Below are 144179 nucleotides of genomic sequence, written 5' to 3'. Positions count from 1 at the left end.
AGTAACATCTTTTATATGTTTTTCCAATGTCCCCTGGTTATTTCCCTATAGGAAAACATATGGTGCAAGCTGAACGAAATTTTGGGTTTCAATAACACTTTTGATATTGTTCATATCTTTTTGGGTGGTTCTTCCCCTATATAGAATGTTTCTAAAATGTATAGACTTGTTTATAGCTATTTCTTTGCAGAATATTACTACAAATTCGAAAGACACTTCAAAAAATCTCCTATACTGCATGGTGGAACCTGTTATGCCATCACCATAGACTTGATCGTGCCCATGCAACGACTTCCTCTCTTTTGATAAAAAGAGATTTGTTATGGTTACCTTTAACTGATTTTCTTTCCAGACGTGTAACATAATATGCCTTGTTGTTATTAATATGTTATTTTCTTTCTTCTTCTGTTCTCTATGCTTACTCCCTTTTTCTCTCTCTCTCTCCCTTCCTTTCTCTTTCTTTCTTTCCTTCTCTCTTTTCTTTCTTACTCATAAAACTTTAAAAAACGCACATTCTCTTAGTATATACATTATGTTTTCCCTTTTTCTTGGGGATTACTTGTATTTTGCAATTCAGACTTATATTGTACTTATCAGGTTTCTTCATCCTTTTATACCTTTTTGTTTCCCTTTTCTCATTGAATTGTGAATTGTACTTGGTACTGATGTTTTACTTGGTATATTTGATCTAATAAAGATTTTAAACTTTAAAAAAATATATATACCATAGGTGCAAGTGCACACACACAGGCCTGCAATGGCAGTCCTGACCTATGTTTAGAAACATCATTGGTACAAGTGTGGAGACAAGCCTGCAATGGCAGGCTGGACTCGTTCAAGAACATCATTGATGCAAGTGTTCAGACCTGCAATGGCAGGTGGGACACATGTTTTAAACCTCATTGGTGCAAATGGGCTCACAGGCCTGCAATGGCAGACCTGAACTATTTTTAGAACCCACAGGTAAGCACCGCTTCCTAATGCATGTAGGGAGGGCACGCGCATGCTCACACTGCATTTACAGGGGGAAAGGGCCCAGGCTCTAAGGCCACAACAAGAGAATCAGCCACACTCGTGAGGGGTCCCATGAGGGGAGCCAACCCACTAGGTAGGGAAATCCCATATGGGGGTTTGCCCCTACCGGGCAGTAAATACACGGGAAAACCAACCCAGCCATTCACCTACCTTTAGCTTCAACCCTCAGGATTTACCCTAGGGCTGCTCCGGTGGTAGTGAAGGTCTCTCTGAGGGTTGGCTATTGAGTAAGAAAGGCCAACCTGAGCATGAGACATGTTTAACAGGCTATTCCAGTGGGTGGCACAATAATAGCTGCACCCCACTACAAGCCATTGCAGTACCCTTCCTGAGCATTTGGCTTACCTTTTTACTGGGCACTCACAGGTACGACACCTAAATCGATCAAGTATGCACCCTATCCTGGCATGTGTAGGAAGGGCACATGCACTTTCCCACTGCATTACAGAGTCCTAAGTTCACGATAAGAGAGTCGGCAAAAACCAAGACGACAAAAAGCAAAAAGTTTTAGGGAAATCCCCCTAAGAAGGGCCATGTCCAACACAGGGGAGTAGGTGTTGTGCTTTTTTCTTTCACAAAACCTATAGCTCTTGGAATTTTTCAACTATGTGGCAAAGCCAGTGCAAAGTTCATCAGTGTCCTATGCTATAGGTCCTTTTGGTACTTCATTCACCTCACACTAAGGTATTGAAAAGGCTGTCAGGGCAGCCTTGAATGCAGGAACAGGGGTAGGCAGAAACACTTCCAAATAGAAAAGGCAATAAAGCTCTTGCACGTTGCACTAGGTGGCATGGATGGCAGTGGATAGGGACTGTGTGTGTGTGTGTGTGTGTGTGTGTGTGTGCGTGTGTGTGTGCGTGCGTGTGTGAATGTGTGTGTGTGTGTGTGTGTGTGTGTGTGTGTGCGTGTGTGTGTGTGTGTGTGTGTGTGTGTGTGTGTATGTGGCAATAAAGGAGTCAAAGGGTTCACAGTGATGTGAGATTTTAATTGTCAGGCCTGTGGATACAGTACGCATTCAACATAACTGTGCTGCCTACCCTGAATCATGGCAATTGTCTCAGGTAAAGAGCATTCTGTGCTGCATAACACCAACATTTCTGCTAGGTGGACAGCAAAACAAGCTGCGCAGGAACCTCAGACATGCAACAAATAACCTATTATTAATTTCATTTCTACCAATCCATGCTACCAGTAAAGCTCCCTCGATCCATCTCTCACTTTTTTAATAGCTCCATAAGGAACTTTTAATGGAAAAACAAGAGAGATTGCGTTTCTTTACTTAAACTCCAACAACCCACAGCCCTGGGTTGGGTGAATTGTCCAAATTAAAAAAAATATCAGCAACGTTTTACTCTCAAACAAATGCGGACCTCTAAATGAGAATTCTAACTTTCCTCCTCACAATAAGGCAACGATTGGAAAGTTCCATTTCCAATCCATTTCCCTTCCATTATTTGGTTCATTTTTCACAACCCCCTTAATCTTTTTTCTCACCTCTTATTGCCTTCTCTGTCTCAGTAAAACCCCATTCCACACATTTCCAATATGATGGAGCCCCAACTGTTGTCCTCTATTTAGTATAATAAACAGATTAAAATTAATACCAACATTATGTTCTAGAAGGATTGGTATCAGAATGGTATTGTTGCAGTGAATGAACTCTTCTCTGATGCCAGTCTTATTCTTTTCTCCACTCTCCAATCTAAATTTGGGCTACACACTTTTTCACTCCCCAGAATTAAGGCCTTCCTATATAACTACCCCCATTCACGACGGCCTTATCACTGGCTCCAAACTGTAGTGCCCCTACATTCAACTTCACAGTTTGCACAAAGGCCTACTTCATCTATAAAAACATTGACAATCACTTCCACACTTCCTTAGACACACCAAAAATTAATCTTGAAACTAAGTGGGAAGATAATCTACAACAAGCCATTCCTGCTCAGTCATGACAAAAAATGTGGTCTAAAATCAACATTTCTTTTTCACTCTGCCATCACTACACATAAACTATGTTACCTTTTCAACAGGTTATACCTTACCCCTTTGTCGTCAAATAAATACAAATTATCCACAGACAATAAATGTTTGGCTTTCCAGAAAGAGGGGAGTGATTTTGTTCATTTGTTTTTTCCTTGTCTCCCAATCAGTCGATTCTGGTCACAAATTTGCGTTACCATTACTGATATGTGCAGGATTTTTTCCTCATTTGATAAAATGTATATTTTTTGGCGATACTGCTTCTCCACTATCGAATAACTTTGTTATGATGGGGAACCTTGTACATTTGCCAATTGCAGTTGCTTTTCAGGTTTTAATGTCAGGCTGGACGAACGCCCAGGAGGTTATGGGCCATATGTATCATCAAACCAATTTGCATTTCCAAAATAGCGAATTTTAAGGAATCGCTATTTTGGAAATGCAAAATGGTATGTATGAACAAAATCGCTTTTATATAGCGATTCCTTACCATTCCTAATTTGCGATTAGCAAATTGCTAATCGCAAATTACCCATTCATTTCTATGGGCCAGGAGGCCCATAGGAATGAAGGGGCAATTTGCGATTAGCAATTAGCTAATCGCATATTAGGAATTTTTTCAAGGGTGCAGGGGTGTCTCAAGAACACCCTGCTGCACCCCTGAAAAAGACATTTGGGGGCATATGGCGCACATACATGCCCTAAGGGCATGTATGGGCGTCATATGGCACCTTTGGTTTGTTTGAAAAAAGCATTATTAAAAGAATTTGCAACTTACCACCAACTAGAAGTTGGTGGTAATTTGCGATTCCTTAATAGCATTTTTTTTCTTTGATACATTGCATTTAAGGAATCGCAAAATGTGCGATTCCTTAATTGCAATCGCAAAATAAGGAATAGCAAATTTTGCGATTCCTTATTTTGATGCAAAAATGTTTGATACATACCATTTAGGTATTTAGCATTCGCAAAGGCCGAAATTCGCAGAATTTCGGCCTTTGCGAATGCTAAATAGCTTGATACATATGGCCCTATGTTTCTTAAATGGTGGAATATGCGCTGCAACCATCATAGATTATGTCTCTTTCCTCCTTTCTTTCTTGAAAACTGTCTACCTCCTAGGGGCTTATTTATGAGCACTTGCATCACTTTTGCGCCACGTACAAAATGCTCCTCGTTGCGCCATATATACAAAGTTTCGCATCTAGGTAGATGCGTCATTTTGTAAACCCCTGCGCCACATTATAACTGCATCAGGTATAATGTTTGCAGGGTGGGCGTTCTGACGCAACTAAGCCTTGTAGAAGTGACGCAGTGAACGTCACTTCTAGGACCCAAATGCGTCAGTATCTTACGCCTGCCTCACAGCAGGCGTAAGACTAACGCAGGCAAATTTGAAGTAGGACTTGCCCATGTGAAATGACCCATTGAGGGAGTAGCGTCACTTTTGTGATGCTCTCCAGCAATGCATCATACAGATAGGTCAGAAATACTGACGTTATCTGTAACTCCTTGCAATATGATGCGCCATACTGTAAATATGACGAATCCAGCATGTCGAAAGGACGGCGCAATGAAAAGTGACGCATGGCTGTTTACACGCAGTGATGCATCACTTTTCTTAAATAAGGCCCCCAGTTTATAGCTGTTAATAACCATTGATTACGGTTGTGTTATACTGACAGTTTTATTTACTGTATTCAAGTACATATCATTATAGCTATGTTGCACTCCTTCTTACTAAAGTAAGTTTGGTACTTCTTTAATAAAGCATTTCAAACTTTTGAAAAAAGAAATGCAAGAAATAGGCAGGCCTCTGGCTGGCAGATTAACAATGATCTTTTTATTCCTCATTCCCTGGCGGCTGACCTCCTGAACCAGTATTGACTTGCGCTTACACTGCAGAGTGGTGACAGCAGGCACTCACCATACTTTCATAACGCGCAGCAATCGAATACATTCTCAATTTCAGAACATTATATGCCAGTTGAAGTGCTTTGTTGTGTTGCTGATTTTTTTGTGATTTTACGTGTTTTCTTTCATCTATTTTAAGATAAACGTATTAAATAAAAGAAAATGCAAGCAGCTACTTGATAAAAAATATACATAAAACAAAATGTTTTAAATTTGAGGTAATGGTTGTTGATTTACTAAGAAAAGCAGCATGCCCAGGTTGTCTTTGACTTGAAATAAGTGTTTTTTTCTTTGGTGGTCTCCAAAAAAAAGAAAAAAACACTTTCTCTGGAGTCATATTGGAAGCCTAGCAGTTGTTTGAATAAATTAGAAGACCAACATTGACATCTAGTGGACAGTTGAAAACACTTTCTTAACGAAAATAGTCCTTATTCATTTGGAGATCGGTTAGATGAGCTAGAGAAACACAAGTAACACTAAGATTTTTTTTAAAGAATATTTTTCATGAAAGTTTAAAGGAAACAGCACAAGCGGTTTTGCCTTTTGTATGAGACTTATTATTTTACATGCCTTCCAGACAGAAGCAATCTATAACAGTGTGATTATATGACGCATGCTTTCGTACGAAGCAGTTTTCAATAGTGGCCAATGATGCTAAACTTGCATTCGAAATATGACCCTTAATCGATAACTGCTGCAGCAGTGTAGTAGAACACCTGAAGAGGATGCAGGAGGGGTTCGCACTAATTCAGCTACTTTTTCGTTCTATTTTTTTGTTGTGGTTATTTATGTTAAACTAAATTCTGGCCATTCCTGCCCGACTAGTTATTTATCACTCTCCTCAGAAAATTGTATGAATGGAATGGAACAAATGTTACACTATTCCGATGAAGCGATTAATACAATGCGACGTTTGTAAAATATTAACTTAAGGCCTAGGCTGAATGGAAGAATGCAGAATAGAATAGACTAATTGGTACAATAGACACATCAAGCATTCTGTACCTCTTAGAAGCTGATGCACCTACCTAGCTGTTTGCTCTCATAGCTAGGACATTTCAAGAGCCTGAATCACTCGCTTTCTACATAGCATGTTCAGTCCTAGTGAGTGCTCTGCTACACATGCGCAGAAGTGAATGACTCACAAATACATTACGTGTTCCATGTTCTTGTTCTGCTTCGTGTCGAAAGAGAAATCCTTGTAAATATGATTTTGTGGTGCTTATTTGGACACAATGGCCCTGATTGTAACTGATGAGCTTAATTCCGATCTCTGTGAAAACATGGGACCCGAATTACGAGTTAAAATACTTATAGCTCCCTAAGCGATTTCAACTGATAAATTGTGTGTTAGATACCGATTCTGTATGTTATTCTTCATTTTATAGGGCACCATACCTGCCAACTCACAAGGTGCCACCGTTTGACACACAATATCGGCTCCAATCAGATGCTCACCCGGTGAGGAGCTGATCTCACAGGGTGGTAGGGAAAACACGCTGAAAACCACTTTAAATAGTGTTTTTCCAGCTCGTTTTCCAAGGCCTGAACTTCTGATGTCCATTAAGTTGTGTGAACACACCCCAGGACACCGGCACAAGCATCAGCAAGCTTTTTTGGGGGGTGGGGGGGTAATGAGGGGGTGTGGGGGCATTGCCCCACTGCTCAAGGGGCAGTGTAAAAGAAAAAATACAAAGATAACTGAAGTTTTTATTATTTAATTTTTAATATCATCAGGGGGGGCAAGGCTTGGATCCCCTGATGTCGGGGAGAAGGAGGGGTTGCTGCGTTCTAAAATGCTCATGATGTTTTGGCCGGCCAAAGCATCATGCGCACTTTGCATGTTCCCCTCCCAGGCTGCACTACAGCCTGGGTGAAGAACATCCCCAGGCCCCCAGCCTCTTTCTGAGCGCCGAAACTTGGCGCTCAGACCAATCACAATGCTGCATTGCAGCATCGTGATTGGCTGTGGGGAGCCTGGGTGCTTCCTGGAGAGATGCAGAGATGAGGTAAGTGAATGTGTTTTCCTACTCTCCCCTTCAAAACTGCCTCTTAGGTACTTTATTTTATTTATTTTATTTATTTTAAGAGTTTTATATAGCGCTGGCTAGACCTGGAGGTATCAGAGCGCTTTACATGAGGTTCCACAAAATTACAAGATCACATCAGTTTCAATTTACATCAGTTGCTAGACAAACAATTACAAGAGCATAGAGAATGAGATAAGTGAGGTGTAGAGCGGAAGGGGGGAAGGGTAAAGGGGTGGGAGGGAGATACGGCAGAAAGACGAAGGAAAGTCTGCCCAAAGTCCGGCTGGGTAGGTGACGGTCGAGGGCTAAGTCCCAAAACCCATCTCTTCTATAGCGATCAGGTAGCTCCACCAGGATTTGGCCAAATAGCTAGGTCTCAATGGGAAACATTTAAAAAACATTGAGGGCAAAATAATGGAGCGTAGAGGGAGGGGACAGGGAAGGTGAGAAAGGGACGATAGGGGAAGAGGCAACAAGGAGAGACAAAATGAAGTCTGTCTAAAGGCCGACTGGGTAGGTGACGACCAAGGAGGGGGTCCACGGCACATCTCCCCTATAGCTAAACCAGGTAGCTCCATCGGGCATCAGACAAAATAGTTCAGTCTCAATACATTGAGAGAGGAGAGAAGGAGAGACATAAATAGAGGGAGGATGCAGGAAGATATGACAGGAGAGACGGAAGGAAGTCTGGCTAAAGAACGACTGGGTAGGTGATGTCCAGGGAGGGAATCCCCAACCTGTCTCCCCAATAGCTAAACCAGGTAGCTCCATCGGGTGTCAGACAAAATAGCTAGATCTCAAATAACGAGGAGAAATTCACAGGTAAACAGGGTGGGGACTAGGGCCAGGACAGGTGAGGGCAGAGGTCAGTAGCAGGAAAGTGGAGAGGAGTAGAGGGGGCAGGGGTAGGGGGTAGGTAGTTCGGTAAAAGTTCCCATGGATCTGCTTCGAGTCATTCAAAAAGCAGGTCTGTTTCTTCTCAGGTGCCATCTTGATGTTAAAACGCTAAGTGAGATTTTTGCCAGTAGAGGGGGGGGGGATGGGCGAGACAGGGAGAAGGGGAGAAACTGTGCCCAAAGTCTGGCTGGGCAGGTGATGGTCAGGGGTTGAGCCAAGGCCGATCTCATTAGCTGAGCAGAGCAGCTCCACTGGCGTTGGACATTATGTTCGGACTCCGCTGTCAGGATAGAGGTCATGTGTGCTCAGGGATAGTCAGAAGAGTGGGGGGAGCTCTGGGAACCATGGTCCAAAGTAATTGCAGATGTTCTCATACTGGTAGGCGCAGTCCTTAACAACTTTGTTCATTATAGTGAAACTCATTCAAAATAGCTTCTTTTCAGCATGGCTGGAGTGCTGTCCGCATGCACCTCTTCACTGGAGTTTGCTTGAAGTTCTTCGGGGCAAGTTGGGACCACCAGCAACCCCCAAAGCACGCTGCTACTGTACACTGACGAAATAATGCACAGCCTCTGCTAATGCAGAGGGAAAGCTTCAAAAACACTATTTGTGCCCAATGATTAAAGTCATCTTGTGTGGAGAGGATCCCGTGACTGTTTTGATATTGCGTGCTACTCCTCTGCTCTCTATAGCACCAGGATGGGTGATACTTCCAGATGTAGCCCACCCCTCACTTGTTGCCATGTGTGCTTTGATCATGTGTGCCTTTATCAAAATAAAGCCCTGTCCCCTTCCAAGTCCCGCGCCCTTCTCAAACTGTGTGATTTCTGTTCAAGTTGTCAGGTATGGGGCACGCTTTGTGATAAGCGATAATTATTGCATCTTTTAAGTTAAGATCCTCGTGGTATCTGATTTTAAATGTTGCCATAATAATCAGCTTCACAGCCAAGATCTAATATTTAGTCAATATGGTAACATACACAAATATGTACTCAGAGTGAGCATATTACAGTGCTTAATTTGAGCCGGTGGCTTCTGTTGGGGCCACCGGCACCCATTTTTGGGGACTGGCACTTATTTTTCCTCTTCAGGCATTTCCTGAGAGCAAAAGTGGGAAGGAGGAAAAGAAAAACATAAAAACCATCACAAAGTGAGGAAGCAGGAATCCACAAGAGTGTGATAAATGGACAGGAAAAGCCTGCAAATGGATTGCAGAAGTCTGCAGTGCATTAAAGACTACACGGTCTTGGTATTCAGTGTGCTTACATTTAATTACACCGGCCACAGACTTCTGAGCAGAGGTTTGGGCACCGGCTCTCATTCACTTATAACTAAAGTACTGCATATATAATCCTGGAAAATATACATTGTTGATTTTGACGAGAATACATAAATCTCCATCTGAATGTAGGAGTAACCGCACAGGAGTAGATCTTCATAAGCCTTTGAGAATACACCACCAGAATGTAAACTTTAATGTGCTGTTTAAAAAAAATTCAAAAGTCTGAAAGGGAAGAGACCATTCTTTTCATAAGCCCAGTAAAACATTTTCAGAAAGTGATCTCAGAATAACTTGGACAAGAGTAACTTACCGATCACAATAGTAAATATACCTGTTCTTTATATCAGGTAACTGCATTGGCTCACTGGCTTAAAATGAAGTATGGATTTAGTGTTATATTTTACAAGAACATTGACAGAGTGGCAATTTTTTAAACACGGTTATAAACTATCTTTTTGAGTCATGGTCTAGTGAGTCAGTGTGCAGTTTGTAAAGCCACCTTCGATAACACAAACGAAATTCAAGAACTATAGAAACTGAGGGGGGCATATTTATTAAAGGGGTTGCGTCGTGCTTGAACCACGCAACATGGTGCAAGGCCAATGCAAGCCCAAAATGTGATTTATTAAGCCACTGAGGCCAACCTTTCGTAACCCTGAGTGGCTTTATAAATATGTGTTTAAAATATTTTATTGATTTTTATAATAAAACAAAGACAATGCAAACATAGAAATGTAACAGAAAAATTCAATAAAACCGGATGGAAAAAGATATCCTTGCCCACTATGTATGAGGTGATAATAAAGAAGCATATTTCCATCTTGCAGTAAAAGATTATGGCTGCCAAAAATAAAAAAAATCTGAGTTTATAATTTAAATCCAACATATTTGTAGAAAGAGAAACGGATTTACAAGTCAACACTGAGGGGAGTATGTAGCCTAACGGCTAGGGCAGTTGATCTCTAATCTGGGGAACCTGGGGCCATATTATCAAGAAAGGGAGATACATTATCGCCACTTTTATCGGCAGGAAACTACCGCTAAAGCAGCGATAATGGGCTTGATAATATGCCCTTGTGAATAACCATAGAAGCCCAGGTTCTGGTGTTAACCTGGGTTTCTATGGGAATTCACAAGGGCATATTACCAAGCCCATTATCGCTGCTTTAGCGGCAGTTTTCTGCCGATAAAAGTGGTGGCAATGTATCGCCCTTTCTTGATAATATGGCCCTGGGTTCGAGTCTCTGCAATGATGCTCAACATCCTGTGATTCTGGTCAAATTAGTTAATCTCTCTGTGCCTACAAAAAGTGAATGTGTCCTTGAGTAACGCAACTGGTGCTCATGTAAAGAGCTCTGATACCCAATACCTTTGAGTCAAATTCATGCTATATAAAACAATGAAAATAAAATTGGTAAATGAAAGAGTAGTGGAGAAATTGTATATTTTTTAATGACATCCTACCTCCATCCAAAATTTAGATACAAAATTACAATCATAAAGCATATGCTTTAACAAACCTGGATTTATATTACAATGTCAACAATTGTAAGAAGAGAAAAGTTTAGCTTGAAAACATTAAATAGAATGAACACCTTTGTTTGATGCAAAGACACCAGAATCCATCTTGAAATCTTGTTAAGATATATTTTCTTCCAAATATCATGAGATAACTATAGGTATAATTCATTATTACAACATGTGCATATCATATTAATCTTGCAATCTTGACATTTTATTTTGTTGATAAATGAATACTATAACATGAGATGAACTAGCTACCATTGGGATATAGATTTCTAAGTCAGGAGTAACAATTGAAGGAAAATTATAAGGAAGAGAATCCAGGATATAATTGAATAAAAGTTCTTATTTTGAAAAATCAGAAGGGGATAAACAAAATCTTTATTGTAGATCATCAAAAGATTAAAAAAGTGTTATTATGGTATATATCTTTAAAATAAAAAATATCAGCTTTAATCCATGATTGCTAAAATTTAGCATTTCTAGTAACTTTTAACACAGAAGTATGCCATAGTGATATATTTAAGGAATGTAATTTAGCATAACAAAAAAACTAATCTCAATTATGTAATATTAACTTTGTAGATTTCAAAATAATATATTTCTTATCTAACAATGACATATTAGACATAGTTAATGAAGCAGGCAGAGGATATGATGATATCAACCCTTTTTCTACAAGAAGTCACATAGGAAGATTATTAAGGTGAGTATGATTAAATCAAAGTGAATTTTGCTTTAATATAAATGCCTTATGATCATCAGAAAAACCTGGTAAATCAAATCCTCCTTACATTTAGCAATTTTTTATTCTTTATAACTTATATGAGACGTTTTATTATTCTAGATAAACATAGAAAATATTTTGTGCTAATACCATTTGTATTGAATCCTTTTCCCGCCACCATGAGAGATGCAGTGCAAATCATTTGCAAAATGTGTAATTAAAATAATGTATAATACTATCACAATTTAATGTGATCGCTTTTATATGGTAGGGGAAATTTTATAACAAGATACTTAAGTGTTTCCTTTTGCCAAATGATTTCATTCATCGGTAACATATCAGTGGTGCAATGAACATTTAGAGGAAACATTTAAGTTTTGTTAGTATTTAATGTATAACCTGTAATCTGTGAATATGAGGAAATTAGATCAAATAAAGGAGGAAAGGAAGATTCAAGATTACTTATAAACTAAAGCGCATCTTCAGCATAGGTGAACGTTTTTATAATACATCATTAATACTAACACCCTTAATTTCAATCGAGTTTCTGCTAGCAGTTGGGAGAGATTTGAGAATGGCACATATGGAAATGGACCGCTAGTTGGTAAGTACAAACGGAACACACCACACACCTCAAATCCCAGTCCTGTAGCTCAAAGATGGAACAATGCACATGCAGCAAATGCAATACGACATACCTTGTAACAGGTCCACCTACCAGACACAAACACCCAAAGCTAAATAATCAAGACATATGTAAGTAGGTCCAACAAGAGAGTAGCCCTCAAAATCTTCCACGAACCCCCATGTCACACTCGGAAGATAGATTTTGCAGAACTCCCCAGTCAAACATTCAAAATAATCAATGCAGCGTGTGCCAATAGACATTTTCTTCTGAAGGGCTACATCCATCCTGAAACAAACACATGTGCATTACCTAAAACAAGATGGCAGATCACCCTGCTCTCACCTGTGATGGTGCACAATTAGCTCACATTCAAAAACACAGTCAGCCATGCATTATGCTGCAAGGGTGTCTCCCTCAAGGGGAAGCATTTATTGCTGCATGAAGGGAGCCATAAATGCATACAAACTATCACCAAAGTTGACTATACATCAGTCTGCATTATGTCAGATTGGAGCATGCATATAAAGAACGTAACAAATGTAGAAATATAAATCTCAGAACATGTTGTGCATCCATATGACTTGCCTGGTAAAGTGTAGCAACCAGATGCTGCTTAATACATGTGTGTCGATTGTGAACACACACACATACCAATGTTTATGGCTATTACCAAGAAGAAAAAGTATAGGGACATGAGAACCTTTTGTACTGCCCCTAAAAAGTAAAAATTGATTAGAGATATGACCATTCATGAATATCCAAGTAGATTGGCTCGAATAAAGTGCTGAAATCATGCATATAAATGAACCCCCCCCCCCCAAAGTTAAATGCAACTAAGATATGAAATAAATATTGCCAATGAACTTTGTCAAAATCTTTTTCAGCATCTAATGCCAATAATCCAGAAGGTGAGGATAAGGAAAACCCTTTTTCAATAGCCTGTTATAACACTCTAGTATTCTCTACAGAGTATCTATGTTTCATGAAACCAGATTGATCAGTATGTACAAGGAAATCCAACACAGAAGTCAACCTGGTTGCAAGAATTTCAGCATAGACTTTATAATCTTGGTGATAATAGGGTGATAATTTGAAATAATAACAGGATCTTTATTAGGTTTTGGAAGGACTGTTATAAATTTTTTCTTTAAAAGACCCAGAAGTTGTTCCTGAGGAACAAATAATAGGAAAAAAGCTTCAACAAATGAAGTATGAAGACAATTCCTTATAAAATTCAGCTGGAATGCTATCTGGGCCAGGAGATTTATGCAAATTAAGGAACTTGATAGTCATTTCAATCTCATCCACTGTAATCAGCGAATCAAAAACAACTCTAGCTGTTTGTGATATTTTAGTAAACCATAACTGTGGAAGAAACAATCAATAAGTGACAACCCCCCAGGAGGAGGATTATTGTATAAGGTTGACTAGTAATTTAAAAATCATTAACTGTATCTTTTTGGGGCTAATGCAATCTTTCCATTTAAACCAATAATAGCACTAACTTGAGTGTTATAGTTTTAAATACGCAGAAATTTGTCAATATCTTCACTATCTATTAGCGTTGAAACATAATTTGGTTTTATTATTAGAAAGTTGTATACCAGCCTTTCTGCTTAGTATTGTATTTTCTATTTGAGGTCATTGGATGTTATCAAGAATCTCTCAATTCAGTATTCAGTATAAACTGTATTCAGTCTTTGAAATAGAAACCCTAAAAGTAAAACAATCCATGACATACATTTCACTGTCATCCTTGATATCAACTGTTTAAAAATTATACTCAATATCAACAGTTTAAAAAGACATAGAATAAATATGCAGTTAAAAACGTCCTACAAAGATATAAAAGATAAGATAACAAATGTCCTACTCTCCGAGGGGCTTAATTGCAGCATTTTTTCAACCTACCAGCGACATTTGAAATACTAAATATGTTAAGAATAATGTCACCTGAAGGCATTTGCCAGTATATGAGAGCAGGGTAAACCTGAGTAAGGTTAACCTTTTTCTGTACAGGGTGAATTTAATGTTTCCTGGGTATTTTATAGAAGCTACAAAACATCATGAAATGTTGAGTGTCCTAAATGTTGCAATTTGTTTGTCAAAATTTTTACATTGATAGTTAAAAGATTTGTTTTCATATGCCATAGAGAAATGTTACCCCTTTGCCTTAAAAGTATCCCATCGAGGTGCGATAGATGTAGAACCCTCTGGATTATTAGGTCAAACAAGAAAATAGCTCAGAAAATCTTCCACAAACCCCTATGTCACACTCGGAAGATAGATTTTTGGAACTCCCCGACAAAAATTCCATATAATCAATGCAGCATGTGCCACAAGACATATGCTTCTGCTGGGCTACATCCATCCTGAAATAAACACATGTGCAGTATCTACAAAAAGATGACAAATCACCATGCTCTCACCTGTGATGGTGCACAACTAGCTCACATGAAAAAACAGTCAGCCATGCACCGTGCAGCAAGGGTGCCTCCCTCATGGGGATGCAAGTATTGCTGCATGAAGGGAGCCACAACTGCATACACACAATCACCAAAGTTGACTAAACATCAGTCTCCGTTTTGTCAGATTGGAGCATGCTTATAAATAACATAACAACTGTAGATATATAAATCTCAGAACATTTTCTGCATCCATATGACTTCCCTGGTAAAGTGTAGCTACCAGATTCTAAAATACTGCTAAATAAATGTGTGTCGATTGTGAACACACACATGCCAATGTCTATGGATATTAGGCCAACGTGCCTACAAGCAGAACCAAAGTTAGCTCATGCCCAAGGACATCAATACACATGTCTGTTCTCTTCACATGTCCCAGTAAGTCAGGTGCACCAAGTAGGAGTGCCACTGTCACTCAAACACGGACCCCCTTGGGGGCAAGGTGGATGTAAATAACCCACAATTACTAAAACGTCTAGTATATTTGCTCTCAGTTACCCTCAGCATAATAACTCACAATGATGTATCTTGATGACGTTTAAACATTGTAATCTGCCCAAATTCAAAGTGGCTGCTTAACCAGGCTCATGTGCCAACGGTGCACCCTTAAAAAACTGTGCATAAGTGATGAACTGTTGGTGTTACATCCCTGTAAATCACCTCTAATCTTTTTTGGGGGATCCTGACAGTCACAAAATGGAGGTGATACATAGGACCTGGCCAGTGGCATCATGGTGATGTGTAGGCTGTTAAGTATAGGCAGGTCAATTTCAGTGATGCTGGGCAATTGTCTGAAACACCACATGACAAAGCAGAAAGTACAAAGTTGCACAACGTGCACACACACCAAAAAAGCCATTCTGCAAATACAGCGATTTGAAAGGGGATGACGGACGGAGCATTTGAGCAAATCAAACACTCACCCTCAGTCAACTGATCTGGGTTAAATCCATCATCATTCTTTAGCTCACTCCACCACCCCAGTTCAGACATGGCCAAATCAGTCCTACCCTGTGCCTCATGGGAATAGTCCAGCCCGAATTGCCAAGCCATGTCTTCCCTGGACAGGAAACAAGCATCATGGGACCGGTTTCAGGTTCATAACCCTCATCAGCCAGGCTATCTTGAGCCCGAAACCGGTCCTAGGATGCTTGTTTCCAGTCCAGGGAGGACCTGGCTTGGCAGTTCTGGCTGGACTGTTCCCATGTGGCACAGGGTCAAGACTGATTTGCACATGGCTGGGTTCAAACTGGAATGGCATGGTGAGCAAAAGAACGATGGATTTAGGCTCAGATCTCTGTACTGGGGTGAATGTATGGCATTGTTCTGCATTCTGTCCATCAACTATTGTTTTTGCTGAAAGCCCGAAACCGGTCCTAGAATGCTTGTTTCCAGTCCAGGGAGGACCTGGCTTTGCAGTTCGGGCTGGACTGTTCCCATGGGGCACAGGGTCAAGACTGATTTGCATATGGCTGGGTTCAAACTGGAATGGCATGGTGAGCAAAAAAACTATGGATTTAGGCCCAGATCTCTGTACTAGGGTGAATGTATGACATTGTTGTGCATTCTGTCCATCAACTGTTGTTTTTGCATTTGTCACCCCGAGTGGAACGGGTATGCTCAGATGTGAGTCCCGTGCTCTCCATGCCACTGGAATCAAGCTATCCTGGCTGATGAGGGCTGAAAGCACGAAACCTATCCTAGGATGCTTGTTTCTAGTCCAGGGAGGACCTGGCTAGGCAGTTCGGTTGGACTGTTCCCATGGGGCACAGGGTCAAGACTGATTTGCATATGGATGGGTTCAAACTGGAATGGCATGGTGAGCAAAAAAAACGATAGATTTAGGCCCAGATCTCTGTACTGGGGTGAATGTATGACATTGTTCTGCATTCTGTCCATCAACTGTTGTTTTTGCATTTATCACTACGAGTGGGACTGGTATGCTCAGATTTGAGTCCTGTGCACTCCATGCCACAGGAATCAAGCTATCCTGGCTGATGAGGGATGAAAGCCCAAAACTGGTCCTAGGATGCTTGTTTCCAGTCCAGGGACGACCTGGCTTTGCAGTTTGGGCTGGACTGTTCCCATGGTGCACAGGGTCAATACTGATTTGCATATGGCTGGGTTCAAACTGGAATGACATGCCCACACCACATCTTCAACAAAGCCAGCACATCCATCGCACCCCATCTCCGGAAAGTCATCAACACCTCCTTCGAGACAGCAACCTTCCCGGAGAACTGAAAGCACGCCGAAATCAACGGCTTACTCAAGAAACCTAAGGCGGACCCCAAGGACCTCAAGAACTTCCAGACCATCTCCCTGCTCCCGTTCCTGGCAAAGGTCATCGAGAAGACCGTCAACGAACAACTCGAGGAGAACAACATCCTGGACCCTTTCCAGTCTGGGTTCCGCAGCAACCACAGCACCGAGACTGCCCTCATCGCCGCCACCGATGACATCAAGTCCCTGCTGGACAACAGAGAAACGGCAGCTCCTCCTGGACCTGTCAGCCACCTTCAACACGGTCTGTCACCACACACTAAGAACACGCCTCCACAATGCTGGAATCTAAGAGAAGGCCCTGGACTGGACCACCTCCTTCCTCTCCGGCAGAACACAGAGCGTCAGCCTTCTCCCCTTCCACTCGGAAGCCACCAAGATCATCTGCGGCGTTCCCCCGGCCCAACTCTGTTTAACATCTACATGGCACCGCTCACCCGCGTCGCCCATCGGCATGACCTCAACATCCTTTCCTACGTCGATGACACCCAGCTGATACTCTCCCTCACCAAGGGCCCGCACACCGCCAAAACCAACCTTCACGAAGGAATGAAGGCCGTTGCTGAATGGATCAGGAACAGCTGACTGAAGCTGTACTCGGACAAGACGGAGGTCCTCATCCTCGGATCCAACCCTTTGGCCTGGGACGACTCCTGGTGGCCGACTGCATTGGGAACCGCTCCAACACCCACCGACCGCACGCAACCTAGGGTTCATCCTCGACTCCACTCTCTCCATGACTAACCAGGTCAACGCCGTCTCCTCCTCCTGCTTCAACACCCTCCGCATGCTCCGTAGGATCTACAAGTGGATTCCCACTGAAACGAGAAGAACAGTCACCCAGGCCCTTGTCAGCAGTAGTTTGGACTATGGAAACGCCCTCTATGCAGGAGCCTCGGCCAAACTCATGAGTCAGCTCCAACGCATCCTGATCCTCGACATCCCTCACCACAGCCATAGCACATCCCACCTGAGAGACCTGCACTGGCTCCCGGTCAACAAGAGGATAACCTTCAAGCTCCTCACTCACGCACACAAGGCACTCCAATGTACCTCAACAGAGGACTCAGCTTCTACACCCCAACCTGCCAGCTCCGCTCCGCAGACCTCGCCCTCGCTACAGTCCCCCGCTTCCGAAGAGCAACCTCAGGTGGCAGATCATTCTCCCACCTCGCCGCAAAGACCTGGAACACCCTCCCCATTCACCTACGGCAGACCCAAGACCTGCTGACCTTCAGAAAACTCCTCAAGACCTGGCTTTTCGACCAGTAGCAACATTCCCCACCCCAGCGCCTTGAGACCCTCACGGGTGAGTAGTGCGCTTTACAAATGATATGATTTATTGATTGATTGATTGATTGATTGATTGATTGAGTGTGTCATGGCAATGAAGTGATACAATGGGCTACATCATCATCCAATTACTCTTGTTCTAAGTCCACACCCACAAGACAAGGATCAGAAATACACATGAGTGATGTGCCACAGGGAGTACAATAAATACAGCCCAAACATGCTAACAACATGCAACATATGACATCTGTAATAGACATTGGTTTGGGTCATAGAGTCAAAAAATATGTTTTCCAGCACCCAGAAGGTGCACCACATTCATCTTTATCAGCACTACAAGTTTAGTCATGTCAATTTCAAAATGTGTTTAATTTTGCTCTTCATCACAAATACAAGAATCAAAATAGCTGCACATCCACTGGCACTGACTCAGCCAGCCTAATCCTCAGTCAGTCCTTATCGTACAAGCCTGGGTACAATAAGTATGGAATTGAGGCTACAGGTACAGGAGATGCAAGTTGACCCTCTTACTTGCCTACTCACAGGTACCCTGCATCACAAGTCTTGTAGAGTAGAGGGGCCTAAGCCTTGACATTGACGGACTGCACAACTTATTCAGGCATAATGATGTAGAGAGGCACTGCAAAGATAAAGTATGTCTCCACTGTCATCCCAGTGTCCTCTTGGTGCGTGTTATGTAATGCACACCACCTTTTGTACATGATGAAAAGCACCTTGAATGACCAACACACCAAGCTGCACCATGCATACTTCTTATGTCAGCAATGTGTAAACATTTTACATGCCAGGCTTTGTAACCAGGTAATAGTCATTGCTGATGCACCGATAGCAAGAGACAGGACCCAACATCTCACGCACAATGCAGGCATTGACGTCAAGCATATACAATACTCTCTTATATAAATGGAACATTTCAAATACACAACATATACCCTGTGCATACATTTAAAGCCACAAACAAAACAGCTATCAAGTTATAACAGATGTATCTGTGTCTAGCCACCTGGGTCTCATACAAAAGCACAGCATGGTCGCCTTGGAAAGTAACAATGTCATATGTTCAATTGTGATTCTGGATCTATAATATATTTGTACATGTCTCTGTGGGGCATGTTGACACGTGCATTATTTGGTTTCGGCTCACACATTTAAGTAAGCATTATTTGAGGTATCCCTGTAAGCTCTTGTAGCCCTTAGGGGTTAAAAAATATGGAATGGCACACTAACATCAATACATTTTACATGTATCTGTCCACCTGTAACATCATTGGCTTATACCAACTACTATTTGCTCATTGCTGTCATGCTAGACTGACACAGGAAGATCCTTCTACCATGTAACACCTGGTTTAGCATATTTTGCAATGGTGACAATTGATCTGGTCATTAGATACCAGTCATAGACCATGTCATGCATAGCACAGCATGAAATGAATAGACCTATTGCTTGAAAATCTGGCCATGAGTGCATTTGCGCAAACCGTCATCACTATGCCCCTCTGCGCTTCCAGCTAATCAAATACTTGAATGTGAAAGTACAGTCATAGCTGGGGAATTGTATGCTGCATCAAAAATCTCATATACAACTAGTGACTGCCTGTTTGTCAAGTGCATGTGTGTAGCAAGCCCATCTAACTGGCACAGACATCACAGCAATGTGTGATGTAAGAGTCTCAGATGTAGTGACACATACCACCAATGCTAACCCTAATGAGTGAACCAAAGCCATGCTTTTACTTACACACATGACCGGTCATCTACAGACATCAATGTGAGTAACTAGTGCCTCCTGACATCTCAGGATCAGTCATATCAGGACAGTTCAGATAGACTACACTCCAATACATCACACAGGTCACATCAAATATCCATATTGTGTTGTTAGGGCTGCCAAATCTGGTAAAATGGTACATATACTGATCAAGTAGCAATTTGCGGATAACGTTTTAACACAAATCCATGTTAGCAGTAATATGTTTCATATCCGCCATGGAAAATATTTGCAAAATACATGTTTACAGATAAAATATTATTTGTACCCGATAGCGGGTAAAATGTTATCACAAACTTGGAAAACATCTTCAATTGTCATGTTGGAGTGCAGGGGGTTTGTGCTTTCTATTGTTTTCAAGTCATGCTAACACCTCTGAATGTGTTTCAACACTGCTTTATACATTGTGGACAACACTGGTTTTTTTTTTAGCATACAAGTGTAGGGCAAAGGGTGTTCTGATGTGCGTTACAGCACATCAGCCCTAGGATTATGATCCAGAAACACACATTGATATAAGTTATCCTACACCTTCTTATAGCTAGATTGCTTTTTCATCATATGTGACAAATTGAGGGCACTGTCTTTACATGTGTCATGGCATGACACCCATCTACTCATCCATTGTCCACCACATTGACAATGAGTACACGTTCTAAGTATTCCTTATTTGCACAGAAAGTTGAGTCTCTTCATGTGGCTTGACATTGACTTTATTATTGTTCCAAGTCATGATCAACATCCTGAGCATAGAGTATTTTTATGTTGCTGAACCAGTGTTGTCTTATATATGTGAGCATTGGTAGAGTCACGCCTGTCCAGGCTTTTCAATGCCCATCAGGGACACAGAGTCCGCAGATTCCCTTTTCCAAATGTCCCTTGATTTGTAGTGGTGGCTAAACTGACCATGCATTTTTGGCACATTTAAACCTAAATGTTCCCAGACAACACATATTTTAGTGGCATACGTTATTTTATGTACATGTGCATTAACTGAGGTAGGAAACTGGCCCAGTTATTTGTACAACAACCCCCTATTGTGTAAATGCCCAGTTGAAGACCATACAGAGTCCTTGTGGGGAAGCATTTCCAGAGACATGTTGAGTAAGAGGCAGAGTTCAGTAAGCGGGCTGATTGCAGTGTCATTGGGAACAATGCCAAAATTGGCAGACCGTATTAAAGTCCAAGGTGAGTGTAGCAGAGTCATTCAGAGGACAGTGGAAACTGATGTTCCAAGGCATGATGATAAGCACAGGTCCAGGCAGAAACTGTCCATTTGACACAGATAAATGCTACAGCTTACATTTTTGCCTGAATGTTGATTCTTCCACATCTTCCTCCTCAGATATGTCATGTGCCTCCCTTGTGCCTGATGGTGGATTGGATTGAGCACTGTGAGGCTGTGACACAAAAAGGGGTAAGAGGTGGCTGTTGAAGGTACAGCAGCAATTATCTGGGCCAAGTAAGGAAGCATCACTGCAGTGGTGATAAGCTGTATGGCTTGCAAGACTCCAGCAACGTCTCTGTGGTAGGCAGCCATGGCAGCCAAATGTGAAGCCTGCATCCACTCCATGCTGTCCATGATCTTCTGCATTTCACCCAACTCCTTGTTGACATCGCTGGAGCCACTTTGACTTGTCAGTTGTTCTTGTCTGCGAGTAAATACTCCAGCAATGTCAGCCATTGAATGTTGGAGAGCATGGAGCTGACTGTGGGTGCCTCTGATGAACTCTAGGTGGTCATTAACGGGACTGAGACACTCACGGATCCCATCAATTTTGGCCACCAGCCTGTCAAACTCCACCCGCACCTGACCAGTTATTCAATTCTCATTTAAATGTACTAAGTCCCATGTTGTCAATGGGCTAATAATCTATAGACCCCCAAGGCCTAGACACTGTTTTACCGAATATATTTCTACCATAATGGAGTCTTTTATGGAACATGCCAACTTTTCCATAATGGGGGATCTCAACTTTCCTTTAGAGTCCACTGAAATTTGCAACACAAACAATTTAGTTGACTTGCTAAAAAGTTTAGACTTGAAACAAATTATTACTTAATCCACCAACAAAGGGAATTACACACTAGACGGGATCTTCACAAACCATCCACAATTGAAATTTGGAACACCCTGCCTCTGATCTGGACTGATCACAAGGCTATATTCTTCAATTTACTACTGTCAGAATCAGTTGTTAGGGAACAGAAGAAAAACAAGGCTGGGTTAGTGCGACCCTGGAGTCAAATAAATAACCCTAACTTAGAAATTGCCAAACAATTCAAAGGTCTGCAATTAGGCAGAGGCGTAGCTAGAGCTTGTGGCACCCGGGGCTATCCCTCAGATTGCCGCCCCTGGGAAGGGTGGGAGAGGGCTGGAGAAAAAGGACTGAGAGACAAGTAGTATGGCAGCTGATAGTTACCTTGATCATGCAAGTTACATGCAAATACATGACACGGTCCAAGGCTACACAGTTAAATACACCGGTGACCGGCAGTACAAAGGAGAACACACAGACTGCCACCACACTAACACTTACGTTTGAGACATTTAATTGCAGCTCTCTTCAGCACCAGCACCGCCACATATGCAGTTCAATTCTTAAATCAAATATTGCAGCGTGAAGAACAAATTGACGACTTAACGTTCACTATAAGACAACACATCTTTGTTAACATGGATTATATGACTTGGAGGCATTTCTCATAATATGTATCTACAAATTGCAAAATGCTCTGACGTCATCCTGAACATTTCTTTGTAAATATATATGTTAATTATTTGGAATCATTTCTCACATTTTTTTGTAAAAAAATAAATTTAGAGTACTTTAATGTTGTCTGCGTGTGGTATCAAATTTCAAATAAAGAAATAAAAACGTAGAAATTTCGAGCATTCGCAGGGTTCTATACTGTATGGAATGTTGTCCGACAGCCCACAGTACAACTGGCAGCCATGTCTACGTTTCTGCAGTTGCAGGGCAATGCCTGCAATGTTCAGCTCATGGTTTGTGCACGTGGAGGGGCGCAGCTGGCACCGGAAGTACAGGTAACAACAGCAGGCCGGACATAACATAGCTGCCAAGATTTCAGATTGCTAAGTGTGACATTTTTATAATGTCAGCGTAATTATGAGTGACATTTCTACAACTATGAGTGACACTTTTTTTGCAAGGAAAATCAAGCAATAAAACCAACGGAAACATAAATATCAGAAAATTGCACCCATTTGAGCAAAGAGAACTGTAAGAAGGCACACCTACTTCAGTTCACACATCATGCAAACATTGTACATCAGGCCCAACCTCTTTCCTGCAATGCATTCTTTGACAGATCAATTTGCTAATGGTAAATGAGTAAATGTGCAGTTTAATTTGTAGTAAAAGTCATAACTTTCTAACAGAAATAAGAAAGTAGAAATATTTGTAGTTCTTGCCAAGATGTGAGGTTTTTAGCAAACCTACACAAAGGATCTGAAAAATGTCTTTACATCTTTACGCATGGCTGCATGGATCAGTATCACACATCACTGCCTGGCACATTCCTGCTTGAAACACGACAGCAGGCCACTGAAGACGATCATAATGACCACGCTATTAATTTAAAATAGAATGTTATTGAGCAGAGAGATATCATTAGGAACTCACTCTTCAGTAACGGGCCGCCTCAAGGTCGCAATGACTCCCACGGAAAACACAGCAGCCAGGCATGCTTCTGGGGCTCAGCGCAGCTCTGCGCAGAAGTGAAGTGCAATCATAGTGGTGGTGTGTTGTCTGGGCTGCTGAGAAACCACTCCAGCATCGACCAGCAGGGTCAGTGTGGTTCACTCAGCAGCCTGTGGATCGTCGGGTCTGCTCGCTGGATCGGCATTTACTTTTCCGTGCCACACGCAGGAGCAGCACACACTGCCATTGCCAATGCAGCCTGAAACTTTGTTTCATTAACTGAAGCGTGCAACAGCCAGCCGCAGCAGTAGGAAGTCTGCAATCTTGGCATAATGATCTGGGACACCAGGAGGGGGTTAAAACGCTGTAGTGAGTTCCGCTGCCATGTGGGGCGTTCAGAGTTTGCCATGAGCCCCGGAGGGAGGATGGTCTTAGTGGGAGCACTGTCCAAAGCATTGCAGCGTTGTCGCTATTTCCTGGTTAGGTAATGCATCGGAGGGTTTATTTATATTTGAATGTTATTTTGCAAGGGCCAGCCCTACATGCTGTAGAGAGACTGCCTGACTTCGGAGTGACCTGGTCGCGACCACACCCCCATGCGTGCAACGTGCGGTCCTGTACTTATACCCCAATGCTCTCCACACCACTGGAGTCAAGTTATCCTGGCTGAAGACGGCTGACAGCCAGAAACCGGTCCTAGGATGCTTGATTCCTGTCCAGGAAAGACATGGCTTGGCAGTTCGGGCTGGACTGTTCCCATGAGGCACAGGTTCAAGGCTGATTTGCATATGCCCATGTCTGAACTGGGGTGGTGTGAAGTGCAAAAAAACAATGGATTTAGGCCCAGATCTCTGTACTGGGGTGAATGTATGACATTGTTCTGCATTCTGTCCATCAATTGTTGTTTTCCCGCAGGCCCACTTGTAGCATTTGAATCACCAGCCCTGGCACACTCAGTGCACTTTACTAGGGAGTTCCTGGTAAAACAAATATGCCACTCATGGATAACCAATCTCAATAACAATTTACACAGAGAGCATATGCTCCTTAGCACTGATCAGCAGTGGTAAAGTGCCCCAGTCATAATGCCAACAACCACAGGCCAGGAAAAACAAGGGAGAAAGAAGGGAAAAGTTTGGGATAACCCTGCAAGAAGGGTCATCTCCAACAATGACAATGTACTGTTTCTATGTGTGCTGCACAATGCAACATAGAACAGCATAAACAAATACAAATGAATTATGTCTTTTTTTTCATGTTTGAGATCAGGTTTTTTCTGGCCTTCATTTTTTAATAGCCTCCTATTGACATCACTGTTGTGGGTATAGGGCAGCGTGTTTTTAAATGGGTGTTGTGTTGAGGACCCAACACAAGAACCATTACCCTTCCCTTTCACGCAAAGTGAAGTGTGTAAGTGGCCCTTGATTACATAGCAGCACTTTACACTGGCTTGTAAGTGGGGGGAAGCCCATTTCACCATCCCAACATCACTGCAAGTGACAGAGGCATGGTGTTGGGTCTTGCAAATATGCCCCTCTGATGGACACATTGATGATACACGCGGTTCTGATCAGGGTATTTGGATGCCTTTGTTTGTGTAAGGATCTTTACCGACAGCACTGCCTATGCATTTGTTCACTGCCACTGTTGATTTTACTTAAGGACCGGTTCCATGCATGTCAATGTGTCTTGGACATCCAACACCAGGACCGTGATCACTATACAACACTGGTAACTGTACGACACATGTAGATACTTTGATGTGGATGACTGCATTTTGATGTATCCGGTGAAGGTGACCTGTAGTAATATGTCATGCATTGGTGCAACATTGTAAATCTTACTCACTGTCATACTTCACTTGCAATGCATGTGACAAGGAATGTGTGGTCCTATGAGCATGACGAACCAACATGTTGTTGTTTTAGGGGACATATTTCTGATATGCAGAGTCCTGACACTGTATTTTTGGATGCATATCCCTTCTGCTCATAGATGTACATCACATTTGCCATCCAGTATGTTCTTGTTCCACAATATGGAATGTGACTATTTTAGACACATGGGTTGCATCTCATTGACAACCAGCGATGCAGGCACACTTGCATCACTGTGCAAAGGTGTCTGAGTTGAGTTGAAGATTGTACATGAGGTCAACGTAGAACTGGAGGCAGTGACAACATATTTATCCATTTAGCAGTCTTTTTTTTCCTTGAGAGTAATTTATCTCACCTTAGTTTTGGCAGTAGGTGCAATTACTGTGTATTTTGTTTTGCAGACTTTGGAAAGAGGTAGCTAAAGGTTTTAGCTTCACATTGTATCTTCCCGTAAATGAATGCTTTATTTTTCCTTAAAAAGTGCTTCTACATTATAAACATTCTAAGTTAAACAGGATTAACTTAGAATATGTTCATAAGATTCTTCAAATGACAGAGAAATGGTCTTCATTATATTTGGCATGGTGGGGAAGCTTGGCCATTATTAAGATGATGTTTCTACCTGTCTTAAATGTTTACCTGTCCATGTTGCCTATTAAGTTATCTGTAGCATTTTTCAAGTTGTTGAATAAATCAATTGCTGTGTTTTCAGGAATGGCAAAAAAAGTGTTCATCTCTTTAATATCTGTTTGTAAATCCTAAGGAGTTGAGAGGTGTACATTTTCAAAATGTTCAGCAATATCATAATGCCTTTGTTTTAAAACAGGTCCTAGCTTAAGTGGAGGGCACCCAATCTTTAACTAATAGTATTTGGTGCAGATTGGAGGATTCAATTGTGTCAAGATTTCCTTTTCATTCGTTACCATTTTTTTTAAAAACCTCCTCGAACCTTTTCCGCTCCATCGATTAAGTATTCTAGTCAGGTGTCTTTCCTTATCCTCACAAGACCCTTATCCCTGATACAACAATTTATAGAATCCTCTGTATGGCAAAACCAAGTTATTAAAATCTGGAATCAAATTATATTTTGGAAAAGTTGGGTTCTAAAAGGTGACAGCACCTAAAGCCTAACAGGGCACCCCACGAGCAGCGGAGCTAGCGCTGCATCGCGGGATAGACAGTTAAAGGGCCGCTTCGCGAGGCCACGCCCATCTCTCTGGCCTCGCCCACTCCCCCGCCTATAACTAAGCGCTGACTGAAAGCGCTGGTGACTACTTCCTACACCTCTGAGGCGGAAGCCGGAGGCTAGAGTCACTCGTGATTTTAAAAATTGTATTTTGTGTTTTTACCTGATTTAAAACTAACTTAACTCCTCTCCTGAGGTTGACAGCACCTAAAGCCTAACAGGGTACCCCACGAGCAGCGGAGCTTTCGCTGCATCGCGGGATAGACAGTTAAAGGGCCGCCATCGCTGCTTCGCGAGGCCACGCCCATCTCTCTGGCCACACCCACTCCCCCGCCTATAACTAAGTGCTGACTGAAAGCGCTGGTGACTACTTCCTACACCTCTGAGGCGGAAGCCGGAGGCTAGAGTCACTCATGATTTTAAAAATTGTATTTTGTGTTTTTACCTGATTTAAAACTTACTTAACTCCTCTCCTGAGGTTGACAGCACCTAAAGCCTAACAGGGCACCCCACGAGCAGCGGAGCTAGCGCTGCATCGCGGGATAGACAGTTAAAGGGCCGCCATCGCTGCTTCGCGAGGCCACGCCCATCTCTCTGGCCACGCCCACTCCCCCGCCTATAACTAAGCGCTGACTGAAAGCGCTGGTGACTACTTCCTACACCTCTGAGGCGGAAGCCGGAGGCTAGAGTCACTCGTGATTTTAAAAATTGTATTTTGTGTTTTTACCTGATTTAAAACTTACTTAACTCCTCTCCTGAGGTTGACAGCACCTAAAGCCTAACAGGGCACCCCACGAGCAGCGGAGCTAGCGCTGCATCGCGGGATAGACAGTTAAAGGGCCGCCATCGCTGCTTCGCGAGGCCATGCCCATCTATCTGGCCACGCCCACTCCCCCGCCTATAACTAAGCGCTGACTGAAAGCGCTGGTAACTACTTCCTACACCTCTGAGGCGGAAGCCGGAGGCTAGAGTCACTCGTGATTTTAAAAATTGTATTTTGTGTTTTTACCTGATTTAAAACTTACTTAACTCCTCTCCTGAGGTTGACAGCACCTAAAGCCTAACAGGGCACCCCACGAGCAGCGGAGCTAGCGCTGCATCGCGGGATAGACAGTTAAAGGGCCGCCATCGCTGCTTCGCGAGGCCACGCCCATCTCTCTGGCCACACCCACCCTCTCCCCAAATGTGCCATCCACGCAAGCGCAGCGGGAGCGCCGTTTGCGCGCCGAAGGCGCGCCTAAGGCAAGCCCGTCTGTGCCCGTCCGCGCCCATCCGCGGCCCAGGCCCCGTCCCCCTGTCCAAACCATCTCAGACCAACATGGGATTATAACATATACGAGGCAGGCATTACTTCAGCTGCGCAGGAGGCTGCCGCCGGAATGCTATCACAAGCTGCAGGTGGAACAATGGCACCTGAAATGTGTGGGTTGCGGCTATACTATCCGCAGAGACCAAGAGACGAGTAAGGAGGGTAAGGAACTATCTGCCTTATTACTGAACTGCCGATCAATGAAACGACATAGCCTGAATATCTATGACCTACTGATTGACGACAAACCCGACTTAGTCTTCTTGACCGAGACATGGCTGGATGAACAATCCATCCCTGATATCGTAGAGGCCCTCCCTCCCGGCTTCGACATTCTTCACATCAATAGAGGGGACCAAAGAGGGGGCGGGATAGCTATTATTCACAAAAGCGACCTACCAGTCTCTCTTGAACCAACTTCCATTAATAAATGTGAAGCAGGACTCTTTTCTATCACGGTCAACCCCAATTGTATCATTAAAGGCTACCTTATATATCGTCCTCCGGGTGTGGCAACTGCGTTCATTGAAATCCTCCTGGATGTTCTAACGCAATCTGCTTTACGCCATAATAAGTTCATGATTGTAGGAGACCTCAACGTGCATTTAGAGGATGTCTACTGCAGAGAGGCCGTTTCCTTAATCAATGAACTCAGAGCTCTTATGTTTGATTTAGCTGACAATAGAGCCACCCATCAAGCAGGACATCTATTAGACCCAATTTTTACTAACTGGGACGATATAAGTGTCTCTGCTCCGATTAAGATCCTATGGTCAGATCATTATCTGATACCATTTCAACTCAGAAAACTGCCCAACGGGGGGCCCTTACAGAAACCTCCCGCTATTAGACGCAGGGACTGGAGGAAATTCAGTCACGATGCCTTCAGTCAAGCCCTAGAACAGGACCCCCCAAAGCTTAGCGACAATTTGGTGGAGGCGCACAAGATGTATGAAGAATGGGTTCAAGATGCGCTGGACAATGTAGCCCCGTGGACTCTCAAACCCATGGCAAGGAGCACGAAATCCGCTCCGTGGTTCACCGCTGAGCTACGCGCCGCAAAAACCAAGTGTAAAACCTTGGAGCGTAGATGGAGAGTGGATTACGCCCCCTCACTCCGCGAAGTCTATAAGAGCGAACTTAGAGTCTACCACAGCCAGATCAGGAAATCTAAAAGAGAGTACTATAACAACAGGATAGGCTGTGCAGAGAATACATCGAAAGAGCTCTTTATGATCCTGAAGGAACTCTCCACCCCTCCCACGAGTTCAGGGGAAGTCCCACCCACGACCGAGTCATGTAACGAGATCGCAGACTTCTTTATAGGGAAGGTAGAAAAGATCTATGCTTCATTTCAGACTAATCCAGATGCTACTAATCTGCCCGACCCTAACTATGGTAATAAGGTCAGAAAAGAACTTAGGAAATTTGTGGTTCCCCAAACCGAGGAGTTTATCAACATCCTATCGGACATTCACTCGGGCTCTCCCCTAGATGCGGTACCAGCGAGAATTCTTCGAAGTCATCTTCCCCAGGTGGCGAAGCATATAGGCAATATTGCCTCGCTTTCCTTCGATGAATGTCTAGTTCCGGAGAGCTGGAAACTGGCCCAAGTCGTCCCAATAAAAAAGAAAGCCCACATAAGCATAGCACAATTAGACAACCTAAGACCAATCTCCCTTCTCCCCTACTGTGCGAAGGTAGTAGAAAAACTGGCTAACCGACAGCTGGTAAGCTTTATGGAGGAAAACTTGCTCCTGCACACGTCTCAATCGGGTTTCAGAGCTAAACACTCGACTGAGACCGCCCTCCTCCTATCAACAGAATTGTTGCGGAGCAAGGCGGATGAAGGTCATACGGCCGCACTAGTCCTATTGGACTTAAGTGCGGCGTTTGATACCGTATCACATCCTGTACTACTGGACCGACTGAGTGAAAAGGGAATAACCGGACCTGCTCATGAGTGGCTGGTATCCTTTCTTAAAAACAGGAGATTCCAAGTGCATTGCCCACCATGCAAATCCAGTATAAGGTGTCTCAGGCAAGGGGTTCCACAGGGCTCTATTCTGAGCCCTACATTATTCAATCTGTACATGGAACCCCTTGCCAAACTGGTGGAGTCATATGGTGTGGCAATAGTCTCCTATGCAGATGATACACAACTGGTGATCAATGTGTCCCGTGATCCAGTTGTGGATGCTGAGAATTTCTCGGCTTGCCTTGTGGCACTTGACGGCTGGATGAAACAGAACTGTCTCCGCCTTAATGGTAACAAGACAGAAGTTCTTATTGTAGGTCCATGTCCTTCCATCTGGACCTCTGCCTGGTGGCCCACTGAACTGGGCTCTGTCCCAGTCCCAGTGGACACAGTTAAGAACCTTGGCTTTCTTCTGGACTCTAATCTAGCCTACACCAATCATGTGGATAAAGTCGCGGGAAAATGCTATGGACTTCTGAAGGTCCTAAGAAAAATCTTGGACCTATTGCCCCCCAGCTCCAGAAAAACCATGGTACACGCCTTGGTCACCTCCCAGTTAGATTATGGGAACTCCCTCCTATGTGGACTTAGTAATAAGGGCCTAACACAGCTTCAACGCGTCCAGAACGCAGCTGCGAGGCTGGTCCTTAACCTCCCTAGGAGAGCCTCTGGGAAACATGCATTACGCTCCCTTCATTGGCTCCCAATAAAGGAAAGAATCAAATTTAAAACTATGTGCATCACCCACCGCATAGCTCACAAAAAAGCACCTCCTTATCTTCAGGACTTGCTTCCAGTCTATCGCCCTTCACGTCCGTTGAAGTCGATGGGTAGCATGCTATTAGTGGTGCCTCGGATACATAGAGCAAGGATGGGAGGACGTTCATTCAGACACCATGCCAGCAACGACTGGAACAACCTACCCATCGAACTGAGGATGGAGCCGTCTGAAACCAGGTTCAGACAGAGGCTGAAAACCCATCTCTTTCCCATTATAAACTCAGCATAGTTCACCCATGCCCCTGTGCCCTCCCTCTGGGAGCTAAGCTGAAGAGATGTAGGTAGGGTTGTCAGCGTGGGGACGCACTGTTCTCTGTGCAACCAAGCGCTTAACAAATGTCATAAACTAAACTAAACTAAACATAATTCAAACTAAACAGCTGATGTGTGACAGGATCCCTCTTACTTTTTCTGAAATCCAAAAAAGATTTGATATCCTTTCTTCCTATGCTGGTAAATATGAGTCTCTTAGAGATGCCCTTAGGCAAGCCATCTCCACTCTTACTCAGTCTCAATCTCCCATGGGCTCCTCGTCTCCTGCTCGACTTGTACTATTATCATATCTCAAAGCTTCCCATATATAAATATCTGCATTATATTATTCCTTCCCGTCTTAATTTCAAAATCGAGACAATGTGGAATCCGACCTTCAACACTCTATAGCTGTAAAAGACTGGGGTTTGATTTGAAATAAAATGCATCAAACATCCCTGAATGCTAGCACTACACAAACTCTTTATTATTTTTATTGCAGGTTATATATTACTCCACTCTCTTTACAAGAATACAATTTAACAATCTCAAATATGTGCTAGTCTTGTAGGAATTTTCCTGGTACATATTTTCATATGTTTTTCATTGTCCTCCAACGACTGTTTTCTGGATACAGGTCTGCAAGACTATATCTATTTGTTCTATTGATTTTCCTTTTAATGTTAAATGTATTTTTCTAGGAAGTGCTTCACACTTTTGGCCTACACGTTCCAAATTGGGCACATTGTTAGATCTGTCACTTGCTAATGCCTTCCAAGTCATCACATCCAATTGGAAAAATACCAAGGATATTATTATTTCCAGATGGTGGAATATTCTTTGTTCCACTTCATAGACACAGCAGCAGCTACATCTACATTACAAATGATGAATAAGGACCTCTTTTGGTCACCGTTTACTGTTAACTGAAATAAAAAGTGTAAAACCCCTAGTAATTCTATTAGCTTTTTTCCCTAATATTTAAAGTAATGTATCTAATTATTTATAATTGTTATTATGAGAAATAAGTTGTTAATAACATGTTTTTATTATATGAACTAATTATCACAGGATATAGGATTTGATATGTGATACATGTGCTGATATGCAATATGCAAATATTCTTTCTCTTTTCCTTTCTTTTTCTCGTCCTTCTGTTCTCTTCCTTACTTCTTTTCTTTCCTTTTAATTACACAAAAATACCAAAACATTTGATGTTCTAAATACAGAATTATTTCATTTATTCACTTTATGATGTATTCCTTCCTTGTATTAAGTCTTAGTAATAATTTGCCTTTATGGTTAAAATTATAATTTATAGTTTGAGTTCTCATTATTTGTTATATAAAATTATGTACATTCATATTTTATTCAATAAACTTTATCAACTTACATTTTGCACCTTTACTCATATTTTGTTTTTGATTAAGAACTCCCTATTAAATTGCACACTGCAAATAGTGTACCAAGAGCTAGATACTTCAAAAAATTATATTTAGTTAGTTGCTCACATTAAAGGCATGAACAACAATTATGATTCTTTTAACATGTCAAATTGTAAACAGTGATTTTTAAAGTCTTATATTATGTTCATACCTTCAAGTATACCTGTGTTTAATATTCAATGTGTCTTGAATTGTTGAATATTCTATGCAATCTGTCTACCAAAATAAATCTGTGCTCTGGATATACTTCTGAATCAAGATATTCAAGCTAGTTGCTGCTTGACTCCGCCTCCAGTCAGCAGTCAGTCAACCAGACGGTTGGGGAGGAAGGAAGATGCTGCATCGCGGCCCCCAGTTCTCGTCTGAATTGCGGCTTGCGTCATTGCGGCATTGCAGCCCCTGGTTATCGCCGAACACAGCTCCTGGCTGTGAGGAGGAAGATGCCGAACGCAGCTGCGTCACGGCCTCCGGCTAATGGCTCAACTGCGGCTCCCGGTTTTCCGGCTGATCTGTGGTGTCCTCTGCCCTCCAATCAGTGAGGGTCTCTGAACAACTTTTGAAGCAGCGCACAGCCTGGTGCCAATCGTGAGTGTGGCTGCTGCTGCCGGTGGCGTATTGAACCTACTGTTGCCCTTAACCGCCGATCCAACAACAGCATTGATGGGGGGAGCACAGGATCACAGGTGAACCTTGAAAACGCAGATGGCACGTGGCATACCGCAAGCAGTAAAAGTAGTGATTGTGGCAGTGGTGACTCTGCATATCCTGTGTGCCCCATGAGCTCTGCTCACCTTCTTTTCATCTGCTCCCTGCTTCCACGTTATTTGGCTGTAAACTACCCTATTATTGGTGCACATGGTCAATTAACTAAACTCACATAGCGAGTAAAGCTTGGAGCAAAGTATGGTGAATCTGGCTTGAACTCAGGCCCAGGTTTTTACGGTGACACAGCACAGCAGCAGCTGAGGAGCGGGAGCACTGCAGGAGTCCGGCAGCTGCACGGTGGGGGCCCCCGTGATACAGAAGACAGAGGCATTTTGGGAAGGCCCCATTCGTATAATAGTCCATGAGATCCCCGTGAACCTCCCTCCGTGCACAAAGGACCGCAGGGAAAGGTGTGCACGGCTGCGTGCCCAGTGGGCCTGTGAAAGCGGCCAAACTAGGTTGGGTGCGGCCAACGGGTCACCAATGTGCCCAGATCACAGTTTAAATACGTCCATCTACTCTTACCCAGTAATTATTTGATCTCCCTAGCTCACTATCCTATTCCTTCCGAGGATCAACCAACATATCACGCTGCACATTTATATTGCCCTATGATGTCAAACAAGATTCTAGTCACCAGGTCAAAGTCAGCAGTTGATGGCAATGGAGGCGCAGCCCTAGCAGGGCCATTGACTAATGATTCCAGCATAATATGCATACATTCTCAGAATCCAGGCCAACTTTCTGGGGCCCCTAAGACAGAATAACCAAATAAACGCTAACATTAGCTTGATAACTAAATATTTGTTTCCAAAGCCTTCAAATGGAGTTTCAGCTAATGGCAGGATAGATCACCTAGGAAACAACTCAAGTTTTAAGGAAGACTTCTTTCACTCTGCTACAAATTCCCAGGGCCCCTACCCTACGAAGGCAAAAACACAGCTCTCTTTTTTGCCCAAACACGAACATTGTCATTAGTCCTACCCAATTGTCCTTGGGACCAGACTCTGTCCCTAATGCTAACACAAGCTCTGCTTCAATGGACCTTCAATCAACATCTCCATTGACAGTTCTAAATCAGCATCACATGTGCCAAGAAGATCTATACCAATTGAGGGCCTAATACATCAATCTCCCTCTTTGATTGCTGCCTCAGGCTCTCCCGTCGCTTTAAAAAAACAAGATTTGGGAGAACTTTCAGCAATATTTTTACAGCAGCTTGAAACTAAAATTGAGAAAACCCTGGAATCCACTCTACAGCTGTATGGGCTATCTAGTGGAACAAATCATCATTATTGTACCTCTCACAACCTAGAAAACCCAAGTTTCCTGGCTGCCTCTGAATTGCCAAAACTCACTAACCCAAACACATAACGGCCTAAGCTTTACTTTGGCAATCCTTCATGATGGATTTGCAAAGGGATCTTTTGCAGACAATAGCTATGTGTTTGGCAGATTTGAAAGGAAATATGGACCATATCACAAACTTGATTCCTACTTCACAAACAACCTGCTCATGTTCATATGCGGCCATTGTGGACCAGTGGGCAAATCTTCCTGCAGTTTTGACCACCTTAGCAGACTCAGTCCGGGTCTCAAGAGCCCCTTTCGGTCCATCCTTACAACTGACTCCAACTAATTTAAATACAGAACCTATTAACAATCCAGCCAACTTACTTGAGGACCCGTTTGCAAGCCTTTTAAAACATCACATTTGCCATCATCCACTGTCACAAGTTTAACTTCCTCAATGAGGCCCATAACTGTTGCGCCCTGTCTTTCAACAAGCTGTCAAATAATAGAAGAACTAGACGGCGCCCCAGAGATTAAACAGAAGGAAGGTTAGCTTTCTAGGAAAGCAAAGAAAAAGCTGAGGAAATCCTAAAAAAGGGAAAAAACTAAAAATCGAGCAACGTCCCATGGTACTCGTACATATACAACTAAGTCAGATATTGGCCCTGTTAAGCTCTATCCAATTTCTTCAGTAAAGTCATCAGGAAAGAAAGACAAAGAAGTGTTACAAAATCACCTACAACTCATCAAACACCAATCAACGAAGAGTTTAGTTGATGGCTCTGCCCGAGGGGCAATTTCCTTTAATGTCCCCTCTACTTCCTTTCTTGATAATAAGAAAGGGGAGGCTCATACAACACCAACTCAGCCTAAGTCCATGGAAAGCCCAAATGTGAGGATTAGCCTCGTCCCCGGACCGACATTCCTACCCACAACTTCAGGACCAGAGGCAGAGGCTTACACGTAACCACTGTCCAGTGCTGCATACAGCACTAACATGCAGCATCAACAGGTGGTAAATTCTCCTTCAGGACCAATGGTATCTAGCACCCCCCAATATATCAACCAATAATTGCACTTTACAATCAAGTCCTACCGGGAACCTCAATGAGCAGTAGCCTTTTAAAACCAGGAGTGGTGGAGGTCGTACTTACACCAAGATACCATGCCAAAGACAATTCTGATGTTTTGAACAGAGGCAACATCCTGCGCTTATTTACTCACGTATCATCGTTGGAGCACATAGGCTCGGCAGAGGTTGCCTGAGTTAAATTCCAAAGCCTGTCAGGTGACTCCCACAATGAATCCACAGTGGTCGGGCTATACCAACAGTCACAGCAGACAGGAATGCTGTGTGAAGCCAATCAATTGTCAGACTGGGGTGTTGAGATTAGGCACTTACCTCAAGACAGATATCCTCACACATTAGTCAATACATTTTTAAAAACGTACTCCATCTTAAAATGTGCTGTTGATATCCGTCTCAGTAACAATCTTACCAGCACTCTCTCCCAACATGAACCTCTGAGGATTACCGGCTCTACTAACCAGAGAAGAGTCTTTACTAGCAAACAGTACACTAACAACCAATTTGGACATCATTCGGCCCAACTACATCTTTAAGTCCCTTTTAAGGCAACACAGATCATACATTGAACGAGCAAAATACCTAGATTACCTTCAAAGCAGTGATATAGTCTGTCTCCAGGAGACATGGGCAACATCTAGTACAGCTCTTTCCGGGTACTTTGACATCCATGTCCTGGCTTCAAGATGCAATATTTTTGGGCGGCCTTTCTGTTTACATCAAGCATTCCCGAAGGTTGGAAGTAATCACACTTGCAGCTCCCTCACCTGGAATCCAAGTATAAATCATTATAATCCGCTTAGATTGCTACTGTTCAACTGCTATGTCAATCCAGTTTTGCACCAGAGAAACCAAGCACTCGATGATCAGGCAGCCATCATTGAAGATTTTCTCATGAAATATCCTTATCATAATCCACTTATAGTTGGGGATTGTTATAACAGATCTCTCGACAAAACAGGAAATGAAAATAAACACCCTAAAGAGGTCGCTGTACTACAAGCCATATTTGAAGCATGTTCTATATAATCCACTCATAACCTCAAGAAAGCGAAGGATCAACCTAGGGCCCGCTTCCAACATACAGGAATATCTCTACAATTGATTATCTATTCATTGGTAGCACACTAGCTTTGCATCTGAATGACTTTGACATCGACAATTCAATAGAGAGTTACCATGGGCCCTTCAGAGCATCTTTCAGTCTTTCCACTGTTGCATCTTGTAAATTTACATCTGTAGGTGAATCTACTGCTCAGAAAGTGATAAAGTCCAGCGCAGGATAACATTGCCCACCAATCTTGGTACAAAACTGTCTACATGGACAAATAAAAATGAACAATTAAAAACTGGTTTTGGTTTTCAAGCCCTCTTAGACTACTGGCCCATTCTCCTGACAGATCTGCAACGGGCGCTGGGGGGAACATTGGACGCTCAACAAAAACAGGTGCCAAATAATCTAAACCAGCACCCAAATAAGGAAATGCCAGAAAGCAAATGGAAGCGCCAAAATCCCCCAAATGCAAGGCAAAAAGGGGAAAAAGCATTGCAGGGTGCAATAAATGGATCACTTCGAACTGCCAGTAGGAAACGCGCATGGGAACAATAGACTAAACATATAAAAGAATCCTGGCTTACAATGTTCTCTCTTCTTAAGGAAAAAAATCCAGCTCCATTTTGGAGATATAACAGTCAAGACAGTAATAGTGGCCAGTCTAAGGAGAACGGGGTACCCGAGAATGTTTGGGTGAATCACATCAATCAGCTCTACAGCAGTGGGACAGGGGAGCTGTCAGCCCTCTCCTCGCCTCAAGCACCAAATTATGAAAAGACCCAGGGTCTAGGCATCTCTGAAGCAGAAGTAATTAGGATCATTAGTTGCATGAGGAATGATGGCGCGCCAGGGCCAAATGGAATAACTGCTACAGTTTTTAAATCAAATCGATCGTTCTGGGAAGAGCTCCTTACACCTCACTTCAAACAAGCATTTCTTAAAAACACAATTCCATCCACCTGGCAGGGCTCAATTTTACATCCACTTCATAAAAAGTGTAACCGCTCAAGTTTGGCCAATTATAGGCTAATAGCTTTATTGGATATCAAAGCTAAGGCCAATGCGCATGTCCCGCTGGTAGAACTCTAAAACGGGGTTACCGAAAACAGCATCCTTCCCCACACTCAGTCAGGCTTTAGATCAGGCTGCGCCATGATGGATAACATAATAGCGCTGTCCTACCTGTAGTGGAGAGCCACTTTGGCCAATCATCTACCTTTAATCTGCTGTTTTGTGGACTTCGGTGCAGTGTTCGATAGAGTCAACCGAGGTACGCTACGGAAAAAACTGAAACTCCTGGGGGATACCATCTGCACTTCTCTCTGGACTGACATCTCTGTGTCAACAAAACCTGGGTGTGAATTAAAACAAGTGCCACAACAGTATTTGCAAAAATCACAACAAAAAATGGTCTAAAGCAAGGCTGCGTATTTGCCCTACTAATATTTAATCTTTATACAGCCGATTTGCCTAAAGAATTGGCAGGTGCATCTGTGGTCGCCCCAAATTTGGGTGGAATACAACTACAATACGCTGACAAGATTATTATCATGGACCATATAAAAATAGGTCTACAAAGAGCGCTCACTGCCCTTAACACATATAATATAAAAAACAATCTTCTGATGAATGAATCAAAAACCAAAGTCATGATTTTTGGGAATAATAAAAAAAAGAAACATCTGTCTTGGCAAGCAGGTGGTCTACATACAGTGACCTGTACTAGCTATAATTATCTCGGAGTTTGGTTTATCGAAAAGGTAAATCAAGTATCCCATCTCAAACATCTTCGGCCCAAGGGAGCAGGGGTTATACATAGTCTGAGGCGCTTGAATCAGCATTTGCACAGCCCCACAGCAGAGTCAATCTTAAGGGTCCTACGCGCCAAACTGCTCCCGGTAGTATCTTATGGACACCGGGCTGTCCCTGGCAAAATGGATTCATTTTTAGTGAATTATCAAATATTGGCCTATATGAAAATATTTTCGGGTCCTCAGTATGCAAGTAGGGCGAGGCTGAGACTTGAGCTGGGCCTCGCAAGTGCAGATCTTCATTGTCTGGGATACCTAATTAAATTCTACATCTACACTCTACGTGCACCAGTTCAATCCATGAAAAATAATTGCAATCAGTGTTCACGGACAAACTCTCTCTTTGGTACAGACAGCTGCATTTGGCCATTTCCACATTGAGATTGAAATCATTAACTTTTCTAATCCAATCATTTCCCTGTCAATGTGGAAAAAAACGATAAAAAGCCAAATCACTCTAGTGTCATTCGAGAGAGATGTTGCTTGGCTTCCCAAAAAACCACTCCTTTCAGCTTTGAATGACTCATATATTAAGGGAAAATCTCAACCATATTTTAACTATTCTCTTCAATCACAGACTCACAATAAAATCATTTATATGAGGCTGTTAGCCCTTACAATTCATGATGTTAACCCGCTGTGGGCTCGGAGGACTAGTCAGCTAACATGTAGGCACTGTAATTATGCATATGAGTGCTGGTTACATCTGTTATGCTGTTGCCCTCATCTTGCCAATGATCACCGATGCCTACTGGTCCCAATTTATCGGGAAAAGTTACTGAGACATTGCAGGGAAGCATCTGATTTGTGCTTCAGTAATAACTCAGCCCAAGTTCTAGCAAGAACTGGGAAGTTTGTTAACATTATTTTAACTGCACTGCATAATGCCCAGCATTAAGGAACGGACTGGCTCTATTCATATTGCATAAATGAAAGTCGATGGAAGTTAAACCTTCAGTAATAAGCATTAGGAAACTTTTGCTTGTGTATTTTATACTATACACTTCTCTTTTGGACCAAAGGGCCAATTGTGATAAATTACCATGAACTTGAAATGCTGCTCTTTTGGATTTGATATTTGTTTTGTATTGCCAGATTTACAAATGTGTATATAATCTTTTATTAATCCTTATATTTTAATCCCACCATTTTATCAAGTATTAATATGATGTTTGTATGTTACGGTTTTAATTAACTGTATAATAAAGTAAGAATCAAGATATGATTTATAATTGTAAACAGGATGCATTAATGACTGTCAAGCATAAGGCAATAGGGCCTCCCCACTTCATGGAGGTATGATTTACTTAAGCAAACCTTTGGACAATTGCCACAAAAACATGGTGCTTTACGAGACAGCTCCTCGTAATGGTAGAGGAGCATCACACCACAGTCTGTGCCAGCAGACAACAAAAAAAATGATAATAACACAATGTTATTATCATTTTATTTATGCTGTTGAACTTTGACTGCACGTCACATTTGATCATACACAATGAGTGTAGGGCGGGGCATGTCAGGGAGGAGTAGAGTGCACTTATAGGTGCACATGTGTGTTTTTCTTTTTTTTTTATTTTTTTTATTTTATTTTTGGTCACAGAATGTAAAACATTCAGAGCTGACCGCCTACAACCCATCCCGGGCCGGCATCGCTGTGATCTGAACAATCCTACACCTAATAATATTAGTATAAATGCATACAAGGTATATAGTCTACAGGTTCCTCTTCTGGCAGACGTAGCTCCGCTCTGTGTATAGTCGTATAAAAACAATACATTTTTAACATTTTCTCCCCCCCGCCCTCCCCCGAACACCCACTCCACCCCCCCAACTCCCCCGTAAGTACTCCTTGTGTATAACGACATGTGCTAGTGTGTGTATTGCGCCTTCCGCGTCTCCCGCCCGAAGCCTCGGGATGGGTGGGCGCATCCTTACTGCCGCCATCCGAGTTCGAGTTCATGGAATGACGTGTCCTCGCCGCAGCAATACTATTCTAGTTGTGGGTCCCCTTCGAGTGGCTCCGGTTGTCCCTCCCCCTCACATGCTGTGGATTCCTCATCAGTGTCTTGGGCATTTAAGTAGGTTTGATACAGGGCCCAGAAGTTCTTGGGCCTGCTCCTAGGAGGGAGTAGTTCGCCATATAGTTCTGATTGTGTGTTGCAATACATCATGTCGTTGGACCATCTTTTCAGCGTAGGCAGTGGGCCCCTCATCCAACACATTGCTACCACTCTCTTTGCTAGGAGCATGCCCATGCCCAACAGTTTCCTTACTGCCACAGGAACTGCCTTCATGTATCCCAGAAGGGCAAGGGTGGGTTCCATGGTCAGCTCTAGCTCCACTATTGTACTCATTTCGGCGAACACCCTATGCCAGAAGCGATGCACTCCCGGGCACGCCCAGGCCACATGTAGAAAGTCCGCCACGGGAGCGTGGCATCTCTCACATTCTGGGGTGTCGCGAAGCCCATATCTATGTAGCCTCTCCGGTGTGTAGTACACCCGTTGCAGATATTTGAAGTGGACCAGGCGATGTCGTCCGTTTAGAGAAATTTTTCTGGTGGCCGCACAGCAGTGAGCCCACATGCGGTCACCGAACTGCGTGTTGAGGTCGACCTGCCAGGCCAAGCGCGCTTTGGTGTAGTGTGCCGCTGTATGGTCATGTCCTATTTTGTAGAGTTTTGTTATAAGCTTTTGGGGTGCCTCCGCAGCAATAACATATGTCAGCTCCGGGACTTCCGGTGGCTCCTCCAAGTCAGGCCCCAGCAGTTCCAGGAATGCACTCCTCACTCTATGGTATTGGAAGCGCTGAAGCAGCGAAGGTTCCGCTCCTCCCCTAGTTAGCTGCTCCCATGTCTTGACCGTCCCATGTTCAAATAAGTCTCCCATTTTGTGGGCGCCAAGGTCACGAAGAGCCTTGCAGACTCCCGCTTCCGTCAAAGTAGGAAGCCATAGCGCCCAGTGGATAGGCATGTTCGGCGCATACAACAGCACTTTGTCTTGTCTCTGCAGTAGGGAGTGCCATGCGTGATTGGTAGTAAGCAGAGAGTCTAACGTCCCCACTCGGCGATCCATTGGGCCACAGACGGTCGCGGGAAGGGGGACCGGGTCTACGAACAGCCTTTCCAAGATCATGTGTGGAATGTCCGGACTACCGTGGATCCACGTGTGGAGATGGGCTGCCTGCGCGACTCTATAATATCGTTCCATGTCTGGCGCTGCTAGCCCCCCCTTTTCATACGGTAGCTTAAGAGTCTCCCATTTCACTCTGGGTTGCTTGCCTCCCCAGGCTAGGCGAATGAGGAGTTTGGTTAACGTGGCAAAGAAGGCCTTAGATAACATGACTGGGATGTTATTGAAGAGGAACAGGAACCGCGGGAGGACCACCATTTTCATTATGGCGATTCGACCCATAAGGGATAATGGTAGCTTGCACCAAACCTCAACATCATCGGACAGCTTACTATAAGCTACGCCATAATTCTCTCTGATCATGACATCAGGGTCAGTATGAAGCATGATTCCTAAGTAGCGAATCGGGTCGGTCGACCATTGGAGCAGGTAGTCCATTTCAAAGGGGGCGGTTACAGGAGTGAGAGGGAACGCCACTGATTTGGACCAGTTCACTCGCAGCCCGGATAAGGCTCCGAAGCGCACCACTTCCCTCAGGACTGAGGAGAGGTTGTTAGCCGGATCCCTTACATAAAGTAAGGTGTCGTCGGCGTAAGTAGATATCCCTATCTTGTAGGTGGGGTAATTAATAGCCTCATAGGAGTGGTACTCTCTGATTGCACAGGCCAAGGGTTCAGCCACCAGTGCGTGGAGTAGTGGGGAGAGTGGACACCCCTGCCTCGTGCCCCTGCTGATCTCAAACGTTTCCGAGACAGTGTCGCCCAAGCGGACCCGTGCCGTGGGCTTGTAATAGAGCGCCCCCAGAAGTTGTAGAAAGAGGTCGCCCAGGCCCAGTTTCTTAAGGACCCTGCTCAGAAACGGCCACTCTACAGAATCAAACGCTTTCTCCATATCGAGAAATACCGCGATGGCCTTGGAGTCCTGCCGAGTATGCTGGATGGCCCCCATCACCGTTCGTATGTTGTATGTGAGGTTACGTGACGGAATAAAGCCCACTTGTTCTGGGGCTACCAGTTCAGAGGCGACCATCGCCAGTCGGGCTGCCAACACCTTTGCGTACAGCTTGGCATCCACATTCAGTAGGGACAGCGGGCGGTAAGAGCTTGCTTGAGTGTGTGGCTTACCCGGTTTTAGTATTGTTACGATGATGGCCTCTCTCATGGAGGGCGGCATGGTGCCTTCCTCGCAGATATCATCAAATAGTGATGAGAGGTGTGGTATGAGCTTATCTTAAAACGCTTTGTAAAAACTGACCGTCAATCCGTCTGCCCCTGGGGCACTGTCAGACCTCATGCCTTCCAGTGCGTTCCGAGATCTCCTCCTGTTGTATAGGGGATCTAAGGAAATCCCTCTGCCAGTCCTCGAGGAACAGCATTTTGATGTAGCTTAAGTAGTGATCGATTTGGTCTTCTACCCCTGATATTTTGGTGGTATAAAAGTTCCTGAATTCAGAGAGAATCTCCCCCTCCTCCGTGAGCATATCACCCGCATCCGATTGTAACTCTGTGACCACTTGTCGTCTCCTGGCTCCTTTCATAAGCTTGGCCAGAAGTGAGCCAGGTCGCTCCCCCTCCCCATATACACGTGCTGTTGCATACTTGCCCAGGTGACGAACCTCTCTGTCTGCCTCCTCATGAAATTCCTTCAGAAGCTCCTGCAGGTTCCCGGCTCCCTCAGTTATTATGCCCGCCACTTGTTTCCTCTCTATTTCAGCGATTTTTCCCTCTAAGTGTGTCAGTCGCTGTCTAATGGTTTTCAAAACGCCGGAGTGTTTAGTCATGGCCACCCCCCGAATGAAGACTTTGAACGCCTCCCACACCGTTCGAAAACTGTCTACCGATCCTATATTCGTTTCAAAGTAATTGTCTATTTCCTCACCTAGATCACCCCTGAATGCCTCGTCCAGCAAGGAGTACGGGGGGAAACGCCACGTGAATGGTGGGATCCTTAGTTTGGGGGAACTAAGTGTCAACAGTAGCGGGGAGTGGTCGGACAGCGTGCGGGGCAATACCTTACAGCCTCGCACCATCTCTAGAAGGACGTGTGTGGCCATCCAGTAATCTATCCTGGTGTGGATATCGTGGTAAGCAGAGTAGTGAGTGTAACCCCCCCTGTCTCTGTGTCTCTCCCTCCATACGTCCACCAGCCCCAGGGGAATCATCTCTGCCTGCATTTGCAATGCCGCTGCAGCCGGACGTCTAGGCGGACCCGCAGATCTGTCCAAATCAGTATCAAAAATCAAGTTAAAATCTCCCCCCCCCCATAGCATCCTGGTGGAATTCAACTCCGCACAACGTCCGGCCACCGCAGCATAAAAGTCAGGAGAGTCATAGTTGGGCACATATACATTCATGACCACGAAATCGTGCCCCTTACCCACACATCTGCTCAACACGAACCTTCCCTCCGGGTCAGCACATATTAATGTGAGGTACAATCTGGCTCTTGGGTTAACCCATGTGAGGACACCCCGTGCATGTGTGGTGAAGCCCGCGTGTGTAGTGTTTCCCTGGAGCCCCTTGTGGGAGAGCATTCTACTAGTGTTAGGGAGATGTGTCTCCTGCAGTAAGGCCAAGTCTATTTGGTGTCTTTGTAGGTAGTGCAGGACCCTGCGCAGTTTACGGTAATCGTTAAGCCCCCTAACGTTCCAAGTCAGTACTTTGAGGGACTCCGTATCTTCAGTCGAGTTCCTCGATCGTGTATTAGCCATAATCAGAGCATTGATTACCATCGCGTGCCCCAAGTGTCGCCCACGGAGCCTCCAGAGTGGGTAGTTCGTCGTCAGCGCAGGTAACGACACATCCCAACCCCTGTACATCGTGGAGAAGTGTGTATCCCACCGCCATTCGAGTCTCCCTGGACCCAAGTGACCCATCAAGGCAGCACCTCTGCAGCACAGTAGCACCCCAGTTACCCAGAACATGTAGCAACAGCAAAGCACCCACCAGCAAAGTACTTGTTCGGAGCACATCTGAGGCCCCCCTACCCAAACCCCCCGTTTTTAAACTCTCATGCCCCCCCTCCCACAGCCAACCAACCCCAACCTGGTCTGACCGAGTCCCCTGTTCCCACCCCCTCCCCCCCCGCCTTAAGGAATCCCGATGAAATCCCCAACCTAGGCCCACTGTGGGTCATATCTGCTGACAGCGCTAGGGCAGAGGTAGCCTAAGAAGTCTCGCTGCTGGCCTCCTCCTGTAGGCCCCAATTGGCAGTGTCATTGATTTGCCCCGTCGCCATCACCCTCCGTATATGTGTGGACAGTGTCCATTAAGCACTGAATCAGCAAAGTGTCAGGGGTGTCCCCCACCCCCCACCCCGTAAGAGTGTCCCCCAGCTGTATTCCCTCAGCTTGAAGGCGTCTCCCTCCTGGTTGTCGCCTGCAGCGCAAATGTCAAACTAGGGCACCCTCCCAATTGTTCAGCCCATCATGTAAAAATCTCACCCCAGTATATCGTACCGGGTCCATCCAACTGAGTCCTATGAAGCGCCAGGAGCGTCTCCCGCTCCTCCGAGGGTCCGCCATGTGGATAGGCTCACTGGTGCACCTTCTCAGCCTGCGGGCTCCCTCTCCAGGTCAATCCTGCTCCTCCAGGTCGTTGTTGCCTCTTGTCTCCGCCGACTGGGATCCCGGGCTCCCACGCCGCTCTCTAGCCCACACCTTCAGGGACTTTTGTAGCTCCTTGGGGTCAGTGAAAAAATGAGAGTGTCCTTGCCTGTTGATGCGGAGCTTCGCTGGGTACAGCATGGCGTAGTCCAAGCCAAGTTCACGTAGCTGCTGTTTGTGTGGGGCAAAGCGCCGTCTTTCCTCCTGAACTTTGGCCGTGAAATCTGGGTACAGCGATATGTCCATTCCCTCATACTGTAGTTTCCCTTTCTCCCGGGCCGTTTTCAGGGCTGCATCTCTGTCCCTGTAATTAAGTAATTTAGTGATGATCGGCCTGGGGTTGGCGCCCAGGGGGGGACGCGGACCAAGAGTGCGGTGGGCGCGTTCAACGATGAACATTGGCGAGAAGGTGCTCTCTCCTAGTAGCGTCACCAGGAGTTTTTTGACAAACAGCTCCATTTTACCCGTTTGGGTTGTTTCCGCCACCCCTGTAATGCGGATGTTGGAGCGCCGAGAGCGCGCCTCCAAGTCCTCGGACTTGTCCAGGATGACCTGCAGTAATCTACTGAATTGCTTTCGGTCACCATCCCACTCCGTTTGCGCCTCCTCGGCCTCAGTCAGGCGGCGCTCCGCCATGTCTAGCCTCTCCGCATGCTTGTCCATCCTCTCGGTCATGCGGTCCATCCGATAGGACAGCGCGTCGATTTTAGTACCAATGGCCGACATACCCTCTTGGAGACCCTTTTCCATTGTGGTGAGCATCTCCTTAATCTCTGCACAGAGAGAAGTTCCCGGCTCTCCACTGGTAGGCGTCGAAAGTGTTGCTCTCGGTTCCGGCTCTTTCTGCCGCCGCTGATCGATGGACAGCTTCGTCTGTGTTCTGTCCCCCTTTCCCATGACTGTTGATGTGGAGGCCGTAGTTGCACAGGAGGAGTTTGCCCCAGTTGTCTTGGTCACGTAGTCCGCCGATCTACCAGATAGGGCCACGAGTGGTCAGCAGAGTGGGGCGGCTCTCCCCAAGTGCCCGAGCCGCCAATGGTGCAGGCCTTGCGTGTCCCCAAGCTGAGTAGGCCAAGATGTCGTCCGCGCCTCGTGGCGTTAAAGCGTTGTTCTGGGGATATACTGCGCCCCGGAGCTGGGAGGGATTCCCCGCAGCCAGTCTCTCGTTTCTGTCACAGCTTTCGGTCTGGGAGTCACCCGGGGAGGCTTCCGGCGCCAAAGCGTGACTGATGCGGAATGGCCGCTCCGCCACGTGTCCTTCCCGGCGCTCCGGAGAGGCTGCCGCTACCACGCGGGGTCTTCCCCGCAGTCTGTTCCTGCGCCGACCCGCCGTTGGCTCTCCTGTGTCCGGGGGCGAGAGCGGGGTGTTCGAGTCCTGGGTTCCGGCGGGCTCCCAGTGCCGGGTACCTCCCCAGCCGCACGTCGGGTAACGCAGGGCAGATCACCAAGTAGGAAAGACCGATGCTTTCGGGCCCATTCACGCGCTCGCGGCAGGAGTCCGCCTAACTCGGATATCAGGTGCGTTCCTCGCTGAAAGTCTCACCAGGGCGTTGTCGAGGTGTGGGGAGGAGATCCCCGCAGTTTCTCTCGAAGGCCACGTCCTAATTAGGATTAATTAAGGATTTTGTTGGGTGATTACGAGGAGCTTCGCTCTTACGCGTCCGCCATCGACGCTGGCTAGCTCCGCCCCCCTGCACATGTGTGTTTTATCGGTCACCCTAAGCCACACTTATGTTTCTCCAACCCGGTTGTATTACACAGCAGTGTTGGAGAAAAGGTACAAGCTCCAATGCACCATCTGAGTGGCAAACGAACGCGGCCAATCAGACCAATCTTGGTGTTGCTCTCATATGAGAGCAACATCTGGATTGGGTATGGAGCATGTGCCCTGAGGGTCTATCCCCTTCTGTCCAACTAGAGAAGCAGCAAGGCAGAAAGGAGCGGAGACGAGTGAGGCAGCAGGTAAACCTTTTTATATTTTTGAATTTATATGCTATTTCTCGACCCTCTCCCCAAACCGCTGCCTTACCACTTTATGTAGGGGGTGACCACCACTGGTACTTTATAGGGAAAATCTTGAGCTCAAGCACACAATGGCCACTGGTATGTAATATTCATAGCTATCCACCCAAAAGGCTGAAGAGGTCTTGCAGGTCCTGAAAATCTCAGGATATTTACAAAACAAAACGTTTTCACCTTTAGCTGGTGGGTCATAGTGGAAAATGTTTTCAATATTATACAATGCTATTTGAGTATCTTAAGGCATAAAAAATATTACTAGAAAGACAATTATTTAAATAAAAGTGTTACATACCCATAAAACATATTTACATAAATGCAACACCAGAGTTATTCTAAAATATTTTTAATTTCCATTCTAGGAATTAAATGACACATGAGCCTGTATGTGGTATATGGCAAACCCAAAACAAAAGTTGAGGTCCATGGAGGGAAATAAAAATTCACTTCATCCTTGCCCTACCTATTTTTGAAAGAGCTTGTTGCATCTGACCTCCTTTGCTGGTATGCCCCTAAATGTTTTGCCTTCACTCCCACAATTTTGCTGCAATCCTTTTTGTGCATGTTATCTCTGCTAATAAGTGCAAAGTGTTTGTCCTCTCTCCTTCAAAAACTGTAAAATTGGACTATACACAAATGGCATATTTAATGTTCTTGTAAGTCGCTAGTACCCAGGTCCTGTAAATGCTACCAGGGGGTTGCAGCACTAATTTCCCCAACCAGACTTTGTTACAAGATTCAGGTCTGGCACTGCAGACATTTCTAAACTGCCATAGCAAACTGGCCAAAATAAACCTTTCATTAGCCGTAGACCTTTCTTTTTAATACGTATAAGTCACCAATAAGGTAGGCCCAAAAGACTCATAGTGTAGGGGTCAGTGTATCTAAAATTCTTTTCAGTGGTAAACTTAGATATCAAGTTACAATGATGAAAAAACAACTTTTAGACAGATGGCATTTTCTTGTCCAACTGTGCCTTTCTGCATGAGTACTTTGTCACTGGAAAGTGGATGGCTCTGCTGTTGTCGTTTGCGTATCGCTTCCAGACAATGAGACGAAAGGGGCTTAGGTGTGGATGGGATGGCCCATCCTGGCACAATGGCTCTGGAGAGACGGTACCTAGTATCAGTTACATTTCAGAGGGGCTTTGCCTACAGCCCACACCAAGGAACCAGACAGCAAGCCTGCCATGCCTTTTTTCAATCTAGACAGTTTGGAAAGAGGAAGATATGACCAGTACCAGTTATGAAGGTAGATCAGGGAATCCCCCCACACAAATGCTGGAACACGGCATAAAAAGAGGAACTGCAGACCCACTGATCAAATCCCTCCTGGACCTGTGGAAGATTCAGAAGAAGGACTGTCCTATAGCCCTGCTGTTATAAGGACTGTTTTGCTGCCGTACTGTCTGAGGAAGGAAGTCTGGACCTGTTACTTAGAACCCTGGAAATGCACCAGAGTGACTTCAAGGGCTATCTGTGGGCTTCCGTGTGAGCTACAGGGACACATAGCTTCCAGAGGCCTACCTGCAACTGCAGTGACAGATCTAGAAATTTGCCCTATTTGGAACGTGTAGGCCAAAAGCATGAAATACATTTAACATCAAAAGGAAAATTCAATAGAACAAATAGTAGATATAGACTTGTAGACCTGTATCCAGAAAACAGTGGTTGGAGGACAATGAAAAAATGTACCAGGACAATTCTTACAAGACTAGCACAGGAGTGAGTCCTGATCCCCAAGAGGTGCCCCTAGGTCCTTGGCCCTTGATTAGAATCATTAGGCACTCGTCCTAAATGGAAGAAGAAAATCCTGACGTTTGAGCTCTTTGTGACTGGGAACGGCCTCTTTGCAAAGAATCTCTGCTACCCATGGTGAGACTTGCTCTTTTGCACAAATAGCTATTTTCTGCAACAATTGACAATGCAAGACTGCACTTCATGCCACATCGACCACCTGTTATGCTACAGCAGCAACTGGATCTTTGTGCTACAGCTACAAGTGTCCACTACGCTTGACCTGCTCTTTGCACAAGGAGTTTCCTTGCTGTTTCCTCCTCTGACGCAAACTGAACTCTCTCTGCTGGTCTTGAGAAGGTACCACTATAGTGGGACTAACCTGGTACCTGTATCTTACCAGCGCTCCATCCCAGGCAGCCTGAACTTGTGTCTTTCTTCCAGTCCAGCACGACCAGATAACTGCAAGTGGCACTTTCTGCTTTTTGGTACTATTTTCACAAACAATATACAAATGTAACATCTCTGGTTATACTGATTGGATTTTTGTTATTTTGGTATAATTGAATTAAACAAACTTTGCTCTATTTTTCTAACATTTACTCTAATTTAGGCCTGACTACTTTGTGCTAAGCTACCAGGGGGTTAAGCGCAAGATAATTTAATGACTTTTTCTGCTTCACCCTAATAAGGATTTTGGTTGTTGCTTGAGTGGGGCTTCCGTCCCTCTCAACCAATAATCCAATTTCTACTGAGCTTCTACTAACATCACTGTCAATATGAGTTAAATAGTTAAGACATGCATGTTGAAGTACAGCAGCAGCCCTAACCTAAACAAGGCCTCAATTGTGCTACTAGTGTTACTGCAATAAGTTGAATAGGTTGCTGATTTCCCCAGAAGTGTATATTGGCTAAGTGAAAATTACAGACCTTATTACTTGATAAAGTTTAAAATCAAGGAAACACAACAACAAAAGGCCAGGGAGATTGCATGGCAGATTAACTCCTTACACTTATGAAAAGGAGGCTCCATCGGCGACTGATCTTGACTATCCATTGCAGAATTTGTTTATCAGCATGTAACTCAAATTATCTTTATATCTGACATGGAAAACAGGCATTTTTAAAACAGAAGTTACATCAGAGATGAACCTTGTTGAACCAGTATAGATTGGTTGCACAGTATCTGCTGGTTGGTTCAATTTAGAGGTTGCTCAAGTGAAGACTGAGGCTACTTCAGGACCTCAAAAAGACATATATACGGCTGACGGTTGTTTGCAATCGTCTTGTAAATATGGCACAGTTTTAGATCCCCTATGGCCAAGTGGAAGCTTAGTTACAACTTACCCACTGGAAATATGAAACCTAGTGAACTGTAAGCGATGAACCACCTGCTCATTACATAAGGATAGAGCATTCTGAACAATGATCAATCCTGTGGTGCCGGATTATTTATTAATTAGTGAGCTCCAAATTCCTTTTAAAATGGATGGACCTACACAAAAAACAACACTATAGGGCCGATTTTCTAAGTGCATTTTGTAATACGATTAAAAGAACTAGAATAGATTTACAAAAGGCTATTCACAGACCTAAGAGTGCAAATTTCCACCTTCACCTCTCCTATCTTTTCTATGGGCTGAGACTCACAAGTAGGCTTACAATTTAGTGGATGCTATAAAAAAAACCTTTTAAAGGCCTATGGGGCATGCACGGGTACTGGGCTCAACTGTGGGCATTGAGGCTGTTTATTCCTGATGTCCCAGGGCCCGGCCTACTATGGCTTCTGAGCAACTGGGTCAAGTACCCCTTCTGTACTTGGCACTCAGTGGAAACGTGGTCGAGCAGTCCTAGGCTCCCTAGTGGGATGTGCGAATACCGATTAATGAATACAGGCTCACAACCCAAAATCCACACAACAGTAGCAATGAATCTATGTCTTGCCAAATACTTACTTTTATTTTAAAAAAGAGAACTTTGCAGGTATGGGCTCTCTCTCCCTTGTGGTCATGCTCTTGGCTGCAATCAGAGGTTTCCTGCTCTCCTCCTTCAGGTGTCTCCGGTGAGGGGGAAGTTCTTGATTCCGACACTCCAGTCCTCTATCAAGAACATAAGGTAAAATGCTCTCTCAGCACCTTCACATGCTCAACAGGGTCAGACCAGTCGCAGTCCTCTCTGCTCCTGGTGACCTACCTGCTACTACCACTTGCAGTCTATAGGCTCTGACTTGATCAACACGGCACAAGAATTCCAAGCAGCTCCTCCTGGCATATTAGGATGCCACACAGCCACCACACAAGGCTGCAGACTTTATAGCACAGCTGTCTTCACCACAGTGACCTCTCCTAACAGTAGTCCTTTCAATGGCTTAAAGTGATATTATAGGTCAGTATGATAATAAGAGCTACCTCACGATAAAAGAAACCTAAAAAAAATTACTGACAAAAACGTTTTTTTTTTCTTCCTAGATTTTTGATTGCACTTGTATTTACTAGTGATTTCCAATAGCTATGAATAGTAGGACATTTATAAAAGTTGTAGTATGGGTACCTTACTATAAACCAGCCTTGGCATATTTCTTTAAGCTATGGTAATCTATCATAAATCATTAGAGTAGCAAAAAAGTGTATATGCAAATGTGTATGCTGAATCAACACCAAGACAACTTTGTGAAGGAATTTAAACAGTTGGCTCTGAGTCAAGAAGGTCACCTAGCAACATTTTTCAGTACTGCAGCATTGTTAAAAAAAATGCAACTGTTGTTTTTGACTCAAAATGGGCGTCAGTATGGACTTGAAGTACTGCAGGTTTGTGAAAAACTGTTGATTCTGACTCAAGAGATTTATCTAGTAGGGACAGCTATGTAAAACACCAGACCAATTGGCTTTGGCAATGCTTGTTTTCAAGCTTGAACATTTTTTTGGGAAGTTTATTTATACTTTGAAAAAGACATACAGATCAAGAAGAAAACACCCAACTAGGTCTTACTTACTAGCGGCACAGTGGCTCAATACCTAGTTGACAAAAACAAAGGTTAAAGTGACTTTATAGGTATGTATGGGAATACGATCTTAGTTTGCATTTAATGCACCTTAGGAATTTCCTGAGAAAACGAACCTTGAAGTGACCCAAAGTTAAGTTCTGAAATAACACAAAAACTAGTTTTAAATAAAAAACACTGAAATTCACTAGTTATAGTGTACTGAGCTAACTATAATTTTTGCCCATCGCAATTACCGGATGCAAAACTATGTGGGTTTCTAATTTTTGTTCTCCATTTTACAGGTGACCTCCAAAAAACATTTGGTTGTTCTGATCAAGAGGTTAGGAACTCAATAGGAAAACCATCTTTGTATCATGCACATTTGGCTCTATTGAACAGTTTAAGTTATTTGATTTTAAAAAGAAAGCAAAGAAGACAGACTAACATGCTCTATGTAGAATATGCAATTTTACATCGCATGCGATTCCAACGCAAGTTGTTACAATGTCTTGTTGTAGGGGGAGCTGGATGTTGGAACAGTATAATTCTGCGACCTACAGCAAGCCGTTGCAACCAACATTTTGGCTACGGTCAGTCTTTTGATGCAATACTCCATTTTATTGATGATTATCCTTTTTTAGTGTGCTTGCAGGTTGGAAGTCGAGACAGTTTTTAAAATAAAGAGAGAAATTGACATCAGAACCAGAACAATCAACAGCATTACTTGAAGATGAGGATGCAACAATATTGAAGACCATATTAACGTTCAGAAAATCTAAATTTTCATTCTATTATTGATTACCTTTGATTCCCACTGTCTTAGCATCTTATGAAAGAGTCATCCTTTGTGACTTCCCTAGGGGGTCAATCGATGTGAACTCTGTTGAAACATGTAGGCTTTCCTTTATAGGGTCACATTTACACCCACCCTTGAAACAGACACTCCAGAGGGTGACTATATTTGAAAAGACCAAAGTTTTCTTTTTTTTTTTTAAGTTTGAAGTTTATTGAAATACAAACAGACAAAGGCAGAAAATGAAGAAACAATCATAAGTTAAAGGAGCTAAAAAATCTCTCTTACAAATAATGGCAACTTATTAAAACTATGTCATACAGAGAAAATAAAAAATCGCAATAGATATCAGTCATGGCTGAAACTACTAAAAGACCAAAGTTTTGAAGGCATGACAAAGTTCATTTGAGGAAAACCACTAATGTAACGAAAAATGACATTAGATTCCTTAAGAAACTTCAAAAAGAAGAGATGATCACTATCAAACCATGTGTCAAGGAAAGTGGCATCATCAACAAGGACACCAAGAAATATCAAGAAGTAATGTAAATGTGCTAGCGATTCATAACTATTATTGAAAAAATTCCACTTGAATTTGATGGATTAGCTCAAATAAAATATCAGACAACTTATTCCAGAAGCCTGACTGAAAGGAGTTATGTGTGAGCAAAGATTTGTGTGTCTAAACAAAAAAGATCTACAAACTCCAGTTGTTTATAGGGTACAAAAAACGCAAACATAAAAAGGATTCCCCTTTGAGGGACATTGTAATATTGTGTGAAATAACTAAATAACTGAGAAGATGTCCAAATATGTTGACTCATGTCTTCGGACTATTATGACGATCTTGCTTCATATCTCAGGGATTGAATAAATGTGACCCAGAAACTTGAAAACCTGTTGTTTTTAGCATAGCCTAGTCTAGCTTAACGTAGGAAGCCTTATATAACTATTCCTCAGAATGACGCCATGGATATTATTCAAGAAATTATGCTCGAGGATGCCCAAAATTGAGCCACTGAGTTGTTTAATGTGTAGTAATTGTTCCACGCAGCAGCTTAAGTTTCTTTATACAGATGTGTACAAACAACTTACAGGGACAATTATAGGAGCCACATGTTCCCGAAGTGGAGTGTGTATCTTTATGGGGTTCTTCAAAAAAAGATGCATTTAAATTAGATAGCTCTTTTTTTCGAAAATGTCTCGTATTGGTCTTGCTATATAAACAATATCTTCTTTATGGGAAAGATGATATTGAATAATTGGAAGGATTTGTTTTCTCTGGCTAGAGCTATGTGTCACTGTTCTGAAGTTCGCACCAAATAAAGAGTAAGGAAAAAGCTGAGTTCCTTGATATCTTGATTCAGAATTCCAGGAGTTTTCTGATAATGGAACGCTATACAAAGCCAAAAGCCAGAAATACTCTTCTTGACATTTGAATTTTCCATCCACAAGTCAAATGGGGATATTCTCAAGAACGTGTGATAACTATTGCAAAATTAGCTTAATGCAACTTTCAACATCACAGTCTATCGCGGGAAAATAATTCTGTGCTAACTAAGTATTTACAACACGGAGGCACCATGCAATAGACCCACGACAATGCATCAAATGTCCCCGTTAAAACCAACGTGATGCAGAAAAAATGCGAAATAACAACGCGAAAATAGTAGCGATGAGGACAATCGCGATACAAACAGCAGCGATAACTAGCGACAGGCCTGCGATTCCCATGCGGGAAAATGCTCCACAAAAGCAGAGTAAAAAAACTGTGAGATGACAACGTACGAGCGCAACCCTACAGCTGTGACATAGAATAAATGACCATTGACCTGCATCAGATAGGCAACACCTCACAAACAGCCACAATGTACATTGACATGCATACTGTATGTAAACTGCGACAACGAGGAAACATACATGGAAGACACGGTGAAATTGCATCTCCTCAACACATTGCAGAGGGACAATCAACACCCCCGTGCACAGACGTGCCATGTCCATGACAAAACAACAATGAAAGCATGGACTAATGTAGGGGCAGTGACTCCCCCTTACGTACACGTTGCCAATGTCATGGGACTTGAGTCACAGGGTGTATCCCTGCATCATGGCGGCACATATCAGAGCCCAAAAGAAGCCCTGTTGTCACTTGTAGGCCACAGATGGCAGCCAAAATGGAATGAATTGCGACACATGTGAAACGCGGAAGAGTGGGATACCGTATCAACTGTGACACACAGAACTGGCAGTCAGAATACGTAACACCCTTATCAGCCTCACTGCACAGAGGTGACACACCCACCATCCATTAACAAATTCCAAAATTGCTTCCACTACATCGCACCCACACTTGTCTCAGGGAAGTGCCTGTACAGATGATTGACATGCACGCAAGAAATGTATCTTAGAATGCATTTACTTGCATGTGTTGTGCCTGTGGTCATCCATCGTACTGTCCCATGACAGTACGATGGATGACCACAGTGCTAAGGACCGTCACAATGTGACGTCAACAAGAGAAGAAATTCCCACCTGTGATGTCCAGGCACCTGAAACGTGACTTCAAAATGCCAAATGTACATTCCACGATTCCCCTGGTGTGTTTCTGGGTCAAATTGTACTGCCTCCGGGCCTGTGTGTTCAGGGCTCCGAGGGGTGTCATCATCCAACCGCAGAGTGCATATCCTTGGTCACCTGTGACAGTACAGAGAGACATGAGTCAAGACTACGTACTGCATGATGTGTTACTAGGCTTACTGGATCATTGTTGTGTGATATGTGTGACTTATTGATTCCTGTATGACATGAATGGCTTGTTGCAAATGTGCGGCATCAATGTGTATTACGCATCCTCACTGCTGCTCCTTCCTCCCACAAGCATAGTCACTAGTATGCGGAGCACGGTTGCATCACTTGCGCCCCTACAGCACACGATCGTCATGCCTTTCCACAAGCCTGACTACAAAACTGTGATAATGCGCGCGGAAGGTGGCTGACTACGTGTGTGTAGGCCCATTGTAAGGACAGGGCTGACATAGATGTAGAGCACCTGCCTCGCTGAACTCGCCATGCAGTTGAGAGTAGACATTTGGTGCATGCGGCGCTAATAGCGATAGACACAACAGTTGACATTTGTGAACCCTGACCCCGAGCGGGCATGTCCTCCCTCATGTACCCCTTTGGCCGAGTCTGCACTGAGAAGGCATGCCACATAGTAACATTGTCCATTGCGGGACGGGTGGCGCAGACACCACAACAAAGACACATGCATTACTCACTTCCTTGGTAAGGCCTATACTTAATCACAACCAGATCCACTTGTTGAAGACCCACACCCCTACGCTTGACTGTCGTATACCTGTCCACTCTGCTGACGCTCACAGGGAGGTACGACACGGCTACATATCCCAGGTCTACACTACTGCCTGCGGTGACATGGTTGTGCATGCTGTACACAGCACAATGTAATGTGGTATGGCCTGGCGCCCTTATGCATACATAATGACCACACTGACACACTGAGTGAGTTTGTGGAACTGGCTACGGACACGTGCGCCCGGCACCTTTTATTTCCAGGGTCACATGTCCAGTTATGCCTGTGGTGGATGGGTGTTGGGTAGTGTACGCCACCCCCTAGGTGGCAACAACCACAACAGTGATCAGACAATCAGCAGTACAAGATTAAAACAGCAAGGGTGCATGATTTGAGCTGGACAGAGTTAGTGGCCTCGGGTGCCCTGCGGCTGGCACAGGCACACCGCCACGGGACGGTGACTTGCACTGCACTGAGGTCATGCGAACTGAGCAGGTCTTCATCGTTGTCCAAGGTGAATATTGCGGAGGGTTGCGGGGGACAATGGAAGTTGTCCTTCCAGGGCATGATGCAGAGGGCACAAGCAAGCAGAAACAGGCAAATGGTGGAGTTGAATGCTACAGACTCATCTTTACCACCATGTCAATATCAGCTACATGATGTTCTAGACAACCACCAGGCCATGGACACAGACGCCACCAAAGTTCAACCAGAGTGCCCATGATTTGCGGGGCACATACTTACTGACACCAGAGCGGAAAGGGCATGCACTATGCGATGAGGTTTGCACAATGTCAGTAACTCTGCCATCAAGATGGCATGACTCAGTTCCAATTGTGTGACCTACTCCACCACAGTGTGGGCCGGAGGCAGCAGCCAGCTGGGCCCACAGCCATGTGTTGTAGGCTTGTGATGCACAGAGTAAGTGGCACCAGTGCAATTGTTGGTACTGCCCCATCACCTTCGTAATAGAGTGCCTTCTCTCCTCCTGACTGAAGCACGTCTTCCTCTTACCCCTCTCCTTGAGTACTGTGACATGAACACTGCCATGAAGAAATCAAGACTCAGTTCCAAATGTATGACCTAGTTTTCTGCAGTGTAGGCCAAAGGCAGCTGCCAGCGTGGGTCTACCGCTGTCCAGCCACCTCCTCCTGGATCTCTAACACGCGACGTTGGAAAGGCTTGTGGAGAAGATTTGTGGCTGACGGAGGTAGTGGCACTAGAGCAGAGCAGTTGTGCAGCCCGGGGCGATGCCGTGTTCTGCCTGGTACGGACTACATTCGATTGGTGTGAGGCCCACAGGACCGCAGTGTAGGCCGAAGGCGGAAGTCAGCAAGGGCCCACAGACACGCGTGGTTGGAATGCTATATGCAGAGTTGGTGGCACCTGATCCAAAGGAGTATAGTGATATAAACTCTGCCATGAATATTGTTCTCGGCCATAGTGCAATCAAGACTCAGTTCCAAATGTGAGACCTACTAGTCCGCAGTGTCAGCCAGTGGAGAACATCAACGAGAGAGGGGTACTGCGGTCCTGTGTCCTGGAGGCCGTGATGGTCTGAGGGTGCTACCAAGGTTGCGGGCCTCGGGCTTGGAGCTTGCAGCGGCATGTGGTGGGCCCTCCGGGACACACACCGGTGTTGGCAGGTGAGCAGTGAGGCCTGGGTGTGCAGGGGCAGCCAAGATGGGTCCGGGGACCTGCAGCCTGGGGTGCAGCACGTTCACAGGATCACAGGCACCACTGCTCACGGTGTTGTCCTCGTGGTAGGGTGAGAGGCACTGCCCTGGCAGAGATGTTGGCCATTCCGGAAGAGAACAACGCCCGGGGCTATGTGCTCTTTATTCACACCCCTATGCTGCCTGGCGTACACCGGGCCAGCCCACTCTGCACACACTTACAGGGGGACGTAACATGCTACATTTCCTTGATCTCCCCCACTGGCTTGGGTGACATGGTTGCGTACACTGTCCACTACACTCCATGAACACACCACACGCCTCAACTCAATAATCATGCAACTCACAACTCTGGTAATGCACATGTTACAAACACATACAACATGCCAAACGTGTATTTTGACATGGATATATGTGTGGTTTGCATACTGCAGTCTGTCCAGCACATCCCCGCCACACTTGGAATTGTGTACATTCTCAGTCATCGGTCACTTGCCTCCTTCACACATGCCTGGCTTCCACCTCTCCCTAAGTTCTGCTATTGTGTGGCTGAGTTGCCATGCCATTGATGGCTTGTGTACATGGCTAGCCTGGGTTCCCACTGTAAGTTGTGCTGTTGTGTCTGGTGTGTGGGCATGTTGTTTGGCATGTTGTATGTGAGTTTGTAAAATGTGAATTACCAGAGTTGTGAGTTGCATGATTGCTGAGTTGAGGTATGTGATGTGTTTATTTGGTACTTACCAACGAGCAGTGCATTTCTGTAGGTGGCAGCCTGGAAGCGCTGGTTGATGATGGACTGTCGGAAGATGTAGGAATCATGCACACTGCCTGGGTAGTTGGCGACAACGTTGGTGAAGAGTCCCTGGTGGTCCACTATTGCCTGCACATTGATAAAATGCGTGTGCTTTCTGTTGCGGTAATTGTGTGCAGTGTCGGCAGAGGGCACAAGTAGAACATTTGTGCAGTCGATTGCCCCCAACACGTGTGGGAAACCAGCTATGGCATACAAGCCTTGCTTGGTCTCCAGCTGTTCCTCCGCAGTGTGGGGGAAGTATAGGTACTGGGGTACCTGGCTTATGATGGCATCCAGGATAGGTTTGATAAACTTTGATGGGGCTGGCTATGAGACTGCTCCGACTCTGGCGGTTGTTGATGGGAAGGTACCAGAGGTCAACAGGTGCAGCACAGCCATCAGCTTTGTCTGTGGTGGGATGCTGGTTGTCAACTGTGTTGGTACTGTCAGCCTGTGGGCAATGATTTTCAGGATGCAGAGTATGGTTGTCCTTTTGAGCCTGTAGTGGGCAATGACATACTCTGGTGTTAAGTCTGTGAGGCTGGTGCTTTTTCTGAAGGTCCACTGTCTGTGTCTACGCTGCCTCTGTGGTGGTCCGAGGGGGACAGGTGGAGGGTCCGGGGGTGGTGGCGGACAAGGGTGTTATGGTGATGGGTGTTGTGGCCCTGTTGGGGCTCCAAGCTGCATGATCAGTAGCTCCATGGCTTCTGTTTGTCTTCAGGTGTGGCTCTGGGCTGGGCTCCCTTTTGTGGTGCAGGCTGTCGTCCGACTTTACACCAGGTCAGAGCAGGTGTTGATTTCCTACTGCTAACACACCTTATTGAGTGTTTTGTGATCTTCTCGCCGATCTGGCTGGTCCTTAAAAATGTTGCAAAGTGGTGTTGCTGCTTCTTTTTACACGGGAACGCCTGCTCTGCATCTCATTAGCGATAGTTGCTGGGGTCACCTGTAGCAATGTTTTTTGCAGCTGTATTGCAGGTAAACTGGTGATATCGGCTGTTCGCACCAGCTTGTAAATGGGGTGATATTTATATTGCGACTTTGGCTGCGGTTAAGTGGCGATAGTCCCTTGAGAATAAGCCCCAAAGTCTTTCACCCAATTTTTACAATGAAAGTAAAATTGCTTTGCAGTAGATAATGTTATCAAATGAGCAGACATTCTCTCAGCAATACTTATAATGCATGGGCACTCTGAATGTTTGGTATTCTCTACAAAGAGCTACATTTTACAATAGGGAAGACATGCTATCTGGAAAGAAATAAAAAAGTAAGGATGCATGTATAGTATGTGGTAGTTGTTACTCCTTTTTACACAATGAGATTCAAAATGAATACGAGTTGTCATATTCTCAATACTCAAGAAGACAATATTCTTCTTAGACTCTTATTTACATTTAGAAGGAATAGCAATCTGAGGGACAAATTAGTAAATGTAGCACCTCCTATTACTAATTTGAGGAACCATAATTTAGTTACCACTTATAAAAGGCAACCATCATTGTGGCACATGACATACATGTGAAATGGAGACTGCCATGAATTGGTTATAATTCGAAGAGTTAGTCAAATTTCTATATAAAATCACCAACGGTAGGAACATTTTTTTTATTTGACCTCATCATTTGTCCCTAGCAAATAGGGTATGTTGTGGTAACAGTGGGTGAATTCATAAAATTAGCATAAATATTCAATCAGTTTAGGAAAGCGAAATGCTCCCATGATTCAACATTGTTTGGAAACGAATCATAATAAGAATGAGCTCAAATGGATCAATATAGTAAATACTACACCAAATAGGAGAAGTGCAAATTGTAACTGTGAAACAAAACTTTAGGAAAACACAATTGGGTCCTAGCAGCAATCATTTTAACACCTTGCTCTTCTTAGCTTTTGTTAGCCCTGATTCTGTAACAACTTAGCCTAATAGGGCTTTTTTACATTTCTTGCTAGACATTGCAATTCTACTAGATCTTCTTCCTGAAGATTTATCTTGACAATGCGCTTGATTATTATTCTTCAATTATTTTCCTTTTAATTATCATTTAGTCCAACAAAAGCACCTGTGGAATGAAAGACATTGTGTTAGTGGTATTGCACTTTCTGATGATGTTGGGCCTAAACAGGGCTGTAGGCAGTAAGAAGTTGTGGCATCTTGAGCATCTTGGTTATGCAGCCTGTTGCCAGGTTGCCACATGCATTAGAATGCTCTGTACAGATTCTCTAGTTGTGATGTTTAGACTAGCTAGGCAGTTGAGCTTGGACCTTGCTACTGGTGACTCTTTATCCTATGGATGGGATCCTATTCTACAATAAATACTTATTTCACCTATAATCCACGTTTGAACTTCTTTACATTGGCGACGAGGATGGGATTCGAACCCACGCGTGGGTTCTTATAAGAAATCCATGTAAGAAGAACAAGATGTTATCTGCTTCATTTTTGAAGCCCATTCAGGTCATCAAGGTTTTAGGCAATGCCATCAAGACAACTGATCATCGCATTCGGAATTTGAACAGAGTTGTGGTGATCAAGAAAGATTTGGTTGACAATTCCAAACCTCCTGTGTCAAGTTCTTCACCTACAGGTGTCTCATCTCATCGCCCTGTGATTGGTTCTTCGACAACCACCTCATCTCATCGGGCTATGGCTGGTCCTGTCATCACAAGGAAATCTTCAAGGATTACACGTATGCCTACTCGTTTTAATGGCTTTGTAAGATAATGTTTTCTGTTTATTTCTATCTGTTATAAGGAGGGAGATGTGTGGCATCTTGAGCATCTTGGTTATGCAGCCTGTTGCCAGGTTGCCACATGCATTAGAATGCTCTGTACAGATTCTCTAGTTGTGATGTTTAGACTAGCTAGGCAGTTGAGCTTGGACCTTGCTACTGGTGACTCTTTATCCTGTGGATGGGATCCTATTCTACAATAAATACTTATTTCACCTATAATCCACGTTTGAACTTCTTTACAGAAGTTCAAAGGAAATTTGTGTATACTTTATATTTTTGACTTCATGAGTCCTACATCAATTGTCTCTCTTCATTTTTTTTAATATGGTGGAATTGAAGGAGTCTGTTGCTCATTGCCACATCCGGGCCCGATTACACATCAAATCTTCCGTGGAAGTCATTGGAAGAGAAAAGGATGTCATTCCATTTATTTTCATGAAAGTGTTGTTTAAATTGTTTTTTTCAGTGATGATTTCATTTTTTTGACCAAATCACATGTCTACTTCCGATGTTACCTTGTTAGTAGTAACGGAAATGTGAAGTGGAACTTATGAGATTGTGGCATATATACATCATAGAGACTACTGGCTGTTTGTTGGTGTCTGAAGTAGAACTTTTAAGACTGTGACACACTAACTTTACTGTCCATAATTTGTGTCTATTGTTACAGATTAATTCTATAGTGTTCACCAATATACAGCCACCTGGAGGACGTATGCTAAACGTTTGGGTGTTCATTTACTATTTATTTCTGCTAACTGGTCTAACATATTGGGCATTAGTCTATAGTACAGTTTACGTTTCTTAAAGGTTTTTTTCTGTAAGCATTGCTAGCAACACACCAGGGGCTTTTGCCTAATAATAATAATAATAATAATAATAAAGACATTTATAGAGCGCCATGGTTACGCCATCCCGGCGTGTCCCCGCGCTTAAAGAGAGAGGAAAAAAGCTCGCCAGGGGAGAGGACAGTGCGAGGCAAAAGACAGTAATGTAGACTTATGAGGAGAACAGATGAGTTTTCAGTTGACGTCGGAAAATAGTTTCCGAAGGCTCCTGAATAATATGTCTTTCTAACCATATGCTTTATGATAACCTCATTTTTAGAAAACTGTGGCTTATTCATCCCATTTCCACTTGTAATTGGAACAAAACTAAAGATATTAGTAAACTTTGTCTGACATCTACAGCTGCATCCACAACAGCATCTGATGATTTACACTTTTTTTGGTTAGAAAGTTATTTGGTGGGTAACTGCAAATGTGTTGCCTCATGTGTATGTATTCCCTCATCCATCTGTAGTGCTCTAATTAGAGACATGGTTGGACCCAAGTCTCCTGGGCTGCATTCTCCCAGAATTCCTAGTTCCGTTGTCGGAGCCTGCTCTTGGACATACATCGTGCGGAGCTCACTTTCAAGTCAATTCTGCTCCCCCACATACTTCAGTGTGAGCCTGAAGATGCCAACCACCTGGGGTCCACGCATCCACCATTTCCAGACTGAGGGGCGGTGTCCGAGGTTGGAAAGCTGATTTCAGGTAGGTGGTAGTAGAAAATGTATTAGAGAAAAACATGAGTGTATAAGACAATTCTATTTTTCTAAAGATTTGTTGTGGTAGTTTCCATTTCATTGTTCATTGGTACTGCTAATGAATGAGAGGTGGCTCTTAAAGCTTGCCCTTTCACATTGCTTGCATGCTATCGAATTGGGACTTTTTAACGTTTTTCCTCAGATTCCAATAAACCAGAGAACAGCAGTGAACATGCTTATTGAGAAACAGGGAAGTTGGCTTATAGGTCAGTGCCTTTCAAAGGCCGGGATATAAACAGATTATTCTACCCTTGCGCAGGTCTATATCATGGGGTCCTACTTAGCACGACAAGGGCCAATAAGTAGTTCTGCCTAGATTCAAATGCACATCTAGGGAGGTGATACTACCTAACGACCATAGCTGCCCACTTTGGAACTGGATAACAAGGTTTGGCTTTCGGCATTGACTCCACATTCTGTGATTATAGGCAAATCCCTTGATCCTTTAATATACTTGTGCCTCTAGAAAAAAACTCCAAGTTTGCACTATATAAAACTGCAAAACAGACTGCATGCATCAGCTGAAGAAAGTTACTTAGTTATTCATCTTCCACGATTGATTTTGAGGCTGTTTAATATTCTGTCTTGATTTTAGCTGAAGTGACATGTGGCTCTGCTGAAGTATATTTTGTACGAAGATATATGAGCAACACGCTTTTTTTTCTAAAGATGTTCAACATTATGTTTCACTTTTTGTTAGAAATGGGGTTTCTGGTTGGCTAGGGCACACACCCAAGAAAGGCAGAACCCACTACTCTAGTCACTATAAGGAAGTTACCCACACCAGATAATCTCCTGCTCACCCCCTTAGTAGCTTGGCAGAGCAGTAAAGGCTTATCCCAGAGACAATGTGTAAAGTGTCTGTGCAACAAACACAAACACACACACACCCACACGCACACACACACACACACAGTGACACACTAGGCAGACCACAAAGAGACTCCATACATTAAGTTTGTATAATTCACGAAATACATTAGCCTACTGTCACATAATCAATAACCGGTGGAGTCCCACCTGAGGAGATGGGTGGACTTCAACTGCAGAATTGTTAGAGGCGAGATTAAGGCGTGAGCATCTTTGTGTCTTTCGGCCAGTCAGCCAGGTGCTGCGGGGAGAATCCTGCTTCCTGTGGCAACACCCGCACCCCAGCGCTGTCAATCGTGGCCCTCCGTGCTCTGCCCTTTTCCAAGCCACGTAGGCTCATGCCGGGCGGCTGCTCCCTTTTGTGTGCATTGTAGCAATTCTGCCTCATGAGGCAGCTTGGTGGGCGTTGATCACAGAAATGCAGAGTAGCTTCCCAGTAAGAAAAACCCCGGGTGGCTTCTTTGAGCAAACAAAGTGTCCGGTGTTCTAAGGGGGATGCACAAACTCCTCCACAGCACAGGGGTGTTCAGAATGGCACCAGGGATTCAAAAATAAATTGAAGCACCAGAAATCCCAGAATAAAGCAAAGCACAAGAGATTCCAATATAAAGTGTAACAAACAGAAGGAAGACTTTGATGCCCCTCGGTCTTCAGAAACAGGATGCCAGAACACACAAGCACTTGGAGATTCTTCACAAAAGCAGGATACCACAGCAGGGCAAAATGAGTCAGTCCTTTTCCTCCACTACAGACAGAAGCAGCAACTGCTGGCCAACCCACCCCCCACTCGGAAATGAGAGCTATCCTCACACAGTGCTTCTTCTTTTCTTCTTGGCAGGGTCCTCTTGTTCCTTGAATTAATCTAAAGTCCTAGTGTTTAAGGTCAAATACTTATACTCCATTTTGTCATTATTCACTTTGTGGCAAGGGTCTGAGCCCAAACCAAACCAGTTCAGTCCTCTCTGGTGCAGCATGAATACAGGAGTTGGAGGCAGCTTTGTGCAAAGGAGACACAGCCTATTCAGGTGCTAACAAAACTCCTCCCAACACTCTAATTGCAGACCGGGTCTATTCAGTCTAGCGATGAGTCACCAAGGCAAGGCAAGGCACACCTCAACCCCCCTTGTGACTGTGAAGAGTGAATACACATCCCCAGGCCCTGTCAATCCAGCACCAGAAGCTGAATACACAAACACCCAGAGGGATGCAGTATGGTAAAGAAATGCCCACTTTCCAAAAGTAGCATTTTAAAAAGCGCAATTTAAAAACCACGTTTCCCAGAATTCTGAGTTCATCGAGCCTGAACTCCATTTATCCTTCTTGCCCTAACTGAAAGTTACACATGTAAAAATATTACAGTGCAACCCCAAAGATAAGCCTTTGAGACAGACAGCCTTTCAATAGTGAAAATCGAAATACACAGTATTTCACTATCATGACATGTCACACACACCAGTACATGTCCTACCTTTCACAAGCACTGCACCTTGCCCACAGGGGTACCTTGGTCATACCTGAGGAGTGCCTTACATGTAAGAAAAGGGAAAGTTAGGGCCTAGGAAGTGGGTGCACTTGCCAGGTCAACATGGCAGTTAACAACTGTGCATGCAGACACTACAGTGGTAGGTCTGAGACACATTTACAGCGCTACTCATGTGGGTGGCACAACCAGTGCTGCAGGCCCACTAGTAGCATTTGGTGTTCAGAGAAACTTTTGAGTCAGTAATATCGGCTGACAAAAATATCGAGTTGGAAATATCGTGACACAGAAATTTCATGAGCAAGACTATTGGGGACATAAATATCAATTTTAAGGTAAGTAACATCGATGTTAAAAATATTGTTGGAGAAGTGTGGCTCAGGGGTTAGAGGCGGCAGTGGAGAAGTGTGGCTCAGGGGTTAGAGGCGGCAAACCTGGAGCTTGAGTTCGGCCCGGGACCAGGGTTCAATTCCCCACCTCGGCGGGTCTTGGGCCCAAAATTCCACGGACTTGTTAATTCTCGCTCCGGTGCCTTCTCGACTCGCGGGTTCACACTCTGCGAATCTGGGCAATAGCTCGCTTAATCTCCACAACGGCCCCTCGCGGTGGGATGCCTGGCTTTCACCTTGTGGATACCCTGCCAGGGTTATCTCACAGGGGAATACCAGGACGGGTTCCCTAAGCAAGCGCTGAGATGCCCCAGGGTAAGTCGTGCGCTATATAAGTCTCATTCATTTCATTTCATTAGTATTGGGTTTTATTATTTTTGTTCATTTTAACATATATAATAATTCTACATGTTTTAAAATGTTTGTTTAAATATTGTTTGTAAATTACTAGTAGTTTTTTCATTTAGTGTTTCAGTATTTACCATAGCGGCTTGTGGGGTTTATAGGGGAATAGGGTGGGAAAGCAAATTGATAAAAAATAATTATTACATATTTTTGTAATAATATCAATTATTTAATTGATATTTATGTCAATTGTATAATTAATATTTTTAGTTTTTAAGTTTTAGGAGGGGGTTATGGGTTTTAAATGGCAGTTAAAACTGGCACACCTTTTGCAATGTATGAATCTCATTTGTTGTTTGATTGTAAAATCAAAAGCGTCTTTTGTATGAATAGAGATCACATGTTTTCGAACGAAATAGCTTTGAAAATAGCCAGCACAGCAACTACTATTTTTTCCGCAGAACACAGAGAGGTGTTGTAGTAAGTTATGGACTCTCCAAGTATGTTGTAATCACAAAGTTTATTCCAAAAACATGCACCCATGGTGCCCTGCGATCTGCAAGCCAGATCCCAACAAAGAATGTCTCAACTGTTGAAGGAATCCTAACTGACAGCCCACAGAGCACACAAGGCTATTTAAACGTGTTATGCTATGCTAACAAGTGCCTGTTGCTTACAAGACAAACTAGGCAACAGGCATGTGGCACATGCTATGCCACATTAGTGCAGGCGTGTTTGTGGGAGATTGGGTTTAGAGTACACATACATATAATGCCCTAAAAACTTTTTTTAAAAGATCGAGGCACCATGGCCCAAAATAATATGGTGTTACCAGAAACCTAGACCTAATATACAGTTTCTCCAACTAGCATGTGAGTGGGGGGGTCTCTGTACCTGGTCTGCAGGTCTATCATCTGGACGAATGCATGTCTCAATTCATAAAGGTTCTTGGTAGGTATCCGGGTTTGGGGTGTATGCTCCCAGAGTTTCTAACATGGGGTGAGATCACTAAGCCCTGCAGTGGCATCATTGATATGATCTACTTTGAAAGCACTAGGTTTAAGATCACATTTGGGAGGGATATATTTTTTTATGCAACATCCCTGGCAAGATTAGAGTTGGAGCGGCATTGCATGCTTAAGGAGGCCCCTAATGCTATGTTCTGGTGGCATGAATGTGTGAATACTGGCGCTCTGGAAATGTTCTTAATAATGATGAGCACAGGGCCAGGCTAAGGAGAATTTGGACTCAATGAGAGGGATATTAAGCCGTTTCTGAATTGATCAGGGTTGGATATGACATTATTATTGTCTAAAAAACATTTGTTTGTCTGTGCTGTAAGAGTTTGATGACGAGTTGCACCCTGTATTGCACTCAATGTTTGGGGATGTTAGTATATTCCTTGGTATGTTTATTTCTCTTTGTTTTCAAGTGGTTTGATATGTATATCCTATGTGGACTTATAATTTGCTTGAATACAAAAGTTGAGAAATTTATAAATACAGAGATATTTCCAATTGTGAGTTAATGAAATACATATTTTGTGCTTTGTAACACAAAATATATGTTCCTCCACAGCGAGAAGGAAAGATGACACACTCGTAAATCCATTTGATTGTATTTTCCTTCCCTGAACAAAGTGGCATCACATCTTTCTTGTACCACTGAAATGCACACCAATGTCTTGACTCTTTCCATTAGCCAGTAGCACTAATACGCAAGATGTATGCTTGAATTGCACAAGACTAATGAATGGGGTTTTGAAAATGGTGATGGCTTTTTAATACTTTTAAGGTCTGGTATGCTGTATGAGAGGGATGTCCTGAGTCATGCTTTGGCTAGTCATATGTTAGGAATCATTTTGAATGATTATTAAACAAATGGTATGTAAATATAATGCTTACCTTAGTTGCAAATATTGAAAAAATATTTGAGCACTGTGGAATAACCTGTATTTGCTATACGTTGATAGTGTTAAATAAAAGGTTTATTATTGATTACAGAGTTGTTGATGAATGCAATTGTATTAATTTGCTATAATGTATATGGGTAATTAGGATATCATGGCCTGGCCAGTAACAGAACTCAGTATATCCTAATTTGATGTTCCAAGCACAAAACCGGAATCTGTAACATATTGCAAACACACTAGGAAATTTGAGAGCACATCATTAAAACTGGGCATTCCTGAGTTTATAGACAGGGCAGCAATCTCCCTTAAGTGAGTGTATTGTGTGACTGCACCAAAACTAAGGTATGTAGGGCCTCATTTATGAAAAGTGACGCATCAATGCGTGGAAACAGCGATGCGTCACTTTTCATTGCGCCCTCTTTGCGGCACCAATGATGCGTCATATTTACAGTATGACGCATCATGTCGCAAGGAGTTACAGATACGTCAGTATTTCTGACGTATCTGTAGGCGCAAAAGTGATGCATTGCAGGACTGCTTTTAAAATGTAAACTTTGGCCTAACTCAACTTTGGTGTCTGGGGCACTTAATAATTTTTAAACGGCAATGCTTTGACATGTTCAGTACCCTCAGGATCTCCTCTAGGTGTCCCAATGGTGGGGGGGGTTCAGATATTTATAAGGAGAACCCTTATAAAATAGGTTTAGATGCCTTGGGTTTAGTGAAATTGCACATTTAACTGCCCGCATTGTAGTAAGGTGCTTCCCAAAATCGACAATTGAGTTAGGAGCACTGTGGAGAGAGGATCTGTAATATGTTTAGATGTTCAGAACCCCTAAAGTCTCCCCTAGGTGACCCAGGGATGGGAGATCCTGTAGTTACAGACAGGGTCCTTATAAATGATGTTGTATAAGCCCTGGTGTTGAGGATATTGCACAGCTTAGTTTACCTATTGTAGATCCCGAGCCAGTTAGGTTACCATTCTGCCCCCTTAGTTTTAAGTTTTTTTATTATTCCTCTTAGTTTTTTAGTGTCGGTGAGGTTGTTTTGTTCATTGTTGCTTATCTCTTGTTCTTTTTGATTACATTCTTCCGGAGGCTGGGGAGTTCTGCTCCAAGCCTCTGTCCTCAGGGTGATTCTGAAGCCATTGTCACTTTAGTGCACTTTTTATGATCCTCGTTGTTATACATGTTTTGTACATGTTGTATCCAGGTCTCTTCGCCAATTCTTGCTTCTTGTTGGAGTCTTTGTCCATTAGGAAAATTATTTATGATCCCCAGAATTCCCTAGTTATTGGCAATTAGCTTGGCCACAGTAATTTTTTCCAGAACATTTCTTTGTACTCTGTTTTTGCTTCCCTTACAGTTTTCTTCTACTTTTTCTGCATTTCCTTAAGATTACCATTGTCTGTTTTTGTCCCATTCTCGCTGCCACAGCTTGAAGTTGCACCTCTCTTGCGATCCTTCGTTTTTGGTCTTGCAGTTGAATGTTAAACCATGGCTTCCCCTGGTTTCTTTTTTCTTTTGGCGTCGGGAATGACTGGGAATTTTTTAATAAGAACGTGGCCCAAGTGTTCATAATTTTTTACTATATCTTCTTTCTGTATCCCTGTTTGATTCACATAATCCTGGATTGTATCCATTATTATCTTCGTGTCTGATCGTTGCCACTTTAATTTCCTAAGGTTATACTTTTCTGGGTATTGTAGTAAGGATTTATATTTTTGTACCTGAACCAGTGTGATGTTAATGTTCATGATCTGTGGAAAGTGATCGCTTTCTGGGCGTGAGCAGACTTGAAAGGAATCTTTTATAGCGACTAGGTTACTGCTGGTGATGGCGAAGTCTATGGTTGATTGACTATTTCCACTCAAGTGCGTGATAGACCTTGACCTATGGCCTAAACCTCTGCCCGATTGTACCATATTTGCTACAGGTACATTGCTTCCTTCATCCTACTCTAGGGACGAGTTGCTGTCACTCCGTCCTGTTACCAATCAACACTGCCGGTACACAGTTAGATCTGAGGCACCATACAAACGGTGTGCTCTCTGCCCCAAGCATGGTAATGGTGCCAAAAAGGGAGAGCTTATGACCTCTTCCCTGTCCTTTGCCCTATTGAACTGCCGATCTCTGGTCAAGCATTCGGATGAAGTCAATCTAATGATCCAGGATCATAAAATTGATGTGCTGTTTCTTACAGAGACATGGCTCTCTGACAGCTCGGCGTTCGATATAGTGAATTCGATGCCCAAGGGCTATGCGATACAGTGCCTGCATAGGCCTCGCGGCATAGGTGGAGGACTAGCTATAATTCATAAGGAGACACTAGCCTGCAGGATGGAAAATGGTAAGATCTCTGATGCAGAGAGCATTAGTTTTTCCATCCAACTCTCCCCTAATTATTCGCTGTCAGGGCTGCTGATCTATCGACCTCCAGGTGGGGTCAAGCAGTTCATTGGTTCCCTGATGGAGACAGCACTCACACAGGCAGCCTCAGCCCCCAACTTCCTTCTTTTAGGAGATTTGAATCTCCACTTGGAGGACCGGGGAGATAAGGTGGCTGCTGATTTGCTGGCTGACCTTGAAGCATGTAATCTGATCCTGCATAATAATGAACCCACGCATTTGAAGGGTCATTTATTGGACCCTTTATTTTCCAATGTTTCACTCCTGAAGGCCTCACCGCCATGTCCCCTCCCCTGGTCAGACCACTTTCTTATTCCTTTTAATTTGACAATTATGACGGATTCTAGATCTGAATGTAAAGGCTCTAGTCGATCTTCTCATAGACCTTGGCCTAAACTGTCCTTTGACGATCTAACCACTGCCCTTGAACAATCTATTCCCGCCCCGATCTTGAACCCCGTTGAAGCAGATTGCAGTTTCCATAATTGGTTACTAAAAGCACTGGATTTGGTGCTTCCTAAGAAGTGTAGTACCAAGAAAAGTAATGGGTTTAAAAACCCCTGGTACACAACTGAACTGCGCAATCTTAGAAAAGTCTGCAAACGTCTGGAACGCGCTTGGCGGAAAGACTGGTCTACTAATAGTAAAACTACCTATCAGGAAGCCATGAGGGCATATAAGTTAGCCTGTAACCACACGAAAGCAACCTTCTATGAAGAGAGAATCAGGACTGCTTCCAGCTCCTCAAAAGAAACATTTATTATAGTTAAGGAACTCCTGAACACTCCCTCCCCTTCACTGCCACAAGCTACGAGCAAAGCTCGATGCAACGAGCTTGCACATTTCTTTGATGATAAGGTCAGGAAAATCTTACAAAGTATTCCTCTTAGTACTCCTCCCTCTGAGTCCTCCACGCAGGTCGTGAGTGGTGTGAGCCCTTTGTGGGAAGTTATTACTCCCATAACTGAGGAAGACTTCCGTAAAGAATTAGCTAATCTTAAAAGTGGTTCCCCCTCTGACCCTATGCCCATCCATATTCTTAAGAGGATCGCACAGACCATCTCCTCACGGGCTACGGACCTCCTGAACGCCTCCTTCGGCGGTGGGGAAGTTCCCCCTAGCTGGAAGAAGGCGATGGTTAAGGCTCTCCCTAAAAAGCCGGGACTTGACCCTGACGACCTGGCAAATTTCCGCCCAATTTCTTTATTGCCTGGCCTGGGCAAAATTGCAGAAAAGGTTGTCAACCGCCAGTTGTCCACATTCCTAGAAGGTCACAACCTGCTCAAGCACTCGCAAACAGGCTTTGGCCCTGGGCAGGGTACTGACTCTGCCCTGATTGCAGTAGTGGAGGAAGCCAGACGCATTCTTGACGGAGGAGGTTCCGCAGCTGTGGTCCTCCTAGACCTCAGCGCGGCTTTTGATACCGTCAATCACGGTATCCTTATTCAGCGCCTTACTAGGGTGGGAATATCTGGCCAGGCTCTAAGCTGGATTACTTCCTTTCTGAACGACCGCTCTTACCAGGTCTGCGATGGCACCAACCTGTCTGAGCCGATCCCCCTCCAGTGTGGAGTCCCGCAGGGCTCCTCGTTGAGCCCTACGCTTTTTAATATCTATATGGCCCCACTGGAGGATGTGGTTTCACCCTTCGGGGTGAAAATAGTGACCTACGCGGATGACACCCAGCTTGTCGTCTCGCTATCCCATCATGAAAATGCGGCAGAAAGATTCGGGTGCTGTCTGACAGGTATCATGGCTTGGATGACAGAATCTCAGCTAAAACTCAATGGTTCCAAAACGGAACTTATGATGGTAGGCAACCTTTCCACCTCCCTTCCCAAAACCATGTGGCCCCCCTGTCTGGGTGAGGCGCCCCAACCCAAGAATGAGATAAAGAGCTTGGGAGTATGGTTAGAGCCCGACCTGACGTTCAGAGTACATACGAAGAAAGTGGCAGGGATCTGCCATGGTTTGTTACGCTCGGTCCGAAAGGTGATGCCTCTCCTCCCTTTTAGTTCAAGGAAACTCCTGATTCAGGGGCTTATACTGTCAAGGCTGGACTACAGTAACGCCTTGCTGCTCGGTGCCCCTGAATCAGCCATCAACACCCTCCAGCGAGTACAAAATGCGGCGGCCAGGGTTTTGACAGGCACTGAAAAAAGAACTTCGGCCAAGCCTGCTCTTGGAGCTCTCCATTGGCTCCCCATCCGGGAGAGAGTTAAATTTAAGGCCCTTTCCATCGCCTTTAAGTCTCTCCAGGGAATGGGTCCCCCAATCCTCAGGGACCTTATATGCCCCTACAAGTCCTCTCGTCCCCTCCGCTCTGACGGGAGCAATTTACTGACTATTCCCAGAGTAAAGAGAGCTCGTTCAGGAGGCAGGAGGTTCTCTGTGAATGTAGCCAAGATCTGGAATGATCTTCCTGCTGCTCTCCGTCTGGAACCCTGTTTCCAGAGGTTTCGGAAATCTTTAAAGACATTCCTTTTTCCACGAGGAATATGAGTCCGCTGTCTGAGGATCTAGGAAGCTAGCTGTGTGTATCAGCGCTGGGACGCTCTCGGGCAGCCATGCGCTTAAGAAATCCAGTTCATTCATTCATTCATAGCTGCTGGTCTATCTCCGATTACGTTGCTGTTAAAGATAGTCAGGCCTTGAGCTTCCAACTCATGAGTTATTATTTGGTTTCCCAGGACCTCCTGCCTCTTCCTTTTATTATGTTTATTTGTTATGAGGTTGCTATTGAAATCTCCTGAGATGATCAGATAGCTTTGTTCATGGGTCCTTTCCAGCACCTTGATCAGGTTCACTAATATTAGGAATTTTTTATTCTGCAACTTTTTCTCAGGATAGATGTAGACATTAATTAATATTAGTTGCCACCTTGACGTATTAGAATAAAGCTTACCAGTATGTTTTAAAACCAATTTTCCCCAGCATCTAGTTCTTCTGTAAACCAACCATATTTTGCCGTTGCGTAAATTAATAGTCCTCCTCTAGGGTGCCCAAAGTTTGGGAATCTTTCTGCCAAAATATGATGTTCTACGTATCCTGGAATTGGAACTGGGTTCATGTTCCATGTTTCTTGGAGCAAGATTAGATCTTGTTTTTGCAAGATGGACAAGGTTTCTGGGTCTTGGCCCATTTCTCTGAAGCCATGGACTTCCATGAACTCCAGAATCGTGGTTGTTCCTTGGGCCATTCCTAGATTTGTCCACATTGTTCTTGCCTGGATGTGCCCCCATGGTGTCATCTAGACTTGTCCTCAGGTTTTTATCAGGGGCGTTTTTTTCTCAGGGCTATTGGCACCCAGTACCAGTCCCGACTGTTACCTGTCTGATGTTCAAAATTTGATGGACTTGCTGTTACGTTGTCCTGGGTTGAATTTTTTGCTTGAATGGCATGGTGGTTTGAGCGCCACATAGACAGGTTTTTTTACCTTTCCCAATGGTTTGTTCCGTTTTTGGCGTTACGGTACCTTTTAAGAGAGGATGTGGATATTTTGGGCGTTTATGGAGCCTCTGGTTGCGTAGATCTCTACACTAGTTCCTTCGAAGTCCAAGTTGTCAAGGACTCATCTATGTCTGGGGCAGATGCTGTTTGCTGGAATTCTAAGGCTACAAGATCTTGTGATGTTATTCCCTTTAATTCCGGTATCTCTTTAAACAGCGTTAGCAATTATGCTTGGTTCAGTATATCTTGTCTTCCTTTGGTGGAGTATTCTGGTACAAATTTTAATTTTGATGTAGTCTCTGTGGTGATATTTTGGCAATTGGTGATATTTTGAGAATTGTAAATTTCATTTTTGTCTAGTTATAGTTTTTGGGCGTCCTATATTTCGGGGTCAGTTTGAGTTTTTTTGCTGACAAGTTCTTTGGTAGCCTTTTCATGTGATAAGGATGTGAAGTGTCCTTCTTTTGTTTCTGGCTCAGGGTTCCTAGGTTTTTTGTGTGTTAGTAGCAATGGAGTCTCGATTTGTAACTCTGTAGGAGGGAGCCTACAGATACGACCCTTCCTGTTTATTGTGACTGTTATCGGGATTTTAGTGCATTGTTCTTTATTTCTTGTTTTATCATAAAACCTTTCCCCTAATAATTCTTCAGTATTTGCTGGAATATTCGGTTTCCATTCCAGCTCCTCATGCTGGTTCTTTGTGCACCCTTGTCTGAATTTGGGCCTCTACAACCTAAGGGGGCATTTGCTAATTGGACCCATGGGGTTTTTGCTACCCTTTCTCCGTTGTTAGTCGATTGTTTTTGGTCTGGTCTCCTCTTTTCGGGTCCAGGATTATGCGCCACTTCATTGGCTGCTTGTTGATTGATGATTGTGTGATATTCCTGGCTTGTGTTCTTTTGGTTTCTGGGGGCTTGGAAGAGCCGGAGCACTTGGATTTTGTTTGATTCATTAAGGTCAACTGGGCTTTTTGATAGATCTGACCCTGCAATTGAGGAGTCTAACGTTGTTTCTTTGTATGTCCTGTTTTTCTTCTGAGTGTGTTTGATTGGTGAATAATGAGTAGATATTCCAGGATCTAAGATTGTTTGATTATTGTGCTTAAGCCACCAACCCTTCCTGGCGCGTTTTTGTTGCCTTTTTGTAGGTTTTCCGATTGGCGAAGGAGTGATAGTATTTTTTCTTGCCTCAGCTTTGTTGTCCCCTAAACCGGACTTATCCTCTGTTTCTAATTCTCTGCTTCCCCTTTGTTTTTACCACTTGTCACTTTTGTTGTTTTTGTTGCCTTTGGAGACTCCTCTTTGCCCTTATTCTCGACATTCGTTTGCGTACCCACTATAGGTTGTGCCTTACGTGATGGTTGTACTGCCCCTAGTATGTCCATTAGTATTTCAGGGAGCTTGGCCAATTTTTCGATTATTTTGCCGGAGCCGCGGTTGAACTGCTGTTGAGAGTTATTTATTTGTAGCTCTGAGCTGCCTCTGCTTTTAAGGAGGGTCGTGATTAGATCCAGTTTGATATTTATGCCTGCGATGAGTTCTGCAATTAGGTCAATAAGGTTGATCTGCACCTCCATTTTGTCCAGTTGAAAATTCAATACCCTTACTGCTTGCTCCCAGGTGCCTAACAGGGTTTCACTCCATGGGGCGGTTAGTTTCTCTGGAGGGACTTTCCTGATGTACCTGACTCTAGTTCTAGTTACTGGTTGTTATTGGAGATGACAGGCTTATCTGGTTTGTTTTTGTTGAAAAGCTTCCATCTTTTGATTTTTTCTCTTGGGGGTCGTTTCTGTGGATCGAGTTTAATGGGGTGGAGGCTACCTCTCCACCAGATAACCGTCTTCTTGGGGTGACATTTGGAGGGAGTTTCCCTTGCATTGCTGCTTCTGGTTTGTCTTGTTTTAGTGTGTTAATTTACAAGATTTGGAGGAGGTTGGTATTGTTAGATAAAGAGAAAGAGCAGGTCCAAGCTTTGTCCGAAGGGGCTGCCTGTTTAACAGAATTGTCTAATAGATCTTCTGTGAGCTTATTTTTATTGCCCAAATTAGATCTTCTTCCGATTTCTTTGTTTTGACTGGCTGTAGGGGCGTTTCTGGTGCACCTGTGCCATTGTAGTTAACTGTCTACTTTTTGAAATTACTGAAGTTGTTCCCTGTGGGGCTGGATTCTCTTTTTGAACTTTACTACTGTCCGACTGAATAAGAAGAGAATGTGTTTTAACAGAAGTAGAAGTGCACGTGTCTTGCTGTTCAGACGTTTCTGGATTAAGATGGATTTTTTTGTTTGGAATTATTGGGCTTGGCAGATCTGGCGACTTTTCTGTTGGAGCATAGATTGCAGCCATTGGGTCCTTTAAAAAGAAACCTTTCTGTTTTCTGTTTTTGTTGCCAAAATTAAAAAGTGTTGGTTCTGGAGTTGTTGCCGAAACAAGCCTCCCTCTCAGCCCGTACGTCTTCCTTTATTTGCTTGATGAGGCGGTTAGTACCGTTGAGGAGGTTTTTTTTTTTTTTCTTCTTGTTACCACCTGGCGAATTTTTCCTGATCTCATATTCCCTGTGTAGGTTGTTTTCCCTTAGATTAGGCTTATTTGGTTTTGTTTTTGTGGTCACTTGGTCCTTTGTGTGTAATATATTTTAGTATTTTTGGAGGTGTACTCTTCCTCTTTTGCAGGTCACGTTGTAGAGTCCCCTCGGGGCTCTCTGGCATGCTGTCCCCTCCCAAAGGTGGCGGTGGCAGGTGTCGATGGTAATGGAGCATTCCCTGTAAAGCGCGGATCAGGGTTGAGGGAGTGCTCGTCGTAGTTTCTGGGTTGTCTTGCACCGGGGGGGAGCGTGGGCACCCAAGCGGGAACACACCAGGTGCCCTGCAAGCCGCACCCATATCAGGCTGGACTGCTTCTGCTGGGAGCTGGGCTCCCACTCAGAGACTGGTAGCTACTACCACTGCATCTTGGGCACCCCCGCTATCCCTCCTCCTCTTCCTTGCATTGCCTTGTCTGCTGTTGCGACCTCAGCCAGGGTCTGGGGACACCAAGGAGTGTCTGGAGTGTCAGGGGCCAGATACCAGGTAGCAGCCAGGTAGGGAAAGTGTGGCGGTGAGGGAGAAGACATTCCGGCAAGCCAAGCAAATCAGGCAGCAAAACAAGGCACCCGATACTGGGGCAAGGAAGAGGCAGTCCAGGCAGAGGCTGTCCAGCAAGCAGCAAGACCAGCACAGCAACGTCACAAGAGCAATATGGTGTCCCCTTCCGCTGGCGCTGCTCTCTATGAGTTAGGCTATGAGCTATGAGGTGAGTTGAGGCTGAGGCTGTTTAGTGCTTCCAGCCGGTCGGGGGCACCTCGGCGGGAGGTGCCTAATATGCAACTCTGTCGAAAATTTTATTTAGCTGGAGAACAGCCTGGGTTTTGGGCCTCACCCTGTCACATGGCCAATCCACTGCCTAAGCCGCCAAGCCACCAAGCCACCAAGCCGCCGAGCTGAGCTCTGCGACCTCCGCAACCTCTACAGGCTCTGCAGGCTCCATGCAGGCTCCGTTCTGCTCCCTGCCGCAGCGGACACTCTCCCCCTCGCGCTGCCTGCCTCACAGTCATCCGCCTCACACAGACTCTCACACAGGTTCTGCTTCCGGAGTCAGTCGTCAGTTCTGCACCTATAATGTGTGTAATACAAGTTTAAAATAATGACTTATACATTCTCAGTTCTTTATGTCACATGTTGGCACCTTGCAGCATTAAAAATACATTATTCATCAGTGCACCAACCAGGATTCTATTGCTCTCTGGCTGCACACACAGCAATCTGCTGTGATCGTATTAACCAACAGAGGTTTGATAATATAAAGTAGTGCACTGATTATGTTAAACTTGCATGTATTGTTCTTTGAAGATGTACATTATTTTATATGCAGTTACCTGTTGGTGAACGAGCAACAAAACAGGTACAGAATATTTCAGCCATGCCTTTGATTCAGCTCCGTGCTCACTGACCCAACCTCAATTGCACAAATGATCACAGTACCTATACTATTTTAATGCACTTCGACTTTGTGAAAAAGCTAGGTAAAATCTCAGAAAGCCAGTGATATTATCATATGGGGTCCTGCCTTCACTTACCTGCACTACTTACCTTTTTATTTAGCTATTGTGTCAGCAAACCTTTGATCTGTATTAATTTAATACGAAGTACTATTCATCTGACTGAATTGAACAAGCACAGAGTCCCTTGGTGTTCAAGAGAACTGAGGAAAAGAAATGAATCTAGTCTGTGGCTTATCTGCACTACATGTATCAAGGAAAATAAGTCAAATCAATTTTCTTTATGTGTCTAATTTAGTTGATAGTGACATTTGAGAGCATTTCAAGTAATGCAGTTCATGAGGAAACCTGTACACAGACCTCGTTGTACATGCTTTAGTGGTCAGTAATGTTCCACCATACATAATAATCTTATTAGCCATAATGTAAGGGATGCTAGACAACTAGTTCACTTTGCTCACTTATGGCTTTGAAAGGAGGTATATTAATAAATGTTTCAAATCTTATCTTTAAAAACTTTCACTTCACATTAATGTGAATGTAATGGCTGATCTAATGTGCTAACCCAAAACACTTACATATTTTAGGGAAAGACTTTCAACATTTTAAAGGCTTTATTTGGGGAAGGGCAGAAAGTTTTATTCCACCCGTGGAATTGTCCTAATTTGGCAACTCTGAGATACTTTTGTAACGCAGAGTTCTGGACAAATTTCATCAATCATAACGTGGCAGAGTTGTTTTTTTTCATGAGGCTCCAGAAATGTGAGCACAAGTGAGATTTAGTGTCCCCTGGTGCCATTTTTTAAAGAATGTGGTCGCGATTAGTCTCGGTCGGGGGTTGCTTCTTGAGTAGATTTGCTGCCGCTCATGTAGCTTTTCTACAAAAGCAGCAGCAAAATCCACTCGAATGACTTCCTGCTCTTGCTCACCACATAGTGCCATTTGTACTGATTTTTCAGCGCTTCAAGAGCAGTGGGACAGGCAGCTCTGCAAACTTCTGTGAAATTCTATAGTGTGAAACTCTGTGAGCTCCGCCTACCTCTAGTCATTATCATGCTCTTACATTTTGTTTGTTGTCTAATTTACATCTAAAGTATTTTGACGATTGGGAATGTTCTTTAACATTTAGGACATGCCAGATCCCTAGTTTGGTCTTGTCTCGACTGCAGACGTGGACAAAGTAGGCATTTGCTGAAGGCCAAAACTTCCAAGGGGCCCAGATCTTGTCTGCCCGCCATTAGCACTATCAATCGAATTTTGCACCAGCAGAGTTGACAGGGTGGCTGCTGCTTGTTCAACCACTTGACCGTGCCTCATCTCTTTCTGGCCTCTTTGCTAAGACTACTCCTAATGTACTCAATATTTTCTGATACTGTGAAAGAGGGCCCATCTTGCCTTTTTTTAGGAGTTGGCCCCACTAGTTAATCTCTACTCTATTTGTCCGGTTCTTAGCAACAACGCTTAGCATCAGTGGAGCTCCATCTACCTCAACTTCACTCGTCACTTTAATCCACTTTGTCTGGTGGATCAGGCTCCCAGTTCTGAAATTAATTCAGGAGGCAGACTCTAATGCAGCAGTTGGGCCTACTTGGTGCTGGGAGACTGCAGACAAGTTGTGGGTATCTCAACCTTTGACATGATGGGTAACTGTTTACTTCACCATCTGCCCTGCTTTGTTTCTACATATGCAATTGTTGTACTGTCTAGTGTTATGGGCTGTTATGATACATGTGCCCCTTTCAAGCTTTTATGCTTTCTCAAAGGACATCACAAAAGTATTCTCTACAAAACTTTGGCTAGTCAAGTGGCACATGCCATTATGCCCCTATATACAGCTGTGAAGGTGTATTTGTGACTGCCTCATTGTGGGTGTATGTTGGGTGTCTGCTGCACCAAATATGGAATATACAGCAGTGCTGCCATTGCAGAATTAAAATACAGCTTGGCTGACAATTCTCTTGTCAGACCCTGTTCAGAGGTCCACAGAGGCAGATAGGAGCAACTACGCCTCTGTCATTGTGGTTGAGATCATTTGCAATTAATGTGCCAGGCCCATTCTACTATGGTTCTGAAAACTTGGCGAAGTACAAATCTTATGCACTTGACACTCAAAGTAGCAATGGTGAGCAGTCACAGGGCTCTAGGAGAGGCATCTCGACAATCTACTGACAACATAAAGAAGATATCTAGCTGAAGGTTTATCTTTAGAAAAAAGTACTTTAATCACACAATTGTAGTAAATACTAAACACTCCACTCCCTGTGAGACACAGCATGCTAACTCCTGAGGCACTCCCTCCCTTCCGCCCCAATGTTCTTCCTGGTTCCGAGTTTCCCTTTGTAGAGTAATCAGGAGTAGCATGAATCAGGTGCAATGATTTGGTACTACAGAACAAATTTCCTTAGTCTTGCATGAACTATTGTGCTCAGTGATAGGCCTAGGCCTCTTGATACATGCTTAGATAAGTGTGATGCCAGGGCAAAAATTAAAAGGCAGGATACCAGATATACATTCAATTGGGCACTTTGTACAGGAGAACACACATGTATCGTGTGAGGAAAATATCCACCTCAACATAATATCTTGGTTGCCAATACAACGTCAAAGTGAATAATAATGCATTGCAGACATAGCACTAACTGTTCTAAATTATTATCAGAAAACCCAGCCCCACTGTATTTGCTGTTGTGAGGAGAATAAAAGGCTGAGTTGACCATGCCGGGATGTGCTCCTTTTCTTTGCAAGTTGTGTTGTTATCTAGATAAGCACTATCTCTTGTTAGAAAGGTCACTGGCCACACCACACCATAATCCTCACTGCTGACCTCCATGTAACATAGCACCACCACTCCTTCAGAATATCACAGGCCACTGTGGGACATCATGGAGTAAAATCTCCTAAGGTTTCTTCTGTCTGATATTTCAACGTGTGAAATTTCCCAGTATGCTCTGCATCTACTTCACCTCATTAGGAAGCCCTGGCGCTGCTTACTGCCGTCAGAGCCCTGGAGTGGACCGATGGGTCCATTTAATGTCGCGTACGGAGCTTCAACTAAATTGATGCATCAACCGCAACTGAAAATAACCATTTATGCTGGCCCCTTCGTCACATCCAGTGCCAGAAATTTTCTAGTTAGTAGGATCATCTTCCTTTCTACAACATAAGAACAACCCACGTCTAAGTCCTGACGAAAACCCCTGACTGCTGACGGGGTTGGAATAGCTTTGACAACAGCTTCTGGGTAAAGCAAACCCCATTGGATTAGGAGAAGGCATAATTCATTCCCTCCATAAGCCACTATCAACCTAATTCATGGGCTGATCAGAGCTGTGCATATAGGCAGGAGTATGAATAGTGGTAGTAAGCTGTGACTTGCTACTTCCCCTTGATGCTGTTTTTGATTTATGGACTGGTGCTTTATGTACCCTTTTTGTGTTTTTGTAATTATCCTTTGATTAATGTATTATACACATTTGCAAATACTGCAAATTTGTTAATTGTTTTTGTATTTCCTTTGTTGAAGAATGTCATCAGTTGGTGTTGTCCTTAACCCCTTCCATGCTGGGCCGTTTCCGCCGCTGTGCGGTAAACAAAAGAACAGGGCGGGGCCGTGACGAACCCCAGCCGTCATCAGCACACGAGCGCCGCAGAGCGTGACGGCTGGGGTTCGTCACCAGCATGGAAGGGGTTAATGTTTGATATGAATTGAATGTTGTTGCATTTACGGAATAACCTAGAAACATTGTGAAATAAATCACAAGAGCCAATGAATGTATTCAATTGGCTCTTTTCTTGATTAAACTTTAAATAGTAGCTACTGGATACTTTCAACTAAGCATAGAAACGTGCAGTCTGTCCAGTTTAACACCTGTTACAAAGGCTTGTGGAGGCTCACCTCTATCCTGCTTGTCACAACTCTGACTACCCTTCGGAACAGAAGGACTTTTTAATATTACATTTCTTTGCTTCTCACTACTTTTCCGTATATGTCACATTTTTATTCATGACAATGGTATCTAGATTACTGCCCCCTTGCTCTAGAGGGTATAGCTCAGGGATGCCTGTTTTGCAATCTCCAAATATTTTAACTATATTGACATTTTCTGATTACTTCTTCGTGGTCAGTCCTCTCCAGGATCATACTCCCCTCTCAGCTTGCTCTGTGTGTGGTGCATGTAAGTAAGGCTACATACCTGAGGAAGTCCCTCTGTTGCAACACTAACCTTGGCTTGGTATAGCCCTGCCTCCACCAACTAACAAACACTACACAGTTGGTGATGGTAGACTCTTATGAGTGTGCGGGTGCATTGTCCTCAGGCCGGTGGTGCACTGTGCTATATGTGGTAATGCACTGCGCCATTGGTGGGGGCATGCAACCCAATGGAAAATAGTGCAATGTGCAGCACCTAGTGGTGCACTGTTTGGCAAATCCCTGATATGAAGCTCAGGGAGCACTCATGACAATTTTTATGTTATTCTATGTAATTCTTTGCTATCCCTCATTATCATTGTTTTTTAGGTATGCCATCTAGTGGAGATAAAAGTGAAATATATGTTTTTGTTCAACTTGTCTTCACTAGCAGAAGGTGAAAAAGTCACTTACCATAATGTTTCCCAGTGTTTTTTAAATGTTTAGAAACAGTGGGCCAGATGTATCAACATTAGGAATTGCGAATTCCACGTTGCGATTCTTACTGAATGACAATTTGGAAATCACACAATGCCTAATGTATGATAGCTGTATTTTAAAAATAACAATCCCTATTGGATTACCTCATGGATATTAATGAGGTAGGTCACAATTTGCAACTCACTAGGAATCGCATCTATTTCAAAAGTTAACCATGCGCCATGAGACCACTGCTTGTTCTTAAAAAATCTTTTGCTTAACATTCTCAATGGGGTAGTGGTCCTATAGTGAACCCTTGCCTTTGCTAATGGGTTACCACCAATTTGCAATTGGTGGTAAAGTATTACTGTTTTGCAACCAGAATTCAGTCACAAAACATCAATCGATATCAATGAGATTCAGCATTTGGAAAGGACACCCCAAACACGCCCCCTCTGAACACTGAATTGTAATTGTGGTATCAAATGACATTTGTGATTTAGTTATAAATTACCATATCACAATTTCCCTTTGCACATTCTGGGAATTGGTTTATTTGCGACCACAAAAAAGCTTTGTACATCTGACCCACAATCAAATGTTTTCTGTTGCTTTCAATACCAAGAAAGATATGGTAGGTTTGGGTGGCGGTGATTAAGTATGGGCGGAAAATCCGTTACGCTCGCGGATTTTGCGGATTTTCAGTAAATTCGCAATCCGCGAGATGTGCGAATTTCCCGCAAAATCCGCAAATACGCATGCAGCGGATTTTTTTTTCTTGGTGATACAATTATGCGGCGCCCGGCGTTTATCATCGTTTGCCGAGTTGTTTTTCTCGATATTTTGCGAGTGCTGCGCCATTTTGGATCTTGCTGCGGGATCCCGCGGGAATTTGGCAAGCGCGATTACGTAATCGCGGCTTGCCAACTTTTGCAGCGAGCGTTTGTCAACGCGAGTACGCCGAGATCACGTCTCGCGGTACTTCGCAATTGCGAGCTTTGAGATGCGGCGAGTAGCAACAATCTCGCACACGCGAAAATATAAAATTTGCAATTCTGCACAAGAAATCCACCAGCAAGCAGCATAAACCTTCTTGAAATGATGATTTTTATCTGAATAACTCCTTAGGTTGACATTTGCCTGCACTTTATTTGCGAGGAGCCCATTTTGGGGAGGGGGGCAGGGGGGTGTGAGGAAGGAAGTGCCCCACAGTCTTCAACTTCCTGTTCCTGTCCAGCAGACTCCTCCCAGTGCTTTGTCCATCTCCTGGTCACTTTTCATTTGGATCTGGAGCTGGAAGGATTACTTTTTGTGGATGCTGCTGGATATTTGGATTTGAGGCCTTTTTGACTTTCTTTGGATCACTTTTGGATTAGAAATTTTACAAGTAAGTTTGTTTGGGGCATTACAGTTGCTGCAACTACAATTTTGGAATTTTCGATTTTTGGGCTGTTTTGGGGCCTTTTGCCCAGGGGTACTCAGTGGTGGGTGGGCTGAGTCTTTCTGTGCGGTGTCTTGAACTTAAACATCATGGAGGGCATGGATGGATTGGGATTGTGCTGATGTTTAAGTGATTTTCGTTTTTTGGGGCTGTACTTGTGGCCTTTTCACCAGTGGTATTTGAGTCTAGCATGGGCCTAGCCTTTCTGTGGGGTGTCTTGAACTTAAACATCATGGAGGGCATGGATGGAATGGGATTATGCTGATTTTTCAGTTATTTTCGTTTTTTGGGGCTGTACTTGTGGCCTTTTCACCAGGGGTATTGAGTCTAGCATGGGCCTAGTCTTTTTGTGGGGTGTCTTGAACTTAAACATCATGGAGGGCATGGATGGAATGGGATTGTGCTGATTTTTCAGTGATTTTCGATTTTTTGGGGTGTTCATGGGGAGGGACAGGCCATGTGGCTGGGGGCCATTTTGAGTGCTGCTACAGGCCCTGGCTATGTGCAGGGAGGCAAGTGGCCATTTTGAATGTAGGCATTGTTGTTAGGCCTGCAACCATTTTGCCTACTTTCCAACCTTTATGCCCAGGGGTAGTGAGTATTGCATGGGCCTAGTCTTTCTGTGGGTTGTCTTGAATTTAAACATCATGGAGGGCATGGATGGAATGGGATTGTGCTGATTTTTCAGTGATTTTCGTTTTTGGGGGCTGTACTTGTGGCCTTTTCACCAGGGGTATTGATTCTAGCATGGGCCTAGTCTTTTTGTGGGGTGTCTTGAACTTAAACATCATGGATGGCATGGATGGAATGGGATTGTGCTGATTTTTCAGTGTTTTTCGATTTTTGGGGGTGTTCATGGGGAGGGACAGGCCATGTGGCTGGGGGCCATTTTGAGTGCTGCTACAGGCCCTGGCCATGTGCTGGGAGGCAAGTGGCCATTTTGAATGCAGGCATTGTTGTTAGGCCTGCAACCATTTTGCCTACTTTTCAACCTTTATGCCCAGGGGTAGTGAGTCTTGCATGGGCCTAGTCTTTCTGTGGGTTGTCTTGAATTTAAACATCATGGAGGGCATGGATGGAATGGGATTGTGCTGATTTTTCAGTGATTTTCGTTTTTGGGGGCTGTACTTGTGGCCTTTTCACCAGGGGTATTGAGTCTAGCATGGGCCTAGTCTTTTTGTGGGGTGTCTTGAACTTAAACATCATGGAGGGCATGCATGGAATGGGATTGTGCTGATTTTTCAGTGATTTTCGATTTTTGGGGGTGTTCATGGGGAGGGACAGGCCATGTGGCTGGGGGCCATTTTGAGTGCTGCTACAGGCCCTGGCCATGTGCAGGGAGGCAAGTGGCCATTTTGAATGTAGGCATTGTTGTTAGGCCTGCAACCATTTTGCCTACTTTTCAACCTTTATGCCCAGGGGTAGTGAGTCTTGTATGGGCCTAGTCTTTCTGTGGGTTGTCTTGAATTTAAACATCATGGAGGGCATGGATGGAATGGGATTGTGCTGATTTTTCAGTGATTTTCGTTTTTGGGGGATGTACTTGTGGCCTTTTCACCAGGGGTATTGAGTCTAGCATGGGCCTAGTCTTTTTGTGGGATGTCTTGAACTTAAACATCATGGATGGCATGGATGGAATGGGATTGTGCTGATTTTTCAGTGTTTTTCGATTGTTGGGGGTGTTCATGGGGAGGGACAGGCCATGTGGCTGGGGGCCATTTTGAGTGCTGCTACAGGCCCTGGCCATGTGCAGGGAGGCAAGTGGCCATTTTGAATGTAGGCATTGTTGTTAGGCCTGCAACCATTTTGCCTACTTTTCAACCTTTATGCCCAGGGGTAGTGAGTCTTGTATGGGCCTAGTCTTTCTGTGGGTTGTCTTGAATTTAAACATCATGGAGGGCATGGATGGAATGGGATTGTGCTGATTTTTCAGTGATTTTCGTTTTTGGGGGCTGTACTTGTGGCTTTTTCACCAGGGGTATTGAGTGTAGCATGGGCCTAGTCTTTTTGTGGGGTGTCTTGAACTTAAACATCATGGAAGGCATGGATAAAATGGGATTGTGCTGATTTTTCAGTGTTTTTCGATTTTTGGGGGTGTTCATGGGGAGAGACAGGCCATGTGGCTGGGGGCCATTTTGAGTGCTGCTACAGGCCCTGGCCATGTGCAGGGAGGCAAGTGGCCATTTTGAATGTAGGCATTGTTGTTAGGCCTGCAACCATTTTGCCTACTTTTCAACCTTTATGCCCAGGGGTAGTGAGTCTTGCATGGGCCTAGTCTTTCTGTGGGGTGTCTTGAATTTAAACATCATGGAGGGCATGGATGGAATGGGATTGTGCTGATTTTTCAGTGATTTTCGTTTTTGGGGGCTGTACTTGTGGCCGTTTCACCAGGGGTATTGAGTCTAGCATTGGCCTAGTCTTTTTGTGAGGTGTCTTGAACTTAAACATCATGGAGGGCATGGATGGAATGGGATTGTGCTGATATTTCAGTGTTTTTCGATTTTTGGGGGTGTTCATGGGGAGGGACAGGCCATGTGGCTGGGGGCCATTTTGAGTGCTGCTACAGGCCCTGGCCATGTGCTGGGAGGCAAGTGGCCATTTTGAATGCAGGCATTGTTGTTAGGCCTGCAACCATTTTGCCTACTTTTCAACCTTTATGCCCAGGGGTAGTGAGTCTTGCATGGGCCTAGTCTTTCTGTGCGTTGTCTTGAATTTAAACATCATGGAGGGCATGGATGGAATGGGATTGTGCTGATTTTTCAGTGATTTTCGTTTTTGGGGGCTGTTCTTGTGCCCTTTTCACCAGGGGTATTGAGTCTAGCATGGGCCTAGTCTTTTTGTGGGGTGTCTTGAACTTAAACATCATGGAGGGCATGGATGGAATGGGATTGTGCTGATTTTTCAGTGTTTTTCGATTTTTGGGGGTGTTCATGGGGAGGGAAAGGCCATGTGGCTGGGGGCCATTTTGAGTGCTGCTACAGGCCCTGGCCATGTGCTGGGAGGCAAGTGGCCATTTTGAATGCAGGCATTGTTGTTAGGCCTGCAACCATTTTGCCTACTTTTCAACCTTTATGCCCAGGGGTAGTGAGTCTTGCATGGGCCTAGTCTTTCTGTGGGGTGTCTTGAATTTAAACATCATGGAGGGCATGGATGGAATGGGATTGTGCTGATTTTTCAGCGATTTTCGTTTTTTGGGGCTGTACTTGTGGCCTTTTCACCAGGGGTATTGAGTCTAGCATGGGCCTAGTCTTTTTGTGGGGTGTCTTGAACTTAAACATCATGGAGGGCATGGATGGAATGGGATTGTGCTGATTTTTCAGTGTTTTTCGATTTTTGGGGGTGTTCATGGGGAGGGACAGGCCATGTGGCTGGGGGCCATTTTGAGTGCTGCTACAGGCCCTGGCCATGTGCTGGGAGGCAAGTGGCCATTTTGAATGCAGGCATTGTTGTTAGGCCTGCAACCATTTTGCCTACTTTTCAACCTTTATGCCCAGGGGTAGTGAGTCTTGCATGGGCCTAGTCTTTCTGTGGGGTGTCTTGAATTTAAAGATCATGGAGGGCATGGATGGAATGGGATTGTGCTGATTTTTCAGTGATTTTCGTTTTTTGGGGCTGTACTTGTGGCCTTTTCACCAGGGGTATTGAATCTTGCATGGGCCTAGTCTTTCTGTGGGGTGTCTTGAACTTAAACATCATGGAGGGCATGGATGGAATGGGATTGTGCTGATTTTTCTGGGGTTTTTTTTCGATTTTTTTGGGGTGTATAACTGAACTGATGTTCCTCTGTCTTCCATTGTTTTTAGGTGCACAAGACTCAAGAGAACCACCAGTGCCAGGAAGAAGTCCTGCAGCGGTGTGTGTGTGCAGCATAACGTCACGCGACGTCACGTCTGGCCTCCGACAACTCTACAATTCGTGCAACTGCGGCCTGCTGTCTGACCTGCTCTGAAGAAGATGGCCCCAAAAAAAGGTCTCGTAGCTCCTCTAGCAAGAAAGTTGCTAGTAAGGAGCAGAAGAAGCAAGTTACCAAGGAGGCTGGTGTGCCAACCACCACGTTTTTTGGGAGCAAAAAAAAAGTACTCCTGCAGCAGCAGGATCTGCTGGGGACCAAGCTGGGAGCAGCACCCCCGCTCCATTGGGTTCAGTGCCTCCACCACCACGCCAACTTAAGTCAAAGCCCTTGAGTGCTTCAGAGGCAGTCAGTGTACTTCTCCAATCACCATCGACCAGTGATGTTGGCTCATCGTAAGAAAGTAGCAGCAATGTCCCTGAATCAACACAGCTCGTTGTAAGTCATCTGACAAGTGTTGAAAAACCACAGCCGCAACAACAACACCATGTGCAAGTACAAGCCCAAGTACATGTGGAAGGAGAGGCAGCGCAAGGAGATGCGCAAGCAGAGGTGCATGGAGGGTCACAAGTGCCCACAATAGTTGTTCCTCCCGACGTAGGGGCACATCAGGAAATCGACAATCAAGGCGAGGTATCCTTTGAGGAAGCCACTCCTCCTGATGATCATTCATTGTCTTCCACACCCCTAGCAAGGAAGAGATCAAGGGTGAGGTCTACATCTTCTTCAAGCACACCTCCTTCTGATGATCGGGATGAAGATGGGGAACCACCAAGGCTGTCTGAGAGTGAGGCACACCATGATCTGACAAAGATACCTAAGCGTAAAAGGAAGGTCGTCGAAAAACTCATACCTATGGAGTGTGATGAGGCTCAACAAGAAGTGACGCATACTGCTGCTGATGAAGCCCTTCACGACGACGATCCAGTCATCATAATGGTGACTGCAGCCCCAGCGGGCATGCACCAAAGAGACATTTTGACCCTATCCCGAAAAGCTGCTGAGCGTGATGATGATGTCGACGAGGAGTCAATGGAAACACAACAATCATTGGATTTGGAGTTAACTAGTACACCAACACCTACCTCTTCCATATTTCTTCCTCGCAAGAAGGGAGTGGGACCTCCATCCACCTCGACCTCAATTAGTGGTGGTGAAAGTGCAAAACGAACTGAAGTTCGGCAATCCACATCCTCCACTTCATCTGGCATTAGCAGCAGGACCACCACCACCAGTATCGCCGCCTCCTCCGGCCCCCAAAGACATTTCAAGTCTTCAGTTTGGGACTTCTTTAGTGTTTGCCCAAAAAAGGAAAACGTAGCCATTTGTAGCATTTGTAAGCTTCGAGTTAGTCGTGGTAAGTTTGGTACCAACTATGGTACCGGAGGCCAGAGAGGTCATCTTAGGAGAACGCACGCTACCAATGGTTTGCGCACCTAGAGGCGGTCAAGGAATCCCGAATTGCACGTAATGAAAACGTTGATTTTTCATCTGATGATGACGAGGAGGAAGAAGACGATTCAAACACTTCACTTACACCCAGTACCCCTGTCAGCAGCACACCCCATGTGAGCCACACTAAGAGTGTGGGAGAGAGTGAGACATCAATGTGAAAAAGTTCATCAGCGAGCGTAACAGGGTCGAAGATATCATCATCATCCCGTAAATCCTTGGTCCAGGGCAACATTAAAAAGATGTTGTTTACAGAAGCGCAATATGAACGCAACCACCCACTGACGCGTCTGTATAACACTAAGCTGGCTAAAATGCTAGCTCTGGACCTTCTCCCTTTTTCTTTTGTAGAAGGGGTTGGTTTTCTAGAATTAGTGGCAGCGCTCTGCCCTAAATTGAAGGTTCCCAGCCAGTTCTATTTTGCCTGAGTTGCGGTTCCAGCACTACATGAAGATGTTCTGGAAGTGATTGGGGCAGCTTTGCAGAAGAGTGCTGTTCACACTATACATCTGACAACAGACATGTGGACCAGTGGCGCAGGCGCTGATTACATGTGCATCACTGCACACTGGGTCTCTTTTTCAGGGGCTAAAGCAAAGCTAAACACAGGTGTTGACCCGGACATTGTTTTTAAAGCTGCTCGGAAACATGCAACACTAGCCATGTTTGGTTTGGAGAAACGTCACACAGCAGAAAACATTTTGGATGTCTTTAACACAAAGGTCCTTAAGTGGCTGTCCCCCAAAAAACGCCAGGTTGGTTATGTTTCCACGGACAATGGCGCCAATATAGTTAAGGCCATGAGGCTGTGTGAGTATTTCAGAGTGCCGTGTTTGGCGCACTGTATAAACCTGGTTGTCCAAAAATTCTTGGGTAATAAAGACAGTGCAGCGTACAGAGTATTGGACACCTGCCGAAAAATGTGCAACCATTTCAGCCATTCTTTTAAGGCCCGGAAGCAGCTGAGGAGCCTGCTATATCAACGTCAAATGCCAGTAAAAGCACTCATCCAGGAGGTGGTAACACGTTGGAACTCAACCTTCTACATGCTTGAGCGTCTGTATGAGCAGTATACGGTACTCGATCAATATTTCTTAACAGAGGGTACAGCTCAGGAGGACCTGAGGATGGGTACGGCGCAATGGAACATAGTTCAAAGCATGCTTCGTCCTTTTGGGTTCTTCACGCGTGCAGTCAGCAAGGAGGACTGTAATTTGGGAAAAGCTATCCCATTGTTGTACATGCTGGAGCACCAACTGAAGGAGGTGTGTTCTGTGTTTGAAAAAGATGTAAAAAACCAAGACTCTTTTGTTCTGGCTGAGAAATTATTAGAGCTCCTACAAGGTGATGAACGTCTTAAAATGATCCACTCAGAATAGCATTACATTTGTGCTACTATTCTGGATCCACGCTACAAAAAGGCGCTGGCAGGCCAAGCATTCTTTCCTTTTGATGATGAACATGTTCCAAAGTACAAACGTTGGCTAGCCTTGTCAGCCAAGAGGTTTGAAAGAGAACGGCAGAAAATTGAAGGAAAAGGCAGTACATCAGCATCAGCAGGCCATCCCCAGTCAAAACAATCCACTTCTGCACCTGTGGCTGTGGCACAAGTGACCTCTCAGCCGTTAAAGACACTTGCAACCGGATCATCTGCACCAGACACAACAGAAACATTGGAGGCTGAAGAGGATTGGCTAGCTCGGCTTGGGTTTGGTTCTCAAAAGGTCAGAGGCACAGCAACAGCTAAGCAAAGTGGAGGAACCTTCGATGAGGACCTTGAGTCGATGGTGAAGGACTATCTGAATGACTCAAAAGAGGTCTATGTTAATGCTGACCCATTGGCGTATTGGCATGGGAAAAAAGAATTGTGGCCACAGCTCACCAACCTGGCTTTAAACTACTTGTTTTGCCCACTCGCAAGCGTGTCTTCTGAACGTGTTTTCAGTGCTGCTGGTGGCATTGTAACTTCTAAACGGAGCCGCCTCTCGCCCAAAAATGTGGAGAGGTTAACAATGATCAAGATGAATCAGCACCTCATACCACCAGATTTCAGAGTACGAGAAAGCGCGCCGGATGAAGACGAGGTGGCCAGCAACATTGATGAGGGAATTTCTACTCTGTCAGGTGACACTGAGCTCACCATGCCTGAATTCGCAGAGTATGATGACCAAGCCTTATTCTTATTCCTGGACCGTGATACCGAGCCCTGAAAATGAGACAACAAATCAATAACTTTCTTTTTCGTCCTTATTCGCTTTTATTCCTGTGTGTCTGTCTTTCTTTGTTGTGCACAGTTAATATAATTCAAACTTTAATCAGATAATCACAAAAACAAGCCCATCAGCAGAACTGTCTTCACTTGTTTGCTAATTGATTTGAAGGTGCCGCAGTCTGCATTCCTCAGGTTCACAAGTTCAGAAGAACATGCTCCTCTATCCTCCTCCTCCAGACTCCTATTTCCATCAAGCAGAGGGCTGGTTTACGCCCAATGAAGAAAGACTCAGCACTTGTGGGGGTGTTGTGCTACCTCTTTGCAGGTGAGTTGACGGCTCTGGGGCCATTGTTGGGAAGCTCTAATACCGGATAAAAGTGGTCTGGACCAAATCCGAGGCACAAATTTTTTAGTGTTTTTGCTGACTTGCTTGCCTTTGAGGTGCTCTTAGGGGGGGTTCCGTCTGTTTGTGAGTGAGTTTCGGGGTCTGTCAGCACTGCTGGGACACTCTAATCTTGATTGCATTTGCTTTTCAGGAAATCCGTGGTGGCATCCCCGACTTATGGCCTAGCTACGCAGCGCGTTGGGCCGAAGGCCGAGAAATATTGTAAGTAGGAGATGTTGCTTTTGGCCTGTTTGGGGGTGTTATGCTTTTTGGCGGGTGGGTTGGCGGGTCTTGGGCCATTCCTGGGAAGGTCTAATATCGGGTGGAAGTGGTTGGGACAAAATCCAGGCCGATTTTTTTTGTGCCATTTCTGACATTTTGCTCAATGTAGCGTTTTCGGGGGCCGGTTTGGGGGGCTTCCTGGTGTTTGTGGGTGGGTTTCGGGGTCTGGGAGCACTGCTGGCTATGGATACTTTACATTGCAAGAGGTTTGAAGCAAATCCATGGTGGCAGAGGGGAGTTAGGGCCTAGCTGCAGAGCGCGCGCGGAGTGATTTGGGAAATTTGGGAAAAAATGACTAAGTCCCCATTTTTGTACTTTTGCTCTTTGGCTGTTTGGGGGTCTTCTACTTGTTTTCTCTTGGGTTGACGGCTCTGGGGCCATTGTTGGGAAGCTCTAATACTGGACAAAAGTGGTTTGGACCAAATCCGAGGCGCCAATATTTTAGTGTTTTTGCTGACTTGCTTGCCTTTGAGGTGCTCCTAGGGTGGGTTCCGTCTGTTTGTGGGTGAGTTTCGGGGTCTGTCAGCACTGCTGGGACACTCTAATCTTGATTGCATTTGCTTTTCAGGAAATCCGTGGTGGCAACCCTGACTTATGGCCTAGCTACGCAGCGCGTTTGGACCGAAGGCCGAGAAATATTGTAAGTAGGAGATGTTGCTTTTGGCCTGTTTGGGTGTGTTATGCTTTTTGGCGGGTGGGTTGGCGGGTCTTGGGCCATTCCTGGGAAGGTCTAATACCGGGTAGAAGTGGTTGGGACAAAATCCAGGCCGATTTTTTGTTTTGCTATTTCTGACATTTTGCTCAATGTAGCGTTTTCGGGGGCCTGTTTGGGGGGCTTCCTGGTGTTTGTGGGTGGGTTTTGGGGTCTGGGCGCACTGCTGGCTATATATACTTTACTTTGCAAGAGGTTTGAAGCAAATCCATGGTGCCAGAGGGGAGTTAGGGCCTAGCTGCAGAGCGCACGCGGAGTGATTTGGGAAATTTGGAAAAAAATGACAAAGTCCCCATTTTTGTACTTTTGCTCTTTGGCTGTTTGGGGGTCTTCTACTCGTTTTCTCCTGGGTTGACGGCTCTGGGGCCATTGCTGGGAAGGTCTAATACCCGATAAAAGTGGTTTGGACAAAATCCACGCCGATTTTTTGTTGTTGCTGTTTCTGACATTTTACTCAATGTAGCATTTTCGGGGGCCTGTTTGGGGGGCTTCCTGGTGTTTGTGGGTGAGTTTCGGGGTCTGGGAGCACTGCTGGGACACTCTAATCTTGATTGCATTTGCTTTTCAGGAAATCCGTGGTGGCAAACCGGACCTATTGCCTAGCTACGCAGCACGTTTGGACCGAAGGCCGAGAAATATTGCAAGTATGAGGTTTTGCTTTTGGCCTGTTTGGGGGCGTAATGCTTTTTGGCGGGTGGGTTGGCGGGTCTTGGGGCATTCCTGGGAAGTTCTAATACCGGGTAGAAGTGGTTGGGACAAAATCCTCGCGGAAAAGCCTTTTGGCACTTTTTGTAACTTAGGGTTCGTTAGGGTTAGCCCTAGCAGCAGGATTGCATGTGTTTCGGGGTGTTCTAGATTTTTGCAACTGAGTTCTGGGGTCTTAGAGCACTCGTGAGAATGTGTAATTTTGTTGCAAGTCATTTGAAGAAAATCCATGGTGGGAAAGGGGGGATTTTGGCATAGTTAAAGAAAGCCTTTTCCACTATTCTTAACTTAGGGTTCGTTAGGGTTAGCAGTATTTCTATTGCATGTGTTTGGGTGGGGGGGTTTTCGAGTCTTGGAGCGATGCTGGCTATGGATACTTTTGCTTGATTGCTTGCAAGTGGTTTGAATGCAATCCACGGTGGGTAAGGGGGTACTTGGGCCTACTTTTACTTTCAAAGTACGTTTTGTCACCAGTTTTCTGATAGGCCTCGTTTTTTGAGATTTGATTGGGGGTCTTCTACATTTTTGCGACTGGCTTTAGTAAGGGTCTGGGTGGGAGCACTGCTGGGAAGATCTAATTTTGTTCTAAAACACAGTTTACAGTACACCTAGCTTGAGGGGAAAGATCCGCTACATTAATTTGCCCATACTTATTTATCCTTCAAAAGGTGACTCAGACAGAGTACGCACTTTCAAAAATATTGTACTGTCTACTAGGAAAATCAAAGTGTGACTTTTTGCACTCCACAGCCTACATATCTTATATTTATTTATCAGTGGTGTTGTAATATTATATCACTTCCTGTTTTTCGTTGAATAATTACAGGCCGGGTTTCAGTCTGTGCAATGGGGAAAAAAGGATGGAGTCAGGCTTCACATTAGCGAGCCACAATTCAGTATCAGGCAGGCAGTGGACAGGGTGTCTTCTGGTCACCAACATTGATGGACGAAGCGTCAGCTGCAATGGAGGAGTTCCGCTAATGAGAGGATTTTTTTTTCTGCATGCAACTTACTTACCAAATTCAACAGGACAACTACAACAACATACAGATACAGTATCCTTTGTGTTTTTCTAAGACTGTGACTGCATTTCTTGGATCTCTCTCTGCTTCTAAATTGATCCCTTAACACATCACTTAGTCCACTCCACAATCACATCTGCACCACACATAGTCATTTGTAAGTGCTCCTACGTAATTCGCAAGTTGCAGCACGCCCCAGCCCGTAGAGGACTGGGATGGCCCCAATGATGAAGCATGTCACCAAGGGGCAACCCTGGTGAGTGAGGGGACACCTAGAAAAAGAGCAATTTCTCCTTTTCTATCTACTATACCTTCCAGACCAACCCCATTGAGTGTTGTGAATGGATTTATAGTGACCAGCAAGGCTCTCAGGTATCTGGCAACAGAGACCTTATGTTGAATATAGTTATCAATAATTCCACACACGCCCTGTACTGTCGCATTCTTTCTTCCACAGTTGTCGAAAGTACTACTTACTTTTCACTGACATGCATGCAATAGTGCATGCACTTTCAAAGATTGATGGACAGGTTTGTACCCAAAGATTTGTTTATGTTCAATTGTTTGTCCATGCTGTGCTTTTTTTACAGGGTGTCTTCTGGTGACCAACATCGATGGACGAAGCGTCAGCTGCAATGGAGGAGTGCCGCTAATAAGAGGATTTTTTTTCTGCATGCAACTTACTTACCACTTTCAACAGGACAACTACAACAACATACAGATACAGTATCCTTTGTGTTTTTCTAAGACTGTGACTGCATTTCTTGGATCTCTCTCTGCTTCTAAATTGATCCCTTAACACATCACTTAGTCCACTCCACAATCACATCTGCACCACACATAGTCATTTGTAAGTGCTCCTACGTAATTCGCAAGTTGCAGCACGCCCCAGCCCGTAGAGGACTGGGATGGCCCCAATGATGAAGCATGTCACCAAGGGGCAACCCTGGTGAGTGAGGGGACACCTAGAAAAAGAGCAATTTCTCCTTTTCTATCTACTATACCTTCCAGACCAACCCCATTGAGTGTTGTGAATGGATTTATAGTGACCAGCAAGGCTCTCAGGTACGGGCAACAGAGACCTTATGTTGAATATAGTTATCAATAATTCCACACACGCCCTGTACTGTTGCATTCTTTCTTCCACAGTTGTCGAAAGTACTACTTACTTTTCACTGACATGCATGCAGTAGTGCATGCACTTTCAAAGATTGATGGATAGGTTTGTACCCAAAGATTTGTTTATGTTCACAATTGTTTGTCCATGCTGTGCTATTTTTTCTTGTCTCCCAAAACCTTTCCCCAAAACCCCCGTACCCATCCATTTTTCAAACCCTAACCCTCTTCCCCCGGGCTGTGTGGTTTTGATTGATGTGTGACTAAATTACAGCAATAAATCCACACACTTTCTGGGGAGGATAAGGTGATAGCAACAGGCTGGTGAAGAAATACGAGGATATATTCTTACTCTGGTTGACAAAGACCCATGGCTAATGTCAAAGAACTTCAACCGAATTAGTAGTTATACTTTACCATTTGTTAGGCTACAATGTGGCTTTGTTCTAGTGTACTTCTGTCACCTGCTATATTCTCTATTGCATTGTTGGATTGCTCAGGAGGACAAACCAGATTTAATTTTCTTTTTTTTCATAGGCATGCAACTGCCACCGTGTCACACCAGTAGTACCACCGCTATGAGGAAATTTTATCCGCCCAGGATTGCCAACCTTATTCGCTGTTTCCCGTGGAGCCAGCCCTGGGTCTAGCCCTACTTTCAAACACAAATTACACGTTTGGTGGTTTGGGAGTATAATGGAGTATTAGGAGAGACGAGAGACTGACGGTAGTACTACTAAAGTCCTAGGACTCTTGAATTCACTTCACTTACTCTGTGAGAGGCACTTAGTGTTGAAAACATTTGGGCATTTACACTTAAAGGAAGAAAATGGAACTAAACTTTCAGGAAAACAAAGTCACTGTTAAACCCCCACCCACCAGGCAAGCAGTAAAAAACAGGTATGCTCAGATAAAGTTTGAAAAAGTATATTTATATCCCTAACAAAATAATCTCCCGCAAGACCCTCCCTAACCCCAACGATTGTCCTTCAAAAGTCCCCAAAAACCCAACTCCCAATTCCCACCCCCCAAAAGTTTCTAAAAAAGGGGCAAGGGACACTATGGGTGGATGCTGTTTACTTTTTGGGCCAGGGCATCATGCTCCTGGCGGAGCAAGGCGTGCTCTACGCGGAGCCCCTCCAACACGTTTGTAAAGTGGTGGAGCTCCTGCTGAAGGCGGGACACCATCAGGGTACTGCGGCGCAGGTGTGCCTTCACTGCCCTGCAGGTGCAATGGCTGTGAGAGGCAGCTGTTGTCCTTGCTGCTCGGCGGTGGCGTTTGGCTTTGGCAGCCCGGCTCAGTCTGGGTGGAGCACTGTGCTGGGTGGCAGCCCGTGGGGGCACGGAGGCCGATGCAGACGACGTTGTTGTTGTGGTCGACTGCACACTTTCTTCGTCCTCCAGGGCCACCAGCCACCGATATTCCGCAACAGTGGCATCGATCCTCCGTTGCCGGGCCGCTCTAGCCAGCTCCTTCCTCCTTGTTGGTTTGGAAGGAGCATCTATATGAAGAAAGAAAGACATAGTCTGTAACCAATGCTCTTTAAGATTAACTCAATCATTGCAAGCGCATTACATAACTATTGAGGCCAGTATCTATCTAACCTCCCACTTCTTCATCCTTGCTCTAACATTAGTGGGAGTTTAAGGAACAAATTCTACGAGCACTATGGACTTCCATTGGAGTCGACTATGAAAGTACACCAGTCTTATTCTTCTTCTTGTCTCTTGTTTAGGAAAATTGGTACGTTATCTTCTGCAAGCCGGCATAATGCCAGCGCAGTGAACTTGCACCGAGAAAAAGAGACGCACGCCATGATGAGTGACCTAGACTTGCGTTGCGTTACTGTACCCGTCCAGTACATGCAGGTGGTGAAGCTCTTACTTTTCTATTACGGGTGGCACTGAGAATACTCTGTTACAAGGGCTACTGCTTAATTAATTTAACTTGCACCCTACAGTGCAAATGAGTACTAGAAATGGAAAATTGAAGAAGATAAATAATCTGATTATCTATCACTTCACATGGGATGTTTTTGCTTATAAATGGGATGACTTTAGGTGCTTTGCTTTTTATTGAGTGACCAGTGATACATCCACACATGAATGACTGAGTACTACTAAACTTATTAAGAGAGGTAGGGAGTGGCCACCTTAATAACCAGATCTATGCTGTGCTTGCAATACAAACTACTGCTACTATTGATGGTTGTATTTGGACAAAATTAAAACTTCTTTTCCTTGCCTTTCCTACACTGGAACGGACGTGCGGGTGCAGTGTTACATGCTCTTCAAAGTTACACTTAGTTCATCCACTGACCGTCTACTCTCTCTAGATCATGGGTACTCACAAACTTTCTCTCAGGGGCTAAATTTACAGTGTAGTTTGTGGCTGAGGGCCGCACTGGTGGGGGCGGAGTCAGAGGGGGCGGGGCTAAAGCAAAACGAAAACTTGTGACCATGAGGTTGCACACAGGTCCCTGCAGCAGATGCATTCATCCACTGAGCCACCAGACCCAGCATTTACATACATCTCTCTCCCTCCTGCTCTCCCTCCTGCCCTCCCTCTCCATCTCTCTCTCCCTCCTGCCCTCCCTCTCCCTCCCCCTCTGTCATCTCACTGTGTGTGTGTCTGTCTGTGTCAGCCTTCAGCCAGGGCTGAGACCGCTTCCTCAACGAGCACATACAGACAACCACACCAAAGTACTTAACAGGTCTTTAAAAGACCATTAACATATAATTGAGGCTTTGTTTGTTGTACTTGTAGCGCCCCTGCATCTCCACCCTGACAATCACTGCTTGCCCGGCCCCACAGAGCAGAGGCTTTGTTCTATTTCACCTCTTTGTGGCCCTGCATCTCCACTCTGCTCTGTGGGGGCCGGGGGAGCAGTGATTGTCAGAGTGGAGATGCAGGGGCGCTAACAGGTGAAATACAACAAAGCCTCTGCTCTGTGGGGGCCGGGGGAGCAGTGATTGTCTGCAAGGTCTGCGCACCGCCAAGGAAGGCTTGCCGGGCCACCACCGGCCCGCGGGCCGTACTATGAGTACCCCTGCTCTAGATACACATATGCTATCTAAGAGTCAGATAGTAGCATGATCCAGGTATATGGACACATACAGTTTCTGTGTCACCCACCCAGGCTGTTGTCCTTCCACCCATCATTGCTTCATCATTCACCCAGCCATGCATCTCATATTCTTGCCTTCCCAGCCACGTCTTCAATCTCAATAAGTAAGGAATATATAAGAGCTTACCTCTGGCCGCCACCACCACCGTCTCAACTCTCACAGCCGCCGCCTCATCCCCTGAAGAATTGCCCTCCGCCTCCGTGTCGAGCACCACCACCTCCACGCTGGCCCCGCCACCAGATGTTCCACCTACAAAGTACATTTAAGAATGTTAGAATAAAGCACTCACTAGTATTTGGTCTAGGAATGAAGACATGTGAAAACAATGTAATTTGTGACTGTCTACTTTAAAGTTAAAAAAAATGTCCCTTTTTCCAGGGAAGGTTGTCTTCCTGCACTTTTTGGCACAACTGATGAAGGCTGGTTTTTTAACACGCACCATTTTTCTCCACACAGACAGAAGATGGACTTCTAACAACAAGATCAAGTTGAAACCAGGTGAGAGCTCGGCTCGACCACAAGAAATGTCTTCAATTAATCGTCAGCACTAACCACTTTTCCATTATCAGTTAAACGTTTAATTTTATTATGACTTCATTTTAATAAATGTGTTTACTTTTAATAAAGCTTTTAAACTTAAATAGACTCTGTGTTTTTTTGTCCAGACTAGAGTGACTGAGCGAAAGGTTTTGCAATTTTTGCAAGCATGAGTCTAGATAGAACACTTCAAAAGACATTATGGACAATCCCAGAGGACTGCACTAAGTTGATAGAGCTATTGCTGACTAGAATGGGAGTTTTGCCAACCGTGCAATCTTAGTTAGCTACACAGACAGACTAATAAGAATAATCTAGTAATACCACAGGGAGTCATAGTAGAGGCAGGATAAGAATTTAGATACAGTCTACAAGAAGATCAAAGACGATTTTGAAAAAATCAAATGAGGAACGCTAGGAAAAATAGGTACTAGTCTAAAATGAAAACTTACTGGGGCCAGCAAAGGAGCCCTCGCCTGCCCGATCCTGGCCCTGTTCAACAGCATCCGCCGCCTGCTGCTCCTGTGTCCTCCCCTCGCCCCTGGGGGGAGCTGACGTACAACATGAAAGAAAGAACAGAAAACATGGATGATTGTTGCTTGTCAATGTCAACCAAATCAAACATTTCAAAACAACAATAACAAAATATTTCCGCGAAATTACATTGATTAGGGTTAGTTTTCATTGATTTGCGGACCTGCGACTTCTAAAGTCACGTAACTCACTAAACAAAGTACTGAAAGGTTCACCTAGGACTGGCAGGCAGCAGTCCGCAGGCAAGACGCAAAGTGACAGACAAACTCCATTGTGATTTCAGTCAGATTAGTGACAACACTAACAGTTGCCTGCTACATAACCAGTCATTTAAATAGTCAAACTATCAATCCACCGCCACTATTTTTCTTATTGTCAGAGGTACAAAGGAAGGGGCAGATTTAAGCCCCTTGCGGCTCTTTTGCTCCGTTCTTGCGTGACTTTTGTGACGCAGCAGCTAAACAAAAGAGGCGCCATGGTGCGGCGTATAATATTATAACAACGTGACGCATTTGGGAGATGCATCCCGTTATAAAGCCCTGCGCCATCAGGGGGCGTTCCGGCGCAAGGGAGGGCATTCCTGCGCTGGAACACATCCTAAAAGTGGCTGAGGGAAATCTACAAAATTTCAATCAGTCACCTTTAGGACAATGATGCGTCACACAAACCCTGCACCTGCTTGAAGCAGACATACGGCTTGACCCAGCATTGGGGAGATAGGGTACCCCAGAGCATTGCTGGAGCTGCGCCATCGTTGCAACGCAACTCCAGCAGTAAAGCTTCGGTGACGTTTTGAGCCCATGGTGCGCCGCATTGCAAATACGGCGCACCATGTTTGGTGGTGGTAGCGGGCCGCACAATTAATGGCGCATCCCTGCTACTTTGCAGGGATGCGACGGTAATTGCAATTCTGCCCCTTAGGGGCATACTTCGCCAGATCAAATGCGTCACGCAAAACTACCCTTGCGACACGGCAGATGCGCCTCATTTACAATGCGGCGCGCCCTGGCGCAAGGGTAGGCACTTGCGTGACGCATCTCGTCACGTAAGAGCGGCGCATCGCTGGAGTCACGTCGCCAACGCAATGCAACTCCAGTAATGCTCAGGGCCACCCAATACTTAACATGCTGTGTCAGTCCTTACGCCTGCTTCAAGCAGGCATAAGGAATTGAATTGACGTAGCAGCGTCGCAGAAGTGCCTGCGTTAAATCTTGTAGATTTCACGCAGGCACTTTTGCGAGGCGCACAGCCGCCGGACCGCGCCCACCCTGAGCACTAGGAACACACCCATTGTGGTGCAGGCCCATGGCTTTATAACGTGACGCATCTCCCTAGATGCGTCACGCTGTAAATGACTCGCAGGGATGTGCCACGTTTACGTCGCTGTTGCGTCACGCAAGGCAACGTAAACGTGGCGCAAGGGGCTTGTAAATGTAATCTGCCCCCTAGTGTCTAGCATTACGCAGTTCTGTAAAGTACACTCATACATAATAGTTACTCAGGCCAATGAGACCACAAAATAGAAAACAAATAAGCATAGTAGCAACGCCACTGAGAAGGAGAGCAGTGCACCTGAAATGCACAGAATATTTTGAAATATAATTTAACTACAATGTAATCGTCATCAGCGGCATTATTGGCTTGCTCCATGTAAAAAAAAATATTTGCAATACAACAACACAGAGCAGGAGAAAACATAGTACAAGATTTTCCTCGCGATTTCGTGCGAACTTGTACTTGCAATGCGCTAACTTCGCGAGATTATACATAGCGGGCGGAAACGGAACTACGTCACGCAAACAAAATGGCCGCACCCGTACTCGACCTTGGGGTAAATTCGCGTGTTGCGCTGCAAGCGGCTCGCGAATACTGCAAAAAAACTCGCGAAACAACAAGCCGCAAAAAAATATAAAACTCATTCGCACGAATTGGCGGCTCCCGCGGTCGGTTTCGCACGACGCCGCGCCTCGCAAATAGCGCGAAAAAAACGAAAAACGATTTTTGCAAAAGCAATGAGCAGGTGCAAAAGGTCAACCTCATCATTTGTAACGATTCCCTGTAGTGCTTCCTGAGGGGGCCCTCCAGAATTCGGTTGCCTGCTTGCAACTATTGTGTGACCCTGCTCTGACCTTAACTGTATGCCACAAAGGTCCTGATTTACAGCTAAGGGAGCAGACAAGCAGGTGCCAGGCTGGAACTTCAAATTCAGTGACACATTAATTAGCCCCTAATTCATTATTGTCAGTTGGGGCAGGGCAGGTGTTGTTAATAAACTAACCCCAAATTGATTCATGTCAGTTCAAGCAGGGCAGGTGGGCTTGCTTTTCCCCCCCATCTTCTACAGTGATGATGAACTAGAGGGTGGCATTGATGTAACAGAGGGTGGCATGGGTCAAAGAGAGGGTGGCAGTGGTGAAACAGAGGGTGCTGGGAGGCTGTGATGATGAACCAGACGTAGAAACAACATAGTCGCGACCGTTGCGAGCCGACAAGTAAGTTCGCAATTGCGAACTAGTACCAAATCCTCGCGAACTGGCAGAAACACTTGCGAACACAAAAAAAAATCCGCCAATTCGTGGGAATTCGCGGATTTTGCGGATTGCGAATTCGCAAATCCGCAAAATTCACGAACGCCGGATTCGCAAAATTCGCCCATGCTTAGCGGTGATACCCTTGACACTGTGCTCAAGGGCATCAATTTAAATTTTAACAAGGACATAATGCATAACCTGTCTGTACCGCCCCTAGAGGCAATTGCACACTGAGCACAGTACAAATAGTAAATAAATGCACTGAGAAAGTAGTGAGGTATGGCACTCTTCTAGTATTCGCCCTTAAACCTGACCTTTTCTCCTGGATTGTTGTCCTGTAATTTGACTCTTAGCCCTGCATTTGTACAGCCTTCTCCAGAATTTGCCTCCATGCCAGATGGTCACCCTACCCACAGTGCGACTTGTATTTTAAAAATGCCAAGACGCTAACACGAACTAAACACCTTTTAAGTCCTAAGTGAATGGTGGGCCTAAAATGATCAACTGTACATTTAATACAGTGAAATAGTAAATCAATGCTTGAACTGAAATGAGTAAAAACTATGAAATGTGCCCAATTGAGCACTCTGAATTTAGGGGCATATTATCAAGAACGGCGTTAAAATTATCGCCGCTTTAGCGGCAGGAAACTGCCGCTAAAAAGGCGATAATGGGCTTGATAATATGCCCTTGAGAATTCCAATAGAAGCCCATGTTCACACATGGGAATTTACAAGGGCATATTAACAAGCCCATTATAGTCGCTTTAGCAGCACTTTCCTGCTGCTAAAGCGGCAATAATTTTAACACCGTTTCTTGATAATATGCCCCTTTGTTTTTATCAGACTGTGCACAGATTTGCCAGGAGGATCCGTACCCTCCCTGTAGATGTCCAACTCTTGAGTCAAATATTGTTTGGAGTCCACTGTGAAGCAGATATTGACAGAGAGTGGGGCTTATGCAAAATGTAGAGCTAAAACTTTGCATGCCCCTAAGCACTGATTGTAAATATCCAAATGTTTGGGAGAACAGAGGTATCCGCAGAGTTTAATGCATTATGTGAAATGAGAAGTCAGCAATATTTTTTTTAAAAACTCTCAGTGATTGTTTAGACACCTCCTTGCTACACAAGTTTATGTTATGAAAAGCGGAACTGCAGCATAAAAGAGACAACACTAATCCAGGGTAGGATTAGAACTGTATGAGAAAAATAGATTCCAGTCTTCAAAGGCTTCTTGTCAATCTTTGTTTACTCACAGGGTACATTTAGTATCCCACTTAGGCCAATTAAGTAAGAAAGCAGAGATCTGAGGTTTGTTTGAACCGCTTGCTGCTGAGAGTGATTGATTACGGTTGAATCAATCCGAAATAATTTGCTGATTTCAGTAAATTAACCTAAACAATAGAGGCGAAGCAGCCGACTGCAGGTAGGAATGGCTGAGTTGTGTACCTGGGGAAAAGGTTGGAGGTGGAAATGTGGTGGCTTGTAGGTAATATCAGGAACTCCCACATAATATAATAATTCCTTATGTCTAGCTAAACTATGCACACCTGGTCGACAAGCACTACAGTGTCGTGTGTAGGTGTTGTTTCACAGAATGGAAGCTGAGTGCTGCTAAATTCAGGAAATTAAACACAAAACGATGCTGTGAGTTAATTTACATAATCTGCACTGTTGTCAGATTTCACACTTTGAAACAATTCCATAATAACATTAAATTCCACTGAGAAGTGACAAGTATGACAGAATGTTGTGTGTTTATATAAAGTTTTGTGTGACTATGAAATTCGTAGAAAGACTCCTTTTATTTGTGCAGAAAATAAATATCATTCAGCATTTGAGGGAACTGCAAAATCCAGATCTAACACGTATTTGAACAGCATAAGTTTTCATGGCACTGATGCCAGCTAATAGAGCAGGCATTCTAGAAACATGTGACCGTGGAGTTGAATACAATCCCTGTTATGTCATGTCATGCCATGTCATGTCATGTTATATTATGTTATGTTGGTGGGTGCACACATAGGCATTGCAAGATGGCTGCCTGACCATGATTCTCTAGACCCTCTGGAGTGTTTTGGAAGAGGTAGAGTGGACTTACACCCTCTATCAAGTTTGGTGGTCAGAGGTTGAAGCAGAGGCGATGGGAAGGGTCAAAGTTAGTCCTTAGACCTGTTCCTGGTCTTTAATCCAATCTTGCTGTCTGCCACCCGCTGATCCCTTTAGAAGAATGGCATCTATTTTACCCTCACACTTTACTTCATTACTTCAAACACACCTGGGCTCGCCTTAACATTGTCATTCACATGCAAACTTTGCTCCACTGGTGAAATGATAAAATGCAAAAAATAGCATACAATTAAGCAGAGAGCAGAAAAGTGGCCTTACACAGTAATTGACAGTATATTTATGCTTGTCCCATTTCCCTTTTTATGTGGAGTCACCTGCTAATGTACTTCATTAAACCATATCTTCAGGTCAAGGAGTCTGTCATATCAGTGCTGTCTTCTTACTTCCGATCTTCTTTCCTCTCCGGCATTCAGCTGTCTGCCCCCTGTTTCTCCATTTAAGTTATTTTCCCAGCATTGCATGGCCAGTCAAAGATTATAAAATGTAAGCCTTCACTTGACACTTTACACTTTGTTGGTCTGTCAATCATTAACTGCAATGGATGCCCCTCTTTCATCTTCTACAAAACCCATTGCTCAACCTATCCCCAACCTCAATTCACACAAAGAACCTGCCAGTAATGATAAAAAGAGGGTCAAGAAGTATATGACTTCTCCTACCTACTAAATCGCCCTTACCTTTAATACTAGAAGATATGATGGATGAACTCATGATCGTAAAAACATTTGTGGTGGAGACGAATGCCAATCTCCAAAGAATTGAAGAGCAATAGTGTCAACTGGATTCTAGGATCACAGAGGTCAAACAGCAAGTTAGTGATCCTTAGGATGTCATCGCTTAAGTAGTCAATTTGACTAGGGAAGTTTAATGCATTGTGTGAAATGAAAAGTCAGCAATATTTAAAAAAATATACTCTGATTGTTTTCACACATCCTTTACCTTGACAAATAGGCAGAAGATTTAGAAAATTGCAATAGGTGCAATAGTCTGCATATGTGTGGCATTCCAGAGGGAACGGAAGGTCCCCATATTATTACGTTCATTAAACTTAATATTTTCAAGATTGTTGAACTGAATGAATCTACTCAATTTATTAGCCAGAGGGCCCATTGCATTGGTTTCTCATCTGCAGCCTCCTTCACTTCCGCCAGTCTAAGAGGAATCATTACCTTTTTTCTGCAATACTCTGATTTTAGGAAAATTCTCTCAGCAGCTAAACAATGCAAACAAATGCTATGGTCTGGTCACAAGATATTCTTCAGTCTGGATTTAGCCAGAGTGAAAGCCACCCTATGGATAGACTCTTTGGACTTACATCCAGCCTTGCGATCTATGAACACTTGATGCAGACTCATTTATCCTTATCTTTTCAAGGTCACCTATAACGACAAAATTACTACCTTTGATGAACCTGCTGATCTGAAGCAGTATATCCATCTTCATATGGGAGCTGCAATGGAACTTGGCACACTTTTACTCTATAATTGTTTGTATGGAAAAATGTTCAATCACTGTTTTTAGGTTCCTTTATCTGTTCTTGTTCTCTATAGGTTTCCAGTCACCTCAGAACTATTGGATTGAAGCATTTTTTTTACGTTTCAGTGTTCTCATGTTTTTGTCTTCTAGTCATTCACCAATATATTGCCTTATCTATGTGGGTAAGTCCCTACAATTTTTTGTTAGTCTTGGTCTTATCTCTTCATCTCTTTATCCTCTTCTTCCATTGCATATTCTCTATGTTTCTACTGCATGGGGGTCTGCTTTAGGCTGACCTCTGCATTCATGCTTCATGCCCTCCTACAGTTAGAGTACCACTTGTCTTTCTACTGACACCAATGTCTAATGCTGATTGGCTTTTTGTCATCTCATCTCTACTATTAATGGGGCGTTATTGCACCTCCATGCTCATTCTTTTCTCCTCCAGTTTCCTCACTTCTACTTTTTTTCTCTACCTTTTGTTTACATCTGTATCCTACTGCAGATTCTAGACCATGTGCTGCTGTTTTTGTTGTTGTTCAAATGATCTATACTTTACCAACTCTCCTGAGGTTAGTATCTCATTTATTACAAGTTTATTTATGTTTTTATTGTCTCATTTTATTCACATAGGTCTCAAATGAGTTATTTGCATGTGAATGTTAAACGCCAACGTAACCTCATTAAAAAACACAGATTTCATCCCTACTTATCAAAACTGAACTGCCAGATGGCTTTCTTACAAGAAACCTATCTTAAAGTACAAGACATAGAGCCTCATTTATGAGGCTGCTTGCGGCACCGCATTGTCACTTTTTTGATGTTCTGGTGATGCAATCTGCCCCGGCATATTTACAAGGTAGCGCAAAGCCGGTTTCTGTGTCTTTTCATGGCCTTGTAAATATTTGCTCCTTTCATGCAGAACACTGCGTGAGAGGGGAGTTCCATGGGTGTTGTTGTGGGTGTTCCTACGCAACATCCATGGAATCTAAAGCATTCCCAGATTTACGAGAAATTGTAAACCTGGGAATGCATCAGTACCTAACACCACCTCAGGGGTGGCGTTAGGGAGGTGCAATGAGGAGAAATGTTTTCATTTCTCCTTGTTTTTTCCTCTTCTACGTGCGCTGCTTTCTAACCCTGAGCGTAGTTCGCGTAGTAGCGATAGGCGAAGTGCACTTCGCACTTCGCAAGCTACGCATAGCTACGCGAACTGCGTAGTGCGGTTGGGAAAATGCTGTTCGCACTGATTGCACAGTGCTGGATGCTTGTCCACACTGTGCAATGATTGCAAACGGCATCTTGCACAGTGCAAGCAGTCGTTTTCTGCCACTCGAACAGCAGCTTTCTCAACGCTGACTGGTAGTTTCTCATTGCGAACATTCACGAGCATACGCTACCACTCTCAATGAGAAACCTGACCTTACCATGTTGAGAATCTCACCGGGAGGTAAATTTTCCACACTGGCGATCAGCAACTTGATGTTGCTGATCGCGATAAAGCAAAAAATTCCTGCTTCGCGTTTTTGTTTCCCTGGACTGGAAACAAACCTCCTATTTAATATATCTCTCACATCAATGTTCCGTAATACTTTGAGTATAGTACTATGTGACCACTGCAACTGTTGATAACCAGCAGCTCTATCTTCCCCCACTCTTTCCATCTGTCATCCTGCACCACATTTCCCAATTTCACAAATCCATTCCTGCCCCATCTGGCTACAGACGCTGGATCAATAGAGATCCCACCCTTTAGCTTGGGAAGATACAGCTCTGATAACACGTGAAACCTTTTTGAAAATTCTTCACAAGGCCTCCAAATCCAACTCCCCCATTGCCACCATAACACTGGATATGGAAAAAGCCTTTGACTGCATAAACTGGTATTTCATGTTTGGAGATCTAAAATGGATTGTTTTGACCCACATTGTCTTAAATACATTAGTTTATGGTACTCTGCACCTTCCACCTCTATTTTTGCAAATGGTTAGCAGTCACAGTACTTTTGTTTGCAAAGAGGCTCCAGACAGGGTTGCCCACTATTCCCTCTTTTATTTATTTGATCTCTAGTACCCCTTTGGAAACCTTCTGTTGACCCCCTGCCTTTTTTGGTTATAAACACAAAAACATTAAGGGAGAGTTTAGTGCTTACGTGGAAGATATTTAGCTTTTTGTCTCAAGTCCTCAATATACCATTTCAAAATGTTTTTATTTATTAAGTTAATATTCTGCTGTTTCAGGATATAAACTCAAAATAGACAAATCAAAGGTTCTGTCGCTGAATAAATATTGTTTTCATGGAATGTTTAAAGATACAGGTTTTACTTTGAATTCTAAAAGTATCAAATGCTTAGGCCTTTTATATTCCACTTCCATCAAAAATACTATCATGACTAATCTCAGTGCGGTTCAATCAAAAATGTTAACTCTGTCAGACCGACAGTCGCCCCTATTTTTGTCATGATGAGGAAGACAAGCTACCATCAAAATGATGATGCTGCCAATCTGTGCTACCTGTTACACTACTACTTACATTCTATTAATCTCAGAATAGAATTTAGATACGTTTTTATGGAATAAAGCAGGAATCATGCATATCTTTAGCCAAATTACAACAAAACGAAGACAATGGAGGGACTAACTTTCTGAACTTTAGGAAGCATCACTCAGCTTTTACCCTCAAACAGATTTGGACTTACTTCTCTTCTGACTCCCATTCTAAATATGCTATTAGGAGCCTATTGGAACTCTCTCTAATTGCACCTTTTTTATTTTGAGACATGGTTTACATTTCACAACCTCTTAATTCATAATTCAAACCCAACCTTATTCACTATGATTCTTTGGCTACGCCCCTTCTCATTTGCTCCAACTCTCCAATAGAAAATCTTGTATATATGCCTATCTGGTACAATACAATCATTAAATTAATAGCAGAGTCCTCCCTTGCAAAGCCAGGATTCATAAAAGGATTATTACTATAGGTGAAATGTTTTCTGATAGAACCTTTCTCGAATTTCACAATATTAAAAAAAATCATAATTTCTTTGCATTATGCCGCCCGATACGATCACCTCAGGGTGATTCTCCTTCAACTTTGTTCCTCTCCCCCACTCTTACATTCCAACACTCACTCCTCATTTTCTATTCCTAATTTTTCCTTGGAAATAAGGGCATTCTAAATGAATACCCTGCTGACAGACCAAATTCTACTCTTGAATTACTTTGGGAAAATGGCCTTCACCAAGCTATTTCTCCTACTATCTGGAGGCAAATGTGGTCCGAAATTCACAACAGAAATACATATATATATATATATATACAGATAATTTCTACCCCTATATCTCTTCATCGGTTCAAACTTTGAAATGACACCAAGAGCTGATCATGTCTTGGCAATGGCACATACATTTTTATTGTCCTCATGTTACAGCATTTTGGTTACAAGTTTGGGATAACATAAATTAAATGTTGTCTATTGGTTATACCTTTTGATAACATACACATGTGTTAGGAGATTTGTCTTTCTGATGGCATTGCCAATATATGGTTTGAAAATGACTTTCTTATTGCTTTTGCATTACAAATCATCATGTCGAATTGTAAGGATTCCACCAAAATTTCATTTGTCAGATGATGGAACATTCTATGTCATAACTATAGAATAGATAGAACTAATACGAAAGCTACAGACCTGATTATTAAATGAGACTTGTTCTGAATGCCACTCACATTCTTCTTATATAAACCAGCTGTCCTTTCTTCAGTTACTAACACTACTTTTGAACCCCCAGAACTTTCTTACATCATTATTAAGTTGCTTTATATATTATAAATTCACTGTTTATGTTTACATTTCTTAGGTTTTATTAAGATGTTTCCCTTTCTTTTCTTCTCTTCTCTTCTCTTCTCTTCTCTTCTCTTCTCTTCTCTTCTCTTCTCTTCTCTTCTCTCTTTCTCTCTTCTCTTTTGTCCTTTTTTTCTTCTAAATTCTTAAAAACTATTTGCTTGAATCAGACCAATATAACACTATACTATATATAGTGGAGTAAGTACTTTGAATTTTTTGTTACATATTGTACGCTCAATTCACTTATCCTTTTGTTATTTATAAATGCTCTTGCATACTCATTTTGAGTCACAATACTGTATATTAGGTATATTAGTGGATTGTATTTAATTAAGTATTATGAAACTAATAAAATAGTATGTTATGTTATGTATATTTGTTAAGAGTACTTGGTTATCATACAGCTGAACAGGTGTGTGTGCTTAGCCCTGGCTAGGGTAGAATAGATAATTAAAAAACAATGTCTTCAGCTTCTTATGGAATTCAAGAAGTAAGGAGAGGCAGAGGCTCTGGTGTAAAGTGGGCAGTTTTTCCATGATATATGAGCAATGTAAAAGAATACTTATCCTCCTGATCTGGGCCGTGCTCACGAGTAGGTGCAAGAAGACAATCACCATTTGGTGAAGTAAGTTGCAGCCTCCATGGGGATATTGAGGACATGAAGATCTCTTAACCCCTTCTGTGCTCCCATCAGCCATATTGCGGACGGGAGCACTCCCTCCCCAGTGCTGCGAATGGCCAAAGGCCGACCCAGCCCCGCCCACTCATTAGAACGCCTGCACCGGGGCGGAATTGCTGCCGCAGTTAAGGCGTTAATAGCATTCTGATGACTGGCAGTGTCTCCCAATTGTGTGATTACAAGGGAATCTTGGTGAAGCCTGCATGTGGCACTATATTCTCTGAATTTGGGTAAAACTTTTTCGAATGTGTGGGTGAATTGAGCGTGTAGTAGTGAGTAGTATGCAACACTGCAAGCCTGTTAGACCTGGATTTTTCAGTGGGTTTATCACCAGATTTTTAATTTTGGCCTCTTGATTTTTACCCAGTTTTTGTTGGGTTTAGGACTCTGGGCACCTTACCACAGCTGATCAGTGCTAAAATGCATATGCTCTCTGTGTAAATTGTTATTACGAATTGGTATCCATGACTGGCTTATTTGATTTACTACTGAGTCCCTCTTACAGTACATTGTGTGTGTCCAGGGCCTGTAAGACAATTCTGCTAGTGGGCCTGCGATTCAGAAAAGGGGGTGGTGATGAACAGAGTGTCTGAATTAAGCAGACCACTCTTACCCAGTCCAAAGATCAGGGCTTGATCCATCACCATTTTTTAGCTCACTGCACCATCCCAGCTCAGAACCTGGCTATATGCAAATTAGTCTGTCCCTGGCCCAGTGCATCATGGGAACAGGGCAGACCAAACTACCAAGCCAATTCTTCACCGGAAAGGAGACAAGCTTCCGGGGACCGGTTTCTGGCATTTCAGCCGTCGTCGGCCCGGCTTGCTTGAATCCTGATGGTGCAGTGAGCAAGGGACTCGTGTCTGAGTATACCCTGCCACACCTATAGTGGCCAAAAACAATTCAGAAAAGGGGGTGGTGATGAACAGAGTGTCTGAATTAGGCAGACCACTCTTACCCAGTCCAAAGATCAGGGCTTGATCCATCACCATTTTTTAGCTCACTGCACCATTCCAGCTCAGAACCTGGCTATATGCAAATTAGTCTGCCCCTGGCCCAGTGCATCATCGGAACAGGGCAGACCAAACTACCAAGCCAATTCTTCATCGGAAAGGAGACAAGCTTCCGGGGACCGGTTTCTGGCATTTCAGCCGTCGTCGGCCCGGCTTGCTTGAATCCTGATGGTGCAGTGAGCAAGGGACTCATGTCTGAGTATACCCTGCCACACCTATAGTGGCCAAAAACGATTCAGAAAAGGGGGTTGTGATAAACAGAGTGTCTGAATTAAGCAGACCACTCTTACCCAGTCCAAAGATCAGGGCTTGATCCATCACCATTTGTTAGCTCACTGCACCATCCCAGCTCAGAACCTGGCTATATGCAAATTAGTCTGTCCCTGGCCCAGTGCATCATGGGAAGAGGGCAGACCAAACTATCAAGCCAATTCTTCACCGGAAAGGAGACAAGCTTCCGGGGACCGGTTTCTGGCATTTCAGCCGTCGTCGGCCCGGCTTGCTTGAATCCTGATGGTGCAGTGAGCAAGGGACTCATGTCTGAGTATACCCTGCCAGACCTATAGTGGCCAAAAACGATTCAGAAAAGGGGTGGTGATGAACAGAGTGTCTGAATTAAGCAGACCACTCTTATCCAGTCCAAAGTTCAGGGCATGATCCATCACCATTTTTTAGCTCACTGCACCATCCCAGCTCAGAACCTGGATATATGCAAATTAGTCTGTCTCTGGACCAGTGCATCATGGGAACAGGGCAGACCAAACTACCAAGCCAATTCTTCACCGGAAAGGAGACAAGCTTCCGGGGACCGGTTTCTGGAATTTCAGCCGTCGTCGGCCCGGCTTGCTTGAATCCTGATGGTGCAGTGAGCAAGGGACTCATGTCTGAGTATACCCTGCCACACCTATAGTGGCCAAAAACGATTCAGAAAAGGGGTTGGTGATGAACAGAGTGTCTGAATTAAGCATACCACTCTTACCCAGTCCAAAGATCAGGGCTTTATCCATCACCATTTTTTAGCTCACTGCACCATCCCAGCTCAGAACCTGGCTATATGCAAATTAGTCTGTCCCTGGCCCAGTGCATCATGGGAACAGGGCAGACCAAACTACCAAGCCAATTCTTCACCGGAAAGGAGACAAGCTTCCGGGGACTGGTTTCTGGCATTTCAGCCGTCGTCGGCCCGGCTTGCTTGAATCTTGATGGTGCAGTGAGCAAGGGACTCATGTCTCAGTATACTCTGCCACACCTATAGTGGCCAAAAACGATTCAGAAAAGGGGGTGGTGATGAACAGAGTGTATGAATTAAGCAGACCACTCTTACCCAGTCCAAAGATCAGGGCTTGATCCATCACCATTTTTTAGCTCACTGCACCATCCCTGCTCAGAACCTGGCTATATGCAAATTAGTCTGTCCCTGGCCCAGTGCATCATGGGAACAGGGCAGACCAAACTACCAAGCCAATTCTTCACCGGAAATGAGACAAGCTTCTGGGGACCGGTTTCTGGCATTTCAGCCGTCGTCGGCCCGGCTTGCTTGAATCCTGATGGTGCAGTGAGCAAGGGACTCATGTCTGAGTATACTCTGTCACACCTATAGGGCCAAAAACAATTCAGAAAAGGGGGTGGTGATGAACAGAGTGTCTGAATTAAGCAGACCACTCTTACCCAGTCCAAAGATCAGGGCTTGATCCATCACCATTTTTTAGCTCACTGCACCATCCCAGCTCAGAACCTGGCTATATGCAAATTAGTCTGTCCCTGGCCCAGTGCATCATGGGAACAGGGCAGACCAAACTACCAAGCCAATTCTTCACCGGAAAGGAGACAAGCTTCCGGGGACCGGTTTCTGGCATTTCAGCCGTCGTCGGCCCGGCTTGCTTGAATCCTGATGGTGCAGTGAGCAAGGGACTCGTGTCTGAGTATACCCTGCCACACCTATAGTGGCCAAAAACGATTCAGAAAAGGGGTGGTGATGAACAGAGTGTCTGAATTAAGCAGACCACTCTTACCCAGTCCAAAGATCAGGGCTTGATCCATCACCATTTTTTAGCTCACTGCACCATCCCAGCTCAGAACCTGGATATATGCAAATTAGTCTGTCCCTGGCCCAGTGCATCATGGGAACAGGGCAGACCAAACTACCAAGCCAATTCTTCACCGGAAAGGAGACAAGCTTCCGGGGACCGGTTTCTGGCATTTCAGCCGTCGTCGGCCCGGCTTGCTTGAATCCTGATGGTGCAGTGAGCAAGGGACTCATGTCTGAGTATACCCTGACACACCTATAGTGGCCAAAAACGATTCAGAAAAGGGGTTGGTGATGAACAGAGTGTCTGAATTAAGCATACCACTCTTACCCAGTCCAAAGATAAGGGCTTTATCCATCACCATTTTTTAGCTCACTGCACCATCCCAGCTCAGAACCTGGCTATATGCAAATTAGTCTGTCCCTGGCCCAGTGCATCATGGGAACAGGGCAGACCAAACTACCAAGCCAATTCTTCACCGAAAAGGAGACAAGCTTCCGGGGACCGGTTTCTGGCATTTCAGCCATCGTCGGCCCGGCTTGCTTGAATCCTGATGGTGCAGTGAGCAAGGGACTCATGTCTGAGTATACCCTGCCATACCTATAGTGGCCAAAAACGATTCAGAAAAGGGGGTGGTGATGAACAGAGTGTCTGAATTAAGCAGACCACTTTTACCCAGTCCAAAGATCAGGGCTTGATCCATCACCATTTTTTAGCTCACTGCACCATCCCAGCTCAGAACCTGGCTATATGCAAATTAGTCTGTCCCTGGCCCAGTGCATCATGGGAACAGGGCAGACCAAACTACCAAGCCAATTCTTCACCGGGAAGGAGACAAGCTTCCGGGGACTGGTTTCTGGCATTTCAGCCGTCGTCGGCCCGGCTTGCTTGAATCTTGATGGTGCAGTGAGCAAGGGACTCATGTCTGAGTATACTCTGCCACACCTATAGTGGCCAAAAATGATTCAGAAAAGGGGGTGGTGATGAACAGAGTGTATGAATTAGGCAGACCACTCTTACCCAGTCCAAAGATCAGGGCTGGATCAATCACCATTTTTTAGCTCACTGCACCATCCCTGCTCAGATCCTGGCTATATGCAAATTAGTCTGTCCCTGGCCCAGTGCATCATGGGAACAGGGCAGACCAAACTACCAAGCCAATTCTTCACCGGAAAGGAGACAAGCTTCTGGGGACCGGTTTCTGGCATTTCAGCCGTCGTCGGCCCGGCTTGCTTGAATCCTGATGGTGCAGTGAGCAAGGGACTCATGTCTGAATATACTCTGCCACACCTATAGGGCCAAAAACAATTCAGAAAAGGGGGTGGTGATGAACAGAGTGTCTGAATTAAGCAGACCACTCTTACCCAGTCCAAAGATCAGGGCTTGATCCATCACCATTTTTTAGCTCACTGCACCATCCCAGCTCAGAACCTGGCTATATGCAAATTAGTCTGTCCCTGGCCCAGTGCATCATGGGAACAGGGCAGACCAAACTACCAAGCCAATTCTTCACCGGAAAGGAGACAAGCTTCCGGGGACCGGTTTCTGGCATTTCAGCCATCGTCGGCCCGGCTTGCTTGAATCCTGATGGTGCAGTGAGCAAGGGACTCATGTCTGAGTATACCCTGCCACACCTATAGTGGCCAAAAACGATTCAGAAAAGGGGGTGGTGATGAACAGAGTGTCTGAATTTAGCAGATCACTCTTACCCAGTCCAAAGATCAGGGCTTGATCCATCACCATTTTCTAGCTCACTGCACCATCCCAGCTCAGAACCTGGCTATATGCAAATTAGACTGTCCCTGGCCCAGTGCATCATGGGAACAGGGCAGACCAAACTAAGAAGCCAATTCTTCACCGGAAAGGAGACAAGCTTCCGGGGACCAGTTTCTGGCATTTCAGCCGTCGTCGGCCCGGCTTGCTTGAATCCTGATTATGCAGTGAGCAAGGGACTCATGTCTGAGTATACCCTGCCACACCTATAGTGGCCAAAAACGATTCAGAAAAGGGGGTGGTGATGAACAGAGTGTCTGAATTAGGCAGACCACTCTTACCCATTCCACAGATCAGGGCTTGATCCATCACCATTTTTAGCTCACTGCACCATCCCAGCTCAGAACCTGGCTATATGCAAATTCGTCTGTCCCTGGCCCAGTGCATCATGGGACCAGGGCAGACCAAACTACCAAGCCAATTTTTCACCGGAAAGGAGACAAGCTTCCAGGGACCGGTTTCTAACATTTCAGCCGTCGTCGGCCCGGCTTGCTTGAATCCTAATGGTGCAGTGAGCAAGGGACTCATGTCTGAGTATACCCTGCCACACCTATAGTGGCCAAAAACGATTCAGAAAAGGGGGTGGTGATGAACAGAGTGTCTGAATTAAGCGGACCACTCTTACCCAGTCCAAAGATCAGGGCTTGATCCATCACCCTTTTTTAGCTCACTGCACCATCCCAGCTCAGAACCTAGCTATATGCAAATTAGTCTGTCCCTGGCCCAGTGCATCATGGGAACAGGGCAGACCAAACTACAAAGCCAATTCTTCACCGGAAAGGAGACAAGCTTCCGAGGACCGGTTTCTGGCATTTCAGCCATCGTCGGCCCAGCTGGCTTGAATCCTGATGGTGCAGTGAGCAAGGGACTCATGTCTGAGTATACCCTGGCCAAAAACGATTCAGAAAAGGGGGTGGTGATGAACAGAGTGTCTGAAATAAGCAGACCACTCTTACCCAGTCCAAAGATCAGGGCTTGATCCATCACCATTTTTTAGCTCACTGCACCATCCCAGCTCAGAACCTGGCTATATGCAAATTAGTCTGTCCCTGGCCCAGTGCATCATGGGAACAGGGCAGACCAAACTACCAAGCCAATTCTTCACCGGAAAGGAGACAAGCTTCCGGGGACCGGTTTCTGGCATTTCAGCCGTCGTTGGCCCGGCTTGCTTGAATCCTGATGGTGCAGTGAGCAAGGGACTCATGTCTGAGTATACCCTGCCACACCTATAGTGGCCAAAAACGATTCAGAACAGGGGGTGGTGATGAACAGAGTGTCTGAATTAAGCAGACCACTCTTACCCAGTCCAAAGATCAGGGCTTGATCCATCACCATTTTTTAGCTCACTGCACCATCCCAGCTCAGAACCTGGCTATATGCAAATTAGACTGTCCCTGGCCCAGTGCATCATGGGAACAGGGCAGACCAAACTACCAAGCCAAATCTTCACCGGAAAGGAGATGAGCTTCCGGTGACCGGTTTCTGGCATTTCAGCCGTCGTCGGCCCGGCTTGCTTGAATCCTGATGGTGCAGTGAGAAAGGGACTCATGTCTGAGTATACCCTGCCACACCTATAGTGGCCAAAAACGATTCAGAAAAGGGGGTGGTAATGAACAGAGTGTCTGAATTAAGCAGACCACTCTTACCCAGTCCAAAGATCAGGGCTTGATCCATAACCATGTTTTAGCTAGTGGGCTGCAGCACTGATTGTGCCACCCATGCAAACAGCCATTCCAAAGGGTCTTAGACCTGCCACTGCAGTGTCTGTGTGGCGTTTCTACTGCCATCAGGGCGGGACTGGGAACGAAAACTGGCCCTGGCAAACTGTTCATTCCAAAACTGGCCCCCACCATGGCGGCCCACCGGGGAAACGCCCGCTACAGCCAGGCTGGCCTTGACTGCCATGTTGAACCTGGCAAGTGCACCCTCTTGCCTCTATTGGTTTGTGAATTGGCTTTCTGGCTTTGGAGTGGCGGTGGCTGGGGTTGTGCCTCCACTGTAGACAGCCACTGGGGGGATTGAGGTGTGTCCTGCCGTTCCTGGATGAGTCAGAACTGGGCAGAATAGACCTGGGCTGCATTTAGAGTAGTGGAGGAAATTTACATTCACATGTATGGGTCTGGTCTGCCTTATACAATGCTGTCTCCACCTTCTGCAAGGAAGCTGCACCCGAGAGGACAGAACAGGTTTGGACTGAGCACCGAGCCTCTCTGACATCAGAGAAAAAAGAGAAAGGGGTTAAAAATATTGGGGCCCAGACCCCTAAACTTTAGAATTCTTCTGGACTCATAAGGTACTTCTGCCAAGGAGAAAAGCTGGGAAAGCTGAAGGAGAACTATGCCCCTTTGCTGTGTACTGTCTGGGGTTGGCCCACAGTGGCTGTTTTAGTCAATGAGAAGATAAAGGATTTGTTGTGTGCTGTGCTTTACATACCAAGGCGACCCCAATACTAGAACAAGAGATAATTATGATTACGGGAGACAAAAGTTCATAATATGCAAATTGGTCCAAGAGATATTAAATTAAATCTAAATAAACATCAATCCTATATCCTATTTCATATGGCAATATTTTAGCAAATATAGGGAGGGACACATATAAACATTGTAAGTCAACAGATTTAGTTTACTGTACTCGAAAATATATAATTCGGTGCTCACAAGTAAGTGGAGAAAGGTGGGCTGTGCTGAGTAAAAGAGGAAATTGTTAAAACATACAACGCATTAACACTCCAAAAATTAACAAAATCCTTGAAGTGCCCCCTGGTAGACCCGTCCTATATGGATGTGGATCAATGTTGGAACCTCTGGGTAGATACATTGATTTCATTTTCCATGACATTGTACATACAACTGTTGCCTATATCAAAGACACCATTCACTTCATAAATCTGGTAGAGATGGAAAAATATGATCCTGACCCCAAACTCCTTGTCATGTTGAATATAGAATCCTTATTGTTAGACCTGGCATCTTTGGCGTGGTTTCCCCCTATCTTTTTGCCTCTACCTCCTGTATTTTTGATGCTGTGCTTGATTTCGTTTTTGCTGGTTTAGATGCTTTGGGCACTTTGCCACTGCTGTTCAGTGTCAAAGTGCAAGTGCTTCCTGTGTAAATTGTTATTATGATTGGTTATCCATGATTGGCATATTTGTGTCACCAAGAAGTCCCTAGTAAAGTGCCCTGAGTGTGCCAGGGCTGGTGATAACAAATGCTACTAGTGGGCCTGCAGCACTGATTGTGCCACCCAAATGAGTAGCCCTAAAATGATGTCTCAGGTCTGCCACCGCTGTACCTGTGTGCAGTCTGTGAACTGCCATGTTCTCCTGGTCAGTGTCCCCACTGGCCAGGCCTAATCCTTCCCTTTCTGTACACATTGGTCACCCCTATGGAAGGCCCAAGGTGGGCAGAGTGCAGTGTATATGAAAGGTAGGTATTACAGCCAATTTCGTTTTTCACTATTGCAAGGCTATCGTGCCCAAAAGGCTATCAAGGGGACTGCTGACTACAGTGGTTACAAGCATATCTTCCCATAGGAGCGATTTAGGACATAAAAGTCTAGTATCCCTGAACTCAGAATTTAATAACCCATCTTTTAGGAAAGGTTGTTTTTCAATCCTGTGTTTGAGAACAGCACTTTTAGAAAGTTTCTGTTTTCTTGTCTGACCTTTCTGTGTGCCTTGGCCTGTTTGTGAATTGACTGTCAGGTTTGTTAGTGACAGGAGCTAGGTTGCTCCCAGAGTCTGAGTCGGCCATTCCTGGGCTGAATAGCCCCATCTGCATCTAGATTAGTTGGAGGGGATAGCACCTGGGCCTGAATAGGGCTGTGCCTGCCTTCCACAATGATGGCTCCACCTTCTGCTGGGCAGCTGATGACCCTGCTCCTCTCCCTGAAAGGAAAGGAGAGAGGCCAGGAAAACAAAGTGCTCAAGGAACACCCAGAACTGGTTCAGACCGGGCTCAGAGCCCTCCTGCACAAAGGGATCAAAGACTTTTAGGGATATAAGTACAGGACCCCTGACTACAGAAAATTAGATCATCCTGGAATCAAGAAGGAACCTCTGCCAAGCAGAAAGCTGAAACAGAAGAAGGAAGACTGTCCTGCTGTTGCTCTACTGGACTGACCTGCTGTTGCTTTGCTGCCAAGGAGAGGGGAAGGACTTTGTGCTATGTCCCCTTGCTTGTAGGAATCTCCAAGGGCCTGAGAAGAGCTGGCTCCCTGTTAAGAAGTCCCAGGAACAAAGGGACTTCCCCCCCAGCTTCCCTGAACTCTGCTGACATAGTTCTGTACTTCCTACGGTACTTGGGCCAGTTGTGGTGCCTCTGGAAGTTGTACCTGTGTTGAGAAGCTGCAAACCAAGCTTTTAAAGATTTTCTTCAAGTTTGCAGAGCACATCCCGTCAGTGCGAGGAAATTCCCGCCGCTACGAAGGCCGAGATCGTCGCAGCACCTGTTGCCGCTGCCAGAGCCGTTGCATCCTTCGTTTGCGGGATGCACCAGACAGGTGCGGGAAGATTACCAGTGCTGCGAGTGTTGCCGCAGAGCCTGTCGTCACTGGGTAAGATCGTCGCACCACTTGCTTGCGGACCGCATCATGTCGCTGCGAGTGTCGTCGCAGTGCCACCGCATCGAGGAGCTGCGAGAGTAAGATCACTGCTGGTCTGCGCATAGTCGCCCCAGAGATTGTCACAGCACCTAAAGATCATCGCATCCAGCCTTTGCGAGAGAAAACTTCCTAGGGAACCTACGCACCGGAATCCATACAAGTCATCGCCCTCCTCCCAGTGGCGGCTGGTGACATTTGAAAGTGGTGAGGCGTAACATTATTGTCGTACTGGACTCCGGCAAGCGAGCCTGACCAACCTACAGGGGGAAAAAATTTGAAAAAAGAGCAGACAAACGTTGCACTACCAAGCAAATTCAAGGAAGCAGGAAGGCCAACAAAGCAATCAGTGCTGGTTACAATAAACACAGATGGGTCACTGCACCTCCTGTTCCTTCACCCCACACAGCCTTGCTCCTGTACCTTCACCCAGCTACACAGAGACCCATGCCCAGACAGTGCTGTGTCCAAAGTGCCCCCATCCTGCCCAGCACCAAACTCAACTGTCCCACCCAACTCAAAGGAAAACCAGAGACTCAACCCTGGCAGCTTCCCACAACACTTGCACAGACTCTACAAAGGAAATAAATGCCAAAGCACAAAATGATCCTTTATGTAATCTTTCCCTCTACCACAAACATCCGTTCCCCAAATTCCGTTCAACACCTGCCATACCCTGCTTAGACGCAACTAGATGGTGGAGGAGTAGGTGGGATTTAAGAATAAATGACATAGGAAACACCCGGCAGAGCTGTTCAAAAGTCTGGGATACACTTTAGCAGAAAAAAACTCTCCCGGCACAAGTGCAACCTTCACTCCGTAATTGCCACCACCAAAATGCATGAAGCAGCTAGAATCACCCGCAATGATTTAAGAGTTCAAACAAAGCAAAAACACTACATTGAAACATCAAAGCTTCAAAATGTGGATTAAAATGTGTGCACCACCTGTTTGCCTCCTGACATCCAGTGAAAATGGATGATGTGTTTGTTAAATATTTTGCAAGGAGAAACATTGACTTCTTGCAGGTGCAGGTCAGACATTTATCATTAACAGGCTTTTCTTTACTTGTTTTTCGGGTCATTCTCTCTGCGAGGTAAGAAGAGAGTTAAGCATTGTTTAGGGCCTGAAGCTGAGATTTCTTCAGTGGGATGGAGAGAAGGGCTGTGAAAAATACAGCATCAATGAACTGTGCCTTCATGGGCGTCCTGGTGAAACTTCAAGGGAGTGCCCAGTCATTATCCCTTCACCAGTGCGAACACCCGTTGCAGTCAATAACCAAACTAGTATCATAGAGACTACAGAGTTATGTCTCATAGATATAGATATAGGGATACAATTCTGCTACTTAGCGTACTATTCACCATGCATGTTGACCCTCCCCTAATAAAGTCATAACTTTGGCATCATAACAGGCAATTTTAAATATCATAATTTTTCACTATTAGACTCCTCTTTGAGCACTGCAACTCTTTTCCCTTCAGCCTACCAATACATCCTGCTGGCTGTCTCTCTCACTGGTAGATATAATACTAGAATTCCTCTACACATGTCCATAGAGGTACCTAGTAGATACCAGTGTCAAACAAAAACTCAGATGATGAGATTCCACCAATGGATGGGCTGATGGGTACTTTTCTTATTCTTTATCTATCCTTCACATTGTTGTCTCTTTCTCTCCTCACAGTGGCTACTCCTTTACACTACATTTGAGTGTACAGTATTTTGTAGTCTTTTCCAGACCCTTAGCATCCCCTGTGTGTTGCAGCATTAACAGCGCCATTGCGCCAGGATTGGATAAAGAGCAGGGTTAATACTGCCCATATTGAGATCCGGGGGCACCGGGTCCCTGCCTGTCTGCGAGTTAGAGGGGAGGAGGAGGGGGGAAGGTACTACTGCGTGGGGGTTTGCATGGGCCAGTCGTAAAAAATGACTAGTCCAAAATGCGCACACACTGCTGCTGCCTGCTGCGCTATTTCTGCTCAGCTGGCTGCACTGTCACTCACTGCCGCAGGCCCGCCCCCACACCCTTCCGCGATGTCCAATTCTGCTTGTCCCGGTACAGCTGTCTCTCATTGACGCAGGCTGTGAGTGCGCTTAGGATAATTTATTTTTGAATCATATATTACTTCCATCCTAATTGAATGCGTGACGTGATGGTCGTCCATGGCTAGTGGGGCAAGGCACTCAATGGACGCACCGCCACTGCCTCCTCCCCATACAGACCTAATTTGTCGCAACCCACCGCTGCTGCAGCGGGGTTGTCATATCGCTTCCCCAGGGTCTCAGGAGCAACGCATCGCTTGTTTTCCACTGCACCAGCTTCTGTTTTGGAACTCTGTCGCATTGGAAGGTACTGTTGGCTAAACGTGATGCAACTGTGAACTTTTCACGCAACTGCAGATTATTTTATCGCAACCTTAGGAACTCTTTTGCAACCATAATCTTGAATTGTGTATGTTGGATTTTTGTCGTTTTGGTCTTGTGTAGTTTAGATTAAATACCTTTATTTTTCTAAACAGTTGTGGAGTCAGTTTGGGGTGTTTTCACTGTGTTACTGTGAGTGTTGGTACAAATACTTTACACATTGCCTTTGATAAGCCTGACTGCTTGTGCCAAGCTACCAAGGGGGTGAGCAGAGGTTATCTAAAGAGTGTTTCCTCCTTACCCTGACTAGAATCAAGGGTCCCTATTTGGACAGTGGTACCTCCCTCTGCCAACTAGAAACCCCCAGTTCTAACACTTATACACCAACATACTATAAGACAAAAGCATTGAGGTAAAAAGAAGACTTCTAAAGTCACGCCTCTCCCCCTATCAAGTCCCCACTGGTTTCATTACCTCCATCCTAGAATTGGCTTTGACAAAAATGAGTTTTTATTCGACGACAAATTTCACAGACAGTGTGAAGGCACGTCAATGGGTGCCGTTTTCACTCCAAAGTTTGCCATTCTGTTTGTAGATGATATTCAACAAAAACATAACCACCATGAACAAAATCCCTATTAGTCTAAAATCTGTGTATGGAAAAGGTACATAGATGATGTTGTTATGATTTGGTATTGTAAAATGAATCTATTGACTTACAATGTTTGTATGTGTCCCTCCCTATCTTTGCTAAAAGATTGCAATATGAAATAGGATACAGGAGTGATGTTCATTTAGATTTTATTTAATATCTCTTGGATGGATTGGCCTATTATGAAACCTTGCTGTGTGCTGTGTCACTTGCTTGGAGAAGATCTCCAAGGGGTTGAAGTACTGTTTGTCTTCCGTTCTGAAGTTTCAGGGACACAAATACTTCACAACCAGCTCCCCTGATCTTCCAATCTGGGAGTTCTGACCTTTCAAGTGGTGCCTGTTGCTGTATTGGGCCTCTGGAGGTTGTTCCAGCTGTTTGGAGCTGGAAAAGACATGCACAACAAGGAAAAAGATATTACTACCTAATTTCAATTAATATACTTTTTGATTTTGCTGAATGAAGTGTGTATGAATATATGGCCAGTGTCTGTATATGGTAGGGGCTTCTGCTTCAAACTCAATGCCCCTTTCTCCTTTACAGGAGGACTGATCTACCGGCCGCCCAGCCGCAGTTCTGATTTTTTTGAATCCCTGGGAGACACACTTAGTCACCTCACACTCTGGTAGGCTAATTTTACCCTCGTAGGAGACTTTAATCTCAACTTAGAATGCAGGAATGAACTAGGAGTAGTCAACTTCCTTGAAATCTTAGAATTGCTTGGAATCTACCAACTGGTCATAACTCCCACACACTAGGCAGGTCATTTGTTAGAAAGAGATTGCTCCAACTCCACTTTGCTAACAGTTGTCACCCCCACTACCCAAGTATGGTCAGATCACAAGTTAATTACCTTTCGGTATCAAGATGCCAGTTGCCAAACAACCCCTTAACCAAATAGCTTGCCCACATCAAAGGCACATTTTTGGAAGATCCAAAACAAACAACGTACAAATAAGCTGAAAGCTAAAATCACAGCTCACTGGTATACACCCCCACTAGCAGAACTACACCTCCAGTGTAAACAACTGAAATGTAAGTAGAGAAGAGCCTACGACCCAGCAGAGCTAAACCCCTTTAAATTGAGCAGGAAAAAATATCACATGCACATTAAATCATCAAAAAAAGAGTATTTTTCAAGCAAAATATTTGGAGCTCACCATGACCAGAAAACAATCTTCTCGATTCTAAAGTCATTCTCCGACCCAAACACATTAAGTAGAAAAATCCCCCCAAGACAGACTCTAGGTGACCAGATTTCAGTCTTCTTTGAGGATAAAATCCATAACATACATCGATGCTCTCAAACCTTCGACCAATATGTATCCAACTTTCTCGAGAACGCTAATTTACTGCATCCCGGTCAATCGGGTTTCCGCCCACACACTCAAAGGAATCTGCTCTATTGGAAATAGTTGATACATTAAAAACTACTCTAGATAACGGCAGGAAGGCGGTGCTGATTCTACTAGACCTGTCAGCTGCTTTTGACCCTACCTCACATGATATCTTTCATAAAAAAAACAGCGGTATTTCTAACACAGCATTAGCCTGGATAAAATCCTTCTTTACTAACCGTAGGCAATCAGTGGGCCGAGAACTTTCCTTTGAAACGAAACTCCCGTTACATCAGGTGTCCCACAGGGCTCTTCCCTTAGGCCACTGTTGTTAAAACATCTACATGTCCCCTCTCGTCTCACTGATAGCCTCTTTTGGCATTGAAACTACATCATATACTAAAGATACGCAATTGATCTTATCCTTGGACAAAGACTACAATAAGGCAGAACTTAATTTTAAGTTAGGCCTGACAGAGGTCATCCATTGGATGAAACTTAACCATCTCAAATGCAACACAGATAAAACCAAGATCCTGCGGATAGGAAAGGACAATCCCTTCAAGCCGAATCAATGGTGGCTGGAACAATACAGTTGAAGTAGCAAAATGCCTGGGAGTGATTTTTTTTTTTAATTTGAGAAAAACAAGCAAGGCAAATACAATAAATAGGAAAGTGAAGGCTGTACGAAGGTAGAGTATCATATCTTCAAATGGTACAAATAAACAAGATAATGAGGGGGGAGAGGACACAGAGGAACATCGAAAGTACTCAATAAAATAAGGCGGTCAGGGGGAGAGTGGGACATCAAGGACCTCGGAAACTGGTGGCACACATATATCCCCTCTATATCTATTCCAGGGGCCCCAACTCCTGCTCCATTTCCGGGGGCGCCCCCGAGCCAAGTAGACTGTTTAAACTCGAAACATACACCAATCCATATTTTTAACCCACAAGTCAAGAGTAGGAGGCTTCTGTGACCCCCACAACTGTGCAATGTTCCGTTTGGCAATCATGGCCCCTAGAGTCACCCACTGGGTGTGTGCCACATTATGATCAGTAGGCTCCCAGACATTAAGTAAGCAACGCCTGGCTTCTGGTAAGAGGGCTACACCCGTGACCTCCTGCATTACCGCATGTACTCTGTTCCAATAATCAGACACTTCCCGACATTCCCAGATGATATGGAGGAACGTCCTCTATTGACCACAACCCCTCCGGCACAGACCCATCTCAGATAGCCCCATCCAAACCAAATGGGGACCTGTGACGTATACTCTATGTAATATTTTAAGCTGCATCAATCTCAATTGCGCTGGAATCGCAACCTCTTAGGAGAGGAGATCGCCGACTGCCAATCTTCGGCATCAAGCTGGAGGCTATCACTGGTCCATTGATCCTGCAACTGCAATAAAAAGTCCGCTCAATCAATTTTTTGTACACTAGGGATATGGTGCTATCAGGCAGATGACCATCCAAGATACGATCCTCTAATGGGGTAGATTCCGGAATCTCTTTCCCTTCCGAGAAAACGGAAGTCAGAGCATGTCTAATCTGGGCATAGCGAAAGTATTCCGCCCCTCCCAATTCGTACTCTGTCTGCAATGCCGCAAATGATTTAATCTGTCCTTTCACCCATATGTCTCTGACCTTGGAGATACCAATAAGATCCCACTTGTCAAACCCTTTAGTGTTCCACAGTTTGCCAAACCGATCTGAGCCAAAAAGTGGGGTAGCCAGAGTTAAGCGGTCCTTCCACCCTAAGGAACTGGTAGCATCACGACAGACCCGCACCGCATTTCTATCTGGACCCGTCAAAGTCTTCATCACCGACTTAGAATATAGCTCTCTATAATAATTGCCACCAGGTAATGACCACCTATCCATAGCGAAACCAGGATTCAACACGGGTCCATACATACCGTGGTTGATGGCTGCCAACTGTGACGCCCAATAATGTCTCTTGATATCAGGGAGGGCGATGCCCCCATCATACCATGGGAGCGTTAATTTAGCTAGTGCAATACGCTGTCTGCCTTCCCCTAACAATTTCCTCTGCAAATCCTCCACCAAACTAAAGTATCTTGCCGGAACAATATCTAGCATGTTCTGAAGTGCATACAGGAAGCGAGGAAGCGACATCATTTTGAAAAGAGCCACTCGTCCAAGCATGGACAATGGAAGTTTTCGCCAACCCTCAACGTCTCGCCTTAATCGAGTCAAGGGAGGGAGAAGGTTCCTCTTGTAACGAAGCATAGGGTCAATAGAAATATAGATTCCCAGATATTTAAATCCCTCCTTGAATAGGACAGTTACGGGGCAAGATGGGTATCTCGCCACTGAGGGCGTAAACATAGGATTTCGCCAAATTAATGATCAAACCCGAGTTTCTTCCAAAGGAGGCCAGAACATCACGGAGTACCATTAGTGATTTCTTGGGGGAGGTCAAATACAGAAGAATGTCGTCCGCATATAAGGAAATACGATCCTCGAAGTGCGGCGACCAATAAATGCCCCTCATCGAGGGTTCCCATCGAATCCACGCCGCGAGGGGCTCGAGAGCTAACGCAAATAAAAGAGGAGATAATGGGCAACCCTGACGAGTACCTCACCCGAGACAAAACGGCTCCAAAACGCGACCATTAACTACGATCTGAGCAAGAGGATCTTCATATAGTAGGCGCACCCAACTGATGAAATCAGAACCAAAACCAAATTTAGTTAGTACCGCCCCCAGATACGGCCATTCCACAGTATCGAATGCCATTGCTGCTTCCAACGACGCCAAAATGGCCGGCTCAAGTAGCGTTGAGGCCCTCACAAGGACCCCATGAAGACGCCTATGATTGAGTGCCATATTTCTGTGTGGAATAAAGCCAGACTGGTCAGGGTGCACTAAATCGCTAATAACCTTTATCAGCCTATTAGCCAACAACTTAGCTAAAATCTTAGGTTCAGAATTCAACAGAGAGATCGGTCGATACGAGGTACATCTATTCTTCTGTTTTCCTTCCTTATGAATTACGACTATCGAAGCCAGTCTCTGACTACGGGGGAGAAGACCACGGTCCCGGGACTCCAGAAACATGTCTCTTAAGTACGGGGCAATCCTATCCGGTCGCAGCTTATATAACTCAATCGGTAGACCATCGGGGCCCATCGCTTTACCTGAATTCAGGGACCGCATTGCCAATGCCACTTCATCAATGGTGATATTACTATCCAGGAGGTCCCGGTCCTCTACAGACAAACACAGGAGCGCGATGTCTCGCAACAACAAGCATGAATCTTCCTCCGGTCTACCCGACACGGAAGATTAAACTGAACAAAAATGTTTGGCAAAGCTTGCCACTTTTTTTTGCGGATCAGTCACCAGAGTTCCGTCTTCCATCTCAATTTCGGGTACCACATGACTAGCTCTGTCTTTCCTATCCAACCATGCGATCAATTTACCAGCTTTATCACCAACATCATAAATTCGCCCCTGTTGTTCCCGACTAAGAACCCTCGCACAATCCGTTACCAACATTTTATAATCCGACTGCTTTAATTGCAGGACATGCAGTCTAGAGGGGGTGACCTCCTGCTCCAATTCCGATTCCAACGCAGCTATCTCTGATTCCATTCTAACCAGATCCTCTTCCTTCTGTTTCTTAACACCGACTATTAAAGAGAGAGCCTGACCTCTAACCACTGTCTTAAAAGCCTCCCATAATGATACAGAGGAAGAGACCGAACCCTCATTCTCTCGAAAATAATGGTCCAATGCCTTAATCAGTGAACTGCGAGTCTTGGGATTGCGAAGATACCAAGGGTTGATGGGAGCCACCCTCCCCCCAGATCCAGATGCTAGTTCAAATCGAAACCAAAGTGGGGAGTGATCAGAAATACCGCGAGCCATATGTCTGACCTCGGCAATATAGTACTCCTGTGCAGCCGGCACTAACACATAGTCTATCCTGGAAAGACTACCATGGGCACCAGAGTGAAAAGTGCATTGTCGTTGAGTAGCATATAGCAACCTCCAGCTGTCCACTAGGCCCATCATGTCAATGAAGTCCGGCAACCAACCCCGAGCCCCCGTGAGAGCCCGTGGTGGGTGCCTGTCTAATTCTCCAGATAACACTGTATTGAAGTCACCCCCCAGAATCAGAAACCCTCCCGGAAGATCTAATAGAAACCGTCTCAGATCTGCAAAAGTCATAGATTGCAGGCCAGGAAGAACATAAACAGACACAAGGGAAAGCTCACAGCCCTCCCATCTTCCAGAAACCCCAACATAGCGGCCCCTCTCATCGAGGACTGAGGATTCTACTTCAAATGGAAAAAAGTTCTTAAGGACAATTCCAACCCCCCGGGACCCAGACGAGAATCCCGCATAGGCCACCAGACCATATCCCTTTCTATTCATGGCGTGACTCGTATTACCCACTAAATGAGTTTCTTGAAGCAGAACTACATCCGGAGAGTGTCGCTTCAAAAGTTGCAACACCACTCCTCGTTTGATCTTGTCCCCCAGCCCAATCACTTTCCAACTCATCAACCTCAACCCCCTACCCCCATCATGAAACAGAATGAAAACCCATCCCCTCCCCAAGTCCTTCACATCCATGAAAATGTCTTGCAATATAGTGCCTTGCTGGAAAACGAAACTGAAAAACCACACCCCCCCACCTCCTCTCCCCGAACACCCCATTACAGCACCCCCCACAATGCACCCCTGCTTACGACCATAAAGCCACCCCAACTCGCAGTGTGCCAGTCACCCCCACATCTACAAAAAGAAAGCTATGGAGGAGAGAGACCCTCCAGTAACCCAACCGCCCCCCCATACAGTCAGCACAAAACTACACTCTGGTTCAGAACCATACAATTCGAAGAAACCCTAGCAACCCCGGAGACAAGACATTTGATATTCAGTCCTGAGCCATTTGTTCGCCTTCAGCCCCACCGGGTGGTTCGCCCAAATCTTGCTGGGCCGGCAAAGTGTCTAACCAGTCGGCCACCACTTCTGGTTTATCAAAGAAGTAGGTCCTTTCATTATGTTCAATCCTCAGCTTGGCTGGAAAAAGCATAGCATATTTGAGGCCCATGTCCCGCAGTCTCCTCTTCACCCCCAGAAAACAGAGTCTTTGTTTTTGAACCGCCTGTGTGAAGTCTGGATAAAAGCTGATATTTGAGTTCTCAAACTTCAGGGGTCCACTTGCCCGAGATGTCTGGAGGATAGCATCTCTATCTCGGAAATTAAAAATCTGTGCTATAATAGGCCTCGGCGGGGCGCCCACTTTCGGTCTTCCACCAGGAAATCTGGGGCATATTACCAAGCAATAGCGATAATTATCGCTATTGCTTGGTTAGAGACAAAAATGTATCGCCCACCTGCGGTGATTTTTATCGCAGGTAAACCTTGGTATTACCAAGGTTTATCGCAAATGCGATAAAAATCGGCCGCAATGCATGAATATCGCTGAAAAGTCAGCGATATTCATGCATTACCGAGCTAATACTCTTAGCCATGTTATCCACCTCCCATTGGATAACATGGCTAAGAACAGCTCAGGGCCGGTGTTAGCTTTTGGACATATTCGCGCTTAGTGCGAATATCTCCAAAAGTTGGTAATAGGAGATAACGATGTTAGCGACTGTTTCCAGTCGCTAACATCTTGGCACGCCCACTTTGCATGTAATTAGTGAGAAATTACTCTGACATGCAAAGTGGAGCCCAAGATGGTCGCTATCACCTACTAGCTGTCACTAACTGGTGTTACCGACAGCTAGGTAATAGGGAGATAATTTTATCTCCGCTTTCTTGGCTTTTAAAGCCAAAAAAGCGGAGATGAACCCCCTTGATAATATGCCCTTTGTGTGCTCTTTCCACAGTAAAAAACGTACTCAGTCCCTTGGGCTTTAGATGGTTCCTGATCAGGGTTTCAATGAAAAGATCGGCCGCTCGCTCCTCCGCCTTTTCCTGAACACCGATTACACGGACATTGTTCCTTCGGGCCCTCCCTTCAAAGTCCTCCAGGCGGCGGACAACAGAGTCGTTCGAGGCCCTCAAGTTCCGCATCTCTGTCTGTAATTCGACAACGTCATCAGTTAGACTTAATGTCTTAATGTCTAACGATTTGACCTTCTCGTTTTTCTTTGCGAGGTCCGTGCGGATAAGATTGACATCACTAGCCACCGTATTCAATTTATGCGTCAGGGTCTCCATCTGCTTACCAAGGGACGACCTGATACCGTCAATGGTGGCCATAACATCCTGCAGAGTCAACTCAGTCGCCGGAGCCAAAGAATCCTTTCGCTTCCTCCTGCGACTAGCCAAGTCCGCTGGGCAACCCCTTAACCTGGGCATATCGGTCCATGACATTGGACTGGGTATATCCATCCCATCAGGTGGTTTTTAACTTCTGCTTGTCCCCCTCCGGTTTGCTCGCCATCTCAGAGCACTCACCAGTCGATGTCCGAGCCGGGAGAGCTAGTCTACGATACAGCAGGCAATAGATAAGAACTTTATGCCAGGCTATGTTCCCAATATCTCCTATTTGTCCAGCTGTAAAAAACAGAGATCGTAAAAAGGCCTGAGAGCGCTACACTCAAATCAGCCCAGGCAGAGGGGAGAGGATAATGAGGTGTCCCCAAGGCCGAGGCACGAAATGTTGTATATTGTCCAGGATACGCAGACACTGCCCAGGGGCGAGAGCCGCAGCAAAAATGAAGCGTCTTCCGAGTGTACAATGGTCCAAGTGCCAAAATCGAAAATGAAAGTGTGGCTGGACCGGGCTCCCTTGCTGAGCCTTGCCGATGTTGTTCAATTACACCCCGGGCACCATGCCAACTCAAGCGCCGGGTCTCCAGGAGATACAGGCCGCAAACTTCACTACATCACAACTCCGGCCTCCGGGGTCCGATCGGGATGCCGTTTTCAGCTTTCAGGTCTCCTGTGGTACATCTACCCAGAGATCTTGACAGCTGACAGGATCAGTGACAGGATATATGCCGGAGGGTACGAGGGTCTCAGGAGCCTCTTGCTCACGCAGACATCTTGGATGCGCGCGAAGCTCCTCCATCCCTGGGAGTGAAATTTGATGCCTCACTCTCCTTTCGACCTTATGCCCTGATGGTGCCAGGAACTTGCTTCAACATAATCAAAACACTCAAAACATTCTTTGATATTATTCCACTCCCTGCGAGGAAGACAGTTGCAGTGGCACTCATCCTGTTAAAGCTAGACTACTGCAAGGAGTAAATAAACAAATACCCAAGAGACTACAATTAGTACAGCAAGCTGCAGCTCATTTAGTGCTAAATCTACCCTACAGATCTTCCACTTCAGCAGCCTTTAAAACTCTTCACTGGCTAACCATGCAGAAGGGAATTTTATTCCAGGTACTTTTCATCACCTTCAGAGCATCCAAGAACCTAGGGCCTACATATCTTTTGGCCAGGTTCACCCCTACACCACTGCAAGGACACTCAAATCCCCATCTGGATCTTCATTCTATCAGACGAGTATGTGTTGAATGCCATCTAATCCTGCCTCTGTAACCACAACCTTATGCATACTTTCCAGTTAGCGCCAGGATGCTCCTTCCGGAGTGATAGTTGCGCTCTACAAATACCGAATACCAATACCAATCTGCAAACCTTCTTAATCATCCTACCTTTAGGTACAAAACCAAAGGAAGAAAATGCATAGAAGCATTGGGAACCAGAGCCTGGAACCTTATGCCTACGCACTTATTTTATGTATTTATTTATTTATAATGTTTTATATATCGCGAACAAGATCCAGAGGGATACCAGAGTGCTTTACAATAGAATGGAAGGAAGGATGTAAATACGCAAATATCATCAAGTAGGGGTAAACAAGACAAAAAAACTGGATTAATCGCAGATTCCAGGACATTTGCACCATGGAGGGCAATACAATAAAACAGGTATGAAGGGGGAATGAAGGGGGTCGCAGTAAGCGATAACAAGTGGCAGTAGCAAAAGATGGTACAATGGACGTAGGAAAGTGTCTTCAAGCAGATGAGCCTAGCTCAATTAGGGTAAGAATGCAGTTTTTAACACCATCACTGCTAGTGATATTTTCCTCCTGTGCTGGAATTTTCAAACCTCCTTTGAGTATGACGAGCTGGGCTCGTCATCAGCCTGGTAGGAGGATACTTCATGACGAGCCCAGCTCGTCATGAGCCTGGAAGGGGTTAAGCTAGTGGTTGATACCAAATAACAGGAATATCATTTACATATCATTTACTTCCTTGTGTTGCCTCAAGGAGGGGCAGGGGCACCACCAATGTGCCTTTTAAAAGTTAGGGGGAGTCACAAAGAGCGCAGAAGCCCCCCAGGATGCACATGAGAAAGTAACCCTTTGTCTCCCAGGTCATAGGATGCAAGTCCTGGAGGCTTTCTATCACCGTTCAATAATTAAGGGCTTAATGCCCGTAAGCTCGGGAGTGTAGGGCCACTAGTTGTTGGTGCAAAGGCTGCATTTTATTCAGCCTTAAGTAGTAAAAGAAAGTCTCTAGCACAATGTTATGTTAAACGAGGCCCCTTAAGGGTAGATAAGACATATTTCTTGGTAGATCTGCCCCAAAGGGGGGTAGAACCCCTCTAGACACCGGGGAAAAGTATTGTGGCATATGGGGGAGCAGCCCTATGGCAAGGGTCGCATCACCTCTTTGGGGGGAATAATTTTTCCTGTTTCTACCCCCTTGGGGACAGTTTGACCATATATTTAGGCTGGGCAGAAAGCCACTAGACACCAGGGAAAGGTATTTTGGCATATAAGGGATCAGCACCTTCAGCAAGCGTCACTCCCCATTTTTTTCCTGGCAAATATTTTGGCCATTTCATCCCTTCTTAGGGGCAGATCGAGCTTTTTTATAGGCCGGTCTGCCCCCAAGGGTCGCTGAAACCCAATAGACACCAGGGATAATTATTTGCGCAATAAGGGAAGCAGCCCCTTTCACAAGGGTCACTCCCCTTTTATTTGACCACACATTTCTCAATTGATAGTGCATCTCTTATTTTGTGAACTTCCCTTGCTCTTGAGAAGAACCCTCATGTAGCATCCTTGCACCCTTATGTTCTAATTATGGAGATTTAATACAACTGTGTCATAGATGTTGATTACATTAATAAGTAGAATTATAAATGAGTATCAAATGAGTCAACTTCTACCTGGACAACCCAAGTGCCCAGAAGACCACCTCTCTACTAGAAAACCTCACCAACATCGGACTCAAGCAGCTAGTGACCACACTAACCCATACAGCCAGACACACGCTTGACCCCATTTTCTCTATCAGTGGAAACGTCACCAACCGCCACACCACCGAACTCCTCTGGACAGATCACCACTGCATGCACCTCGCTTTCACCATGCCCACCCTACACCACTGAATTCATCACACCCCCGGTGCAGATGGAACAAAGCTACTGAAGAACGTCTTGTCGACCTCCTTGGTACAGCCACTCTGCCAGCACCAACAGACACCAGCACCACAGCACGCAACTTGCACCGGTGGATCGTCAAATGCGCGGACACTCTGGCACCCTACAGGAAGACACCAGGCAAGCTATGCTCCAAAAAAAGCTAGCTGGTTCACTCCTGCCCTCTACGAGCCCAGACGATCCTGCTGACAACTCGAGATGAGTTGGAGGAACACCAAAACCACAGAAACCCATGCATCCTAAAATGCTGCCTTCAATGCACACCACCTCCACCTCAAAATCAAACAAAAAATGGTCTCCACTTACCATAGGTGACACACTCAAGACTATGCAGAGGATCCACTAGGGCGCCCATCGGACCCTTGCCCATATCACATCTTCCAAAGAGCAGTAGCATCTGTCACCCTCAGCTTCGCCGCACCATCAGCTGCTCCAACAAAATGCCTTATTACCCATCGACTAGAAACATGCTAAGATCAACTTCCTGCTGAATAAACCATCCACCGACCCAACAGACCTCAAGAACTTCAGACACAGCTCCCTCCTCCTCTTCCCAATCAAGGTCATCAAGCAGGACATCAATGCCCAACTCCCCGATTTCATTGAAGAAAACCACATCCTGGACATCGCCCAATCCGGTTTCTGAATTAACCACAGCACTGAGCCGGCACTCCTTGCCCCCACCGGCAACATCCACTCCCTCCTCGACTGGGGAAAAACTACTGGACCTTTCAGCTGCCTTTGACACCTTCTCCCACCGCACCCTAATCACAAGACTCCACAACGCTGGTATCAGTGACAAGGCACTGGACTTGATTCTCTCCTTTCTGATTGGCCGTACTCAGCCAATAAGACTGCCCCTGTTTCTCTCAGAACCTACATTGATCAACTGTAGAGTGCCCCAGGGCACCTCCCTGAGCCCCACCCTCTTCAACATCTACATAGCTCCCCTCGCAGCCATTGTCAGAAGTCACAGACTCAAAATCGTCGCCTATAACAATGACACCCAGCTGATAAAATCTTCATCACCAATGAACCGACAGCCACCTGAACTAACTTTCATAACGAAATGAAGGCAGTTGCCACTTGGATGCAAGACAGCTGCCTCAAGCTCAACTTGGACAAGACTGGGAGTGTAGGGCCACTAGTTGTTCTCATCCTGGGGTCCACCCCCTCAACCTGGGATGATTCCTAGTGGCCCGCTGCACTAGGAGCCCTTCCCACCTAGGGACCAGGCATGTAGCCTCTACATCATATTGGACTCCTCGCTCTCTATGAACTGCCAAATCAACGCAGTATCCTCTTCCCGTGTCCATACGCTCCACCTGCTTTGAAAGACTTTCTGATGGCTTCCCACTAAATCTAGAAACATTGGCACCCACGCCCTCATCACCAGTAGACTTGACTACAGCAATGTACTCTATGCCAGCCTCACCCAGAAACAGCTCAGAAAACCACAGAATGTTGAATACACTGTAGTCAGATTGGTTGTCACGATCCCCCACTGCAGCCACATGACACACCTCTGACAATATGCTCCCTATCAACAAACTCCTCACACAAGCCTACGAGGTCCTCCATGATGCAGGACACAGCAAGGAATTATCCCACTTAACATTCAAGCTAATGGTTGTCAGTGAGAGCCATACATATAAAATTATAGATGGGCAATAATGAATAACAAGGGTGTTGTTTACCGTGGGGTTCCAAGTGGCATCATATAGACAACAAGAGCAAAGTTTGAGTACTCAATGGTGTCACTCAGAACCCCAAGGTGAAATACATCTGTTATTTACTTTTACACATGTATAATTTTATGATATGTGTGATCTCAAAATGTATCTGTCTCTGCTATTATCTGCTATGCCGAGGCAGGCAAGTAATGAGGAGCCATACATAACATGACTTCTATTCCCTGTGCCAAGATACAAAAAAAAACTGACCTCCAGGCACCGAGACTATCACCCGCCTCCTCTCCCCACCTGATGCTGTGTCCCCTGGTTTCCATTAGAGCACAACATCAGCTCTGCAAAACCTTGTTTTCAGAGAGCTCTGTCGGAGCAGCCTGGAAATCTTTTATAATACATGAAATTCTGCAATCCCTGTATGAAGGCCCCTCAGCAGCTGAGTTGAAAGGCAGGTCAGGCAATGGATCTGCTGTTTAAAGCAATGAAAATGAGCTGTTGCTGTACTTTTTTCTGCTCTATTTTTCTAGCTTACACTGACAAGCAGAAAGAACATGCTTAGTTTTTTGCACTCCTTAGATAATTATAGAAAAGTTAAAATCTTTAGCATGTTTCTGCAAATTTCAGCTTCTACAGCCTTTTTGTAAACTGACTTGTAAGCTCTATTTTTTTATATCGTTTGGCAACAAATATCTAACAGATTTTTGACATGTTTATTTTTGCATTAGAAGTTCTAGTTTGATTCTTCTTGTTTGCAAACATGCTCTCTCGTTCTTATGAAAGAGCTACGCAACAAGGTTTTAAGTGGTTTGTGGGAACGGTAATGGTGTGACCATTATTAAATGTATAAATTGGTCCCTGCTGGTCATGTTAAGGGTATTGCAAGTCGCCTTAGAGTTCCATAGCCTTAAAAAGGAATTCAACATTTGTTCTTGTTCATCTATATGGTTATGGCGCTGCTCAGTGACTTGCAATATCCACATTTTGTTTTCCTAGTCTTACAAAGTGCGTAGCTACCCATGACCAGGCTTCCCAGCACTGACAGGAATTAAGAGTAACAAATGTGTTAGTTAGGTGAATAGGTGGGTCTTCAATTGCTTTCTGAAACTCAACAAGTTGCTTTTGGCTTTGAGGTAACTGAGCAGGGAGTTCCAGAGTTTAGACATCCTGTATACAAAGATCGCCTTTCACCCTCTGGCTCTTTTAATTCTGGGGATACACAGGAAGGAGCAAATATGGGATCTTAGCTCCCTTGCGTTGTAATATGGTGTGATAAAGTGGCTGAGGATATGCGGGCCACAAACATATTTTTACATGCTATGCACAGGGCTTTGAATTCAATTCTTTTGCTGACTAACAGCAACAAAGGCTGACCAAAACCAGATGTGCAGACTGTGTTTTAGGCAAGCCCAGTAGTATTCGGGCAGCATTATTCTGAATAACTTGCATCTTCTGAATTACATGAGCAGAACTGCCTAGATAAAGAGTGTTACCATAAGACCATGTAAAACAACACTTCGAGAGTGCACATGAAGCCATTTTATTGTCTTTCTTAGGGCTCTCAGGAGACCAAAACATGTCCCTGAAACTTCATTTGCCTCAGCAGGCATTGTTAGATTGCTATCTATTGAAACCCCAAGGCTCTTAACGTCCATTTTTTGGGATTGGCGGTCATGCAGGCACGAAGGCCCTACAATGCTGGGTTGTTTCCAACAATCGCAACCTCTGTTTTTTCCATTCAGTTTAAGGCAATCGACTGTCATCCAATTGTTCACCTACTCCAGGCAGGTTGACAGTGCCTCTAAGGTTAGGCTAGTGGTAGATGATAAGGAAATGATGATCTTGGTGTCATATGCATAAGACACCATAGAGATGCCAGCTGACTAGACAATGTCTGCTAAAGAGCAGATATAAATATTAAAGAGAGTTGGGCTCAACAGTGAGACTTGGGGCACTCCAAGCCTGAGCTGATGGACCTCAGCGAGGCAAGGCTCTTCCCTAACCTGCAAATGTCTATTGTCTAGACTGCCTACTGCGACGCCTACTGCCTCTAGTCTATGTCTGAGGAGGCCACCAGAGATATATCAAAGGTTGCTCTCAAATCTAGAAGGATGAGCGCTGCTGTCTCTCCCTGGTCATGTGTTTTTTTTGGTCCTTGGAGGCTAATAAAACTCTGTGTCTGTACTATACCTGGGACCAAAGCCCATTTGCATCTGGTGCAGGAAAGTGTTAATTTCCTGAAAGTTATAATGTACAGCAGGGTTTGACATCGTATCCCACCACACACTGATCAAAACACTCGACCACATTGGGATCCAGGAGGATGCGATGCACTCAGATGGATCACCTCCTTCCTCAACAGAATAACCCAGAGGATACACCTCCCACCTTTCACCTCTGAACCCAAGGAGATCATCTGCAGTGTCCCCTAGGGCTCATCTCTCAGTTCCATGCTCTTCGACGTATATATGACCCAGCTGGCCAACATCGTCAGATCCCAGGGTCTCAACATAATTTCCTTTTTTTTAAAAAAATGTTTTTATTGTTTTTTAACAAATATATTCCCCCCTCCTCCCCCGGACAGGTAAACATTCTACACATAAACATCACGTGCTTTACATTGTTCTTGTCATACATACATAGTCATTATAGAAAATGTACAAAATATATTCCCGGCATCACGGAAAACAACAAAAGCAATAACAAAACATACATAACAGCATTGATAATGATTAGTTTTGTGCGTCTCGCCATTGTGTAAGAGGAGTCCAGATTTTCATACCCCTTTTGCGTCGCGATCTGCCTTTCCGCTTATATATAGCTATCTCGATATTATACACAGCTAAAAGCCTGGCTAGCCACTGTTGAAAGGAGGGTGGTAGCGCGTCAAGCCAAGCCGAGGCTAGGCATAGCCGCAGGACTGCAATAGCAACAAATATAAAATCGTGGCCACTCTCAAAGTTATCTGGGTCTTCCGCCCCAAGTACCATTGCTTCATGTGACAAAGTAACATTTCTGCGAAGAACTGAGGTTAAGAACCTCTCTATATCTTGTGTCAAAGGTATTAACACTGGACAAGAGGCAAAGATATGAACGGAATCTGCTTTAAATAAATTGCATCTCGGGCCGCAAGTCCCCTTGCCGGTTCCCCATTTTGCGATCTTATCGGGTGTATAGTAGAGAAAGAAGCAGGTTTTATAAAATTGTGCATGGAGTTTGGTGGAAATAAGAATGGTTTGGGCTAGCTGATAGGAATATAAAAATCCTTCCTTTGAGATTTCGAATTTACTTTGCCACTTCATTGCCGTTTTATCTAAATTGTCCGGGAACATGTCCAGCAATGAACCCTAAACCCCCACCTATTGAGTGTTTCTTAGAGTGTATAATTGTCTCTACTGCCGGACATTTTTCCCCGAGTATCCTTGCCCCAAGTTTATGAGTTAAGAAATCCCTTATTTGGAGGTACTTAAAAAAATCCCGTCAATCTAAGTCAAATTCTTCCTTCAGAGCGTTAAAAGATTTAATCCCCTGAGTAGTGTAAAAATCCCCTAATTGTGTTATTCCTAAATTATACCATTTGTTTACGCAGTTATCCTTAAAAATTATTGGAGTAAGAATAGGATTATTCAATACCGGAGTATAATGTGAAATTGGTCCTATGCCTAATATTTTCTTTACGACCTTCCATACCTTAAAACAGCTATAGAGAGCCTAAATTTGACCTGTTTGTGGTAGCTGTCGTGTATGTGCCTACAAAAATAGCCATAACTGGAATACCCCACCAGTAGCTGAAAGATTGAAGCGGTATGTTCCTCTGCGTTCTCCCCCCTTGCAGTAGTTCCTTACTGTAGAGTAATACACATGACCAATAATATCTCCTTAAGTTGGGAAGAGCTAACCCGCCTCTGTTCTTAGGAAGGGTAAGATATTTATATGCCCAGCGGGGTTGTGCATATGACCATATAAATCTAGAAAAGATACGTTCTATTACTGTAAACCACTGACTCGAAAATTCTAGACAGACTGCCTTAAATAAGTATAGTATTTTGGGAAAATGCACCATTTTAATTGTATTTGCCCTCCCAATAATGGACAAGTGGAGATTATCTAAACGTCGTAGATCCTTTTGTATTGTGTTCAACATTGGCTTAAGGTTTATGTCCACGACTTCCTCCAGCTTTCAGACTCCCTAGTATGTCGCTCCCTTCACCACCCTTGGATCATCCATCACAATTTTTTGGTTTAGAACGATTTGTGTCTTCCCTTGGTTTAGCGCGTAGCCAGAAACCAGCCCAAATTTCCTGGCCTCGGCCTCGATGGTCAGCATTGCTACTATGGGGCCTGGGGTGACTATGGCAATATCATCAGCATATGCTAATGTTTTTTGTAGCATACCCCTGTGATATAATGGGTGTTATGTTGTTGTTTTTCTCCAAATAGCGAATAAAGGAATCTATATATATTGCAAAGAGCAATGGCGAGCATGGGCACCCCTGGCGAGTTCCCTGGAAATGATAATTTCCTTAGTTAGACTTCCAATAACAGATACAACAGCCCTAGGATTAAGATACATTTTTTGTATTGCCTGAATAAACTTGATTTGAAATCCCATTGTCGCCATTGCTTTCCAGAGAAACTGCTTTCTGTTCCGTCAAAAAGCGTAATCACCCTCTGGATATGATTTATCGTTGACCTTCCAGGAACAAAACCGTGCTGACTTTTGGCAATTACCTTGTGTATTATAGGTGCAATTCGGTTTGCCAAGATTTTGAAATATATTTTGGAATCAGCATTTATAAGGGTTATGGGGCGATATGACCCTAGATGTTCTGGGGGTTTCCCTTTTTTAGCGAAAATTACAATTTTGGCCCAGGAGCTGGCCGGTTCCCCCCCCCGGAGAAAATATGGAAAATTAGATCCCTTAAGACATATTTAATTTCATCTATGAATGTAACATAGACCTCCGAAGGGATACTATCCTGACCTGTTGCCTTCCCATTAGGGAGGCTCTTGACTGCGGTCAATACCTCTTCCATGTTAGGAGCTTCCTCTGGTGTCTGCTGCCTATTTACCTCGAGGCTTACACCTTCACAATTCTCTAGGTACCTTTCAATTTCGATCATGTCCCCTTTGCCATTCTCCGTATATAGTTCTTTATAAAACCTCCAAAATGCTTGCCTAATCAGTTCTGAGTCTTTTAACTGCCCTGCCACTGGATCTATAATCTCCCTAATCAAATTTGCATTGACCTGTTGTCGCAATCGCACCACCAGTTGATGGCCCACTTGCTCATTAACTTCATAAATTAGTTCTTTTCGTGTCGTGGCTATCCGGATTGCCTTATCTGTAAATATATTAGTGATCGCTGCCTTGGCAATTGCTGCTTGGCTAAGGTGAAAGAGATATCCCCAGTAGTGTCCCTATTGCCGGTGGTACTAACGAGTCCTACTTCTGCTAACATAAGCTCATCCTGCAACCTCCGGATCTCCTCTTTCTCCCGCCTGTTTGACCTAAGTGAATATGACATAGTCTCGCCCCGGACCCCAGCTTTCAAAGTATCCCAAACAACCTCTATTGACGTGCTACCAATGTTTTCAACTAGGAACTTGGGAATCCAATCTTTCATATGGAGACGATACTGAGGATCATTCAGTAATGCTTTTTCGAATGTCCAGTGAATAGGCTCTGATTTAGTTGGTCTAATAGTCAGTGTACAAAAAAGGGGATTATGGTCAGATAATACCCTGGGCAATTTAACTGTATGCCAATTCCTAATTAGTGAATTTGAAAGTAATATATAATCAATTCTGCGGTGTGGATTTGAATAAAAGGTGCAGCCAGGGTCACCAATATTAGTATTAGAAGTCTGCCAGCTATCCACAGGTCCATGTACAAGACACAGATCCTTCATAGAATGAAATACTTTAGGTTTACATCCTTTATACACCCAGTCATCGTTCAATGACCAATTTGTCGGGAGGTTTATATTGAAGTCCCCACAGACCATTACCGGAAGAGGCCAGTGTGACAATTCGTTAGAGACCTCGTTGAAAACCCCAGGGTCATCTGTATTGCTAACATAAATAGCACAAATTGTCATTTTCTGCCCTGTTTGGTAGCTGCATTCGGTGATAGCCCAACGGCCAAACTTGTCAGTTTTGGATTTATTAAACACCATTTCACTCCCTTTAGCCAGAATAGCAACCCCCCAAATGTTTGCACCTTGTGGGGTAGCACACACCAATTTATACCCTAATGTATTTAACAGCTGACTCTGGGACCCTTCAATATGCGTCTCCTGCATACATATAATATTAGCTCCCCAATTTTGTAGGCCAATTGCTACTGTTTGCCTTTTTTTAAGATCGTTAATACCACAAATATTCAGAGATAGTATTTTTATCCCAGCCATACTACTAATTGAAAAGTGCCATCATTTTTATCCCAGGTTTTCTGGTTTCTGTGATCCCTATATGTATTTCCCTATAAGATTTACTACCCTGTATGTCTAACCTGTCCTGCCTTCCCCCCTCCCCTTCCCCACCCCCCACCCACCACCACCTTTGAAGGTTACCTGGGCCTGTCTGGACCAGGGGCGTGACCTCCGTGCAAGCGGGCCCTGCCGACTGGGCTAGATTGTTAATATTAGTGATATACTTATCTACTACCAGTTGAGCCAAAAAACCTGAACACTCTGATAATGTCTCAGACTTAATTTCCACAGGCTGCCCAACCATTCCGCTTATAGCGCACATTTCCCAATGTAAATTGAAATAGTTAATTCAACCTATCCGCTCCTTCTACCACGTTTCATTTAATATAATTAAGATTGTTTCCCTAGGTTCCGAGAGCCAGACTCGGAAATTTCACGTAGATAGTCCTCCGCCTGTATTTCGCTGTTAGAGCTTCTTGTTGTGCCTTTGAATATTATTTTCAAGCGTGCCGGATTTTGCAAAAATACTTTTGCTCCAACTTTTTCAAAAGATCCAAATAGCTGACGTATTTTCCATCTTCGCTCCACGGTAGCGTGAGTGAAGTCCGGTCTGGCAAAAAATGTTAACCCCTTGTAGTCTCTTTGGGCAGTGGGTCTTGCTAGATCATAGATTTTTTTCACGAAGAAGGAAATTACCAAAGCAGACCAGCATTGCCCTGGGATATTGATTTTGCTTGTTGGAATGCTTTGATAGCATTAAGGGAAAACTATGGACCCGCTGTACTTCCCTTTCCATATCCCAGGCTTCCAACTCTGGAAATGACATTTTAAGAATGTCAATCATTGCCCCTCTAGCGTCGCTTCCCTCAGAGTTCTCCGGAATTCCAAGAAACCTCAAATTCTTCCTTCTGGATCTGTTTTCCTGATCTTCCATTTTAAACATGAGATCCCTTATTACTCCATCTTGTTCTTTTCCTTTTTTCTGGAGCATCACGACATCGGTTTCAAGGTTCTCGGTACGAGTTTCCACCATGACAATTCTCTCAGAGATCTCAGAACAAATACTGCCCACTTTTTTCACTGCGCCTTGTAGTTTTTCTATGGCCAAGCGATTCTTCTGGCTATCTTTCTTCACATGCGTGTGAAAATGTTTAATTGAGACATGCACCTGGCTCAGTGAGGGCTCCATTGTTTTTTGATATCTGTCTTTGTTCTCTTGTGAGTTCGAAGTTTGACGTGGTGTTTCTCCTGATGATTTACTCTTTGGGCTCCTTCGGGGAAAATTGGATCTGCTTTGGACATAGTCTGTATTATTACCAGGGTCTGTGGTTTCCTCATTCAGCAAGTTTTGATCTCTTTTGTGTTTTGACCTTTTTTCCCCCCACTCTTTTTTTTCCTGACATTGATTTCGCTGAGTAATCTCGAGTCATTGGAGCCAGAGATCTCCAGTGGTGCTGTGCCCATTTGTGCGCTTGGGCTGGATTCTCTTGAATTGCTCAATTTGCTGGAACCACTTGAATCACTTGAGTCACTTGAGATAGACATCCCTGTCTCGTATAGATCTGATTCGGAGTCTTCATCTGAAAGCGAGTGGTTTACTGAATGTGACTCTTTCCCAGCTGGAGATGCGACCTGATTTGGAGAATGGTTTAGGTCCCCCAATTCCTCGGGTGTATTTTTTTGATCAGATTGTTCAGTTTGCTCTTTCTGGTTAGATAACATTACGTCTATTTCTATGCATGCCCTTGTCTCTTTACTCCTCATATTTGATTCAGCATTTGGGCCAGCATTCCAAGTTCCTTTGCTGGGCCCTGTAGTTTGACTTTCCTCCGAGTTGGTTGGGGGCATGCATTGAACATCTTTACTGCTTCCACTCCACTCTTTAGAGGTCTTGTTCTGGATTGCGATCTGTATTTTTCCATTAGTTATTGCATCATTCTGACAATCCTTATGTAGAGGGCTGAATATGTTAGAAATTCTTGGTTGGGATGACGAAGGTGTGCCAGTATTCTTTGCTGATGCTTTTACATTTTTTATTGTCTGTAATCTCTGTGCTTTTTTGGCCATTAGCTCCAGTTTCGCATTTTCTTCTGTTTCACCCCCAGTCTCCTCCCTGTGTTTAACTGCTTTCTCCTTTTCTTTCTACTTCTCTTTCTCCCTCTCTTTCTCCTCCTCTTTCTCTTTCTCCTTTCACTTAGTTTTTTCTCTTTCCTTTTCCAGTTTTTTTTCAATGTTCTTATCTTTAAAGTTTACTTTTTCTTGTTCTTGAACCTCAATTCGTGCCAGGTCTTTTACCAGGTCTTTCTCCTTTGCTCTGGTTCCTCTAGTTTCCGGGCCTTTATGTCTGTTAGTTGTGCGTTGGACAGGTGTCATCTCAGTTTCTGCGTTCTCCAGATATTGTAGGGTTGGTGTTGGTGTCTCTTCCTGTGGGACCTCGCCTACTTCACCCCCCTTTTCATTGTTTGCTGCACCTGTTTGAATTTTCTGCCCTTTCTGTTCCTTCTGTAAGGTCGCCCCTTCACCTTCATCCTCTCTGGTGCTCCTTTCCATGTCTGTAACTTGGGAGGGCGTCAAAATACAAATCAGATTTACTGGCGTCTGTAAGCACCACTGAGTTCCA

Source organism: Lissotriton vulgaris, chromosome 3_2, assembly GCF_964263255.1.
Source record: "Lissotriton vulgaris chromosome 3_2, aLisVul1.2, whole genome shotgun sequence".
Taxonomy (NCBI): domain Eukaryota; kingdom Metazoa; phylum Chordata; class Amphibia; order Caudata; family Salamandridae; genus Lissotriton; species Lissotriton vulgaris.
Note: the sequence above shows the minus strand (reverse complement) of the source record.